The sequence below is a fragment of the Schistocerca piceifrons genome, chromosome 4 (assembly GCF_021461385.2).
Source record: "Schistocerca piceifrons isolate TAMUIC-IGC-003096 chromosome 4, iqSchPice1.1, whole genome shotgun sequence".
Taxonomy (NCBI): Eukaryota; Metazoa; Arthropoda; class Insecta; order Orthoptera; family Acrididae; genus Schistocerca; species Schistocerca piceifrons.
The window spans coordinates 522,086,208-522,230,386 of NC_060141.1; the positions used below are offsets into that span (position 1 = coordinate 522,086,208).

Here is a 144,179-nt window from a genome sequence, read left to right on the forward strand (position 1 = left end):
ACTTTGTTCACTGATGATACTGTCCTCTATAGGACAATATGGTATCTTGATGATTGGTAGGAAGTGTTGCAATCAGTGGCATCAGTTTTCAAATGTGACTAAACCTGAAGCAGCGAAAGAGCCAAATCAATTCGATTACATCAGTCAACAGCCAGTTTACATCTGGTATAATTCCTGCGTATGACTGTAGAATTAAAATGTTGTCTTAAAAATGTGGTATCGCTTAATGTTTCCGAAATGCTTAAAATTCTGTACCGCGTACCAGTATTGCTTTTTTACAGTTTCAGTCGACTTCGAGCTTTGCTGTTCCAGTGGTTTGGCGAGAGCTAAAAGAGGATACAGACTACTGGTTTGCCTTGAGAACTATTGCAGTAATTCCAGTAAAGCAAACACAGTATTACGTATCATAATGTCAGCACATAAACCTCTTGCCTGTTCCTGGCTACAACTTGGAAATCAAATACGGCTGCTAGAAGTATCTGACGGATGTGAATGTGACACACCAGCAGTGGAAGACTAAAACCTGAACAACAAGAAAATTTACCTCACGTATCCCAAATGCAACCAAATGATTTGGTTCGCGCTTTGCAATTGTCTAAACGATAAGCTGAAATTCTAGGTTGGATAAATGGCACCTTTTACTTCGAGGAACAAAATTTTCACCATTTAGAACTCGAAATACACTCTATGACGAAAAATTAACGCACCATGAAGGAATTATTCGAATGGGACGGAATTCGGTAGATGTGGTGTACCAACAATTACAATTTCAAAGATTGGGTAACTTTTTTTTCACGAGGAGGAGCTGGGCTTGCCTTTCAGTAAGATAATGCCCGCCTGGACACAGCGAGAGTTTCTGCTGGTTGCCTTCGTGCTTGCCAAACCCTGTCTTGGCCAGCAAAATCACCCGATATCTCCACAGCTGACAACGTTTGGAGCACGATGGGCAGAACCCTCCAATCGTCTCATGATTTTGATAATCTAACGCACCAATTGGACAGAATTTAGTACGATATCCCCCGGAAAGACACCCAACAACTCTATCAGTCAATGTCAATCCGAACAACTGCTTACATAATGGCCAGAGGTGGGTCAATGCGTTATTCTCAGTTTGTTAATCTCTTTCTACTGAATAAATCGTCCATTTTTTTCTGAAACTGTAATCGTTCGTTTGTCTGTACCTGTACATCAGATCTACCGATTTCCGTCCCATTCAGGTAATTCTTCCCTGGAGCGTCGTTTTTTTATTTTAGAATGCAGTTATATTGCCTGCATAAATTGAAAATGAGAGTTCACGGTGTTCTATATGTACTCACCATTATATGTATCTCATTCAGCAATCACCTTGTGAACACAGGTCTGTAGATATGGCTATGTAGCGTGTAAATGACCAGAATGCTGTCTCTTTCAGCCGTTTACGCTTCCGTTCTGGTAAGTCCGTCATTCTGTTACATTTTCTTGCTGGAGTATCTTTCCCTTTACTTAGTGGTGGATATATAACCTTTCTTAGCGGTAACCTTTCGCTCACGGTCTAGCTATATTCAGCTTCCTGTGGTTTGCCAGGTCTAACTGTAAACTTACGAACCATGTCGAATTTGTTGTTAGGAAGGGGGGCGCACCATCAAGCTCCTCCCCCTGCTTGGACCAGCGCCTGGACCTGATCACCGAGATCAGCCTCCTCTGGGACATAGGAAACAATTTGGTAAGGAAGCCGCTAGTGAGTTGGATCAGCACCATCTCTCAAGATTTGCCATCCCTGCCGATGTCATGACAGGAAAATTTGTTCCAAAGCTACTATATTTCGAACAATAGTTGCGGTGGGTGCAACTTGCTCAGGAGTCACTAGACGATCAACGGTACAGAACTATCGAAAATCTTCGTAACAGGTGATGAAACGCAGATTTCCGACATGACGTGACAACAGAGGATCCAAGAGGAAGCATTTTGAATAGCTAGTACCGAACAAAGTTAAACAAATGCTGTCAAATTTGGAAATCTTGTTCACTGTGTTCTTCGATTTTAATGGGTTAGTATAACACGAGTTATTGCCGCAAGGTCGAACGATCAGTGAGGAGCACTAATTTAAGTTTAACATCGTTTGCGAGAACTAATTAAACAAAAGAAAAAAGAAAACGAAAGAAGGCAGCCTGATTTGTGACGGAAAAAAATTATGCCTTTTGTAAAACGATAACCCAGATGCTCGCCCTTCGTTGCTTATTCGTAAATTTTTGGCCACAGGAAAAAAAAAACTGTTATAATGCCCCAGCCTCAAATTTCGTCAAAAATTGCCCCATGTAACATTTTTCTGTTACCAAAGATAAATGTTTTTCACTAAACCTTAAAGGGATACATTTTACAAGCAGAGATGACATTAAAAACGCATTCGTGAGATAACGAAAAGTTGTGCCAAAGATCTAGTTCCACAAGTGTTTCAGGGATAGGTAGAAGCGCTGTCATAACTGTACCACATGTAATGGGGACTATTTTTGAAGGGGATAGAGTTTATATGGTCAATAAACAAAAGTCTTTCCGACAGATAACATTCTTTGAACACAACCCTTTCAATACTACGATTATGGAGCTTCAGATGCAAAAAAATATGCAGTGCATTTAAAATAATACACCCAACATTTATCGGGAGGATATTATCACATTAAAAACCATGTGAGCATTATGTCAGAAATCAGTGATTTCGAACGTGGCCACATTGCTGCTTGGTACTTGTGTGACGGGAGTTTCCACAACCAAGTTCGGCGAAGTGTCTGGTGTTTCAGCATGCATTTTCTCGAGGATTTATAGCGCAAACAGAGAAAGCTGTTTGGAAACATACGAAAATCGGTTGGGGCAAAATCAGGATGGTATGGAGGATGATTGAAGACAGTGAAGCCCAGGAGTATGGTTGTTGCAGACGTCACAGTGCTCTTGCATGGTCTCCAATTGTCATGTTGAAGGAGATGGTGCTCCATGTGTGGACGAAATTCGCATTTGAAACTCTATTACAACACGCTGTTTGCCACGCAACAACGTAGCTAAGTTATATACCTCCATGTTACATTCTACAATTACGAGCCCTACAGTGGCGGAAGGCTCCAAATATATAGACATGAGGAATGAAGATATAGAATGTCAATAACGTTTGTTTAGTTTTACAAGCTTTCAGAGTTTTCACATGAAACACTCGGAGGCATTATTTATCAGCAAGCCCTCTTAGTTTAGCTCTACGAGCGACCTTTGCAGCAGGCCGCTAGAATTTTCTGGCAGAGTAGCATCGTCTGCCGATTCGGCTTTCCTGTGTAGCTTGCGTTATCTGATGAATATCTATCTTGTAGTGACTGCGACTCACGTTCAGAATACAGGAAACGGATGGAAACGGTGTGAAAGCTCCTGATGAAGCCATGCTGAATTCAGTCAGCATTGTCCCATGTACTCTCGTACTGAAAAGTATCCGAACAACCTGAATTGCCTTTCGCCTGATTTGTGTGCAACTCACATGATCCAGCTTTCTTGCAGGTCGTCTGCTTTGTTTTCGGGACACTTGCTTGACAACACAAAATGATTACTTCAAGAGGCCACAACATATAACTGTTCTGTATGTCTATAGATCCAGATGCAAATTAATATCATGATAATGTAAATATCACAAAACAGGTTATTTTAGAGATGACACAACCGTTACGCTTGTAAACTCAAGTTATTACAGTAAATGACATTTCAGAAATAAATTTGCAACTTGAAATTAAATAACGAAAATTTTGGCACTAGTCTGAGATCTGCCCGTCCAATCCAATAACTATACTTCGTGTTAACTATGACAGGTTTTAAATTCGTTTCGATCACAAGTAACAAAGTATGTGGAGGTTTTAACTTGAAATGACAAGGCATAAAGTTTTCTGTTGGATGGGATTATAACCCAGCACCTAATCGGACTGTTAACTAAGAACAGTCAAATGCAATAAATAGTAAACTGATTGAAACTACAACGACGGGATAAAAAAGTTTTCACCTGCCGGTATTCGAACCAACGAACTGTCATCACTGACTTGTATTCACGAACAGACATTAAAAATCGCTTTATTTCACCAGAAATTTGCATACGTCATGAGGTTAAGTTCTGTGCCGACTGGGAGTCGAACCCTGGACTTAAAATCGTCGTGCACTGCATACAAAGAAACGGTGTCTATCCATTTTTTCAATTTTTTCTCACTAGTTACTGAAAGTGGCATGTTTGAACCTGAACTGATGTGACGAGAAGTTCTGTGTCTGACATCGAGTCGCAACCGGCACCAAGTGTTATTCCTGAAAACGCACGGAGAGGTGTTAATAGTCATAACTATTTGTCACCTGTAATTTGGTGCGCGCATGCTACAAGTTGAAATGGTACCATAGAAACTTTTGTGCCAGATCATCATTCGAATCGAGACACGCGCTTCATGGAGGCTTTGAGGAGTTCGGAACCTTGGGGAAACAATGAAACGATGAAGCTGCACCGTCTCAAAGGCGTCAAACCCAGCAAAAGGAGAGATCTGAGTTGGAATCCCAGTCTATCGCCAGTATTTTCAACATCTCAAGTTCACACACAATACGAAATAAGTACTCGTTGACCTAATGTAATGATCTGCTCATTCCCAATAATAAAAAGAAGCTCATGTAAGAAATAAAAATCGTGATACAATTTCTACCTGGTGTAATTACCGCCTCTGTCATTTCCCACCCTTCGCCAACTGTCCTAAAGTAGGTAGCGTAGGGACATGTCTAATGAGGCTTTAGAACCACGTTGTAATACTACGTTGTTCAAATTTCATTCCCAGAGGTGAAGAGGGTCTCTTTGTGCTTGTCATGAATGGTTCCCTTATGTATGAATCGAACCCGGATCTAAGGCATATGTCATTCCAACAGACGGTCACCCTATACACAGGAATTGTTCATGACTGTTTCGTAAAGGAGAACGCTCCACACCCTCTGGAGGCTGATTGTAACGATCTCGATAAACTCATTATCTTGTTCCTCCACATCAGAATTCACTTGCTACTTACTCAAACAGTGTTTTTCATTTGGTGTTTTAATCACTGAAATAAAGTCACACAACAGCCAGCTGGACGAACTGGCAACACGGTAGGTTTCGGAAACTTCTGCCCGAAGTGTGGCCATCCACTTGTGACTGTGTGCTGATGTATGTACGAGGGCTATCCACAAAGTACATTACGTTTTGGAATTAAAAATAAATAAAGTATTGGAAATTTTTTTATTATATACAGATGAAAGCCACTCTTAAATACTACTTTTCTACATAGTTGCCATTCAAATTAAGGCACTTATCGTAGCGATGGACGAGCTTGGAAATTCCTTCATCGTAAAATTCGGCCGCCTGCGCCTTCAACCACGTGGTTACCTCTTCTTTTGGGACAGAAAAGGTGTGATTTTTGTGGATTTCCTGGAAAGAGGCACTACAATAAACTCTCAAAGGTTTTTCCAAACGCTGCACAACCTCAGAAGAGCAATACAAAACAAGCGCAGGGGAAAGTTGGGCTCAAAGATCTTGCTGATTCACGACAACGCCCGGGCCCACGCGGCAAATGCCACTCGTGAAGTTCTCGAATCTTTTAAGTAGGAGTTGTTTCCTCATCCGCCGTACAGTCCCGACCTGGCACCGAACGACTTCCACTTATTTCCAGCAATGAAGAAGTGGTTGGCTACGCAGCGTTTTGATGACGCACAGCTTCAAGAAGAGGTAACCACGTGGTTGAAGGCGCAGGCGGCCGAATTTTACGACGAAGGAATTTCCAAGCTCGTCCATCGCTACGATGAGTGCCTTAATTTAAATGGCAACTATGTAGAAAAGTAGTATTTAAGTGTGGCTTTCATCTGTATATAATAAAAAAAATTTCCAATACTTTATTTATTTTTCATTCGAAAACGTAATGTACTTTGTGGATTGCCCTCGTATTTATGGGCTCACTGTAAACGCGAAGGTCAGATATCGATCACTGTCTCACATTTACGTTTTTAAACCGCATTTCCTCTAATGTAATGTCGTGGGTAATAACGTAGTGACCTTTCCTCATGCAGCACATTGTGTAAAGAGTATGGTATGTAATCAACGAGGGCAAAGTTTACCTAAATAACCAGACAAGTGCGAACAGGACTCGGGTTCTGAGGATTCTGTACAAACTTAATTATGTTTATAGATAATATTAATAATAACAACCATTATTATTATTTCACGTGGCTCAGTGCCCTAGTACAAGTCTTTCTGCAGAACACCACTTCGACGACTTGCATATGTAATCTACCCAGGTTATCCATTCGGCCAAAGAGGATCTACAGCGTAACGTAGGTCCGCACATCATTGAGAGGTAAAGCTTAGGTAAGAATGAAGTCTCAAAAATTTGCGTTCGGACCGGGAACCGACCCCACGGCTTCCAGTTTCCATGGAAGTGCTTTACTGCTAGACCGAGAGGACAAACGTGTTTATACGTTCTTCATCGACAAAACTTGATGCTTGAGTTTGCTAGTTTCAAAAATTTGACATATATCGCCGTAGCTTTTCACTGCTTTGACTTGGAAGCTTAAATTATTTACTTCCTCAAGGGACGGTAGACATTAGTATCTGACATTAATTTCAACTTGATATTACTACCCGTTTTAGAGAAAAAGGGATCTTTGCCGACAGCTGTATCTTTTTATTGCACTGAACTAAAACCTAATTTTTTTTCTCCGTTAACAAACCTTAGTCATTAGTACCTAAAATAAATTTCAATTAGACATCTCTGCCCGTCCCTAAGAAAAGAAGATTGTAACAGATGGACAGATGAGCAATACATGTCAAAAATAGTCGATTTAAGGAAATAATGGACAAAGCTACATCATCACCAAGATGGTCAGACGGGGATTTGAACCTCTGCGTATTAAGTAAAAACTTCGTAAACAGAAATTAGCGTTTGCTGGCTGCTGAAATTCTGAAGATCAGCCCAATGATTTTCATCTAAAGCTTAGTTACGAATAATATCCAGACTCATTGACTTCAATTCAAACACTATAAATAGAGAGCATGGGAGATTATTTAGACGGCCCTCCTCTTCAGTAGCTGTCGTAATTATTTTTTCCGCCGATCTGAGAAACTCATTCGCCAGACACGATTAACTTTTTTCTTTTTTCCACCATCACACGTAGTTGTCCAACGGAGACTATGAGAAGATCGCTTTCTTTTCCTCTTGTCATTATTAACTTACAAACAGTTTTCCTTAAGAATACTTTTATTGTCATGACGTAATGGTTTCAAAAAAGGAGGCGAAGTGGGTTCAAATACTCGCAAAGAAATGGGCCCGGCGAGTGAGCGCAGAGCAAATCCAATTTTTGCTTCTGCCAACAAGATGGGAGAAGCAGTTGTCATCAGCACACTTAAAAAGCAAAATAAAACTCTGACACTATTGTCTCCATTGTGCAAAATATGTTTTCATTAAGCGATACAGCTATTCTCTCATCAATCATCAAAATAACGAATTATATCATGCACTTTTGTTAATTACAGTATAAGCGCTGATATTGCTTTGCTAGTGAGAGCGAAATGCGTCTGTTCACTATCCCTGTCCACATCCAGTGCATCTGAGACAGAGGGAAACAGAAGTGTCAGTAAGAGCTTGAGGTTAAGTTTCTACGCAGCGTTTGGTAATTGGGGACGTTCATTTTACCATTAGTTCCTGATTTTTCACACTAGCGAAGCATCTATAGTATCATAAACTTCAAACGAGAGTTAACATATTACAATTGTTTTAATAGACTACTACGTTAAATGGCAGTCTACTTGTGGCTGATTATGACGCTGTTGGTGGCTCTAATTTTAATTTCATGTCCTTCAACCACCGTCTAGTTTTATATACGTTGTAAATAACCTCAGGCTCCCTGTATTTTATCACTGATATCTTCAGAACATCACTGTCTCCTCCAGTCAACATTGAATTTTTTTTTTAATCGCTGAACGCTAGATATATAAGTATAATTTTGTTCAACCTACTTTCTGCAATAGTGTAAGTATTGTCTCACGTGTTCCTACATATATCCGAAAACCAAATTGATCTTAGCTGAGCCCGGATTTCTCTAGTTATTTTCTTTGTTACATCTATAAATAATTTGTGTCAGTATTTTGAAACCGTGACTTATTGGGTCGACAGTTTGGTAATAGTCTTGTCCGTCAGCAACTGCCACCTTTGGCATTGGAATTATTACGTTCTTCTTCACGTCTAAGGGTATTTTTCGTGTAGCATGTACCTTGCATATTCGATGGAAGGGTTTTGTCGTGGTATTTTCTCCAGAGGATCTCAATAATTTTGAGGGAATGTCGTCTACTCCAAAAGCCTTGTTTCAACTTACGTGATTCAGCGCTCCGCCAGTTCAATTGAGTATCTCAACTGTTATCCAAGGACTTTGCTTATCTATCTCTAAAGCTATCGTCAGTGTTAGGCCTTGTAGCAATAATTCTTAGCGAAAGGGATTTAATTCCAACAGGAATTTACATTCAGATAAACGAACAATAGACAGCGTAAATAATTTCTAAATAATGTAAAAATAATAGTGTAAATATTGTAAATAATTTATTTATTGCCTGTGTAGTGTGTGGAGGCGTGGGGTGTGGAGACAATTAACATACAGTTTAGCAGCTTTTACCCTGTCAGAGATTAAGTATGAGTTATAACGACGCACAAACAGCTGCTGTTGAATTGTGTCCAGCATTTGAGCTTTTAAGTTTGCAGTGCGTATAAGACAAAAAAAAGTACAACAGCTACTGAAGAACTGGGCCACGCAAATACTTCCTGTACTGCAGTCGGTGAATCTGAAAACTATTCTTAATTGTGATTTACATTCTATCCCTAGTTCCAAAAATGCAAATTAAATTCGTTCGCTTATTCATTTGGTTAACTATACAGTTGCCTGCTCCATGTCTTTCAGAATCGAGTGGGAGACGCACAAAATGCAGCTTAGCTGCCAGTAGCTAGAGACGTGACATCCCAAAATATAGTTGGCAACACTGTGGACTTCGATCTGTAAATTTGCGATTCATCCTAAATTTACCTCATATTTTCATATCATTGTGATTAAATATTCTGAACGATCCACTTAAGGCATGACATAAGGTTAGAAAGTTTGTGATTCTGAGTCCAGGTAGCTCGTCCTAGGCTGAAACTACAACCACTCTCCCTTGTCTATTTCTAGGGCAAAAAGAGCTTCACCATTCAAAGGGAAGACTGTGGTAGTTGTCGGTTGCAATGTTGCGGCAGACTAGATTTTTACATCTTCTGTCACAAAGTTACAGTCTGTCGGGTAGACAATCAGTAAAGAAGCATTTTGAAAACTTCTCCCACTTTTTTTCTGCTATCTTGGTTCAGCGCCCAGTAGATCTAAAAATGAAAAACGTACAGATTTACACAGTTGTTGCATCTTTTCCTGCTTTTGCTGAGCTATATTTTAGTTTTTTTATGAAGAAACAATCGTAGTGATTTAATTGGGGCACTGAATAGTTTATTAACTGGATTTCATTTTGTGTCTGCGAACACTGATACATATCCATACTTTCAGGGTAGTGCTCATATTAACAGATGGTTTTTATGTCGAAAGTGCATAATATCTTGCTAATTCGTGATGATTTGGGGACGACTTTGTTGTGCATACTTTGTTTTGTTATCGAAGACTTCTGTTTGTAAGGTTACTGATGTGTTGGCAGAAGAGCCAACACCGTGTTGCTAGAGGAGGCCGAAATGCACGCGTTTAAGCTCACGCAGACTGGCGTGAGGTCTGGAACAATTAAAGGAGTTGAGTCTACTAAATAAAGTACGGAGTTGCTTGAATACTTAACTTTAATCCATAATTGGAGAACATCGCTCTTGATGATACATTAATTATAATCTCAATATAAACTGGTAATGGCGACTTGCTAGGTCGTAGCAAATGACGTAGCTGAAGGTTATGCTAACTAACGTCTCGGCAAATGAGAGCGTATTTGTCAGTGTAGCATCGCTAGCAAAGTCTGCTGTACAACTGGGGCGAGTGCTAGGACGTCTCTCTAGACCTGCCGTGTGGCGGCGCTCGGTCTGCAATCACTGACAGTGGCGACACGCGGGTCCGACGTATACTAATGGACCGCGGCCGATTTAAAGGCTACCACCTAGCGAGTGTGGTGTCTGGCGGTGACACCACATTCCTCCCCCGCAGATCTGCGTACGGTTGTGTTATAACGCTTCCGCCCGCCGTGGGGAGGACCCCATGTTGACATATGCGACGAGGTGGGGAGCCTAACAACAGGCGAGGCTGTGCCACCCGCACCCTGCCATTCGGTCCGAGGGGAGCTAGGAAACGCCTGAAAACCTAGTCCAGGGTGCACGCCAACATGCGGTGTATGCGCCCGCAGAGAGACAGGAGGGGCCGAAGGGTCGACCTCCATCAGAACGGGGCACCCGACGGGCGAATACGACATCTGGTCCGGAGCGGGCAAGAGTTCCATGTCGGAGGACAGCTGGTCACGGGAAGCGATCAGCGACGCGTGACCCAGGGAGGCGCTTGGCGGCTGCAGCGAAGCGTCCACTGCAGGCGTCGCCGGCGGGAGAACAGGCGGTGGCGGCGGCGCGTCGCCATGGGGCAAAATGGAAGGCAGCGTCGGTAACACCTGGGGCTGAGGCGAGCCAGTAGATGGGTCCCCAGGGCGCTGACCGGACGGCACCGTCGCTGAAAGCAGACGGGGAGCGGCAGATCCCGTGCGACGACAGAGGCGCAGCTGATTGAGATGCCGACGCACCTCACCAGAGGCCCCCAAAACCAGATACATAGCGCGGCCGAGGCAGCGAAGAATGCGCCCTTCGAGCCTACGCCGTGAACCTCGATAGTTGCGATAGTATACAACGTCGCCTGGAGCAAAAGCAGGTGGCTGCCGCTGCACAGGAACCTGATGCGGCGGATATAGCAAAGACATCAAGGTTCGATGAGGACGGCCGTGGAGCAACTCAGCCGGCGAGCGACCATCTCGGGGCTGTGAGCGATACGAGGACAAGAAGAGCAATAACGCGTCCTCCCGAGAATGCGACTCTTTCAGCTTCAACATCTGCGACTTGAAAGTCCGGACCAATCGTTCAGCGGCACCGTTTGACTGTGGCGAAAACGGCGAGGACGTCAGATGTTGAATACCATTGGCCTTGTAGAATGACTGAAATTCTGCGGACATGAATTGTGGGCCATTGTCGGAAACAATAGTCTGCGGAAGACCTTCAATGCAAAAGATAGCAGATAACGCATGGATGGTGGCAGATGACGTCATGGCAGACATCTTGACAACAAAAGGAAAATTACTGAAGGAATCTACCACAACCAACCATCGAGCATTCCAGAATGAACCAGCAAAATCGATGCGTAAACCTTGCTTTCGGCCATGCAAAGAATTTCCGCGGCGGTGCGGATTGTTGTTCAGCACACGCCATGCAAGAAGAGCACATATTCGTAATCGCAGCATCGATTCCGAACCAAGTACAGTGCTGACGAGCAAGTTGTTTCGTTCTCACTATACCCCAATGTCCTTGGTGGAGAAGCCGTAAGACAGAGGATTGCAACGAACGTGGGACCACGACCCGGGACTGATCATTATCAGAACGCAACAGCAAAGCACCACGTCGAACAAACAGTCTCTCCTTGTGAGCAAAAAATCGGCGAACCAACGGATCCTCGATCCTTGACTTTGACAAGGGCCATTGAGTAGCAACAAAACGCAAAACGGTAGCAAGGACAGGGTCATCTGCTGTGGCTGTAGCTACACGACGAAAATCAATCGGAAACGATTCGACCACATCATCGGTTTCCGAGTCAATTAACACGCAAGCAAGTTCGGAAGAATCGAATGCTCTATCCTCAGCAACAGGCAAACGGGACAACGCATCGGCGCTTCCGTGCTTAGCAGTGGACCGATACAAGATATCGTAGCGGTACTGCGAGAGGAAAATAGACCAGCGAATGAATTTCTGCGCTGTACGTGGAGGTACAGGCTTGTTCGGATGAAAAAGTGATGTCAAAGGTTTGTGGTCTGTGATGATGGTAAAGTGACGACCATACAAGAAATCATGAAACTTAGTAACACCAAATACGAGAGCCAAAGCTTCTTTCTCTATCTGTGAATAGTTTCTTTGTGCAGACGAGAGCAATTTGGACGCAAAGGCAATAGGGCGATCATGCGATCCATCTTTGTGCGCAAGCACAGCACCGATCCCGAAATCCGATGCATCTACCATCAACAAAAGGGGTTTCTGGGGATCGAATGGCGTAAGGCAAGTAGTGGAAAGCAACGCCGATTTCAACTGGCGAAAGGCGCGTTCGCATTCCGTCGTCCAGACGAACGGAACACATTTACGGCGTAAGCGATGAAGCGAAGCTGAAATGGAAGAGGCGTGGCGCACATATCTGTTATAGTAATTGATTTTTCCCAGCACACTCTGTAGCTGCTTCAAATTCTGCGGTGAAGGCAAGTCTTGTATGACACGGAGGTGCTTGGGACTGGGATATATGCCTTGGGCATTGATTACATGTCCCAGATAGGGTAAGTCACGAGCAAAAAACACACATTTGTTCTTCCGCAAGCGAAGACCATTTTGTCGCAATACCTGAAATAATGTTCTGAGATTGGCTAAATGTTCGTCTTCCATCTTTCCGGAGATCACAATATCGACCAGATAGTTTGCTGCAGTAGGGACCGAGGCACAAACAGTTTGCAGATATTGCTGAAACAATGCAGGGTCGGATGCACACCCGATTGGCAGTCGCTTGAATCGATACAAACCAAGATGCGTGTTAACCACCAAAACGCGCTGGGATTCTTCGTCCACCGGTATTTGCAAGTACGCATCTGCTAGGTCCAACTTCGAAAAATATTTACCCGGGCACAGTTTGTCAAAAACGTCTTCCGGGCGGGGTAAAGGAAAAGTTGCAATCACTAGTTGGGGATTCACTGTTGCCTTGAAGTCCACACAAAGGCCCAGAGAGAAGCCTGCACACGTTCTATCACACCTTGTGATTCCAAATCGTGTAATGTTCTTGCGACCTCATTACGCAATGCGTGGGGAACATTGCGCGCTCTGAAAAATTTCGGTTGCGCGTTTACTTTCAGTTCCAAATGTGCTTTATAGTTCTTAGCGCAACCAAAGCCCGGTGCAAAAATGTCTGCAAACTCTTCACAGAGATGAGAAACACTGGCTGAAGGCACAGTCTGGTTCACTGACAGGACCTGATTGACTATAGACAAGATAAACAACTGAAATAAATCTAAACCAAAAAAGTTCACTGCAGAAGAAGAACAAAGTACATATAAAAGACACAAGTTTTGTTTGTCCCTTGTATGTTGCAAGAAGGCTACACTGTCGTAACACAGGGACATCCTGACCGGAATAGCTAGTTAACTTAACATTTGCGGCACGCAACGGAGGTGTGCCCAGCTGTTTGTACGTGTCGTGATTGATCAGAGAAACTGCAGCTCCGGTATCGAGCTGGAAAGGTATCACGTTGCCATGAATGTCCAAGTCTACAAAAAGTTTATTGTCCTGCTGACGACAAGAGCGCCTGTCTCGTGCAACGTGAACAGACACTGGTACAGAAGCACTTGCGACTTGACGCGATTTCCGGCGATGTCGACGCGCACTATTTGTGGGACGAACACAGTCACTGTTAGAAAGAGTGGTACTGGGCGGAGTGGAATGAACTACATGAATGTCAATGGGCGAAGGCTCATGAGCCTGAGTATTCTTGGTTCGATTCCGATTCCAGCGTGAAGCAAAGGGCCTGGAATGGTTGTGAGTGTTCGTTTTGAGCTTTTTCTGGCACTCTGAACATGTCCTTTGTTATTACAGAAAAAGCAAATAGCCTGGCGTGAGGGGCAATTCTCACGCGAATGTCTAGTAGCACACCGCGGGCTTGATTGTAGCACTGCATTTGCTTGCTTGCGCGGCACACGTAGCGGAGAGCTTGGCGGCAGCTACGCGGATGGGCGCGAGGGCTGTTTACTGTTCCGTGCAGCTCGCCCGGCGGGTCGGTTAATGTGACACACAGCTGGTGAAGGTTCAAATGATTCCTGAGCAAAGTCAAGTGTGTCCTGCCTATCCAAGATGTCCATCACATGTTGAAGGGAGGGATTGACTAGTTTCAAAATCTGTTCCCTTATACGAACATCAGAAACGTTCTGTGCAATTGCATCACGTACCATAGTATCTGAATAAGGGAGTCCACATTCACATGCAAAAGCACTATCCCTAGTAAGGCCTTGCAAAGTTGCAAGAACGTATCCTTTTTTGCAACTACATTGACTGATTCTTTGAAATATGCATCTAATGCAGACAAAATTTCGTCGTAGGACAGAGTTGCTACGTCGCGTCGGGGAAACAATTTCACTATCACACGGTAGGTGGACACTCCTAAACAAGAAAGCAAAAAAGGCTGCCGCTCAATACCTTGAATTCTGTAGGCGGCGAGATGGAATCCAAATTGGCGTGACCACTCCGTCCAGCTTTCCAGTGCAGCATCAAAAGGACGAAAAGGTAGTGCAACTGCGTGTTGTGGCTGCGGGAGCGGTGGAGCGGCGGCCGCCGCATCGTTTTGCGTTGCACGTTGACCCTGGACTAGCCGTCCAAGGGCATCCAATAAGGCCTGCGTCTGCAGATTCTGCAAGCGATAAAATTCGGACAGTACATCTGGAGATTGTGGCGAAGCCATGACACAAGTAAATTACGGTAAGAGATTTAGGAACGAAAAATCCTCGTCGCCATGTGATGTGTTGGGAGAAGAGCCAACACCGTGTTGCTAGAGGAGGCCGAAATGCACGCGTTTAAGCTCACGCAGACTGGCGTGAGGTCTGGAACAATTAAAGGAGTTGAGTCTACTAAATAAAGTACGGAGTTGCTTGAATACTTAACTTTAATCCATAATTGGAGAACATCGCTCTTGATAATACATTAATTATAATCTCAATATAAACTGGTAATGGCGACTTGCTAGGTCGTAGCAAATGACGTAGCTGAAGGCTATGCTAACTATCGTCTCGGCTAATGAGAGCGTATTTGTCAGTGTAGCATCGCTAGCAAAGTCTGCTGTACAACTGGGGCGAGTGCTAGGACGTCATTCTAGACCTGCCGTGTGGCGGCGCTCGGTCTGCAATCACTGACAGTGGCGACACGCGGGTCCGACGTATACTAATGGACCGCGGCCGATTTAAAGGCTACCACCTAGCAAGTGTGGTGTCTGGCGGTGACACCACAGTTACCATGACAAGTTGCAATTAATTTTTTTAGTACAAGGTAAACTTTATAGCGCTTTTGCATTAGTTTATTGAACACAGAAAATAAACATATGGAATAAGTTAATCATCACCCACGTAATCTCCTACATTACCTAACATTATAGAACTTGCACTGTACGCACTCATTTGTTTCATTTTCTCCGCTGAATTTTGAGTACTGTTTTTTGGTCATGAAGAAAGAGTTTCTTGCACTGTTTACTTTTCCGATATGAAACTGTGTTTTATGTGCAGCTTATGAGATACTTTGTGGATGTTAGTATTTTAAAACAATGTTATATTGTCTTTTCATTTGTGTTCCTTGATGTTAGAGGTGGTGCCAATGAAAGCATTCTTAAGGAAAACTGCTTAATGTGAATAATATTTTAAAAAAATTTGCTCGTAATGTTAATTGTATCATGTAATGCTAAAAAAGCGAATCGCTTAAGGTAAATGAGCTTCTAGTTTGCAGTACATGCAAGACACAAAAAACAAAAATTACTGCGACAGCTACCGAAGAGTAGGACCATCAAACTGGTTCCCTCGGCTCTTTGTTTACGATATTTGAGTTAACGTCGATGAGTCTATCCATTACTTGTAACTATGCTTTAGATCCAAATCATAGTTACAGAAATACAAATAAAAGTAACTGGGCTATGCTTAAGATATTTCGGCTACCACTCAGTACAGCAACAGCGGGCTTCGCAGCATCTGCGAAAGGAAAGCTTTCCAACTGATTGCCAGCTCAGCACATTGGCTATGTCTAGTTCAACAGGGAGTTGTCAACATTGTGCAATACGTTTATACATTTACATGGTAATCCCGAAATGCTTCCTGCGTAAGACACAAGACTTCACTAGACACAGACCGCATCAGGCTCAAAAGTGCGTAATATCTTGTTAGTTCTTGATGTTTCGGACTGGCTAGTGTTACAGATGGCTTTTCCTGTTAAATTAGAATTTTGTCATAAGGGTGTCCTGGTACACGGTAATTAATTTGTATTAGAACAGAGCATATTTTATAGCGTTTCTCGTTCATTTATTGAATACAGGAGACAAAAAAGAGAAATTAATCATCAATTATTTATCCCTACCCATCTGTTAACTAACAGTCTGATGATGGTCAGGCAGTTTCTGGATTCCACGACTACAGAAATATACTGTTTTGGAGATAAAGATGGTTCAAATAGCTCTGAGCACTATGGTACTTAACATCTGAGGTCATGAGTCCGCTAGAACTTAGAACTACTTAAACCTAACTAACCTAAGGACATCACACACTCACACACATTCATGCTCGAGGCAGGATTCGAAGCTGCGACCGAAGCGGTCGTGCGGTTCCAGACTGAAGCGCCTAGAACCGCTCGGCCACCCCGGCCGGCGATAAAGATGGTGTCAATAGAAGTTTAAATGAATTTTCTTCCCCAAATAAATTTTCTTGATAGTTAGTCGATAAGGAACGAAAAGGACAAACATCTGATGGTTCTAGAGGAGAAGAAGAAGTGCAGTTGGGATTGCTTTCCAGCCGAACCCTTGGATAGTTGTTTTTTCTTTTTTTCGTGAAGTTAGCATAGTGTAGATGAGAGTTCTCTTACAGTACCAGCTCTAGTTGCAGTATCGTACATCTGTTTGCAAGGCGTCTCAGCTTAAGACTTACACTCGCATATGCTTCCGTTTTTTAAAAGGATTCTAATTTAATGCAGTCAAACGAGTCACCGTCTGCACAGATCCCTTTTTCTCAGAAACGAAGTGAGATATTAGGTTAAAATTCATGTCAAATACCAGTTAATGACTATGTTCCTTGGGAGGGGGAGGGGGCGTAGCCGATCGCTGTGGCCGAGCGGTTCTAGGTGCTTCAGTCCGAAACAGCGGTGCTGCTACGGTCGCAGGTTCGAATCCTGCCTCGGGCATAGATTTGTGAGGTGTCCTTAGGTTAGGTAGGTTCAAGTAGTTCTAAGTACAGCGGACTGATGACATCAGTTGTTAAGTCCCATAGTACTCAGAGCCATTTGGAACAACTATTTTGGGGGGGGGGGGGGGCGTAAACAATTTAAGCTTCTATGTCAATACAATCAAAAGATACGACCATACATATCACATGTTTTGCTACTCGCAAACTTAAGCATCAGATACTATAGACGAGGAATATAAGGCCATGTACGTCCTGATGGTCTAACGAACACTCCGGTTTTTGCAGCCGTGCAGTGCGAAAGTGCTCCGTGTTTCAGCCTGGGGACCGTGCACACTCGCACTTGTTTCCTTTAGACGACTGTCACTTAAAATGTTCTTACGTGTGCTAGAAGCATGGTCAACATATTTCGAGAATCCACACTATGATTCACCTTCTGCAACGATTACATCCTACCGAAAGCTTTTGAAGTGGCACGCTTCCTACGTGACGTAGCTAAGATCCCAGCTTCCGACATTTTTGGAATCCATTTGTCTATCTTATACAGTACGGTGTACGTCAGTGTTGTCAATGATGTGGGGTATGAACGAATACTTCGTGGCACCAAAGAAAGACTACGCTGTTGCCATGCCGACAGCAAAGTCAGTGCGGTCACTGTGGACCAGCAGGCTTTGGTATGCATACCATCCGAGATTTCCAACTCCTATTCCAGGTCCCGGCGGTCTTCCGCTCTGATGAACGCTGGGCGGAATTCCTAATGTACACCGTTCTTAACGGCAAAATATCAGCATCGATCTCCATTGCCACGTGTCGTCTTATCTACAAATCAGTGGACGCCGCGCGGTCGTTATAAATGACGGCCAACCCAAGATCCGCGTGTGACAAAGAAGAGCGCCTCACATCTGAATGTCTTCAGGGGTGGATCACCCAATTGTCGATCGCTACCGGGGCGCCACTGACTCCGACGACGAATTTACCAATCAGCTACGCATAGGCACTCTCTTCTTCCCCCTGACATTCGTTGTCAGACCACGTACCAATGTCCCTTCGAGTTGCCACAGATAATGCCGGTGTCAACGCGTCATACAACCTGACGCGACTCCGGCGCCACCATCAACAACAACAACTGCCGCTCTCCTCCTTGTCGATCCCGTCCCCGTGACGGCATTCATCCTGGACCGCCGTGACTCCCTTCCGACACAAAGCGACGAACACACAAAGATCGTTCATCTAAACCGTGGAAGAGGAGGCGGCGTACGGTGTCGGAAAGAAACAACTCACATTCCCCTGAGGTTGCAGGGGCCATCCGGTACGACGAGGACTCGGGAAACCGGCACGACGACAAGAATGACGGCAGCGCGATGCCGGATCTGACGGTTCCGGTACCTACTCCGCCGGCTCGCCCAGGTGAACCTGAACTGATGGACTCCACCGTTACGACCTCCGCCGAGAAGTCCTACAGACGAGCTGGAACATATGAACGCCGCAACGACAGCGCCGTCGATGGCGTGGAGTGACGACATCGAAGATGACCTGAACGACTCGCTGGGGACTGACTTACCCCCAGACGGAGATCTAGTTAAGAAGACGCCAACACCGTCAGGTGGCGTACAGCATGGACCACCGCTGCCTCACCGAATAGCAACGATCAGCACTAACAAAAGATCCCGAGTGAAAAATCAACCGCTGCGGGAGATGATAAGGGCACTGGGTGTGACATCGCACTACTACAGAAAGTACATTTGGCCACTCTTCCGAAATTCGCAGGCTCTGACAGTTACCCCTCCTCTGGTGACGACTTCGGACGTGGCGTAGCGATCGGTGGAGTCCAAGATGCAGATCTTTTACCTTGGCCCTTTCAGACCACCGCGTCTACATCTGCAACATTCTTCTCCCACAATATTTGTTCTAGCGCATACGTGCACCGTGGAAGTGAAACACCTACCACATCCACGACCCTGAATGTCTTCGACGCTTTACCGAGACGTGGGACACTTGTAAATGACGATTGTTTCAGCACTATACGAGCTTGACTTGGTGGCTACACTGAAATAAACCTGCCAATCTACTTACACTGGTTCAGTAAGGCTAGGAAGTAGCTGTTTGGCGCCGACACACTATCGACTATTGCTACGTCGTTCTCCGCGACATTGATTCCCAACCGCCCGGCCGCCCATCCCTGAAACCCAGAAGTAATGGACCAGAATTATGGCACATTAATGACGTTTACACGCCGTAGACTGCAGGAGGCCGTTGTGAGGACCAGACGTTAGGATTCGGCTGCACAGAAACACCTCATCATGCATCATGTCACCTCCGATGGGAAATAACGACTATAACGAGTTATCGATGAGGTGTACATCTGTCGCGCCCAGCAAGTCACTTGTCAGACCGAAATTGTCAATACCTTTGTAGACCATTATCGCACAATGCACCAGGAGAAGCCTACCAGTACCCGTCCTGAGGCGTTTCAAACGTTCAAATGTGTGTCAAATCTTATGGGACTTAACTGCTAAGGTCATCAGTCCCTAAGCTTACACACTACTTAACCTAAATTATCCTAAGGACAAACACACACACCCATGCTCGAGGGAGGACTCGAACCTTCGCCGGGATCAGCCGCACTGTCCATGACTGCAGCGTCTCAGATCGCTCGGCTAATCCCGCGCAGCCCTGAGGAGTTTGTGTTACCACACTTCACACGCGTCCTCACCGGCGACGAGGTGGACGAGATAACGGAGTCGGTTACGTGCACTCAACAAAGGTGTTTTGAATAAGTCATATGGCATCGTCGGACTGCCGATAGAGTTTTATCGCACCTTCCTTCGGTTACTGGCTTCGCGGTGAAGGCAATGCTCCTTGAGCTATTGACGACGGATAACGCCGTACCGCCAGGTTTTGTCACTTACATTATTATACCCATCCACAAAAGGAGACCGGGAGCGACGACAGTACATTACCGCCCGCCAACTCTGCTTAACGCGACGATACAAGTTCTGCACAATTCCTTTCAAAGCGTTGCCGCAAGATACTCCTTTGCATTCTGTCCCAAGAATAAACAACTACGGGTGGCTGAGTTAATACAGAAACAGCCACAGGGGAATGTCGCGATTTGATCGCATTGGCAGCGGCGTGCAGTCTCCGCACCGCTGCGGTTGATTTTTACAGCACTTTCGACAAGGTGGGGCATCGTTTTCTACTGTATGTAGTGGACAGATTGGATTTTCTACTCTCCATTATTGCTATCTTCCGGCGCCTGTACGGCAGTGCCGAATCCCTGACTGTGGCGGGACTAGTGGACCTACGCCGTTTCATAACGGAAGGCTGCTCACTTTCGACACTACTCTGGAGCCACTGATCAGGAGCCTGAGAATCCACCTTTCTGGTCTCACTTGGCGACAGCAAACTTTTCGTTGTCGTGCAAATGCAGACGACCTTCTCCTCTTTGACCGCTCGCGGGCCGAAACACAGATGGTAATTGATTTGACATCAACGTATGGAACTGCAGCGGGCGGTATCATGAATGTGATTAAATCCTCTATGATGCCTATTGGAGGAGGTCTCGTACACAAAGACTTAGCACCGCTACCGTACATACAGGACCTACGATACTTTGCTATCCACATCGGCTCCACACTACCTCGCTCCACTGCGATCTATTTTTGATGTATCTGATTCTCCACAACTTGTCGAATACCTCAAACATCATATGGCGTCCGAAATGGTCCTGAATGTACAGGTACTCCCACTGCCAACAACTATTGATCGCAACCCTCAGGCCACGTTCGAATACTTTCTTACGCCCTGTAGGCGCTTTAACGTTCGTTACGATACCCTCTCAACCCCCGGTGGGGGAGGGTGGGGTGGCGACGGGGGGAGGTTGGAGGGGAGGGAGGGGTTTGGGAGTCGGCCTGGTCAATGTGCGAGTTCGTGCGATATCTTTGTACATGGCCACCGTATACAAGCAGTGGAACGACGGCGTCTCACTCACAAGCAACTTGTTGTCACGACCATATCTTCGTCACTGCCAGTCGCCCGTATCGCGCACCATCTGGCGCTCATTTCTGATTTCATCTTTGACTTCAGTGCTGATGAGCACGCACCTTCCTCCAACGAAAGACATCTGCAGCGCACTATTTCGCTAGACATCTCGCAACAACATCGAACTCAAATATCCGTCGACGCATAGGTCCACGGTGTGGCGTCATGTCCACCAGCGTTTCCTTCCATCCAAAGTCCAGGCAATGTGGTACCATGTTGCACGTGGAAAATTCACCACAAATGAACGTCTTCGTGCAAGCATCAACGTCGTGGATGACGATGCCCAACGACTGACATGTACTGCCACCAGTGACAACTGGAAACTGGATGGACAGTTCGTCACATGCTACCTCCGCGTTCCGCCGGAGTCTGTTGCCCCAAGGAGTTTTATCAATCCCGGGATTACTCATTTCCCCGCCACCAGAAATTATGCGATTGTATGGGTAAAAGGATGGATGGCAATAAATCACGCCTTGACTTCTGGCAGTACTTACAAACCGCCCACAATGAAATCGAGCACCGATCACGCTACCGCACCTGCTTCGCCAATTACCTTCGCGCAATCTTTACTTCACCCACGCTCAGCTGGACGTATGATGCCACACGCGATCTGGAATCCCCACCAATGCTGACGCCTGTGAGTCTCCGCTGGGTGCTGGGTTCGGTTCCCCTTCCAACACAAAACTTTATGTCTAACCATTTCAAGTTTAAACCTCAGCACACTTTGCTACTTGTGACTCACAACATATTTAGTACCTATCGTAGTTAGTTAACAGGAAAAACAGTTACTGGGTTGGAGTACTGGGTCCCACTACTGTATAAAAATGTCCGTGAAGTAATTTCAAGTTGGAACTTTCTTTCTAAAATGTCATTTACTGCAATAAAATTGAGTTTGCAAGCGTAATCGTTGGGTCACATCTAGTAACGTGTTTCCCAATATCAATTGAAAGGAAACAGTAGCAGGACAAACAGGAACCGAACCAAGGTTTTATTAATAATCAAGTACATTGTAATTACGTAGAAGGAAACGGTCGCCAACGTAAGTAGGTAAAGTAGTACCAATAACTAGAATGATTTATAAGGAAAGTTAACTATTGGAACTGACTTCACCTGATACTTAAATTAGGTTCTGTTGACAATATATTTAGGTAGTAGCGCAATTTAGCAAGTACTGTACTGAACTACACAGGAGGAGTATTAATACGTTTAGGTAACAACTGGCACTTAATAAGAGGTGCTATCTGTACATTGCAGCAAGTAGCTAATAATCATTATAGGTGATTACTAATTGTTGACTAGGACTGATTTGGACAGGGGGTTCATTTTGTCAGTTTAATTATTGGAAATTACAACCGCTGAAATGGTTTTCACGGAATTGTCTCATTTGTACTGATCACTATTTGTATTCACAAGGAGCTTTTACTTCCTTGTACTACTTAGCTCAGATGGAACATGTGATACCTGAATCAAGTGTAGTTTGAACAGTTGTAGCTAGTTGCTTAATATAGTACACACAAATTGTAAGAATGGCATTTGTACTTCAACAGTACTGTTATTGTGATATGAAATTTAAATCTGGCTCAGCTATTGGCATGTGGACCAGAAATCAGTCTATCAATAGACTCTAATCTAGGCTGAACATTTTAGTCACAACACAATATTAGAAACACTCTTAACTATGTAACACATGCAATTATGAGCTTTGTTATTTCAGTAAGAAGGATCATTAAAATGAATAATTTAAATCTTCTCTTAATAATTGCACTTTGACGAAATTTAATCTATCCTTTCATGAAAATTACGTGAAGTATTTCGAAACTTATGGCAAGTAAATAATTATGCACTTTACTACTCCACAAAGTTTACTTATGTACTTTAATACTCCACAACGTTCGTTAACTTCTGTTAAGAAAGGTAATTGGTTTTCAATTCAATAAAATTACCGTACCACTTAGGATGGAACCCTGTAAATGACAAGGGATAAAATACGGGGATTCGTTGCAAAGTTTACAGAACACTAATTATTGAAAAAGAAACCAAAAAAATTGGTCGATGCAGTTATACAATACTCAACTGATAATTTGAGATGAAGGTGGTGGTAATGTCGATCTCATTTACTATTCAAAAAAGGCTGCAAAAGTTTCCGTAGCTGTTGCTGTGTAACAAACACTGAAAATTCACTTCAGTGTATTCAGTTACTGTGCAGCACTATCTCTTTGATTCGATAACGCTTACACCGGTGGCGCAGTCGATGTCGATATTAAGGCAAGATAGAAGATAATGATCTACTTACCGCTAGGTCAGTAATGCTATCCACCACGTTTAGAGGGGGTATCAGGGTCGCCCCATGTGCTTACAGGACTGGTCCCAGACCAAGTCTCTATGTTAAGGCATCCAGCCATAGCATCACGTACTCTCTCTGGAAAATGCAATCATGGTTGCTTCACATTCACGAGCATACCTAACCAGTACTCACCTGGACTTAGAACTAATTTTCTCAAATCTTCCTTGAGTAACCAAACTATATTGGATCTGTACGAAGCATGAACTGGAGGTATTTGGTGCCGCTCAAGCACGAAGGCTAGGACGGAACGACCGTCACCTCAGTTGCTGAGGGGGATGAAAGTAATCCTATATTTAATGAGGTGCAGAAGAGACAGCACTTCTGAATAACTGTTTAATCAATTGTTTACGAAATTCGCAATCAGTATCACGACTGTACAACTGTATTAATTGATAGAGCTGAGTAGGAGGACACCCATGGCTGTTCTATGGTTTTCCTTGCTCACGTATTCGACATCCAGAAAGCGTTCATATAGTCCCACATTTCTGTCTAATGAACAAAACGTGAGCGCATCGGATATCTGACCAGCTGACCAGCTGACCAGCTGACCAGCTGACTGGAGTGATGAGATTCTAGAAAACAGAACACAGCAGGTCTTTCTCAAAGGAGAGAAGTCTTCAGATGTAAAAGGGCGTGAGGGGTTCACTTGTATGTGGAGCCCGATTTTGTAATATAATTCATGAAAAGTGACCTGAAACGATTGTCATATATAGAAGATATTGTATTTTTGACACCTATGAACCAAAGATGTTGCGTGAGTGGCAGAATCGATTTTAAGTAGGGGCCCGCGGAGTGCTGTAGCAGTTGCCATTGCAGTTTGTTATAGGTAGGATGTAAGACTTACAGCTTGTGACTAACTGTGAGAATTAAGTAGTTGGTCTATGGGAGCAGCATAATACAATTTTTACAGAATGAAGTGATGACTGACATTATTTGTGCTCACACAGAGCCATTAAATGTTAGGTCTTAGTTATTCCTATAAAAGTATAAAGTGTGTATTATTAATTTGTATGGCTTTAAGATTATCAAGAAGTTAACAATATTGACCATTGTCCGTGGCAATTAGAGAACAGTAATGAACTGATACTCTAACTCAAAGGTAAAGCAACTGCAACAAATTTGTAAGGTAATGAAATGTTGTATATTTAGTTTTAAGTATGCAGCAACGCAATGTGGCTTTCGCTAATTTTTACAGTGCTGACCCTTAAATGTAGAAAACAAGTGTTTCCCATCACCCGATTTGTAATATTTTGTCTGTTCTGTAATTCTGATAAAGAGAAGTTACATTTTGGAATTTATTTTGTCAAACGATGTCAGACTTTTTGTCATGTAACAAGCCAAGTGTTTTTAATTACGACAGTAAGTGAGAATTGTAGAACAGTTGAGAAGTTCACCGATTTTGAAGTTAATATAAAATGTTTCCTGTCAGATTTTGTGAAGCAGAAACCTGATTTTGAATAAAATTTTCAATCTGAAGCATTTGGTCCTAGGATATCCCCTTATCAGTACCACATCCTCTTCCATATAGTGTTTATTTGAACCCAATGACTATTTTTTTAAAGAAATCATTTTTAATCAGAGTCAGAAAAATATTAATGTGCCAGAATCAGAAAAGTGTCAATGTTTGTTTGTAACAGCTTGAATGCAGGCAGCATTGCACAGCGCTGAACCAATATCGAGTATTTTCACTGAACATTTGCAAGGTTATTCATTTATCAACTGATCTACTGAAATTCTTTTGTATGAAGCTATTTTACGGCCGGCATGGCACTTCAATGTGCCAAGATTGAATATTTTCTATGCCTACTGTGGAGAGAACAGAATACCAAGATTACATTCGTTGCGACTCTAGAGCTAAGGAGCATTTATTTCATAGTTTATTTGCATAGGGAATTTTATCAGTTTATGGTACAGGGCCATAGAACTCAGTGCTGACGAGACAGGGTAAATTACAGAGGGACTGATTTCATTATGGGCACTGCGTATTGGTTTTCCAGATTAAATTGTTTAATTTTTTTGGATTACAGTAAAACTGATTAAATACAAATTTGCTTAACAATACATCACACAGTAAATCTGCATAACACATACAATACACATTGCATATTCATTGGCAAATCAAAAACACATTTTTTTTAAGGAACGTTACAGGGGCAAGTGGAAATGCTACACTAAGTACCCTCTGGTACACTTCTAGGGTGACTGGCGAGTATAGATGTAGATTATTCAAGATCTAATTGCGTCTAGGGTCCGCTGTGTATGATGTAGGATTACGCGATATCTTGAAGACACTGAGGCCGGCGGGATGTTGCGACTGAAAAATAACTTACGTCCACCACCTTTCTGAGTGGTTCTCATGCTCTACAGTGTTCATACCCAGCAGGTAAAGTATCTCAGCAGATACAAGACGCCCTTTGTAGCCTACAAAGACCGCGGGAAGAGGAAAGATTCTTCTGGGTGCCACGCGACGTGAGAATTCACAGAAACAGGTTAATCAAGTAATATAACATCCAAGGAGTCACGTAGTAATAATCAGGTGATTCGTACTATCATCTCGCTGTTGAAATACAGTGTAGATCGAAAGAAGAATATTTGAAAGTGACGGACAAAACGTTTCTGCTCGTAATGTCAACAACACGCCGGTGACCTGCCTCCATCTAGCCACAGAAACGAGGTGAGCTCCTTCTTAGGAGAAGCGTGAGGACACTCCACGTGGTCCTTACCGTGTACGATGGCTGGCTCATACAGGTTTTTAGTAAGTCATCAATCTGTCACATACCTTGTGTCGTTGCGGTTTCTTATCACACACTTGTTAGCAGACACGAGGGGCGTTCATTAAGTAATGGAACGCATTTTTCTGAAAGCTGGTTGGTTTCATTCACGATTCCAATAAAAAATCGTATTCTTCAATCTTTGAGCTACAAAACCATATTTTTCAACACAATCTCCGTTCAGTGCGCCGGCCGAACGCCACCTTACCGGGAAGACCTGTGCGCAATCATCTTACCACTATACCGGTTGACGCCAGAGCCGATACGTTGCTGCTTCAGTGACCTGCCCATCATCCGTGCACTGCTTCACACGTAGTGCATCCTACACTGGGCCAGACAGAGGGAAGGAGCGGCATCCGGGCTGTAGGGTGGATGAGGAAGAAAGGGTCCAATGAAGTTTTGTGAGCTCTCTCAGGTGGGCAGACTGGTATTAGGCCTTGCATTGTCATGGAGAAGTAGAAGTTCCATTGAATTTTTGTGCCAATGAACACGCTCAGGTCGTTCCTTCAATTTCATGACAGCGACACAGAATGCTTCTTTGCATCGAGATGAAGGACACCAATCAGGGTTATCCCTTCAGAGTCCCAGAAGACCGTCACTGTGATTTTACTGGCTGAGGGAATGAATTTGAAATATTTCTTCAGTGGGGAGAAGTTGCCACCCCACTCCATGGATTAGCGTTTAGTTTCCGGTTTGGAGTGATGGATGCATTTTTCATCGCCTGTGAATATGTTCTACAAAAAGTTGTCACACTCAGACCCGTAATGCGCAAGTAATTCCGCACAGATGATCGTTCGTTGCTCTTTATGGCCTTCTGTTAGGCCGAGAGACCGAGGGGCCACACATATTTCAGTACGTCAACTAGTGAACGAGTGTGTCAGTTTATCACCAGAGTCGTCCAGTTGTGCAGTGATGCGTTTGATTGTGGTCCATCGATCAACTCTAATGAGAGTGTCTGCACGTTCCAACACTGCAGGAGTCACAGCTGTGTGAGGCCGGTCGACACGCGCGAGGTCAGACAAGCTTGCACGACCTTGCTGCGATGATGAGCGACGCCTCGCCCATCAACTCACCGTGCTTTTGTACATTAGATCTTCGTAGACATTCTGCAAGCGCCTATGACTATCTGCAATGCTCCGGTTTTTCGACAAAGGAAACTCAATGACAGCTTTCAAAGCACCTCCGTTACAGACGCCATTTTGAAGGCTATGTGTATGGGATTTACCATCTTGGAAGCAGAAGTAGAAAAGGCGCTGAAGGAGATGAAGAATAGCATGGCATGTGGAATTGATGATTTGCCAGCAGAACTGCTGAAGGGTCTGGGAAACAAGGCAAGAAAAGAAACAGTCTACCTCTGTAACGAGATATATGACAAAGGGGAATGGCTAGAGGACTTCCTTGCAAAAGTTATGGCACCAATAGAGAAAAAGAGAAACACTAAAAAACGTGAAGAGCACCGGACCATCAGTCTAATTTCTCATGTAGCTAAAGTCTTGCTGAGAGTGTTGAATAGAAGGCTATATGGCAAGCTGCATAGAGGTAGTGCAGAGGAGCAGTTCTGATTTAGAAGAGGAAAAGGAACAAGAAATGCTATTGGCCCGTTAAGAACTATAGGTAAATGATATACGGAAAAAGGTAGGGAAATCTTTCCTGTTTTTATAGATTTAGAAAAGGCTTTTGACAGAGTTCAGTGGAACAAGCTGATGGATATTTTGAAGAGGAAAGGAGTAGATTGGAAAGAGAGACGACTGATACAGAATCTATATTTACAACAGATAGCAAGTATAAGGATTGGAAATGAAATGTCAGAAGGAAGCAGAATTGGATGAGGTGTTAGACAAGGTTGTTGCCTTTCCCGACTGTTGTTTAACGTATACCTTGAAGAGATTATTGCGAAAAGCTTAGATGGGAAAAGAGGAATATGTATTGGTGGAAAGAGAATAGAATGTATAGGATTTGCTGATGACATGGTATTAGTGGCAGAAAGAGAGCGGACAGTGAATAACATGCTGAAAGATCTGAATGAAGCTTGTGTGGAATATGGGATGCAAATAAACAGAGCAAAAACAAAGAATATTGTCATCAGTACAAGACGCAGACTGTCCAATATTAAAATAGGACAATCTACCATTAGCCAAGTAAGTGGATTTAAATATCTTGGAAGCTCAATAACTGAAGACTTGAGATGTCACCAGGAGGTGAAAACGCGAATTATCATAGCGAAGGAGGCATTCAACAGAAAGAGGAGACTCTTATGTGGCAAATTACATAAAGAACTAAGGAAAAGGCTTGGCAAATGTTTTGTCTGGAGTGTGGCACTATATGGGTCAGAAACATGAACTCTGAGACGAGAGGATGAAAATAGGGTAGAAGCATTTGAGATGTGGAAGTGGAGGAGAATGGAGAGAATAAGCTGGATGGAAAGAGTGAGTAATGAAAGAGTATTGGAAAGGGTTGGTGAGGGAAGATGTCTGCTGAAGGTTGAAGAGAGAGGAAAAAGAAATGGTTGGGACATTCATTGAGAAGGGAGTGCTTCCTAGTAGATACTTTGGAAGGATTGGTTTGTGGGAGGAGACTGAGAGGAAGAAAAAGATACAAGATGATAGACGACATAAAGGGATGAGGAAATTATGCAGACTTGAAGAGGATGGCAGAAGACCAGACAGCCTGGAGAACTACCATGTAAAAACCTGCCTTTTGGCAGAACACTGATGATGATGTGAATCACCACCACCTATCGGAACTTCAAGAAACTATAGTGGCTTAGGCGGGAACACTATTCAGTGTCCCACAACAAAGTCTGCATTTTTTTCCACCGCAGTTGGCCAAGAAAAAATGTGTTGCGCTACCTACTGAGCGCCACTCGTACATTCCTTCTCATTCCTCTTATAATTTTTTTTGCCTAAATTTTCTCTGCTTTCTAAATAAATTTGGACGAACTGTTTCGTATCACCCTCCTTTTCCCACAGCCTGGCATTATCAGAGCACTGAAAAAACACCAAAACTACGGTACCATTTGCAGTAATGAGGCCGTGTTTACTTAATACTTTGTAACAATTCGCACTCTGCAACTCGTGTTCAGCTACATTCTGTCGACAGCTACGCGATCAGCCAAACTGCTAGCGATAAACGTGAAGCGAATTTAGCAGAACACGTGAAGCAATTAAAATACGGAAGGGGACCGGCGGCGTATTCCATTTAATGAGCGGAAGGGACGCAATTATCGAGGGATAACTGCGCGCCGTATCATGGCACAATACGCGAAGCCAGCTGTTAGCTGTGGGACCGCAAAACGGCCGTGTCTGCCAACCAGGTCGCCGTCCGTGGCGGTGACGCTGCGTTTGTCGATAAACACCAGCGCTTCCAACAGCGAAAATGAACATTAATTCATTTGCGGGAGCGTGAAATTGTCCCTCAAAACGCGCTGACTGTCTTTGCGCATTAAATACGTAACAATTGAGATTACATAGCTACGATCGCAACATTTTACCTTTCAAGTCATCAGATCTTCTAGGGTCCATTTCCAGAAAAAAAGGCATACTTCAGATTTCTACACGTACTACATTTTCCGTTTTGTGATGCTATTCCGTCGCAAACAGGCTTGCTGAGAACATGGCTTTTTGTAAATACAGATTAATTTTTAGCATAAAGTAAAAACAGCAGCCATTCTCTGTTGACAATACTGTTTATTTAGTCGAATAGCTCCGTTACCGCTATCGATCCTCAGACGGCTGTTGAAATGTAAAATGACTTTATGATGAACGTGTGATGTCCACAGATTGTGATGAAAGTTCCTTGACATCGTGGTACCCTGCAGTAAAAAACTAGGAAGGAAAGAGGGTTTATTGTAACTTGATCTAACAATGAATTCTATCAAACAACTTTCTAAAATAAGAACTGAGTTAGTTCTGTGTTACATAGAAAAGTGTGTCTGTTTATTGCATTTTGACCGCTTTCGAGGAGGTACATATTTCACCAAATCCCAAGCATGATTAGACAATTTCTGTACTTTGAAAACACAGGTAGTGTAAAGTCTCTCTCTCTCTCTCTGCCGGCCGGGATGGCGCTACAGTCTGCTGGAACCGCGAGACTGCTACGGTCGCAGGTTCGAATCCTGCCTCGGGCATGGATGTGTGTGTTGTCCTTAGGTTAGTTAGGTTTAAGTAGTTCTAAGTTATAGGGGACTGATGGCCTCAGAAGTTAGGTCCCATAGTGCTCAGAGCCATTTGAACCATTTCTCTCTCTCTCTCTCTCTCTCTCTCTCTCTCTCTCTCACTCACTCACTGACACACACATACATAGACACACACACACACTCACACACACACACACACACACACGAAGTAGTTCGATCACACGAATGTTTACTCATATGATGGTGGTTTACAAAGGAAAAACCGTTCCAAAGACTATTCCAGAGAATGTAGACATGTGTTACGACAAAAAAATTCCGGCCATAGAAGATACAGTAAATGTAGTAATTGCCAACAGTGAATTAGTATTAACTATAAATGGTGTAAACAAGTTTAAAAATCCCTTTCATTATAAAAAAATGTGGAAATAGGTGTTCCACTAAATTTTGCGAAATAAAAAAACTCTATACAAGGTGTTCCAGGAGAAATTGTCAGTATTGATATAGACATATGCCCTGTTCCGAATGATTTCCGAGACGGAACACACGTAATCCACATTTTTTGAGGCTAGTCACGCACGCACGTGTCTTACACTAGCCGAAACTAGGTCATTGCTTTCATCCTATTTGCACGGGACGTCTTTCTGTCACGAAACTAGCACGTTGAATGCGCAGTTATCCATGAGGTGTTGTGGGTGGAGTAGTGCGAGAGGTGGAGAGTGGATCAGCGAAAGTCGTCGGTTAATTGTGTTTCTACACGCAATGTCAAAAATACGACATATCTACACTAATGAAGTATACACAGGTATGGTATATGTTTACGCCTTCTGCGATGGTAGTGCTCCTGCTGCTGTTGAAGAACGCTTTCGGCAATTTCCTGATCGTGGAAATACCAGTATACCAAAGATTTCAGCACGCTTCACGAAACAGGTTTCTTCCAAGTTCCACATTTTTCTTATCAAAGTACATTTCACCAGTTTGTGCAGGAACGGCAACATATTGTTGAAATGGTACAACGTAGTCCTACTACCAGCGCCGGCGACTTTCTACGTGCATAAGTGTCGTTTGTGCATGTCTATGGCGAACATTACATGCGGAGAACTTGTACCTATTTTATATACGACGCGTCCACGATCTTTACATTGATAACAGCATCGCAAGTCTTGAATTTTGACATCATTAAACACCAGTCGTCATTTGCTTCCACTAATACTATTATTGATGCAGCCACGTTTACACAGGTAATCAATAACACACGTAATAATCATCGATGGTCGCAGGAAAATCCAAAGGCTGCAAGGGGAAACCAATTTCCAACTTCGTTTCTCGATCAATGTTCGGTGCGGCATGATCGACAACATTCAGTCCTTTTGGAATGAGGGGACAGAATTATTTGCTCTTTTTGAGAAATAGGTGTGTTGAGCACCTTGAGGTATTCCGTTGGCCATGCGGACTGCAACGTATTTCCAGTTTGACGGTGTCCATGCACATTTTACCAGACGTGTGAGGGAACATCTCAAACTCACTTATCCTAATCGCTGGATTGGTCGTAGAAGTGCATTTAGCTTACCAGCAAGATCGTCAGACCTTATGTCATTAGAATTTTGTTGATGGGGTTGGATGAATCTGAGGTGTACAAACGAAAGGTAAATACGCGAGATGAACAGCTTGGCCAAACAGTGGATGCTTATTAGGGAACATGCAGAGGGCTTACTCAAGCAACGCAACATGTGTTCCATAGGGTACACAAATGCACTGACGATGACGGTGAAATGGTTCAAATGGCTCTCAGCACTATGGGACTTAGCATCTGAAGTCATCAGTCCCCTAGACTTAGAACTACTTAAACCTAACTGACCTAAGGGCATCACACACATCCATGCCCGAGACAGGATTCGAACCTGCGACCGTAACAGCCACGTGGTTCTGGACTGCAGCGCCTAGAACCGGTCGACCACAGCGGCTGGCGACGGTGAAATATTTCAACGTTTATTGAGAACTATACAGAAGCTGTAATGTGATGTATACAACAACGCTCAGGGGTGAATGTTTTAAAAATACGTATTTCAGACCGAGAGAGGTGGCGCAATGGTTAGCACACTGGGCTCGAATTGGGAAGGACAGCGGTTCAAAACCGTCTCCGGCCATGCTGATTTAGGTTTTTCCTAATTTCCCTAAATCGCTTCAGGCAAATGACAGGATGATTCCTTTCAAAGGGCACGCCCGACTTCCTTCCTCATCCTTCTCCTAATCCGATGGGGCCGATGACCTCTTCCAAATCAACCAGCAAATGTAATTTTGATTGATACTTTGTGTAACGCATGTTGTGATGTTTACTAACTATCGTACACGTGTACTAGTGTAAACTGGCAATATAGTTAACGAAATAGAAAATAAATAACAATGTACATTAACTGTGTTCTGTCTCGGAAATCATTGGGAGTAGGGCATATATCCATAAAACGTTTACTGCTTCAAATGATCGTTCCTGTGATATCCCTGAATATTGACTCCTCCTCCTGGGACACCCTGTTGTTTGTTGTGATCTTCAGTTCGAATAACTACTACAGCTTACATCCTTCTGAATCTGCTTACTGTATTTTTATCTTTGACTCTCTCTACGGTTTTTACTCCTCACACTTCCCTCCAATACTAACAAGGGAGGCCACGAGGTTGGGGTCACGGATTTATTTCAAACTTTGTACTCAATTATTCGGCCATCAAAACAAAATAATGTGCAAGTAATAAGGTGCACTACTCTGGCAATTCCGAGAAAATCGCAAGAGAGGATTTACGCGTCTATTATATAACTGATGTGTCTGTGCGCAGGTGCCGAATGTCGGAGTTCATGGTGGTCAAGTAGTAGATGCTAGTGCGTCTCGGAGTTGGGTGCTGTACCACTGTTAACTGGATTGATTCTACTATTACTGAATAGGTTCTTGGAAGCTTGTTTTCGAAAGTTGTAAGCATGACAACCCTAAGGCCCTTCACTTGTAATGACATGTTCAAATTCAATAATGTGAATCTGACTGAAACTTATGGATTGTCTTTCTACATGCAGTACCTCGTTCACTGGCCTGAATATTTTCAAGTGGCAGAATCACCAAATGGGGAAATCATGGATTACATTATGGGCAAGGCAGAAGGCCACGGAGAAAGCTGGCATGGTTACGTGACAGCACTGCCGGTGTCACCAGAGTACCGTCGACTGGGGTTGGCGGCAACACTAATGGCCTGGCTCGAGGACGTGTCGGAGAAAAAGCGCGCCTACTTTGTTGATCTGTTCGCACGTGTCTCCAACAAAGTTGCCATAAACATGTACAAGACCCTAGGGTACATTGTATACAGAACTGTTTTGGAATACTGTTCAGGTGATCCTGATGAAAGTGCTGTTGATATGCGGAAAGCCCTATCTAGGGACGTGAAGAAAAATTCGACGATTTCGCTGACTCATCCTGTACGACCAGACGAAGTGGACTGACGACATGTTGGCTACTGAATGTCCGTCGGCAGGGCGTTTGACATTCAGTAGATTAGTAAATTGCTCTGTGTCAAAAACTGGCAAAGCATTTCGTAGGCAACAAAATACATCTGCTAATTCTGGTTCAACACAATCTGACTGAAAATAAGAACTGAAAATTTTCATTTCTCGAGTGAATTCTACTGTGTACTACTTCGCAAGTTTTGTACTTTTAAATTGAAATGTGCAGAATGTTGAATATACATTTGAGCATTGGAGAAGAAACAATTGTCTGAACTATAAGTGGGTGCAAGCAATAAAGTTTTTCAGTAACAGGGAACAACCCTGTGCCTTGGCAAAAAATTAAAAAGAAAAAGTGGTTAGCGTCCGAAGTTCGTCAAATGAACATGTGTGGAGTGACGGTTCGACTCCCGCTCAAACCTCCATTTTTGTAGTACAAGTGAAAATTTTATGATATTAAAAAATACACCTGCACTAAGTAGTCAAATAACATAAAATTCACTAAAAATTCAATTAAATACACGTTGTTTTTAAATTATATTACCTCGCAAATGTAATGTAAATGAAATAATATGACCCGTGATGAAAAAAATGTAAATTAAAAATTAAATGTGAGATGGAGTCAAACCGTCGCCTCACATACGTTCGTCTTGCGTAGATTGAACGCTAACCACTTGAGTACTATGAACTGTAACACCCAGCACCTTCACACAGATACATCAGTTACGAAATAGACGCGTAAAACTTCTCTTGTGATTTTCTCGGAATTGCCAGAATAATGCACCTTACTACTTTCACATTATGTTGTTTCAATGGCATACTAAAAGTGTACAAAGTCTCAAGTAAATCCGTGATCCCAACGTTGTGATCCTTTGATGGCTCCGAATGTGTCCTATCGACTAACCCCTTCTTCTAACCACGTTGTGCCACAAATTCTTCTCTCCCAAATTCTGTGAGAACCTCCTCATAAGTTACTTGAACTACGTCTTTGATCTTCAGCATTCTTCTGTATCACCGCATTTCAAAAGCTTCTCTTCTCTACTTATCTAAACTGTTTATCTTGCATGTTTCAGTTCCATATATATGGCTACACTGCATACAAATACATTCAGAAAAGATTTGCTGCCGGCCGAAGTGGCCGTGCGGTTAAAGGCGCTGGAGTCTGGAACCGCAAGACCGCTACGGTCGCAGGTTCGAATCCTGCTTCGGGCATGGATGTTTGTGATGTCCTTAGGTTAGTTAGGTTTAACCAGCTCTAAGTTCTAGGGGACTAATGACCTCAGCAGTTGAGTCCCATAGTGCTCAGAGCCATTTTTTTTTGAAAGATTTGCTAACACATAAATCGGTATTCGATGTTAACAAATTTCTCTTCTTCAGAAACGTTTTTCTTGGCATTGCCAGTCTACATTATACATCCTCTCTATTTCGGCCATCATCAGTTATTTCGCTGCCCAAATAAAAGACTCATTTACTACTTTAAGCATCTTGTTTCATAATCTAATTCCCTCAGCATCTCCTGATTTAATTCAACTAAATTTCATAATTCTTGTTTTGCTGTTTGTTGATGTTCATCTTATATCCTCCTTTCAAGACACTGTCCATTCCGTTCAACTGCTCTTCGAAGTCCTTTACTATCTATGACAGAATAATAATGTCATCGGCATACCTCAATTTTTTTATTTCTTCTCCCCGGACTGTAAAGCCTTCTCCAGATTTTTCATTGGTTTCCTTTAGTGCTTAATGTACTCCCTTCTCAACCACTATTTCTCCTTCAGGCCCCTCGACTCTCATAACTGCAGTCTGGTTGCTGTACAAATTGCCAATAGGACGGCTTCTACCAGATTTCCAATTCTTTGTAAAATTTTCGCGTCAGTGTTCTCCAACCACGATTTATTAAACATAGTTCGTTAATATTCACATCTCTCAGCAACTGCTTTCTTTGAAATTGGAATTGTTATGTTCTTTTTAAAGACTGGGGGTATTTCACCTGTTTCACATACCTTACATAGCAGGTGGAATAGTTTTTTCAAGGCTGGCTTTGTGAAGGACATCAGCAGTTCTTAGGGAGTTTCGTGTGCTCCAGCAGCCTTGTTTAGGCTTAGGTCTTTCAGTGCCCTGTCCTGTTCATCTCGCAATATCATATCTCCCATCTCACCTTCATCTATGTCCTCTTCTATTTCTATAATATTGGATTCAGTTTCATCATCCGTGTACAGATCCTCTATGTACTCCTCCTACCTTTCACCTTTCCCCTCTTCACTCAGAACTGGTTTTCCATTTGAGCCCTTGATATTCATATAGCTGCATCTCGTTTCTCCAAAAACCTCTTAAATTTTGTTGTGGGCGGTATTTTCCTGATTTCGCCTGTACATTATCTATAGACCTCTTCTAGATCGTTTCTCATCTTGGAGACATCTGAGTTCCATTTTCGTATGGCTACATGGATCCTGTCCACTTCAGCTTCACAACGTTAACTACGATTTTATTTTTTTACAGAAGGTTAAAACCAACACCAGAGCTGTTTATTGAAGTTCATTTATTAAGCCGATGAAGCGCTAGAGGACTTTTGCTATTCTTCATCTACAAAACTATTTAGCAGACAATCTGAGAAACCCCCTTAATTTGTGTGCAGATGATGCCGTCGGTTAGAGTCTAGTAAAGTAATAAGAAAACCATAATAGCACTCCGTCTTCAGGCCACGAATGGCCTACCGGTACCATCCGACCGCCGTGTCATCCTCAGGGGTGGATGCGGATAGGAGGGGCATGGGGTCAGCACACCACTCTCCCGGTCGTTATGATGGTATTCTTGACCGAAGCCGCTACTATTCGGTCGAGTAGCTCCTCAATCGGCATCACGAGGCTGAGTGCACCCCGAAAAATGACAACAGCGCATTGCGGCTGGACGGTAACCCGTCCAAGAGCCGGCCACGCCCAACAGCGCTTTAACTTCGGTGATCTCACGGGAACCGGTGTATCCACTGCGGGAAGGCCGTTGCCAATAAGAAAACCCTAATAAATTACAAAATGTTTTTGTCAGGATACCTATGCTGTGCGAAAAGTGGCAATCGATCGTGATCAATAGAAGTGAGAGTTCCTCCACACGAACTATTAAAAAAGAATCCGTTAAATTTCGGTTACACGATAAATTATACAAGTTTAAAGATTGTCAAGTCAACTAAACATCCATTGATTACGATTACAAATACTAAAACTGAAAACATCTCATAGAAAATGCTGCCTTTTATTGGCAGAATAACTTAGAAGGAGCTACTAATTTCCTAAGTAGGTAATTAATTTCGGTCAGCTATGACCATCTTCATCACGAGTAGACCCTGTATATTACACAGTTCGTGTCACTGAGTATTCGGTCGAGTAGCTCCTCAATTGGCATCACGAGGCTGAGTGCACCCCGAAAACTGACAAATGTAGTTGGTACATAAATTAATCAGCCATTCGAGCTTCATATGTCTGTCCATGTCACAAGGTCATACCAACTTCGTGTGACTGATTAATGTGACTGTACCATACATACACATAATGACATGATATGTGTAATGTACCGGATTCATTCTGGTCTGAAGATGGTCATAGCTGACCGAAATTAATTACTTCATTAATAAATTTATTTGTCGTGACAAGATTTGTAATTATACAAATATTTCCTGGATCACTGTGAAACCTTACTGCGAATACACTGATGAGCCCAAACGTTTTGACCACTGCCCACTGCGAGGAAGTATGCTGCCTGGTGGCGCTGCGGGCACTTCATGCGGTAAGAGAAGCCTATGAGCGGAGCAGAGACGAAAGGGGAATCATTCTAGCGACGATAAGTGGCTCAAATCCGGAGATCCGCCCACTTATGCTACTTTGCCAAAATCCAGATTGCTGTAGCCCAGTGCCTTGGAGTGGGCATCTCGGAAACGGCGAAGCTGGTCGGCTGTTCGCGTGCTACTGTCGTGAGCATCTGTGGAAAGTGGTTGAAGAATTTTGAAACCAAAAGTAGCCAGCAAGAAGTTGGACGCCCATACCTCAGGAACATAGCGGTTGGAGGCTTACCCGCTGCCAAAGCAGGACAGACGGCGATCTGTGACAGATATGAGGACAGAGTACAGTGCTGGGGCAGGCACAAGTGTTTTGGAGCACACCGCTCAGTGCACAGTGTTAAACATGGTGTTCCGCAGCCGAGGACCCCTACATGTTCCCATGTGTACCCAACACATCGACAGTTATGATCACAGTGGGCACGGGAATCGTCGAGATTGGACCGCGGATCAGTGGAATAGTGTGGCTTGGCCCAATGGATGAATTTTATTGTTAAACCAGGTCAATATTTGTGTCCAGATACGCCGTCATCGAGGCGAATGGCTGCTCGAAACATGTAGCGCGCTTTGGACGCAGGCCGGTGGGAGCAGTATTATGCCATGGGGGACGTTCACCTGGGCTTCCATGGGACATAGCGGTAGTAATCGAAGGCACCATGACAGCTGTGGACTACGTGAACATTATAAGGGACCACCTGTAACCCGTTATGCTTGATGTCTTCCATTTCTAGCAGGATAGCTGTCCATGTCACAAGACCAGAATCGTGCTGCAGTGGATTGAGTAGGATCATAGTGAACTAACGTTGATTTCTTGGCCGTCAAATTCGACTTATCTAAATCCGATGCAACCCTGCTGGGACACCATCGAGCGCCAGCTCCGCGACCACAAACAAACCGTCCGTAAATTATGGAAAGTATGTGACCTGTGTATAGGAATCTGCTGCCCCAAACCTCTAGAAACCCATCAGGTACTTGTCGAATCCATGGTAAGTAGAATCACTGCTTAACTGCGTTCCAGACGTGGACCACCATGCATTTAAGTAGGTGGTCATAATGTTTTCGCACGTCAGTCTATGCCCCAACTCATTAATCTGCTGAAGAGATTTCCTACACCAAGCTTGTCTTTTCTCTTTCAGAGCATTGCTGTAAGGGATCCATACCGGACAGGGCTGACGGACTTCAAAAAAATCCAAAGACGGGCATCTCCTTTTGTATTTTCACGACTGAGGGGGGAGGGTAGAAGGGATATAGTAAGCAATTTGGGTTGGAAATCATTAAAACACAGGTGTGTTTCGTTGCGGCGAGATCTTTTCACGAAATTGTATTACAAATTTTCTCCTCCGAACATGAAAATATTCTGTTGAGCCACTCTGTCAGAGAAATCACTATCGTAGTAAGATAAAAAATAAGAGCTCGCGTTGAAGGATATAGGTGTTCATTTTTGCCACGTGTGATTCGAAAATGGAACGTTCAAGAAACAGTCTGAAAGAGATTCAAAGACACCTTCTGTAAACACTTAAGTGTTAACCGTAGACGTCGATATATACAACCTTCTGTGTGGTGTCTGTCGCTTACAGTAGATTGCTGTTGTCTGTATTGCTGGAGCCCCAAGGGATATGACGTGCGTTAAAACTACGATAAACGAAGATGTTTCGGTGATCAGTCCTTAAGTCAATTTAAAGTAATTTTGTAGCGCTTTCCTCTTATCCTCTCCATTTCAGCGTAAATGCAGCATCCCACTTCAACACCCATCAGTCTTATGTCCTGGACCGTTCCAGCAAATCTTTTCTTCCATCATCACTTCAGCCTTCAGCAACGACTCATGTGGTAACACTCTGATGAGCCAAAACATTACGACCACTGTCAAAGCCGCGCGGAGTGGCCGCGCAGTTCGAGGGGTCATGTCATGGATGTGCGGCCACATCCGCCATAGGTTCGAGTCCTCCCTCGGGCATGGGTGTGTGTGTTGCTCTTAGAATAAGTAAGTTTAAGTCGTGTGTAAGCTTAGGGATCGATGCCCTGAGCAGTTTGGTCCCTTAAGAATTCACACACACCACTGTCACACTGAATACCGCCGGATGGCGTTGCGTTCACGTGACGAGTTGAGAAAGTATACAGGTGGAGAAGACACGGATGGGGAGTCATTCCAGCGACGTTGTGGGCCGCTGATGGCGACATCCGCTGGCGGAAGCAACTCTGGCAAAGAACCGGTGACTGGGATGAGCGGCGAAGATGGTAAGCTGTTCTCGTGTGTCGTGAGAATTTGTTGGAGGCGGTTTAAGGGCGGTGAAACCCACAAGCAGGAGACAAGGAGTTGGAAGTCCACGCCTCATCACAGGAAGAGGGTGTCGGAAGCTTATTCGCTCTGTAAAGCGGGCTAGGCGGTGATCTGTGGCAGACATGGTGACAGAGTGCAGTGCTGCTGGAGGCACAAGTGTTTCGGAGCACACCTTCAGTGCAGATAGTTGGACATGGGACTCCGCAGCAGACGACGTCTACTTATTTCCACGTTCACCAAACGACGTTATTAATGACGATCACAGTGGCCATGCGGCTAACTATATTTGGACCGTGGATCAGTGGAAATGAGTCGCCTTGTCGGACGAGTCACGTTTCTTTTTAATGTCGTGTCCGGTCCAGACACACCATCCTTCAGGTGACTTGCTGCTCCAGACGTACACTTGGTCACGATTTTGGCAGAATACAATGACGTTTTTTAACTACTTTTGTTTTGTTGAGTAATACTTCGCTTCACGGACCAAGTCCGATCGTAATTGTAAACCTTATGAGCTTACGCCATATGTGACACCACGATGAATTCGTGACGAAAGGTTGGATGTTGTTCATCTCTTCCAGTAGTACTACCTCGTATGGCTCCCAGACTAGACAGCAATACTAAAAAATTGGTTGAACGTTTCATGAGCTACTTGTTTCGGGGAATGAATTACGTTTACTTGGTATACTTCCCAATCATCTCAGCCTGTCTCCTATTTTCCTGCAATTATTTATAAACGGTCATTTCACCACACATCACTTCAGACTTTTACGCCTAGGCATTTTACGGTATTTAACGTTTGCGGTGATTGAACAGTAGTTGATCTTTTCTGGTTATTTATGTGCCATGCATTACATTTGTTTACTTTCGGGGTGAAATGTCAGTCTCTGCAAGAGAGGTCGGAACACTGTCGGTGCTCTTCCATTAGGTTACAGTGTTCTGTCGTTGTCGCCTTGCTTTACGCAACAGCATCGTCCACGAACAGCCTCTGGGACCTTGCGACGTTAGCCGTTTGACTAATGAACAGGGTGAACGTGAACTCCACCGACATGGTTTCCGAGTTTGTTGGGTGGTACTTGCTGGCTACCTTTGTGTGTGTATTCGACTGCAAATATCAAATGTTGACAGTATGTGCTGTGTATCTTGTTTGGAAACAAACATGTTCCATTCACTCTCGGTTCTTGCTGTTGGCAATTGTAATGCCCACATTATTCTTCGAACTGAAGCTTGCCTTAAGTACTGCTCGGTTCTATTTATGGTTTATGTTCAGGTGGTGTTAGTTGTGCGTTAACAGTGATGCACAGTTGTATGGACAGGTTTAATGATGAACTGTTGACCGTCATGCATTGGCCGTTTTGCCCTTCATGTGTGGTTTCATTAAAATCAATGGAAGAGCGGTGCAACGACGCCACGGTGAACTGTTCCCATTGCGAAGGAAGCCACATCGCAGCTCTTGATTCTGATGGTTGTTCGTTCGCTCTTTGTGTTGCGTTGTGGTTATGGTGACTGCCTATAACTGGCTTTCCTACCGTTGTGAAGGTATTTTCACCGAAACAAAGGTAACTGGAGCAATAGATCGAATAAATCGTAATGACATTATCGATCTGCAACGAACCACTGTACACAGTGGGTCTGCTACAAGAAAATATCAGAAAATTTTTGTAATTTTTTTGTGCCGTTCCTTTGGAGTACTCTGGAGAAATTTCCTATGCAACCGTCGAGATTGTCCCATTTCAAACTAGATGTTGAGTTATGAGCACTAACAAGTTCTGAATCTAGTCGATGCTCGTGAAGTTCGTATTATGCCACGTAATTGGCAGTGTGGAGCAATATGGTAAGCCTTTAGGAAGGTAAAGAACATGGCAGCAACCGGGGCACCACAGATCTCAACGAGAGCGATCTGAGCTTCAGAACATCTCTGTTTATGGAATCCATTTTGATTCCTGAAGAGGAGACTTTCCCTTCTCAAAAAAAAAAAAAAAAAAGTGCCATATACAAGCTGAGAAGTGCGGTTCAAAAATGGTTCAAAATGGCTCTAAGCACTATGGGTCTTAACATCTGAAGTCATCAGTCCCCTACACTAAGAACCACGTAAAGCTAACTAACCTAAGGACATCACACACACCCATGCCCGAGGCAGGATTCGAACCTACGACCATAGCAGCAGCGCGGTTCCGAACTGAAGCGCCTAGAGCCTAGGCCACAGCGGCGGGCGACAAATGCGGAAACTACCCACTCAGGACGTCGCACAACAGGCGAGAACAATACAACTGTATTCCCAGCCTGTCATGTTAGGCCGACACTCCGGCTTGACAGCAGGAAGAGAGCTGAACAGACTTTTGCGACAGCGGAGGAAACGCGGCTCGTTACGCCAGAGCCAGCTGACAGTAAATTATGTTTAGCCGTCCTGTCAAGTTTTGTGTCACGTGGAGTGAGGCAGCATAATGGCGCGGTACAAGTGAAGCTGCGAGCGAACAGATCGACACCATAGCCTCCAGTCGCGAGCCACCATGAGGACATTCCTGTCTGTCGTCGTCAGCGCGATGCTGCTGGCAGCCCCCGCAAAGGTAAGCCGACGAGGAGTTCAAGCTACACCTGTTGGAGGTCGTATGTATTCGCTATGGAGTAACAAATATGCCTCGAGAGACGATGCGCCGTTTTGTTACCGTCTGGAACATTTCACTACTCCTACCTTCCTCCCCCCGGACGTAGATCGTGCCCGGCTCAGACTGAGTTGGTAATTCTCCTTTTGCTCCAATTCGTTTAACTTCAGCGGACTCGCAGTAACTGAAACGTCATGCCGACTCGGTAGTTCCCACTTTCTTATCTCCACCGGAGTACCCCATTAGGGACATGGAGTGGGTCAAACGAATACCTCTCAGTCATCATCTTTTCTTTTGCACACGCTGCTTATGTCCTGCTTGGGTAGTGGTGCCCAATACCCGATTTTGTGGCCTGTCCCGGTTTTTAAGTATTACGTGGAACGCTAGATATCCCCACTTTTGGGTACTGCTAACAATCCGATATATAATCGTACAACTTCACTTAAAAATAGTCGAGTAGATGAGACTTTCTGAACGATTTCCTGAACACGTCAGTAGCGGTCATCAAGATCGTTGGCATACGAGGCGTCAGGAGTTCGGGGTTCGTCGATGAAGTAAAGGGACGCTCTATCGCTCACCCTATGTTTCGAAAACATTCAGCTTCCTGACGTCCCCTGTTGCCTTATTATCGCTACACCACTGTGTCCTAAACAGTGTTTCGACTTTTTTCCCCTCAAGCCCACAGACTGGCCGCGGCTTATCTTGGTATTTAAGTTCAGCAGTGTATTTTCGTAAGGGTGGCCGCCCCTCGTGGCAATCCACTTGCTTGTTTCGTACATTGTTTCTCAGTGAGGGAAAAATAACGTGGCAGGCGGGCTATGTACAGGGTGAACAAGAACTCCACCAACAAACTTTCAGAGGTCATTCAGCACACTCTCGGAATATTTTAATATAAGCGACCCACAAGCCTGCTGAGCCTCGTTACAGAGTTAAACGCATTTCGTTTACTTTCTTGCCCTAATTAGCAGTATTGTTCTGGAAACATTGCACAACAGTGGAAATTTCTACGGTATACGCTCTGTGTCTTCTACACATTCGTTCACTGTGCTTGCTGTTGACAACGGTACTCCCATTTTACTCTTCGCCTTCAAGCCTGCATTCAACTCTGACAGGTTCTGTGCTGTATATGCTTTTTCAGCCGTGTTACGTGTATATTAAAAGCGATACACATGTGTATGGATAATTTCACTGGTGAAGAGCTGGCCGACAATCACCTCTGTATGGGTTCACTGAATGCAACGGCACAACGATGGTATGCTGACCTGTTCTCACAGCGGCGGCAAGTACGTAACTGTAGAGAGTTTCGTTAAAATTGTGTTATATTGCTATGTGTCGTGTGTTTGGTTATTGCATATTACAGGTTTTCTCACAGAAACAAGGGTGACTGTGGTAACAAACCAAATGTGTGTATATATAAACTCATGTTCAGAAAAGACAGATCATGGACTCAGTTTCAGTTCTAGGGGACTGATGACAGCAGCAGTTAAGTCCCATAGTGCTCAGAGCCATTTGAACCTTTTTTTGACCCGTGGCTCTACCCTTCATTCGATCCCTGCGAAACCCTACATTTCAGCAGGATAGTGCACGACCGCATGTTGCATGTCCTGTACGGGCCTTTCTTTATACAGAAAATGTTCGACTGCTGCCCTGGCCAGCACATTCTCCAGATTTCTCACCAATGGAAAACGTCTGGTCAATGGTGGCCGAGCAACTGGCTCGTCACAATACGCCAGTCACTACCCTTGATGAACTGTGATATCGTGTTGAAGCTGCATGGGCAGCTGTACCTGTACACGCCCTCCAAGCTCTGTTTGACTCAATGCCCAGGCGTATCAGGACCGTTATTACGGCCAGAGGTGGTTGTTCTGGGTACTGATTTCTCAGGATCTATGGACCCAAATTTCGTGAAAATGTAATCACATGTCAGTTCTCGTATAATATATTTGTCCAATGAATACCCGTTTATCATCTGCATTTCTTCTTGGTGTAGCGATTTTAATGGGCAGTTGTGTGTTTTAATCCACTGATAAACGATAAATCAAGACGGAAGCGTAAACTTCCCAACAGAATTATTACATTCCCTCAATCCTTCCTGATGCCCTCACAAAAACTTCTAAACAGCGCCATAGAGGCTGAAAAGATGGAGGCAGGTCCCTAGTCACATCAAAAGTTCCTATCGTTTGAATTAACTTACCATTCAGCTTTAAAAGACTCCAATTTCCTGTTAGGTCAGGGTTGTAACATCCAGGATGAAATTTATTAAACTTGTCTTATTTTCATTTCTCTTCTTCTTCTGAACCTACTTCTTGTTTGGCTTCGTTGCGAAGCGGGCGGACTCCGCCATTACTCTACAAGATAATTTAATTGTACAGGAGTCTCATTATAACCGTTAGATAGGTCGTAGCATGTTCGCGTGTTGGGCAATAACAAAACGTGTTCCTCTTTGCACCCAAAGGCAAAAAACCGAAGCTAGGTTATAACAATATACTACGAATAAATTAGATGCTGTACAAATGATAAGATGAGATGATTAACTGCACATTTTTTTCCAGGTCATAAAAAGAATGGAAAGAAGATCAAGCCAATTACGTAATAATAAATAGTACAGGGTTGTTAAAGATACCAGCAAGCGTTCTAGCCTGAGAACTTACACATGTCTTGCATGTTTCTTTCAGTAAAACTAGGTCCCGCTTTTTTGTATGCAATCAAAGGAGTTTGCGTATCTCACACTGCGACACTGTCTTTTTCCAGGCAGACGAGCCAGACCTGACAAAAGCAGTCAAGGATTTAAAGGACTGCATGGCCTCTGAGAACCTAGGTAAGTCTACATATTTTCGCATTTCCATGTTCGTGAGCTAAGATGACCAGATAAATGATTTCATCTTTGAGAAGCATCCGTGTGCACGCATGAACAAACTGGAGATAACATAAAACACATCACAATGGCGTATTCTAAGGTGAGGAGAACAGAACATGGCCAAACTTAGGCGATTCTCATGTGACATCCTGAAAGTCAAGGGTCAAGGCAGTTATGTAGACGCAGTACTTCCTAAAAGCATTGGACTCCTTTACACAACTAAGTTTATTGACAAGACTAGGTTCGTATGGGCTGTCAAACAAAATTTTTTACTGGCTTGGGCATTTGCCGGCACGTAGGTAACAGCATTTTATCATAGGTGGAGAGTCATCGATAGAAGTACAAGCAACTTCAGCCATCCCCAGAGGAGGGCATTGAGGTGCTTGTTGTTCATGTCGCAAATCAGTGACCTGCCTGACGATGTTAATATCAGCCTCAAATTTTTCACGTGTGATGCAGTTTTCTATAGTAAAATATTTCCTGAAAAAATATAGAAAATCATTCAGTCAGATCCTGCTGGGATTTCACAGTGGCGCTACGATTGGCAAATTGCTTCAAAATTTATAGTAATAAGAAATTATGCTCTTCATAACCGGGAAATAAAACACGTATTATCCTATGAGTGCAGTATCAATGACTCACAATTAGAATCAGTAAACTCATAGAACCATCAATAATGATTTGTAGGGATACGAAATGGAATGATCACAGATGCTCATACGTAGGGAAAGCAGGTGGCAGACTTCGGTTCTTAGTAATATGCCAGGGTAATGGAGGAAGTGTTCAAAGGAGATTGCTTACGAATAATGCGTGGGTCTCGTGCAGAATAGGACTAACACGGGATGCTGAATGTGTAAAAAGAAGGGCGTCACAAACTGTCACAGGTTTTTTTGACTCACAGAAGAACGTTACAAAAATTATGAACAATCAGATTTGTCAGATACTTGAAGATGGATGATGTACGTCACCGAAAGCACACTTATAAAATGCTCGTAACTAGTTTTAAGTGAAAAATCTATATACATTCTTCGGATCCCTGCGTCCCGCTCCCTTACGTAATGTGAATTCAAAGACTGACATATAACAGCATGCCCAGAGGCATTTAAAGTGTCATTATCTCCTCGCTCGATGCACTTTTGGATCTGGAAGAAAGCTTAATATTCGCTACCATTATGCACACTCTGCCCTGAACTTCACAGGGTATGCAGATTTTACAGGGTGGTCCATTGATAGTGACCGGGCCAAATATTTCACGAAATAAGCATCAAACGAAAAAACTACAAAGAACGAAACTCGTCTACCATGAAGGGGGAAACCATATGGCGCTATGGTAGGCCCGCTAGATGGCGCTGCCATAGGTCAAACGGATGTCAACTGCGTTTTTTAAAATAGGAACCTCCATTTTTTATTACATATTCGTGTAGTACCTGAAGAAATATGAAAGTTTTAGTTGGATCACTTTTTTCGCTTTGTGATAGATGGCGCTGTATAGTCACAAACGTATAAGTACTTGGTATCATGTAACATTCCGCCAGTGCGGACGGTATTTGCTTCGTGATACATTACCCGTGTTGTGTTGGTGTATGGCTATTGTGATCAAAATGCCCAACGGGCGTGTGCTATATATGCTGCTCGGTGTCCAGACCGTTCGCCGGATAGTTACGTTATTTAAGGAAACAGGAAGTGTTCAGCCACATGTGAAACGTCAACCACGACCTGCAACATATGATGATGTACAAGTAGGTGTTTTAGCTACTGTCGCGGCTAATCCGCACATTAGTAGCAGACAAATTGCGCGAGAATCGGGAATCTCATAAACGTCGGTGTTGAGAATGATATATCAACATCGATTGCACCCGTATCATATTTCTATGCACCAGGAATTGCATGACGACGACTTTGAACGCCGTGTATAGTTCTGCCACTGAGCACAAGAGAAATTACGGGACGATGACAGATTTTTTGCACGCGTTCTATTTAGCGACCAAGCGTCATTCACCAACAGCGGTAAAGTAAGCCCATAACATGCACTATTGGGCATCGGAAAATCCACAATGGCTGCGACAAGTGGAACATCAGCGACCTTGGCGGGTTAATGTTTGTAGCGGCATTGTGGGAGGAAGGATAATTGGCCCCTACTTTATCGATGGCAATCTAACTGGTGCAGTGTATACTGATTTCCTACGTAATGTTCTATCGATGTTACTACAAGATGTTTCACTGCATGACAGAATGGCGATGTACTTCCAATATGATGGATGTCCGGCACTTAGCTCGCGTGCGGTTGAAGCGGTATTGAATAGCATATTTCATGACAGGTGGATTGGTCGTCGAAGCACCATACCATGGCCCGCACGTTCACCGGATCTGACGTGCCCGGATTTCTTTCTGTGGGGAAAGATGAAGGATACTTGCTATCGTGATCCACCGACAACGCCTGACAAGATGAGTCAGCGCATTGTCAATGCATGTGCGAACATTACGGAAGGCGAACTATTGGCTGTTGAGAGGAATGTCGTCACACGTATTGCCAAATGCATTGAGATTGACGGACATCATTTTGAGCATTTATTGCATTAATGTGGTATTTACAGGTAATCACGCCCTAACAGCATGCGTTCTCAGAAATGATAAGTTCACAAAGGTACATGTATTACATTGGAACAACCGAAATAAAATGTTCAAACATACTTACGTTCTGTATTTTAATTTAAAAAGCTACCTGTTACCAACTGTTCGTCTAAAATTGTGAGCCATATGTTTATGACTATTACAGCGCCACCTACCACAAAGGGAAAAAAGTGGTCCAACTAAAACATTCACATTTCTTTAGGTACTACACGAATATGTAATAAAAATGGGGTTTCCTATTTAAAAAAACGCAGTTGATACCTGTTTGACCTATGGCAGCGCCATCTAGCGGGCCAACCATAGCGCCATCTGGTTTCCCCCTTCAAGCTAGACAAGTTTCGTTCTTTATAGTTGTTTCATTTGACGCTTATTTCGTGAGATATTTGGCCCGATCACGATCAATGGACCACCCTGTAAATGTAGATAAGGTAAGCCATTATTTGACCCCGTAAATGTTTCCACTGCTGTGAATTGTAATATGAGGCAAAGATTTAGAGAAATACACTCCTGGAAATGGAAAAAAGAACACATTGACACCGGTGTGTCAGACCCACCATACTTGCTCCGGACACTGCGAGAGGGCTGTACAAGCAATGATCACACGCACGGCACAGCGGACACACCAGGAACCGCGGTGTTGGCCGTCGAATAGCGCTAGCTGCGCAGCACTTGTGCACCGCCGCCGTCAGTGTCAGCCAGTTTGCCGTGGCATACGGAGCTCCATCGCAGTCTTTAACACTGGTAGCATGCCGCGACAGCGTGGACGTGAACCGTATGTGCAGTTGACGGACTTTGAGCGAGGGCGTATAGTGGGCATGCGGGAGGCCGGGTGGACGTACCGCCGAATTGCTCAACACGTGGGGCGTGAGGTCTCCACAGTACATCGATGTTGTCGCCAGTGGTCGGCGGAAGGTGCACGTGCCCGTCGACCTGGGACCGGACCGCAGCGACGCACGGATGCACGCCAAGACCGTAGGATCCTACGCAGTGCCGTAGGGGACCGCACCGCCACTTCCCAGCAAATTAGGGACACTGTTGCTCCTGGGGTATCGGCGAGGACCATTCGCAACCGTCTCCATGAAGCTGGGCTACGGTCCCGCACACTGTTAGGCCGTCTTCCGCTCACGCCCCAACATCGTGCAGCCCGCCTCCTGTGGTGTCGCGACAGGCGTGAATGGAGGGACGAATGGAGACGTGTCGTCTTCAGCGATGAGAGTCGCTTCTGCCTTGGTGCCAATGATGGTCGTATGCGTGTTTGGCGCCGTGCAGGTGAGCGCCACAATCAGGACTGCATACGACCGAGGCACACAGGGCCAACACCCGGCATCATGGTGTGGGGAGCGATCTCCTACAGTGGCCGTACACCACTGGTGATCGTCGAGGGGACACTGAATAGTGCACGGTACATCCAAACCGTCATCGAACCCATCGTTCTACCATTCCTAGACCGGCAAGGGAACTTGCTGTTCCAACAGGACAATGCACGTCCGCATGTATCCCGTGCCACCCAACGTGCTCTAGAAGGTGTAAGTCAACTACCCTGGCCAGCAAGATCTCCGGATCTGTCCCCCATTGAGCATGTTTGGGACTGGATGAAGCGTCGTCTCACGCGGTCTGCACGTCCAGCACGAACGCTGGTCCAACTGAGGCGCCAGGTGGAAATGGCATGGCAAGCCGTTCCACAGGACCACATCCAGCATCTCTACGATCGTCTCCATGGGAGAATAGCAGCCTGCATTGCTGCGAAAGGTGGATATACACTGTACTAGTGCCGACATTGTGCATGCTCTGTTGCCTGTGTCTATGTGCCTGTGGTTCTGTCAGTGTGATCATGTGATGTATCTGACCCCAGGAATGTGTGAATAAAGTTTCCCCTTCCTGGGACAATGAATTCACGGTGTTCTTATTTCAATTTCCAGGAGTGTATTTTGGCAGCACAGTTGGCTAGGACTCCCCGAATATTAACTTCCGTTAGGCTATCAAGAAAGTAATGTCTACTTAGACTGAAGCTTTTAGGACAAATTTAAAGCTGGGCCTTTATGTTGCTTCCCTACGTAATCGACACTGAGATATGCACTGGTGACCCAATGCACTGTGACCACTGCTCACCGTTTGACTGAACGCCACCTGGTCCGTTGTCAGCACGTGATGTGGTAAGAAAAATGTATAATTGGGGCAGAGACGAATGGCGAACCAATCCGCGACGCCAATGGTGGTAAATGGCGAAATGCATTTACATGAGGGACTTTGACAAAGGGCAGATTGTTAAGACCCCGCGCCTGAGAATGAGACCCTTGGAAATGGCGAAGAGCTGCTTACGGACTAATTTCGTAAGCATCTATGGAAAGTGGTTGAAGGACGACGAAACCCCGAGCAGGCATCAAGCAGTTGGGCTTCCGCGCCTCATCTCAGAATATGGAGATCGGAAATTTCTCCGCTTCGTAACGGAGGATAGGCGGCGATCTCGTCAGGGCTTCCATGGGGCTACTGTTGATAATCAACCAGGAGAGTCGTGGACCAGGTGAACACTGCAGTGGGCCACCTGAATCCCTTCGCACTAGATGTCCTTTCCTACGGCGACGGTGTTTTCCACCAGAATAGCTGTCCGTCTCACAAGGCCAATGGTTTCAGGAACGTTATACTGAAATTCTGGCATCTAATTCGTGTGCTCTGAGCCCCGAGAACACATTTGGGATGTAAGTTACGGGAATTACATGATCTGTGCGTGGACATCTGGTACCACACATGCGCGCCGACTGTGTGGGCGCGCCGGGGCTCGAGCAGCCACACAAGTAATCTTGTGGCTGCACCGCACAAACAAATTTTTTAGTGTGATAAAAACAAAATAAGATAAATATGTCTCACTTGCTTTTATCAAAAAAGTAATGAACTATTAAAATACTGAGATGCAAGTTAAAATTTATGACCTGTAAAACATATCAACTAAGCCAAAGGCAACCAAGCAACACACTCCCCAACCAAGCAACACACTCCACCGTTCGTTGCCTTTCCCTTGCCAAGTCAAATGAATTCCCCAGAAACACAGTCGCGTAACACCGTGAATGGAATCGCATCTTTTCGGCTTGCTTCATTTTTCCTTGCAAAAGAAACGCTACAATACGCCCACGCCATTCGTCAACATTTGTTTTAAAAAATCTGCCTGCCAAAATTGGGCAATAATAAAGAATAACCCGAGATACAAGGAAGCCGACTATTACAAAATGGTTCAAATGGCTCTGAGCACAATGGGACCTAACTTCTGAGCTCATCAGTCCCCTATAACTCAGAACCACTTAAACCTAACTAACCTAAGGACATCACACACATCCATGCCCGAGGCAGGATTCGAACCTGCGACCGTAGCGGTCGCGCGGTTCCAGACTGCAGCGCGTAGAACCGCTCAGCCACTCCAGCCGGCAGACTGTTACAGACTGCCTCAAAAGTTTTTTTTTTTTTTTTAAACATACCAGCGGTGCGGTTTAAGATTTCAGTGAAATTGTTTTCACCTAATCTGAATTGTAATCGTTTAGTTTGTTGAAACAATGATTTTGATGGACGCTGGAGCTTATATTGTAGATTCAAAGGGTATTACCGTATTATTAGCTAGTGCAAAGTAGATTTCTCCTGACGGGATGCACGGAACAAAAGCTCTTCGCCGGGCAATTTCCAAACGTTGCGCGATTACTGGAGGCGTATGGAAAGCTGAAATACTATACTGAGAATTGCTCCTATACACATCTCTTTGCTTGTATTACATGGGATTTTATAACACACTCCATTAAATTCCTATTTCTATCTCTTGTAATGAAAGTTACGTTAGCTAATTATAGGTTATATATTTTGTGTTTGGGAATCAGACGGGCCCGTATCGCTTACGTTGCGCCTCCGTGTCTGTCGATTCGTCCAAGTACATTTGAACCTGAGTTTGATTTCATTTCCGTTGCTTTTAAGTCAGCTGTGTTACCGACTGAGCTAGGGCAGTCTCAACGTATTCTTAAACACTGAAGAGCCAAAGAAACTGCTATACCTGCCTAATATCGTGTAGGACCCCTGCGAGGACGCAACACGACGTGGCATGGACTCGACTAATGTCTGAAGTTGTGCTGGAGGGAACTGACCATGAATACTGCAGGGTTGCACATAAATCCGTAAGAGTACGAGGGGGTGGAGATATTTTCTGAACAGCACGTCGCACGGCATCGCAGATATGCTCAGTAACGCTCATGTCTAGGGAGTTTGCTAGCCATCGGAAGTATTTAAACTGAGAAGAGAGGTCCTGGAGCCACTCTGTAACAATTCTGGACGTGTGGGGTGTCGCATTGTCCTGTTGAATTGACCAAGTCCGTCGGAATGCACAACGGACACGAATGGGTGCAGGTGATCAGACAGGATGCTTCCGTACGTGCCACCTGTCAGAGTCGTATCAGGGGTCCTATATCACTCCAACTGCACATGCCCTACACCATTACAGAGCCTCCACCAGCTTGAACAGTCCCCTGCTGATATGCAGTCCATGGATTCATGACGTTATCTTCATACCCGTACACGTCTCCCGCCACTCCCCCTCGATACAATTTGAAACGAAACTCGTCCAGCCAGGCAACATGTTTCCAGTCATCAACAGTCCATTGTCGGTGTAGACGGGCCCAGGTGAGGTGTTAAGTTTTGTATCGTGCATGAGAGGGCCTTCGGCTTCGAAAGCCCATATCGATGATGTTTCGTTGAATGGTTCGCACGCTGACACTTAACGATGGCCCAACATTGAAATCTGCAGGAATTTCCGGAAGGGTTGCACTCCTATCTCGTTAAACGATTCTCCTCGGTCTTCATTGGTGTCATTCTTGCCGGATATATTTCCGGCCGCAACGATGTCGGAGATTTGATGTTTTACCGGATTCCTGATATTCGCGGTACACTCGTGAAATGGTCGTACGGGAAAATCTCCACTTCATCGCTACCTCGGAGATGACGTGTCCCATCGCTCGTGCGCAGACTATGACGCCGCGTTCACTCACTTAAATCTTGATAATCTGCCGTTCTAGCAGCTGTAATTGATCCAACAACTGCGCTAGACACTTTCTGTCTTAATTATAGGCTTTTCTGACCGCTGAGCCGTATTCTGCCTGTTTAGATATCTCTGTATGGGAATACGCATGCCTGTATCAGTTTCTCTGGCGCTTCAGTGTAGTACCGGTATATTTTACTTTACCACAGTACAGATCTTTGTGAAACCGGCAGTGTTCATAAAAGATTACAAATGGAAAGTAATAATTTTAAAAATATCGAGAGTATCAAGAAAACATATGTTACATTCCGCGATTGGTATGCACACACAAAAATTTTGGAAAGTCGGCGCCCTGTGTGCCACATACCTCAAGAAAACTAAACACTGCTGTATCGTTTTCCAAAGTAGACCAACATATTATTTAGCAGGTAGTCAGAATGTTTTGGCTCATCAGAGTAATTTCACACGATCTATAGTGCGTGCGCAAGCGCAAGCGCGCGCTTGTGTGCGTGTGGGTGTGTGGGTGGGTGCGTGTGTGTGAGAGAGAGAGAGAGAGAGAGAGAGAGAGAGAGAGAGAGAAAAGGGGGAGGGGGGTTGTAAAACTATTTTGAGCAATTTAACATAACTAAAACTAAGGATTCCAAGAATTCTACAGATTCTTTTTGAAAAATGTGCAACTGCCTTTGTGTCGTTAATTATTTTTTGCGTCTTGAACAGTGTTCCGCGCTGTGAAGTGATCGATACTTGTGCGATGTCTCTGATTGCTGCTTTTCCTTGCCTGCAGATAGTCTGGATGGCCTCAAAACCAACAAGGAGGCCACAACAACAGAGGAGAAGGTAAGTTAGTCAGAGGAGCCACACACTATAGGCAATCTGATCCGTCGTCCTAGAAGAATGTATCTTTGTCTGCTTTGTGTATCATTCCATCCCAAGAAGTATGGAACGAAGTTAAATATTAAGAAAAGTTAAGTGCCATTTAGGTATAAGTAATCACCATTTTTACACTACTTAATCATGATTGGGGTGATTAAATAAGAAATAAGTTTTAATTATATTTCTCTCTTCGTTCCTGCTCGTTGTCTAAGGTCGGGTCTGTTCGCCTTCTTCGTCACTTGCTAAAATTACCTCAGATATTCACGACGAAATTTTCGCAGGCAAGTGAGGGAAATGACAAACATCTTGAGAGGAGTGGCGCAGTACCTTTCAAGTCGTAAGTTAATCGCAGACTGACTGACACTAACTTTATAAGGCAAAAACTTAACACAGGCTCACAGAATTTGAGCACAACACCCACACTTACAATCTCGCATTTCCCGCAAGAATTCTGTCTAGACAGAAACTTGTTAATGTCAGTAATTTTATAATTTGCGTAGTAATTTTGGCAAAAACCTGAGACGTAGATTACACGAATATAGTCTACATCTACATCTACATTGATACTCCGCAAGCCACCCAACGGTGTGTGGCGGAGGGCACTTTACGTGCCACTGTCATTACCTCCCTTTCCTGTTCCAGTCGCGTATGGTTCGCGGGAAGAACGACTGTCTGAAAGCCTCCGTGCGCGCTCTAATCTCTCTAATTTTACATTCGTGATCTCCTCGGGAAGTATAAGTAGGGGGAAGCAATATATTCGATACCTCATCCAGAAACGCACCCTCTCGAAACCTGGCGAGCAAGCTACACCGCGATGCAGAGCGCCTCTCTTGCAGAGTCTGCCACTTGAGTTCGCTAAACATCTCCGTAACGCTATCACGCTTACCAAATAACCCAGTGACGAAACGCGCCGCTCTTCTTTGGATCTTCTCTATCTCCTCCGTCAACCCGATCTGGTACGGATCCCACACTGATGAGCAATACTCAAGTATAGGTCGAACGAGTGTTTTGTAAGCCACCTCCTTTGTTGATGGACTACATTTTCTAAGCACTCTCCCAATGAATCTCAACCTGGTACCCGCCTTACCAACAATTAGTTTTATATGATCATTCCACTTCAAATCGTTCCGTACGCATACTCCCAGATATTTTACAGAAGTAACTGCTACCAGTGTTTGTTCCGCTATCATATAATCATACAATAAAGGATCCTTCTTTCTATGTATTCGCAATACATTACATTTGTCTATGTTAAGGGTCAGTTGCCACTCCCTGCACCAAGTGCCTATCCGCTGCAGATCTTCCTGCATTTCGCTACAATTTTCTAATGCTGCAACTTCTCTGTATACTACAGCATCATCCGCGAAAAGCCGCATGGAACTTCCGACACTATCTACTAAGTCATTTATATATATTGTGAAAAGCAATGGTCCCATAACACTCCCCTGTGGCACGCCAGAGGTTACTTTAACGTCTGTAGACGTCTCTCCAGGTTATCCAAACGTTACTCAATTTTACAAGTGAATATACTAGAATACGAAAGTTTTTATCTTCAATAACTTAACAAATAATTTTTCTAGAATTAAAATTTTACTTTGAAATATGTAGAAAAAGAGCTTTTAACTGATTTACGTCAAACTTACTAAACATACCTTTCATCCCTGTAGAAATTTTAGGTAATAAATACTTTGTAGGTACCGAAATATGATTGCATTTCTTTAAATAGAGTGTTTTAATAAAACTAACTGCACTGTTTGAATCAGGAGACTGCTAACTGAGTACTGAATAATAATGTTTATTGTGAAAAATCTTTAATAGCATTTCTACAATTTCTGGAATATATTGATTAAACAGTATGTATTTATTAGACACTGTAAAAGAAATGTACTATGTTACACATTAGTTTCCCCTTTTGTTTTCAATTCATTCCTTTTTTCAAAAAAAAATAAAGGTTGTGATGACGATCAGTTATTACAATATGTTAAACATTCTTGACAATAGCTCGAAACAAATGTTTTCATTACTTACAACACATGCTGAATGATATACAGGATTGGACATAAATATGAATATGCATCGAGAAATGCATGCTTAAATTCAGATGCTAGCTAAGCTTGCAGGATGCGCTGTAGAATTTGACCACGAACAACACCTGACCACTGTCCTCAATACATGTCAGTCACGGTCAGAACAGCTTCATGTGTAGTTTGCATTATATCGGAGCTAAGTGAATTCGAACGAAGGCAAATTGTTGATGATAGTATGGTGAGTTGTTCCGTAACCAAGACTGGCAAAGTGTTTGGTGTTTCAAGGGGCACCGCATCGAAGGTCTACAACACTTACAGAGAAAGCGGAAAAATATCATCTGTCGAGTCACAAGGCGGACGAAAGTGTGGGGTGAATGATCTTGAGGACAGTCATTAAAAAGGATTGTTACGATTAATAAGAAGGCAACAGCTCCAAAAGTCACTGTATAACTCAATGTCGCAAACGCTGTCAGCACCAAAACGTCACGAAGAGTGCTCCAGAAGCAGGTATTTGGAGGGCGAGCTGGAATTATTCAAATGTTCCTAACAAGAAAACATAATGCCGAAGCCACAATACCTGGTCTATGGAGCAGTGGAAGAATGTCGTTTAACCGGAGGAGTCTTGCTTCACATTGTTTCCAACTTGTGGCCAGGTTTACACCCTAAGTGCGAAACTCGGAGGGCGTTAGATGATGGTTTGGGCAGCCATATCGCGATATCTTAAGAGCCCAGTGGGTAAGAAATGATGGGACTAAAAGAAAGCTTCAAGAGTGGAATTAAAATTCACAGTGAGATGATATCAATGGTAACATTCCTTGATGACACTACTATCCCCAGCGGAAATGAAGAAGAATTACATGATATGCTGAATGAAATGAACACTGTAATGGGTACAGAATACGGACTGAGAGTAAATAGAATAAACTCGAAAATAATAAGAAGCAGCAGAAAAAAGAACAGCGAGAAAATTAGCAACGGAATTGCCCATCCTATAGTGCAATGTTTGTACGCCAACGATGATGTTGTGTTCTAACGCAACGGGGCCCTGTTCACACAGCTTGCATCATGCAAGACTGGTTTTGTGATCACAACAATGAATTGTCGCATCTCCTCTAGACATCACAATCACCAGATCTCAATGTCATAGAGCCTTTGTGGTCTACTTTGGAGAGAAGCGTGATCGCTATCAACCTCCATCATCGTCGTCTGAACTTGCCACTATTATGCAGTAAGAATGGTATAAGACGCCCTCGAAAACCATGCAGGACTGTATTTATCCACTCCGAGATGACTGGAAGCTATATAGAATGCCAAAGGTTTTCCTACGCCGAATTAATCATCTTAACCTGTTGTATTGGTGGTGTTTACATATTTTTGTCCACCTCCTATAATTAACTTATACAGGTATATAATAAGGTTGTAAGTAGGCTGTTTAGGTTTTTATGTTGGTAACGACACGTAGCGCTCTGTATGAAAATCACTGACTGTGCTGTGTGCAGCCTGTGGCTGGTTTTCATTGTTGGAATATTTGCTATTGTAGTGTTAGGCAGTTGGATGTGAACAGCGCGTAGCGTTTCGCAGTTGGAGGTGAGCGACCAGCAGTGGTGGATGTGGGGAGAGAGATGTAAGGGTTTTTTGATAGCGGACGATATGGACATGTGTCCGTCAGAGAGAGGAAATTTATAAGACTGGATGTCATATATATACTACACTATTAAGGTAAATACATTGTTTGTTCTCGATCAAAATCTTTCATTTGCTAACTATGCCTATCAGTAGTTAGTGCCTTCAGTAGTTAGAATCTTTTATTTTGCTGGCAGTATTGGCGCTCGCTGTACTGCAGTAGTTTGAGTAACGAAGATTTTGTGAGGTAAGTGATTCATGTAAGGTATAGGTTATTATTAGTCAGGGCCATTCCTTTGTAGGGATTATCGAAAGTCAGATTGCGTTGCGCTAAAAATATTTTGTGGCAGTTTAGTGACGATCAGAATATGTAAAGAGAGAAATGTCTGAGTACGTTCAGTTTTGCTCAGCTGTTTGAAAATCAAATAACGTAAAGGTTTTCCAGCACTGTCATTTATACATTTTTCTAAGGGGATGTTTCAAAGTGTATTTCATAATACAGATGTAACTTAGTGTCGAGAGCTTTTATAAACATCGGCAGCGACTACTACGGTAATGGAATTTTACCTACTCTTCGTATCTATTTCAATCTTTATATCTCGATCTAAAGTCCCCAAGCGTTCTTATGGTACTTGGCGGAGGGTGCCTTGCGTACCACTGCTCCTCCCTCGCCCTCGTTTCCTGTTCCAATTACGAATGGTTCGTGAAAGAACTATTGTTGGTAAGCATCTGTTTGAGCTCAAATAACTCTACTTTTATCATAGTGGTCTTTTCACGAATTATAGGAAGGAGGATTTAATGTTTTGGTTCACTCTTTTACAAATACACGCTCTCAGAATAACAATAAACCACACTATGATGAACACCTTGTTCGTAGCTTCTGCCACAGCAGTTGCCTAAGCGCTTCTCAGACGATTTCGTGCCTACTTGTTGAACCTGAATCGTACAGCACTGGTCTTCTTTAGGTCTGCTGTATTTCCTCTGTCAGTCGTATACAGTATTAATCCAATACTGACGAGCAATATTCAAACATTGGCCAAGCGAGGGTCTACTTTTATCATCGTGGTCTTTTCACGATTTATAAGAAGGAGGAAGTAATGTTTTGGTCCACTCTTTTACAAATACACACTATCAGAATAACAACAAACCTCACCATGATGTACAACACCTTGTTTGTAGCTTCTGCCGCTGCAGTTGCCTAAGCGCTTCTCAGACGATTTAGTGCCTACTTATTGAACCTGTACCGGAAAGCACTGGTCTTCCTTTGATCTGCTGTATTTCCTCTGTCAGTCGTTGTTGTTGTGGTCTTCAGTCCTGAGACTGGTTTGATGCAGCTCTCCATGCTACTCTATGCTGTGCAAGCCTCTTCATCTCCCAGTACCTACTGCAACCTACATCCTTCTGAATCTGCTTAGTGTATTCATCTCTTGGTCTCCCTCTGCGATTTTTACCCTCCACTGTCAGTCGTATACGGTTCTAATCCAATACTGACGAGCAATATTCAAATATTGGGCAAGGGAGGGTTTTCTAAGTGAACTAAATTGTGAGTACACCACACTTCCTGAGGCATTGCCTTATCTGCGAATAGTTTTATGTGGTCGTTCCTCCATAAATTGCTTCTTACGTGTACATCCAGGCATTTGACGTATATCACTGCTTCAATGACTGGTCTGCATCGTGCACTCGGAAAATACTGGGGCTTTCTACACAATTAAGCACGACACATTTGTTTATGTTGAGCCTTAACGACAATCTCTGTCATATTCCGTTTCGATGCCTTAATGGTTTCATACTGTATGGACAAATACCTTTTATCCGTTTACGTATTTAACAAATAAAAATAAAAACAACTTTTAAATAATTTATTTCATGACCTAAACATAGCTGTGCCCATCTTTTTAATCGTTCAAAAATGTTAATTTGTTCCACGCCAGACTGAGAACCAGCAGTCTACTTGAAAAGAGATTATAACTATCTTCAATGAATCAAACATATTTGTACCAACTAGGACAAAAAGTCACACTGAAGCAGACCGTATGTTTACTGGCTCATTTTGGCTTATATTATCCTATACTTTCAACCACGAAAGTTTCTGTTATATCCTAGCCAGTAATGCCACCCGAGCCCGGTTCCAAAAGGTTGGCAGCATCAAAGTCCGGACGCCGCCCGCATAAGCAGCGCCAGCGAGACAGGAAATCGCCGCAAGTCTGCGCGCGCCACCGCTGGCTTCTGGCTTCTTAAGCGCTGGAGTCGCGAGCGCTAGGACAGTTCTGTATTCGCCGCTCAGTTGTATACTCGCCACCGAATTGTGTACTTGCTAGTCAGTTGTGTGTTCATCGCAGCAGAGTTGTTGTTTGTCGTCAGCCGACGCTGACCTAGCCGCTCCGACTCGAACTAGACAGATCTCTGTAGACACGGAGTTCACTATTGTGTTTCTGTATCTTCATCAGTAAAGATAAGTACCGACTTTTATTTAATCAGAGTGTTTGGGTTTTCATCTTTCTGTTCACTGTTCCAGCGGACCGGTCGGCCCGCTATTAAAAGTGTGGCGGTGACTTCGTAAGCCGTTTCTACAGCGAATTGTTTGTCGCTACGAACGCCGCCACAAAAGTTTCCGCTGTTAATTATGATTCCACTACATTCCATTACCTTTATTCTAGTTTTCTTTATGGGTGTCTTACAATTGTTCTCTAAGACACTATTAATTTCGTTCAACCGGCCCTCCCATTCCTTTGTGTTCTTTGCCACAATTAGAATGCCATCAGGAGATCTTTGTAACTCGAAACACAAGGATCCCTGAATATATGTAGATGAATAGTTTTTTTTCCTCTGAACCCGAAGAATCCATCATTTAAAAGTTATTGCTGGGCGTTAGTAAGTCTACTACACTAAATAGTTTGTTTAATATTTAAGATTTATATTTTTTCCAAAGTGTTAATCCTATCACTTGTATACATACAAATTTTGTAACAATATTGTTGTGCTTCGGTAGTTCGTAAGGTATCAACTGGATTAAGGAGTCAATGGTAAATGTCATTGTTCTTTCTGATTTCAGTGTTTTATCGGCTGCATGATGAAGTCCGTTCATGGGGTAAGTCCTGTTGCTGCGCTCGCACCAGGGTAATTTGCGCTTAGGCCGCTCATGTTGAGTTAAAATCAGTTGACTGACTAGTTTAGCTAGCTGGCAATTTGAAACTCTTTCAATAAAAGTCACCGCTTTAACATAACATTTTGTTACCTATGTTGAACCAGAAATCCACCGAAAAAATTTCTACACTTGTTCAGGGATATTTTCCGTATATTTTGGTACAAGGGACCCTTGGTCTCCAGTGTGTCGCTAAAAAGTAATTAAATTTTGTTTGATTTACTATTCCCATTTATCTTTGAACCTGTATTACATGAAGAATACAGGGTGTGATTATATTTCCTTCCATCTACATCTATATGCGTACTCAGTAAATCACACTTAATTGTCTGGCACACTTGGAGGACAGATTTTGAGGTCAGGTTCCTTACACCAAACAAGAAAGAAATGTTTGGTAAAGATATGCTCTATAACGCATTCCTTAGGAGGTGTGAGCAATTGTTAATCTTCGATACTGTGAAACACATTTCTTCTGCTGCAAGCTCTTTCCGCATTTTGGGAGGAAGTAGTATGAACCAAAAGGAGAAAAATTTCAGTGGGAGAGATGTCTTTCTCAGTAGCCAAGTTGAACAAGTGCTCACATCTCTTCAGGTATACATTTTAGTGCCCACATTTATCAGACTTCTATTTCTTGTTTTGTTGTAAGGAACCTATCCTCAAGGTCTGTAAATGGAATATAGTTACACCATGCATATGAACAACAGTGTAAATGTCGACGGTATGAGCTGCGTGTCGCGAATTCAAACAAATTTTTTCCATTCGCTCACAGTACTTAAAGTAGTAAAGGAATTTTGCTATTTGGGGAGCAAAATAACTGATGATGGTTGAAGTAGAGAGGATATAAAATGTAGACTGGCAATGGCAAGGAAAGCGTTTCTGAAGAAGAGAAATTTGTTAGCATCGAGTATAGATTTAAGTGTCAGGAAGTCGTTTCTGAAAGTATTTGTATGGAGTGTAGCCATGTATGGAAGTGAAACATGGACGATAAATAGTTTGGACAAGAAGAGAATACAAGCTTTCGAAATGTGGTGCTACAGAAGAATTCTGAAGATTAGATGGGTAGATCACATAACTAATGAGGAGGTATTGAATAGAATTGGGGAGAAGAGGAGTTTGTGGCACAACTTGACAAGAAGAAGGGATCGGTTGGTAGGACATGTTCTGAGGCATCAAGGGATCACAATTTAGCATTGGAGGGCAGCGTGGAGGGTAAAAGTCGTAGAGGGAGACCAAGAGATGAATACACTAAGCAGATTCAGAAGGATGTAGGTTGCAGTAGGTATTGGGAGGTGAAGAAGCTTGCACAGGATAGAGTAGCATGGAGAGCTGCATCAAACCAGTCTCTGGACTGAAGACAACAACAACAACAACAACTTGCTGTTGAGAACAGTAACGCCCACTTTACATGATATGTAAATTAAGGGTAAGGGGGGAGATAAGAAGGCAAGCAGAAGTGGTTATTGATGTCAGATGCAAGGCTGCATTAAGTGGAATCAGCAGCGACAAATGAAAATGTGCGCCGGACGTGGATTCGAACTCGGGGTCTCCCGATTATTAGGCAGTTGCGTTCTTTTATATCGTCATCAGTGGGCTTCGAACTTTTTTTTACATTTTTTTTGGTATTGTTCGTTGCGTTTGGTCCGGGCGGACGTCACAAGACATCCGTTCAAGTTGATCGTGGATTCCTTTACTCAGTTTTTTATTACAGAGGGCGAGCAACCCTCTGACCGAACACGCTGAGATACCGTGCCGGCCGTTAACCACTGCGCCACCCAGACACGGTTCTCATCATGGCTGTGCACACTATCCCTGCACGCCTCTCGGCTGACCCAGCGCTATCTAGCCACAGTCCCTGTCCACGTCCTCCATGCTCACTACTCACAGATTCCCTGTTGTGGTTGGACATACGTAATGATACAGGGCAGTATAGTTAGGTTTGCCCGCCCGGCTAGCCGAGCGGTATAGCGCGCTGCTCCCCAAGCCGGTCCCCGACACGAATCTGCCCGGTGGATTAACGTCGAGTTCCGCTATGCTGGCCAGTCTGTGGATGGTTTTTAAGGCAACCTACCTCGGCGAATGCACGCTGGTTCTCCTTATTTTGCCTCACTTACACTGTGTCGGCAATCATTGCGCAAACACCGTTTCCACGTATGCGTAGGCCATAATTATTCTGCCACGCAAACATCCAACCGCGCAATAACCCTTGGTTCGGTGTGGGGCGGTGGTGGGGTGGGCGGACTGCTGTGAGTTGTTGTGGGGTTGTGAACCACTGAGGGCTATGGTGGGACGAAGCCTCTCCGTCGGTTCTAGGTCCCCGATTTAATACATGCATAGAAGGGTAGGTTTAGTGATTTGGTGATGGCCCATGTCACACTGTCTATGGGTCAACTGGATGCAACGGAAGAACGGCACATCGACCTAATACTCAGCGACGGCAAAAACGTCACATTTGTTTTACATCTCTACGTGGGGTCCTACGAGAACTTGGATCATCCCGTGGCAGAACTGTACGAGTTATGCGAGAACACGGTAACTGGAAGAGAATGTATTACCTACCATTTCTGACAATGGTGCCACCAGTTGTCAGTGTGTTGCACGAGCTCTTGACGCAACCTGAACATATGACTGGAGCTAGATTGTTTCCAAACAAGACACACAGCTCACATCGTCGTCATTTGGAGCGCTGTTCAGATATTTTGAGGAAATACAAATTAAAAAATAAATGGAGGCAAGAAATCAAGAGAAACGTAATTACTTCTTAACGAGCTACCGGACACCGCAGACTTCTTATGGCAAAATACTCAGAATATATTCCTGAACAACATCCGAAATTTTATGCCGTCCTGATTTAATTCTATATTCACTGTTAGTACTCAATGTTTCGTTTGTATTGTCTGCTATGTATTTATGTCCTATCGTCAGTGATTAACAATTTCATTGTAAAAAATATTAAGCACAGTCAGTAGGTGGAAAGAAACGATCAATCACTGTAAGTAACTGCCAAGGTTTTCTCAACAAAGGTTTTCTCTGTGTAGGAAAGGAATCCACCCACCTCGAATAGAACCTTGACTCTGAGATAATCCACAATTCATAAGTCTTGATCGTGTCTTCATTCCCCTCTGAGCAAAGTATACGTTCTTGGTGACGTTTACAAACTGATGTCACAGACACGCCACTGGAGGCCCATTTGCAGTTAGAGGCTACTGGTGTCCTGCAGCAGGTCAAAGGAAACGAAAAGCAGATACGATGTAGCTTATTTTTTCAAACAGAAATGAGGGAAGGGTCAACAACTTCTCACATTACTTTTGCTTTATTGTTGAGGAAAAAAACAAATTTTCAAATTCCTTGGACTTTAATGACACCAGAAATGATTTAAGGTACTTTATTATAACTGATGAAATAAATATTTCATTGCTCTTGATTTTTGTTGCTGGTGGACACTTCTTTTGGTATCGCCAGTTATTTTGATGCTCAAAGAGCCGAAATCGTCTACTACTATTTGACGCCTAACTTTCTGCTCCAATTCCGACAGCGCCATCTGACTTATTTCAACGGAACAGTTCTGTGCTCGAAGTGTCTTGTAGCCATCATACATGTAAGTAATAGACATTAAAGCAAAACACCACAGGTTATAAGCACATATTGTCTCCCATAATACGTAGCCTGTAGCACGCAACATAATGTATGCTGACGATGAGCGCGGTTTTCAATACCGGACAACAATGTAAAAAGCAAGCTGCCTTGTCCTTGTCTATGCATACAAATAATGCCATTTATTAAATGTATTAACCTTGTTTTACTACTTTTGATGTTTATCTCACAAACTCTTTTCAAGAGACTATCCATTTCTTTTAACTGCTTTGCCAAGTCCTTTGCCGTCTCTGATAGAATTAAACACCGTTTGCAAACCTTAAACTGTTTATTTCGTCTCCTTGAACTATCCAAATTCCTCGTTGGTTTCCTTTACTGCTTGCTCATTCTTCAGACTGAATAACATCTGGGAAAGGCTACAACGCTGTCTCAGTCCCTTCGCGGCTAATGCTTCCCGTTCACGTCTTTCGACTCTTCTGGTTTCTTTCTGCACGAGCCATATATTACTTTTGGCTCCATGTATTTTATCCCTACTACCTCCAGAATTTCCAGGGACTGTGTCCAATCAACATTTTCAAAAGCTTTCTCTAAATCTACAATGCTATAAAATTAGGTTTGCCTTCTTTCAGGCTTTCTTCTCAGATAAGTCTTAGAGTCAGCATCTGTTGCGTATTCCTAAAATTCCCCGGAACCCAAAATGATCTTCCCGAAGGTCGACTTCAGCTAGTTTCCCATTTTTCTGATCAAAATTTGCGTCAGTGTTTAACAAGTATGATTCATTAAACTTATGGTTCGGCAATATTCATACCTGACAGCACCTGCCTTCTTCGGAGTTGGTATTATTACATTCTTCTTGAACTCTGAGGATGTTTCTTCTTCTTCTTCTTCTGCCTATCCATTAATGGAAGTTGGTGACCATGCGATTTATCTTTATTCTATGATCCGAAGTTTGTAGTAGTTGGTCTGCACTTGGTGATCTTGTCTACTGCTTTGTTACATAACCAAAATATTCCTCTTCGTCCTTTTCTTCTTTCACCCCCAACCTTGCCTTTTTCATCTGGAGAGGCGTATGTTTGCTCTTCCACACGATGTGTCCTAAGTATACAGTATTTATTCTTTTTAATGCTGCTCACGTTTCTCGCTGTATGCTTAATCGTAGTAACACTTAGATGTTAGTTATTCTCAATGTAGAAGGTATTTTAAGCATTCTGCGCTGAAAGCAGATTTCAAATGCCTTGATCATCTTTACTTTTGGCGTATGTTAGTGTGCATCCTTCAGAAATGTGTGCAAGTACCGATCTAATTTTCTGGAATTTTATGATAGCATTACTGAAGTTCTCTTAGCGGTATTTTATCTCTGCTCTTCACAGATCCACATTCCAAGGTACTTAAACTTGTCCACTTTTTTTTATTACGGAGCCATTGAATCGTAGATCTATATTTGTAAAGGCGTTGTGCTAAATTGGGACAATTATAAACGCGTGTTTTTAGTGTTAATATTCAGATGTAGATTCGTGTCGTTATCTCCTACTACGTTGACGAGTTACTGAAGATCATTTGACGTATCAGCAATCAGCACAGTATCCTCAGCATAGTGAATGTTGTTGATGAAGACTATATTAACCTTTGCGCCATTTTCTAAATCACAATGTGCTTCCTGAAATATATTCTCTGAGTAAAAAACTGAATAGCAGAGGTGACATAACACACGCTTGCCATACCCTCTACAGAAGTAACTATGTTGATGACTTTTCTTTATACAGCGAATGTCTTTCTGGTCTATACCCATTCTTTTGAGAATTTTCGTAAATTTATGATGTTGTACTCAATCAAAATCTTGTTCGTAATCAATTCAAGAAAGGCTCATTCTTTTATCCTGAACATAGCACTTTTTCACTTGAACTTGTACTGCAACTATTGCTTCTCTTGCACCTAAACATTTCACACACCTTTCAAATAACCTTTGATGAATGACTTTCAGAAATATTTTCAGCAAATAGCTCATAAGACTAATGAGTTTATGAATTCACATGTTAGAGCATTCGCCTTTCTTGGCAAGGAAATGAAAGCTGATATGGCATTGAAATTAGGAGCAATGCAAATTTTGCTAAAATTGTTTGTATTAGACTCCTATACCTTCTTCACCAAGAATTCCAATGAGTGCAAATGGAATTTCATGAGGTACTGTGGATTCATTGTTTTAACAGTTTCGTGTGTCTTTATCGGTTGCTTTTTTCATAACTGAAGGTCCTGTTACCTTATCGTTCGTAGAAATCTCAGCGTTTCGTTTGTCATTTGGAAAGAGGTTCCTGATACTGTCTTTCAATATCTCTTTCTTCTCTGTCTCATCAGGAACTATTTTATAATTTTTGTTGGCTACCAAAGAGACATTTCTTCTTCCATATTGTAGCTTTTTATATAATTTAAAAACATCATGTGGAACTTGCAAGTTTTCAGTGTCTTCATATTCGAGATGTCACAATTTATATTCTGTTGTTCTGATTGCCGACCACGTAAGTTTCTAAATATTATTGTAAACAATTAGATCTGTCTGGGTTTGCCTTCAGCGTTCACCCACCAATGAAAGAATTTCATCAGGCATCCATTTCTCTTTAAAACCCCTTTTTTTCACATCCTAGTGTCTCTTAAGCAGTTGTTATCATAATGTTTTCATCTCTTCCTAACTTTGATATAGTTCTCTTGATCAATCAAGGTCTTTGTAGTCACTATTTTACTGTTGATAATATGATCACATGATTTATCAAGTCAGGCTGTTTCAGTTTTTCATAAGCTACTGTCCTAGGTTTGGACAACGGCCTTGCCGCATTGGATACACCGGTTCCCGTGAGATCACCGAAGTTAAGCGCTGTTGGGCGTGGCCGGCACTTGGATGGGTGACCATCCAGCCACCATGCACTGTTGCCCTTTTTCGGGGTGCACGCAGCCTCGTGATGCCAATTGAGGAGCAACTCGATCGAATAGTAGCGGCTTCGGTCAAGAATACCATCATAACGGCCGGGAGAGCGGTGTGCTGACCCCACGCCCCTCCTATCAGCATCCTCCACTGAGGATGACACGGCGGTCGGATGGTCCCGGTAGGCCACTCGTGGCCTGAAGATGGAGTGCTTACTGTCCTAGATTTAGCTGTTTTTTTTCTGTTTTACGAGTTTTGTTTTTAGAGGAACTAAGTGTAGAGTATGGCCAGATGGATCATCTGTTCTGGAAGAAATGGATGGTCTGGTGACTCAGGTTCCAAAACGCTTATCGATTAAAATATAGTCTGTCTAGTTGCGAATAACGTTACCTTGCTGTCTGCCGTAGATTTCCATGTATAGCTATATGGCACAAGCATCCTCGTGGTAATTTGAACAAATTATCAGCGAATTTCATGTTTTGTTCCTGGCACAACTGTATTGGGTGATTAACTTTCTCGTTTCATGTTCCTAAACCAAACGATTCTAATAAATGTACACATCTGCCTTTTTTCCAGTTTGGCTATGAGGTCTCCCATTATTTTCCAGTATGGCTATGAGGTCTCCTAATATTATATTAACTTCGTATTAAGGGTAAGTACTTTCTTTATTTGGTCATAGAATGAGTCCACTTCCTGCCCATGAGTATCAGCATTGGTGCATAAACTTGAATGATGTTGATGTTCCCTGGACTGGCACGCAGCTTTAAAAAGACAGTTTTATCGGAATATGGGATAAAATCTTTAATACTCTGGGAAATACACTCTGAGACTATGAGGCACTAAGACGTTTATTTTCATGGATCACATTTGCTAGTTTTCTCACTTCATATTGTTGTTGTTGTTGTTGTTGTTGTTGTTGTTGTTGTGGTCTTCAGTCCTGAGACTGGTTTGATGCAGCTCTCCATGCTACTCTATCCTGTGCAAGCTTTTTCATCTCCCAGTACCTACTGCAACCTACATCCTTCTGAATCTGCTTAGTGTATTCATCTCTTGGTCTCCCTCTACGATTTTTACCCTCCACGCTGCCCTCCAATACTAAATTGGTGATCCCTTGATGCCTCAGAACATGTCCTACCAACCGATCCCTTCTTCTGGTCAAGTTGTGCCACAAACTTCTCTTCTCCCCAATCCTATTCAATACTTCCTCATTAGTTATGTGATCTACCCATCTAATCTTCAGCATTCTTCTGTAGCACCACATTTCGAAAGCTTCTATTCTCTTCTTGTCCAAACTATTTATTGTCCATGTTTCACTTCCATACATGGCTACACTCCATACGAATACTTTCAGAAATGACTTCCTGACACTTAAATCAATACTGGATGTTAACAAATTTCTCTTCTTCAGAAACGCTTTCCATGCCACTGCCAGCCTACATTTTATATCCTCTCTACTTCGAGCATCATCAGTTATTTTGCTGCCCAAATAGCAAAACTCCTTTACTACTTTAAGTGCCTCATTTCCTAATCTAATTCCCTCAGCATCACCCGACTTAATTAGACTACATTCCATTATCCTTGTTTTGCTTTTGTTGATGTTCATCTTATATCCTCCTTTCAAGACACTGTCCATTCCATTCAACTGCTCTTGCAAGTCCTTTGCTGTCTCTGACAGAATTACAATGTCATCGGCGAACCTCAAAGTTTTTATTTCTTCTCCATGAATTTTAATACCTACTCCGAATTTTTCTTTTGTTTCCTTTACTGCTTGCTCAATATACAGATTGAACAACATCGGGGAGAGGCTACAACCAGGTCTTACTCCCTTCCCAACCACTGCTTCCCTTTCATGTCCCTCGACTCTTATAACTGCCATCTGGTTTCTGTACAAATTGTAAATAGCCTTTCGCTCCCTGTATTTTACCCCTGCCACCTTTAGAATTTGAAAGAGAGTATTCCAGTCAACATTGTCAAAAGCTTTCTCTAAGTCTACAAATGCTAGAAACGTAGGTTTGCCTTTCCTTAATCTTTCTTCTAAGATAAGTCGTAAGGTCAGTATTGCCTCACGTGTTCCAGTGTTTCTACGGAATCCAAACTGATCTTCCCCGAGGTTGGCTTCTACTAGTTTTCCCATTCGTCTGTAAAGAATTCGTGTTAGTATTTTGCAGCTGTGACTTATTAAGCTGATAGTTCGGTAATTTTCACATCTGTCAACACCTGCTTTCTTTGAGATTGGAATTATTATATTCTTCTTGAAGTCTGAGGGTATTTCGCCTGTTTCATACATCTTGCTCACCAGATGGTAGAGTTTTGTCAGGACTGGCTCTCCCACGGCCGTCAGTAGTTCCAATGGAATATTGTCTACTCCGGGGGCCTTGTTTCGACTCAGGTCTTTCAGTGCTCTGTCAAACTCTTCACGCAGTATCATATCTCCCATTTCATCTTCATCTACATCCTCTTCCATTTCCATAATATTGTCCTCAACTACATCGCCCTTGTATAGACCCTCTATATACTCCTTCCACCTTTCTGCTTTCCCTTCTTTGCTTAGAACTGGGTTTCCATCTGAGCTCTTGATATTCATACAAGTTGTTCTCTTATCTCCAAAGGTCTCTTTAATTTTCCTGTAGGCGGTATCTATCTTACCCCTAGTGAGATAGGCCTCTACATCCTTACATTTGTCCTCTAGCCATCCCTGCTTAGCCATTTTGCACTTCCTGTCGATCTCATTTTTGAGACGTTTGTATTCCTTTTTGCCTGTTTCACTTACTGCATTTTTATATTTTCTCCTTTCATCAATTAAATTCAATATTTCATCTGTTACCCATGGATATCTACTAGCCCTCGTCATTTTACCTACTTGATCCTCTGCTGCCTTCACTACTTCATCCCTCAAAGCTACCCATTCTTCTTCTACTGTATTTATTTCCCCCATTCCTGTCAATTGCTCCCTTATGCTCTCCCTGAATCTCTGTACAACCTCTGGTTCTTTTAGTTTATCCAGGTCCCATCTCCTTAAATTCCCACCTTTTTGCAGTTTCTTCAGTTTTAATCTACAGGTCATAACCAATAGATTGAGGTCAGAGTCCACATCTGCCCCTGGATATGTCTTACAATTTAAAACCTGGTTCCTAAATCTCTGTCTTACCATTATATAATCTATCTGAAACCTTTTAGTATCTCCAGGGTTCTTCCATGTATACAACCATCTTTCATGATTCTTAAACCAAGTGTTAGTTATGATTATGTTGTGCTCTGTGCAAAATTCGACCAGGCGGCTTCCTCTTTCATTTCTGTCCCCCAATCCATATTCACCTACTATGTTTCCTTCTCTCCCTTTTCCTACACTCGAATTCCAGTCACCCATGACTATTAAATTTTCGTCTCCCTTCACAATCTGAATAATTTCTTTTATTTCATCATACATTTCTTCAATTTCTTCGTCATCTGCAGAGCTAGTTGGCACATAAACTTGTACTACTGTAGTAGGCGTGGGCTTCGTATCTATCTTGGCCACAATAATGCGTTCACTATGCTGTTTGTACTAGCTTACCCGCATTCCTATTTTCCTATTCATTATTAAACCTACTCCTGCATTACCCCTATTTGATTTTGTGTTTATAACCCTGTAGTCACCTGACCAGAAGTCTTGTTCCTCCTGCCACCGAACTTCACTAATTCCCACTATATCTAACTTCAACCTATCCATTTCCCTTTTTAAATTTTCTAACCTACCTGCCCGATTAAGGGATCTGACATTCCACGCTCCGATCGGTAGAACGCCAGTTTTCTTTCTCTTGATAACGACATCCTCTTGAGTAGTCCCCGCCCGGAGATCCGAATGGGGGACTATTTTACCTCCGGAATATTTTACCCAAGAGGACGCCATCATCATGTAATCATACAGTAAAGCTGCATGCCCTCGGGAAAAATTACGGCTGTAGTTTCCCCTTGCTTTCAGCCGTTCGCAGTACAAGCACAGCAAGGCCGTTTTGGTTATTGTTACAAGGCCAGATCAGTCAATCATCCAGACTGTTGCCCTTGCAACTACTGAAAATGCTGCTGCCCCTCTTCAGGAACCACACGTATGTCTGGCCTCTCATCAGATACCCCTCCGTTGTGGTTGCACCTGCGGTACGGCTATCTGTATCGCTGAGGCACGCAAGCCTCCCCACCAACGGCAAGATCCATGGTTCATGGGGGGGGGGGGGGGGCTCACTTCATATATACTTCGAATATTTCATGTTCTAACACTGATTTTCAGTCCTTATATTCGTCTTTAACGTCGACCCACTTAAAACTGCCGTCCTCGAGTGCCTGTTGAGGAATGATTTGAAAGTTTGGGACGTTTAGCGGTGAATGTATCCATGTGGTTCTCCAGGAGGTTTGTCACGTGATATTCCATTGTTTGCCCCCAACATGTCATCCGCTCCTGATATGGAGACAGACGCTGTCAGCAACCGTCGACCGTGGATCAGACGCTGGTGTGCCTTTTGCTCAGTGGGTGGCATTTTATTTCCCTTTTATCAGTCATATCTGGGAGGCATTCCCTTCTCGCTCGAGCCACGACCCAGGGACTCACCCTCTAGGCTACAGGTTTCCATGCTGTTGAAACAGCAAGCAGCTGCCCCCCCCCCCCCCCCCCCACCGCATTACTCTTTGCATAGAATAACCATCGTGTATCTTTTGAAAATCTCTGTGAGTAGTCGATAAGTTTAGAGATGATATTTTATTTCCCGCACTTTCTGCACTTAAGCATTGTTGTAGTAGTTATCAGGGGGTTCTAACAGAGAATGAATGGGGCTGTGGTGTACAGACGGTAAGGATAATTGGAAAGTAATATTGTTCAAAGTTGCTGAGTTATTTGTATAATTTGGTGCGTAATTCTGTGTTAAAGAATATTGATCAGTAAATGTTCTGATGTTAAGGTAAAAGAGTTTGGGCTTGATAAGTCAGCGTCATGATGGAGTGCATAGTGATTGTGGAACGGTGAAATTTGAAGAGGAGTAAGCTAGGTTCAGTACCAACTGGCTAGTTCACCGGCAAGGTGTGGGGAGTGCTTTTAACCTGTCTCATATATCTTACATGAAAGACTGAATAGTTTTGTCATGGCTGGCTCATAAAAGGATCTCAGTAATTCAGAAAGAATACCGTCTTCTCCAAGGGCTTGTTTCGACTTACGTCTTTTAGAGGCCTCTCAAATTCTCCTCAAAGTATTATATCTTCCATTTCATCTTCATTTCCTTCCTTTTCTCTTTCTGTAATAATGTCCTCAAATTTGTTTCCGTTATATAGGGTGATTCCGTGATGATGTTACAAATGATCAGGGATTATGTATAAGGATTAATGTGTCAAGTTTGAGGTAAAGTACCCTAGTCCGGAAACGCCGGAGCCGAAAGATGTAAGCGAAAATCTACTCCACTTCCGCCATAACCTCGCACAGGGGTCAAACCCAGGGCCCCAACATCTGCACCTTTGTCATGACGTATAGAATTCTCCCTGTTGATGGACTAGTAACGATGTACATAATTTGGAGTCGAGAGACCGAAAATCCTAAGTCTGCGGTACAGTAATAATGAATTCCATTTACCTGTTTCACAAACTGTAAAATTTACAACAGATGTTCAAAATGGAGTCCGCCTACTGTCAGTGAAGGCATGGCATCGCTGTACAAAGTTCTGTCATACCCATCCTAATACCCCAGTGTTGCAGGCAGCGAGAATTCTTACCAGGAGTCCCTCTTCATTCTCGACATTCGTCTCGTACACAAGACTTTTCACATGGCCCCACAAGGAGAAATTAAGTGACGTCCTCTGCCTATCCACTTTTCAGGGCATGGCTAATTCGGGTGTTCACGAATTCTTAGACCAAAATGAGATGTGCCTCGATCACGTAGTACGGCATCCGTTCACGAATAACAAGTCCGATATTTTCCAGGAACCTGAGTGTTATGTGTCTCATTAATGCTTCATACACTAGTGCATTTTAGCGGGGACAAGGAAGAAACTGACCATTTACATTGTAACTGATTATGCCTACACGTTGACGGATAATCTGTGTTGATGGCTCTTGATAACTTTAGCGTAGATATTCTCATCGATCGAACCATGGTTATTGCAAGTCATGAGTGTGCCATCTGTGATTAAAGAGGCCTCGTCCGTGAAATGTACATGCGCAATAGATGATCGACTGCAAGGCTCCTAAAGACTCGTTGACTGAATACAACACGAAGTTCGAAGTCAGCAGGATTCAAAGCATGCACTCTCTGTTGATGGTATCCTTAATACTCGCCACATAATACTGCGAAACATTCATTAATAATGCAGCTGATAGATTGGTGACTGCAAGCACGTCATCCACTCGAGCAAGCACTGCATCATCTAAGTTGGGAGCCCGTGTAGTTCGTCGAACGGCTCGATCGTCGTACTGTGCCCTCATTCACTTAACCGTTGGAAAGTCGCTCGATTCTCCGCTGCTTCCATTTGTTTGTCCACATACGAAAATCATGTCTCCAAGTTCCGCCATAGCCTGCAACTCCATTTTATTCGGGCTGAACGACGTTAGTACGTCAACGAACTTGCAACATGCAGCAGGTGAAAAATAATTCCGCATCTTGTTTTAAAATTGAAATAAATGATTGCAGCTTTATCATAAGCTGCATTAAGAAGTATCCTTCTTTATTTGTTGATAGTGACTAGTGTCGGACACCTGCGTCTGTCCTTTTACTGTGGTTGACTCGGACATAGTGCTGCTCTGACCATTACTGCAGGGGCAGTTTTTGTGCATTGGCTTTCGCTTGAATTCTTACGCGTACTAAATGGATGATTTGATCCTGGACAAAGGTGGTCAAAACTAATCACCACCAGGAAATAAAAGAAATCTCTTCTTAATGCAACTTATGACGTAGCTACAACGATTTATTTCAGTTATTACGTCAAGTTGTAAACACAGACTGTGTTCTGCTATGACACATACATTGCACACCAGGACTGTTCATATCAGTACATAGTATGCCAACCTCTACATCTCAGTGTTCGTCGGGACTGACTACTCTACAAACTTGGCAACAGCAGTACTGGTACATGTATTCATTCCCCTATCACAGATATTAGAACATTTTTGGTTGGGACCCAGTCGTTTGCGGGCCAGGGTCCATTGCCTCAAATTGATACATTTACTCTTCCACAGCGTACCTGAAAGTTTGTAACATCATCAAGGAATCACACTGTAAAGACCGTCTACGTTGTCCTTCCGTCTGTCAGCTTTCCCTCCTTTGTCTAGTATCAGCTTGCCATTGGAGCATCTTAAATTCATATAGGTACTTCTCCTTTCCCCAAAGGTCTCTTTGAGTTCCCTACTTGCTGCGTTGTCACTTATCACTGTAAAATTCTTTACGTTATGTTTGTTTTCAGCTCAACTCTGATGGTGAATACGACTTGGATCTTCTGAAGGAACACATCAATCACTGTCCTGAGCTAATGAAGGACCAGCAGAAGAAAGCAGCTGCGATCGAAGTCGCCGAAAGCTGCGCTGGGAAAGGTACGAACCATGTCTCATACGTTACTCTTTGTATCTTCTTCTGAGTCTATTACCGCTCGTTCCTTACAGGAAACTGTTTTAGGAAACTCTCTCGTGGCCCATCGTGTTTTGCAGTAACATTATCGGCAAATGTGCCTGTAAGAATCAAGTCGGAAAATCATAATCGCCTGAAAAAAAAAATACAGTTACGTCATTCGGTATTGGTTTGACGAAATAGTTCACGTGTGAACGGCCGGAAGTCAGTGTCCAGTAGGTATAATATTTCAGCAAGCGTCCACCTTGATATCATCAGGTGCACTGATGAAATGACCGCTTGTCTGCTTGTTTTCGCACCTTTCAGTCTCCTTCAGGGAGAGGTGGAGCGGGCCCCTTGAGAGTTTGCTAGTTGCACGTTGTTCTTTCCAGTCTTCTGAAGTACTGGGTACAAAGTCTGGCCTTTATTAAGGTACGTTGCATGCATGTGTACTAATTTGGAATTTTCTTTTCGTTTCGAATTTTAAGAGACTATTGGGTTATGGGTGGACTAATCTCCCAATTGAGAATAAGGGGGGTGGGGGAATTTGGAACAACTCCAGTAGTCACCTTTTGTCCGAGGGAGGCCTCCGTAAACCCTAGTTGGAATTGCTGGAGTTACCACATACTTCGCTCTCTACCGTCATACTGATCGCTGTTCTCGGGGCGACCTTTGAGATCGCCCGCGGGAGGGGCTCCGCGTTGACTTGTGTCGCCTTTACTGCTCCGATGTCGACTACCTTGGGCGGAACTTCGGCTGGTCCGCTTGGGTCGTCTGCGTCTGGGTGTCCGGCTATTGTTGTCCATGGGGGCCCTCGGTTTTTGAGGACGCAAGTTTGGTTATGTCGCGACTCATTTGCAGCCACCCGTGGTAGGTTTGCAGCAGCAGGAGGCAGGTAGCTTCCGTCTCGGCGTGGAACGTCTGGTCTGTGCCTCTTACAGGGCAGCGTCGACCACGGCGTACCAGTTCCTTCCCAACTCCTCCCTCCAACACGTTATTGCATCCTACATTCGCTTGCTGGTGGCATCTCAGCTGTTCCTGCGCCTGTGCCTGCCCCCGAAGTCAGTTCTTTGTACGGTATTTTCTTCCTCTTCGTAATCTGACTAATTGTAGTTTCCTAGCACTTACTAAGTAAGGTTGTCATCTTGGCACCACAGTATCATACCGCGCCGTTGAATGAGCATAAACAAAATGGGGCAGCCCTTTGATGAAGTGAAGTACCGTAGAATTAGCCGTTTCCTCAATTGAAAAGTAAAAAAATGCTGCCACCATCGACGCTAGATGAAAATGTATGGAAACAACGCGCCATCGTGTGACACAGTGGTTAGATGCGGCAGCTGGTTCCAGTGAGGTCAAACAAGTCTGTATGACGGGGATCACAAGAGAAGAGGAGCCCCTAGTGTTTGAAGACCACCTTATCACAATCGAAGCTATAGTGGATAATGAGAATATCATGCTCATAGAACAGTTTACAACATCTTGCACGCATTCGGAACATTACAGAGATCGCCGGATGCTGGGCTCCGCGATAGCTCATGCCCACTGAAAAGGCCAGCTGAACCGATGACGCAGCGAAAATGTCGCAGCTGTGTCAGGTCGATCCAGATGACTTCTTTCGTCATCGAATCAGTTGGGGAGGGGGCGGGGGGAGTGCTGTGTGCACCATTTCGACCCCGAGACAGAGGAACAAAGCAAGCTGTGAGAACATTTAGAATCCTTAGCACCGAAATGGCGAAGACGCAGCCACCATCGGGCAAGGTGCTGCTGCGTTCTTAGGGCTGCCGTGGTGTGTTGCTAACAGATTATTCTCGTAAGAGGCAAACCGTGAAAGAGATGTAATGGTGGCATATCCTGACGAAGCTAGAGGAGGCGCAATGGAAGCTATAAGGTTTATTGGCTTCACGCCAAAGCCCGTGCTCATTCTGCACAGGACACAGTCCAACGTGCTGCTTCTTGGGGCTACCAGATTTTGCCTCACACTCACGTATTGTCCTGACGTGACACCCAGTGGACTCTTCCTCGTACGACGAAAATGTTGCGAGGTAGGCATTTACAGAATGACAACGAAGTGGAAACTTCCTAAAAGCCAAGATGCAGACTGATACATACAAGGTTGAAGCGTCAACATGTAGAGTACGAATAAACTTCATCATCAAGTTTCCTGAGGTGATAATTAAAACTTTATGATTATTCCTCGTGTTTGCCACACCGGTACTCGAACCCCGTCATCGGCCTACGAGCTCGGGCAGTGCACTTCCAGATGATCTGCCCCATCACTCCTTTTATGCATCCAGTTCCCTGCTACTTCTCTACTTCCCTTCCAACCTCTGTCCTGAATAACGTGTCTCAGCAGCTGAGGCTGGACTCACATTCGAAACAATCTTTGTGCAAACTCCACACCCAGAGATCTTTAATTGGTTTACTGTAGTTTCCCTGAATCATGTAAAAAGAATTATGGGTAACTGTTGAAGTAGAAATCTGCATGATGATGAAACATCAACGAACCAGTAGTGAGTTGGTACACATTATGTATGGTAAATTGAAGGTGATGGAAGAAAATGAAGGAAAGGGAAGAAATTGATGAAATCAGCTGCATCGGGAATTTATGCAGAATCAGCAGCGACGAGTGAAAATGTGTGCTCCATGTGCTGGACCGGGATTCGTATATTCGTATCCCGGATCTCCTGCTAACTGGGTAGCTGCGATCACCACTGCGCCATCCGGTCACGGTGTTCATCCCAAGTTCGCAGACTGTCTCGACACTCTCCCGGGCCGACTCTCATTCCCGCCTAGAGCCACCTACACGCAGTCCCCTTCCATGTCCAACATGCTCGCTAACTTTAGATTCCTGCTGCAGGCCGAACGATGTTGCGCAATCGTACTGAAGGTCAAATCAATTGTATGAACGTGTTGTATCTATTCTTTAGACTTGTCTGAAAGAACAGACACTACGCATTCGTACAGATGTGCTACACGTGGCACATGGATAAACTGCCGCTGTTTAATACCGTTAGGTTTGTGTTACCGTTGTGGCTGATTGTTGAGACATCGACGGTCTAAAGACCAACTTGACACTCTTGTTCTACGCGTACTGCTCTGACTAACGTTCATTAGAGTTTGTATTCAACAGCCATTTCATCTTATTTCGCGCACACACTGCCTGAGTGTTCACTTCCTGTGACGTTAACTTGCCAACTACGGTTGGGCGATTAACTGCTGTTAATCGTTTAATCGTAATTATTCTGTTAATGTATTATGGATATAACGACAATTCTTTGCAGTTTATTAATTTTACACAATGGTACACCCTTAAAATTATTTACTTCAAGTTTTCCTTTTTTGTTTGATGTTAGTTGTGTGTTAACTTGTTGTATAGGTATAGCTTTACGGACTCTTCCCTAGTATTCTTTGCATAACGTTCGCATAAGGCGGAACATTTCATGCCGATTGTGTTCTGTTCCCGATGTTGCCAACATCAGAGATCTAACAGTAGTTGCTCTTATATAGCATCTCACAGTCTTCTGTTGTGTGTATCCATTGAGAAATAAAAGTAACACGTGTGTTCGAATCTGAACGTCTCTATGACGTGCTTTCACCAGACATTGTTACATGTGCCGTAAATTATACCATAACTGCTAATTGGTACGATAAGCGCGAACCAGAGAGTAATCAACACAGGACGGAAATAAGTAAACATTCACCCACCCACGTAGTCTCACCACACGGCAGCAGTGTTATTTACCCTCTTCTAACCACCCGTCTTTCAGGCAGTCGGAATTTCTTCTGTAACCTAGCTTTATTATTGTGGTACACTTTCCAACGTGCAGATTGCCGCTAAAATAAAATCATGGGACTAAGAAAAACAAGTGTAGTACGGAAACATTTTGAGGAAGGTGACAAAGGCTGATGTAAATGTAAGTTGTGATTCAAGACCCTGAATGTTTGGGAAATATAATACATCTGATGAATAACTTAAAAATTAACAATGCGACTGTAAAAGACAATCATGTACTCCAGTACTCCAGTTACCACTACACTGTAAAGTTCAGAAAACGATATTTAACAGATAAATGAATTTACTAAGTCCAACAATCGAGAAAAGGAAGTTTGATAACACCGATTTTCTTAGAACAAGCTTCTTTATCATAAAAAGTAAGTTTACGGGAATGATTTGTAGAAATAAATAAACCGCAACATAACAGCTAATCTAATAATCGATTTCAGGATACAATCTGTCGATACGATTATTTGACTCATTAAAATAATAAAAAATTTATTGCTATTAATTTCCCACTCCCAATGTCAACCAGCTTGCTACTACTCGAATAACAATGGCTGAGCTCACACGCTTTTGACAGTACTAACATTACTATTGACGGCTGCAAGGCAGCTTTCTTTCAGAACAGTCAGAAATTCCCCTTCCTTTGTGCTACTCTGATGATGTAGATGATGCCATATCGACACCTTGAGAAGCGATCGTCAGAAGCGGAAGGTGACTGGACTGGATGATGTAACGACTGAAAAAATAACGTGTTTCCTGAACAGAAACGCGTTCTTGTCGAGAGCTCTATGTTATTCTACACCTTTGTTCCAAAAGTAGGGCACCCAAATTGACTGTCATCTGCAAGGTCGTTACTTCGACCACTCTCATTCCTATCTCTTTGCTACACAGAGCGGCACCGCAGTCTTCGCACACAGCAGGAGTAGTGGAATTTCTTCATAAGCAGGCACGTGCGATTATACGCAATGCCAATAAATTTATTCCAGAAGAGCCAAAGGAGGAAGCAAAAACCACATTGAAAACTTCGTTTGAAAGTGCTGCAAGAACACCTAACTTTTCCAGTCGCTGAATAAATGGAATAAAGCATAGTTACCAGTACATGCCAAGGCCTTACTACTTCGGAAATATGTGGAAGAAGTAGAGAAAAATTTTGTTTCTGGTAATACAGGTTGTCATGGAACTGACACAACTTCCACGTGACATATCTTCTTTATTTTACATTGTAAGTATCGTAGTAAGCGACATTGTCCGCTACGCTACCGTTTTTCCCCTCTTTTATGAGATTTCATTCTGGCAGCATGTGGTTGGACTTTCCTTCTTGGTACTCTAGCGAGAAAATATTGTCTCTGAACATCTACATTTGTCGAATTATTGGTGGTTCTGACATAACCAGTTAATAAGACAGTTTGCTTACTCGCTATTTGTAGCTTACGATTCCTGCGTAGGCTTCAGCAGTCCAAATCCACCTCTCCTAGTTTGCAATAGCCGTTCACCATGGATCCCCCAGCACTACTCCTGTCCGCTCCCCTACCACGCCATCTGCACAGGTATTGTCCAAATTATTTGCGTGTACTCTGTCTCTGAGAAACTACAGAGATCATACAAGTGGACTTGCACACCTTCTAGTAGTACTTTATCGTATGTCGCTGTAGCAACGAAAGGTACCGCTTCAAAGAAGGGGCGACAGGCCTACGTTGCTGACATCAGTCTGTCTTAGAACTACTGAACGTGTTTTATAATCACCTATTGTGACATCTCTAAAGAACTTTTGTTACCTTTAAATATCAACATGGATCCAGCAAACAGGGATCTAGCGAAATTCAGCTCACTCTGTTCAATAATGAGACCAGGGAGGCGTAGACATCACACCCAGATTCATGCTGTGTTCCTTGACTTAACGAAGGCTATTGATTTAATTCTCATTGTCGTTTAGAAAAACAGAATACGAGTTTTCGAGTCTCAGAAGAGATTTGTGACTGTATTCAGGACTTCCTCGCGAATAGAAATCAACACGTCGCTCTTAATCGAACAGAATAAACAATTAAATGAAAATGAATTTTTAATAGGCCACGTTTTTAAATCGAACTAAAAGGATAAAATAATTTTTCTTAGCCCCGTAGAGATTCCTAACCCCACAGAAATACAACTGACAAAACTGCGGAATTTTTAATGGATGTGAAGTTAGTTGTAACATTTAAAATTAAAAACGTGGAGTGCATGCAGCCGATAATAGTAAGGAGGTGAACTAGAACAGGAAAAGCGCGAATCGGCATTGGTACACAAAGTGTCCTCCACCACACGCTACACAAGAAAGGGAGTTAATATTGCACTACCTTCCAGTTCTGAGCCATATTTAAAATTTCAAGTTTCCAGCTCATCACGAAGTTAGTTTAAAATCAATGCAAACAGACAAGAAAGTGATATCCATTTCCTCTTCCTCCCTCTCTCAGCTCCACCACGGGCACCTGCTCGCTTATCACCTCGAATGCATTCTGGCACTATCTGAACAACACGCATGACCTGCAGAGCAGGTGAGATTTCAGATTTTAGCAATCATTTTGTCTCCTATTCCCACCCATGCTGATAAGACAGACATGAAAGCGAATTTATACTGCATTGTCATCCAGTTCTGAGCTACGTTATAAGTTCAATAAGTCTAGCACATCGGGAAGTTAGTTTAGAATCAATTGCAGAATCTGTATCGAACAGACAGAGCGACAAGAAGGCAACCTAATAAAAAAACTTTGTAAAATAAGGCACATTAGATCTAATTCAAATGTTGATGTGCAGTCGTTCTTCCCAAGCGACATTCGCAAATGAAACAGACAAGGGAGCAGTAGGTAGATGGTGAGGTGGTAGTACCAGAAAAACCCTCTCCCTCATACTGTAAGATGGCTGGCGGAGTATGGACGTAGATGTAGATGTATATTGAAGTTCTGATACATGCCTCTTTTATATGAATCGCTCTTTGTTTAAACAGTTGTTTAAGGATGTGTATATTGAGAGAATAATCTTATGAAGCTAGATGGAAGGGAAATGACACGTTTGTTCCGTCACACATGTGCTACAGTCGCTGACATTGTGCCTTTTTGTATCACAGTTACAGGATGCAGCGGCTACTGCGAATGCGGGATCGCTGCTGGCGACTGCTTGTCCGAGGGTATGGAGGCCAAGGGCTATGAGGTAAGCTGGCAGTCTGAGGTGCAACCAGCGAGTCTTTAGATTACTACTAAGTAGGTATAAGCTACGGGGTACAACAGGTAGTAAACAATATGTAGAAGAACCAAGAGGTAACAATAAGTATGGAAGACCAAGAATAATGGGCTCGGGATACAAAGAGTATGAGACAAGACTGTAGTCTGTAGCTGCTGCTGTCTATACACTGTCTATACACAGAAGAAGCAATGGCGGAAATAATAGAAAGCGAGAACAGCCATTCCTTATAGGCAAACAACTACTGTTGAAATAAAGTTTGTAAGACATAAACCGCAGTCAATGTCTTTTTATTGGCCAGTATCACGCAGTTTAGGGGGAGCATCGTCAGAAACTGTGGAACTTAGAAAGTGTTACGGTGTGTAATGTTAAACTGACATAAAAGACATGATCATGGACATTAGAGATACTGACCACCAGCTTAATCTCTGATATCGGCAAGGTAATCAGCCAACTAGTTTGAACGTAAGTTATCATATTGGAAATTTAATTCGTTCTTTTGAAATTACACAATGTAAATTCCACAGGTTCTTACGACGTCCTTGTCACACCGAACTAAACTGACCAGTAAAAAATACTGATTGCGATTTGTGGCTGTCCGACAAAATGAAAGAAAGGTTCAGGAGTTGGAGGGAAATATAGATCGAGACGATGTCACTGATAAGATTCGCTGATGACAGTGTTATCCTCAATGAAAATAAGGAAGAGCTTCAGGACGAGTTGAATCTAATGAACATTCTAATGACCACACATCACAGATTGAGAGTAAACCGAATAAAGAAGAAAGTAATGAGTACTAGCATAAATCAGACTAGTGAGAAATTTACCATCGACACGATGTCAAGGAATTCTGCTACCTTAGAAGCAAAATAATCCTAGACGGACGAAGCTAGGAGGGCATTATCAGAACACGCAAAGAAGGCATTCCCGGCCAAAAGAAGTCCACTAGCATCAAATGAAAGCCTTAAACACGGGAAGAAGTTTCTGAGAATGTACGTCTGGACCACAGCTTTGAATGGTAGTGGTAGATGAGCTGTGGGGAAACTAGAACAGAAGACAATCTAAGCGTTTCAGATGTGGTGCTACAGGAGAATGTTGAAAATTAGGCGGACAGATTAGGTAATGTATGAGGAGGTTCTACACAGGATTGTCAAGGACAGCAACAGGTCAAAAACTTTCACGAGAAGGAGGGACACAATTGTAGGACGTGGGTGAAGACATCAGGGAGTAACCTCCATGGCACTAGAAGGAGACGCAAAACGCAAGAACTGTAGAGTAAGACAGAGAGTGGAATGTATCCAACAAATAACTGATAGCCACTCTGACATGGAGGGATTAACGCAGGAAAGGAAATCATAGCGGGCCTCATTAAACCAGCGAGATGACTGCTGACCAAAAGAAGTAACCTCCGGCACACAGATTACCTTCGACTCTTTCTCATAAAATGAGACCTGGCTACGATTCCATGTTTTGTCCGTGAATGGCGAGGCCCAGTCAGCAGATTCTCAAATCTGTAACTCCCGTGGACGTACCTATGTTGTGGTCGTTGGCTTTACCAAAGTTGCTAGTTAATGTCTTCGTATTATGTTCGAGACGATTTTGGAATTCATGAATAACAAATAAAAACTTCTGTGATGTTTATTACGATTTAATACTTGGCACCACAAAAACCGCACAGCTCTCCTCCATTTCGTGTCATCTCAGTGTTGCCACTATACTGTTTATTAGAATCGAATCCGCTGGAACTGTTGCTCCCATCATAGTAACTGGCCCAGCTCGCGGAAAACTCCGTAGTTATCAACCTTCCACTGAAGCGACTTCTGTAGTTATGGTGGCTTGTGAGGACATTCTTATGGCGTGAAACAACCCCTATGTCCAATTTACAAAGTATCTTAATGCCTCAAATAAATCTTTGGACAATAAACACTGATAATGTACGCCAACTTTCTGCAGGGCTCAGTGGTTACAAATAGTGTTCAAAGATACTAACAGAAAGCTGGTTCTCTGTGCATGCAAATCATGGTTGTCATGTACTGCTTGAACCGTGTTTACTTACCAAACAAAAGTCGCTAAAAGAATGTCAAAATCAAAACTGAGGAGAAAATGATTTCATATTCGTCATAGATTCCGAATCGGAGCAAAGTATTTCATGTGTGAGTGAAGCATATTTATTGATGTTTTAAATAATTGATATTAATTGGAACATTGATGTTTTTATGAAACAAATTACATGTGAAGAAGTACTTCGACCTTACACATCGACTGTGGCGCTTCACTTACTTCAGACGCTTTTCAGAAAAAGCGTAAAAGTAATCCGTGCAGTGCTCTCGCAGTGGGCTTTGAAGAATTTGTAAGTGGAACCCATCACCCACGAAAGCTCCTACGTCTCTGCGAAAAAGAGGTGGTTCTAGCTTCGAATTTACGTTGTTAGTAATGCTGTGGATTATTTCTAAAAGAGAGGCCAGTCACGAAACCGGGAAACAGACGAAGATATGCAAGATCGCTATTAAAAAATACGGATAATTTCAAGACAATTTTAAGTAGTAACCGAAAATGTATTTTACGTAACCTCAGAACCAAGTTTTATTGCCGCGCGGGATTAGCCGAGCGGTCTGGGGCGCTGCAGTCTTAGACTGTGCGGCTGGTCCCGGTGGAGGTTCGAGTCCTCCCTCGGGCATGGGTGTGTGTGTTTGTCCTTAGACTTAGGATAATTTAGGTTAAGTAGTGTGTAAGCTTAGGGACTCATGACTTTAGCAGTTAAGTCCCATAAGATTTCACACACATTTCGTACAACATTTATTATGCGAAAATTTAGAATGAACGAAGTGCCTTCCATGGGAAACAATTTTTTGCTCGCAAACGCTCTTTAATTTACAAAAAGAGCCAGAGAATTCAAAAAAGCATGTCACAAGGTGTCCTTCATATATTGCTACGCTTTAAAACACATGGATTCTACGGACGGAGCTCTTTGAAATGTGGCAAGAGTTAAAGGGTGTAGATTGTACTGAAATTAATTACAATGAAATGAGTTAACTTTATGTACGATTGTAATAACACAGAGCTAATATAAAGTACGTCATAACCCGTAGGCATTCGAAATTGGAGGAGGTCGTTGGGGGTGTGCGGTCGGGGCAGTGGAGCAAAAGGTTCCTTCGCTCTTTCTAGAATTTCGGGATATAGATTATTTATTCATTACAAAATTCCCACACTTCGCTAGCAATGATTTTCTGCAGATACACCATTGTCGAGCGTCCTTTTCTCGACACCCTTATTTCAAAATTAAATATCTCGAAAACAAATATCGATAGAGGAATGCAGTAAACGGTATGTTTATTGTGAAAGCTGTAAGAAGTTTATACAGCAGTTTGAAATAATAGTTACAAAAGCTGCTAACAGATGGCCTAGTATAAATAGTGATCCGAAGCCCAGAGCAATCATTTCCACTATTGAAACGTGAAAGGAGGTTAGCGTACCGAAGGAAGAGATTAAAACCATGTACTCCATTGAACAACGCGTTTATCTGGTGCTAGAGTTCCACAGGTTAGAAGAGAGTCCTACGGCAACAAGGCGAAGTTTTCAAGCACGATTTAATGTTCCAAAAGGACCCGATGCGAAACCCATTCGTACGCTCTTCGCAAAATTTCAACTAACAGGCAGCGAAACTGATGATCTAGTGGGGCATGTTGACCGCAAGCAAACCGCAGTTACGCCTGAAAATATCGCCACAGTTTCTGGAATTATTCAGCGAAATCCAATGTCATCCGTCCATAGAATTGCATCTGAGACTGGTTTGAAGCGTTCCAGCACGCAGAAAATACTGAGAAACAGCCTACACATGTTTCCATTCAAAATTCAAACGCACCAGGCCATACCCGTACGAGCTGTGTAACAAAAGGTTGCCTTTGCTAATCAGATGCTCACAATGATTGATAGTGAATAAGCAGAACTGGCGATTTTGGGGTTCCGAAAAGCCATATTGGAGTGAAGCGAAACTCCTGTATTCTCCTAAAGTTAGTGTGTGGGCTGCAGTATGCAGTAGAGGCATTATTGGCCCTTTTTTCATTCGAGAAACGGTCACTGGTGCACGTTACGTTGCAATTTTGAAACAATTTGTCGCCATTACAGCAAGCGTTAGAGGATCGCCCAGGTACTGAATGGTTTATGCAAGATGGAGTCCGACCACATCGTACCGAACAAGTGTTTCGCTTTCTTGAGGAATAATTCGGGAATCGAGTCATTGCTTTGGAATATCCCACATTTACTGGTGCAGGCATGGATTGGCCTCCATATGAGCCGGATTTGACTCCCTGTGACTTTTTTTGTGGGGCACAGTGAAAGCCATGGTCTACCCAAAGCATCCCGCCACGCTGGACGAGCTTGAAGCGGCGATCTCTGTGGCATGTGAATCCATTTCGGTTGAGACACTACGAAATGTGGTGGCGAATTTCATTCTTCGTTTGCACCACCTCTCCACCTCTGTAGTGCCAATGGTGAACATTTTGAAAGCATTGTGATGTGATTGTTTGCAAAGATTGTTTTCATACGATTATTTCACTTATGTATGCTGATATGAGCTGTACAGCGTACAGCGCCATCTGTTAGCAGCTTTTGTAACTATTATTTCAAACTGCTGTATAAACTTCTTACAGCTTTCACAATAAACATACCGTTTACTGCATTCCTCTATCGATCTTTGTTTTCGAGATATTTAATTTTGAAATCAGGGAGCCCTTTTCTGGACACCCTGTAAGAAATACTGTGGCTTAAGCACTCAGTTTAGTTCGTCACTGTGGGATGTATACCAGATAGGAATGATCGAGGAATTATAGAAGATCCAAAGAGGAGCAGTGCTTTTCGTTAGGTTTATTAAGTAAGCGCGAAAGCTTCCCAGAGATGCTCTCCCAACTCCAGTGGCACACGCTACATGAGTGGCGTTGTGCATAGCTGTGTGGTTTACTGTACTGATTCCTCCTGCGTATATGCCGAGAAAAGCTCATGAAAGGAAAATTAAGGAGGTTTCGAGGTCAAATGGAGGCCTACCAACAGTCTTTCTTCCCACGTAACAAGAAAGGGAGGAAGTGAAGTGATGCTTGCGCACGATGTACCCTCCAGCAGAATCTGTGGTGTACAGATTTAGATGCAGAAGTAGACGTCTCATTCGTTATGATTCATATTTGACTTTTCCCGACAAATAGTGTGAATATATTACTAGACCAAAAAATAACTTCTATAGAGACTTCAAGATCTTAACATTAGTGCAGAAAGTAGTGGCGACCATGAATTCACTCGTTCAGCAATCTGTCCTAGTGTATTAAATGTCTTATGTGTAATGTAGTGAAGTGTAAGCCTGAATTAAACACCATTCTATTGCCCAACTCCATGTACTCTACTGAAGGTTCTCCTCAAAGAAACTCATAAAAATAAACATTTTACATTTGTTATGGTCAACATTAGCACTGAAGTTCAGTAATATTTCATAGTGTTAAATCATTTCGTTGTGTTGCATTGTAAAGTGCAACGTATTTAATAGCAGATTAAGTGGTACAATATATGCTTTTACTGACAACGGCATATAGCTTCAAAAGCATGTTATTTAATGTGTAACTCGTAGTGAAATTATGTGAAACAAATCACGGAGTTACAGCTCCGAAATTTATTCAGAATAAAATGAGCATCAACAGTCTCAGGCCGGCCGAGGTGGCCGAGCGGTTCTAGGTGCTACAGTTTGGAACCGCGCGACCGCTACCGTCGCAGGTTCGAATCCTGCCTCGGGCATGGATGTGTGCGATGTTAGGTTTAACTAGTTCTAAGTTCTAGGGGACTGATGATCTCATAAGTTAAGTCCCATAGTGCTCCGAGCCGTTTTGAACAGTCTCATATCATTTCACTCTAGACCGAATCACAAATACATCACACATTATATATTTCATAAACAGCAAGATTGCTTCTCTTGTTACTTAATATTCTTTTAGCATCAGTGACTCAGATATGGCCATAAATAAGCAGCGAGTGTTTATAAATTTGAACTATAACAATAATTTATTCATTTGAAGATCGTAAATGTACCTCGTATAATTGCTTACTTGACGAACGGCAACAAAATAGTGGCATTATTAAAACGGCGATTCACTTCATATAATGTTACTCGTAGTGCCGCGAGCAAATATTTTAAATGGATAATTGGGAAGAAATTAAAGAAACAATGATAGAGTCAGTTAAAGAAATGGGACAGCCACGAAGAATACCAAAACACAGATGGTGGAATGAGCTATGTGATGAAGCAATTGACAATCGACTAAAGGCATGGAAAAAATGGAACAGCAATAAGAAACACGAATACTGGGAAGAGTTTAAAGAAGAAAGGAAAAAAGACAGCAAAAATCATCAGATCAGTGAAAAGAAAATATGACAAAGACAGATTAGAAGAAATGGATTCTGATTTCAAAAGGAACAACACTAGAGACTTCTATAAGACTTTCAGAGAAGTTTTAACAGCATTCCAGTCACCAAGTTTACATTTTAATGATAAAAATGGAAAAATGGTTTTAAGCAATAAAGAGAACTGCCAAATCTTAGCTGAATACTTTGAAAATCTATTAAACTGTGAGGAGCCTAATGACAGGTTACAATTTCAAAAACCACAACATAAAAATCCACCGTCGGAACCACCTACAGTAGAAGAAATAGAAAAGATTATCAAAGCATTGAAGAATAACAAAGCACCAGGTGAGGATGGGATAGTGGCAGAAATGTGGAAACTAGGGGGCTTATCCGCATCTCAGAAAATTCACAAAGTAATTAAAGACATTTGGACAAAAGGAATCATACCCAGTGACTGGAAACAAGCATTGATCCGCCCTCTCCATAAAAAAGGAGATAAAACAGACACCAACAACTACAGGGGCATATCCTTGTTACCAGTGACATACAAAACACTTTCTAAAGCACTTTTAAATAGAATAGAGAAACAAGCAGGACCTAATATAGGAGATTATCAAGCAGGATTTAGAAAAGGTAGATCATGTGCAGAACAGATTCTTAATTTAAAAACAATTTTGAGAGTGAGAGCTATACAAAATAAAAATACAGTAGTTACTTTCGTAGACTTCAAGAAGGCCTACGACTCAGTTGACAAACACTATTCCAGATACTTTATGAATCAGGGATAGATGAAAACACCAGAAGACTTGTTGAACAAACGCTCACAGATACAACATCAAGAATTAAGTTTCAAGGCGAAATTTCTGAACCATTCAAAATCAAAACAGGAGTTCGACAAGGTGACGGACTGTCCCCAATTCTCTTTAACTTGGTTTTAGGTAAAGTAGTAAATACATGGGAAAACACATTAAAAAACAGAGGCACAAAGGGTATAAGCATGGGCCAAGGAAAGAACAAATTTGAAGTAAAATGTTTAGCCTTTGCGGATGATATGGCATTGATAACTGAAAACCGAACAGACGCAACAGTTATGCTTGATATGTTACACGAGATTGCTGAAAAGACTGGGCTAAAAATATCCTACGAAAAAACCGAGTATATAGAACACAAACATAATACAGAAAAGTTTATGAAAACAAAGAATGGAAAAATTAAAAGAGTTGATAGATTCAAATACCTGGGGGAGTGGATCCAAGCCAATGGACTGGATAGCACAACAAATAAAGAAAGAATAAAAAAGTTGGAATTTGCATATAAATTAACACAAAACTACTACAATAAAAAATCAGTATCCATACAAGCAAAGATTAAACATTATAATTCAGTTATTAGGACACAAGCAACATATGGATCAGAGTGCCTAACATTGAATAAGAAAGGCGAATTAAGAGAACTAGAAAAAAGAGAGAGAAAAATATTAAGAAAAATTCTAGGTCCTGAGAAAAACAAGGAAAACAGGTGGATTAAAAGGAGAAATGAAGACCTATACAAAAATACAGAAAAGATCACAGATACAATGAGGAAGAGACGGCTAAAATTTTATGGACATTTAAAAAGAATGGAAGAAACACGAATTACAAAGAAAATTTTTAATTACGTTAGTAAGCTGAAAAACACCGTAGGATGGATAGAAGCAGTGAAAAAAGACGCCAACAAAATAGGTGTTACAGAAGAAATAATACGTGACAGGAATAACTTTAGGCTACTTATAGAAAACGCAAACTATGAAGAAGATGCGCCAAAACCTCGACCCAAGAGAGTGTGGACAGACGAGCAGTTGGCGAGAAAATGAAGAAGTACTGGGAAGAACGGAAGAAAAAGAAACACCATAAGTCTTAAGTTGTATGCGGTCCATTGCTGGCCAAATTCATAATTAAAAAAAGAAATATTACACGTAGTGCCGCGAGCAAATATTTTAAATTTCGTGCGCTTAGCGCCTCTGAATTCTTACGCGACCATGGACAAACATCACAAACATATCAAATTACGAAATCTATACACGATGTACTACAGCACTTGAATAATATTTACATCACTGACTTCATTACATTTTCCAGATACCCCTTCCTGCAGGATCCAATGTACTTGTAAAATAAATGTCTGGCGGTAAGGTCTTCGACTATTTTTCTCCACTTAAATGCCAGTATGTTTAGGCTGTGCTCCTTCTGTTGATGCTACAGTCTAATAAATTCTTATCAAGTCACTGTTTATTCTAAACCTCTGTTTTATCCAGAAATGATGTTGCAATGTCGCTTTACATCACTTTGCCTCGTTACTTTACAGATATAGATTAAATTACCACACAGCAAATCTTCAATACGTTTTTCAGCATATGTTGATAAAAACATACAAATGAAAACGGGATGTATTACGAATAAACGTGTTTTTGTTCTTTCAGACAATATATGAATGGCTTGCGAAAGTCATCGTGAAGGCGGATGCTTGATCAGGAAAAAGTGAAATAGAAACAGTGATCTTACTTATGTACATCTACTATTGTTGTAAGGACTTTAATAAGAAATAAAAATTCTGAAAATTCAGGAACTGTTTTATTTAACCTCATTGTTGCTAATTTGAGCAAGAATTCAAAACAATTACATTTTCTGACTGAGCACGAATGACAATGTTAGTGATGATGCTGATGATGAAGTACGTGACTGAGGACTTGCTACAAGCCGTTCCAATTGGCACTACCTGGGCGGCGTCCATTTCATGTTTCTCAGGTATAACTGTCTCAAGTACAGGTGACGATAGTGAGTGTGTGTATAGGTTATTTGCGTGTTTATATTCACTTTGTTCATGGTGACGATAGGGGAGAGGGAACCTGGTGCGGACAAATATCCTGACTCTTTCGAATAATAGCAAGGGCGTCGCCGTGCTCAACGTACCCATCAGGCGGTTGGATTACCAACAAGAGTGCCACGTGATCCATGAGTAAGGTCACATTATGAAGAGGTTTGGGGTTTATTCAGGATACTGGAGTAAAGTCTGCTGATCAGGATCTGCTCGCCAACATATCTGCTGCACTTGTGGTGAAATACTGTGATTAATAGCTTCTTCACCACCAGGATTCGCCGCGCGGGGTAGCCACGCGGTCTGGCGTCTTGTCACGCTCCGCGCGGCCTCCCCCCGTCGGAGATTCGAGTCCTCCCTCGGGCATGGGTGTGTTTGTTGTCCATAGCGCAAGTTAGTTTAAGTTAGAGTAAGTAGTGTGTAAGCTTAGGGACCGGTGACCTAAGCAGTTTGGTCCCACAAGATCTTACCACAGATTTACAAATTCTTTTACCAGGATTCGAACCTGTTTCTCCCTGTCAATTGCACTCCACCGCACTAGTGTGCATTAGCAGCCTCTGCTACTGTGGCGGCTGTTGTGTGGGCTCATTCACCTGAAGGTAGTTACACAACATTGTCAAGTATCAAAGTTTTATGCCTAAGCCTAGCACGCTGTCTCTCTGCGCAAGCACTTCACTCCTTAGAGCAGAGGTACTACTCGAACTATGGGTGTAAGTAGCTGTTCATTTGCAAGCCACTGATTCCTGCATTTAAGTTTTTAGTGTACAATACGAAAAGAGTCCCTGTACCCCTCTAATATCTATTCAGTTAGTTACACAGGAAACAAGTAATTTGATACTCAAATCACCTTCATTTCACTCTCATAAATGCTTGTGCGATACACTACACAACGTGTTCCGCTCATTGTGATACTTCTGGGAGGGGTTACGCTTCGACGTACCCAAGCTACCTGGCCGCCCTGAACAAGAAGTCAGGATGTGCCAGGCAGGCGCACACAAACACAAAGTTCCAAACAGCGAGCAAGTTGTACTGGACATGTTGACTTGTCCAGTAGCAAAATAAAATACCACCACTCGAAAACGAATCTTTTCATTTTATCGACTAACCATAAACCTAATCTTTACTACCATTTAAAGACAAGTCGTCGTTTAACATCGTTACCAAAAATCTAGAAAAGTTTTTGCCCAGCATTCTTCAGACTTCTATACCATACTCTAACAGACGGACGAACGGGCCACCTGTAACACCTTATGCTTGATGTCTTCCTCAACAGCGATGGCATCTTCCAGCAGGATAACGGACATTTCTTCACTGATGGACCGAAACTTTATGACCACTACCCACTGTGAAGTTCTACGCTGCCTGATGACGCTGCGGACACGTGACGCGGTAAGAGAAGTATAAGAACGGAACAGACACGAATGGTAGATCGGAAAACTGGCGCAAATGCGGTAATCCGTGGACTTATGCCACTTGGTCAAAATCCAGATTGTTGTAGCCCAGTGCTTGGGAGCGAGCATCTGGACTGTTCGTGTGCTAGTGTCGTGAGCATCTGTGAAAATTGGTTGAAGAATTCTGAAATCACGAATAGGAATTAGAAGCTGGATGCCAATACCTCATAACGAAACATACGGATCGGCCGCTTGCCCGCTCTACAAACCAGACAGGCTGCAATCTGTGACAGCTCTGACGACTGACTGCGGTGCCGGCGCAGGCACAAGTGTTTTGGTGCACATGGTTCAACGCACAGTGATGAAAATGGTGTTCCACAGGAGAGGACCCCTACATGTTCCCATTTTGATCCAACAACATGGTCAGTTATGATTAGAGTGGGCTTGGGGTCATCGAGATTGAACAGCGGATAAACGAAATCGTCTCGCCTGGTCGGATGAACCAATTTATTGTTAAAATAATTCGATAATCGTCGTCCAGGCGAACGGCTGTTCGAAGCACGCAGCGCGCCACGGACGCAGGTCGGTGGCAGCAGTATTATGTAATAGGATACATTCAGCTGGGCCTACATGGGGTCTGCGGTAGTAATCGAAAGGACGATGACAGCTTTGGATTTCGTGAACAATTCATGTTTGATGTCTTCCTCAACAGTGACGGCATCTTCCAGCAGGATAACCGTTCTTATCACAAGGCTAGAATCGTGCTGAAATGGTCTGGGTAGCATTATATGAACTGACGTCGATATCTTGGCTATCACATTCTTCTTATCTGAGTCCCATGAAACCCAACTGGGACGCTGTCGTGTGCCATCTTTGCACCCATAAACCCTTCGCTCGTAAATTACAGGAAGTGTGTGACCTGTGCTTATGCATCTGGTGCCACAAACCTCCGGAAACCTATCAAGTACATGTCAAATCCATTGCGCTCAGCATCACTGCTAAGTTGCGTTTCAGAAGTGGACCAACACCCAATTATGTAGGTGGTCATAACGTTTTGGCTCATCAGCATTAGACAGACAGACAGAGAGAGAGAGAGAGAGAGAGAGAGAGAGAGAGAGAGAGAGAGAGAGGAAACGTTTTTAGAAAAAACTTTTGACCGATGTACCTGAAAAATTCCCACGATATTCTACTAAATACGAGGGTGAGTCAAATGAAAAGCTTAAATATTTTTTTGAATATTATTTATTGTGCAGAAGTGGTACAAAACTGTATCACTTTTCAATATTATCTCCCCCACGCTCAATGCAAGTCCTCCAGCGCTTACAAACTGCATAAATTCCTTTACAAAAAAAATTCTTTTGGTAGTCGGCACAACCACTCAAGCACCGCGTGGCGTACCTCTTCATCAGAACAGAACTTCTTTCCTCCCATTGCGTCTTTGAGTGGTCCAAACATATGGAAATCAGTTGGGGCAAGGTCTGGTGAGTATGGTGGATGAGAAAGACACTCTAAATGCATGTCTGTGATTGTTGCAACTGTTGTACGGGCAGTTTGGTGTCTTGCATTGTCATGTCGCAAAAGGACCCCTGCTGACAGCAATCCATGTCGCTTTCATTTGATTGCAGGCCACAGACGATTTTTTTAGGAGATCTGTGTATGATGCACTGGTGACAGTGGTCCCTCTACGCATGTAATGCTCCAAAATAATGCCTTTTTCGTCCCAAAAGAGAGTAAGCATAACCTTCCCTGCTGATGGTTCTCTTCGATACCTCTTTGGTTTTGGTGGTGAGGAATGGCGCCATTCCTTGCCCGCTCTCTTCGTTTCCAGTTGGTGGAAATGAAGACAGATTTCGTCCCCACTAACGATTCTTGAAAGGAAGCCATCATCTTCTCGTTCAAAGAGCCGAAGAAGTTTTTAACACGCATCAAAACGTCATTCTCTCATTTCAGGAGTCAGCTGTCGTGGCAACCATCTTGCAGACACTTTGTGAAACTGGAGCACATCATGCACAATGTGGTGTGCTGACCCATGACTAATCTTTAAACATGGTGCAATGTCATTCAGTGTTACTCAGCGGTTTTTCTTCATTATGGCTTCAATTGCTGCAATGTTCTGTGGAGTCACACTCGTTGTGCCTGACCTGGACGAGGAGCATCTTCCACTGAAGTCACACCATTTGCGAACTTCCTACTCCATTTGTAGACTTGCTGCTGTGACAACATGTATCACCGTACTGAGCCTTCATTCGTCGATGAATTTCAGTAGGTTTCAACCTTCACTACGCAAAAACGAATAACAAGAACGCTGTTCTTCCCTGATGCAAGCTGCAAGTGGGGCGGCCATCTATATACGGATACTGCGACGGTATGAGTGCATCTGCACTATGCTGCCACCTGCATGCGATTCTGCACGCTGTTTGTAGCACGCTTACCAACTTACAGGATAACGGCGCGAACTTTCGATTTGTTATTACAAATTTAAGGTTTTCATTTAACTCACCCTCGTATTCAGACGGGAATAGGCTGTGTACCTTATTAAACTGCAATGTACATGTTGCCACTTACAACAGACAGTGGGAATTGAAATATTATGGTGTGCTATGCCGTGAAAATATGCTGTTTTATTTCCTTTCCAGTAATCGATTTCAAAGATGATGGCAGAGCATATAACGTTAGACAAATATTTTTTTTCCTCATACATAATTTTAAACAAAAATTGTATACATAACAATGTACTGTTTGTTTTCTTCCCCGCAGTTAGTTTTAACAGAAAACAAGATATTTGTATTTATGGCTTACCGGCTTATGCTTAAAATACTGCTACGAAATCTAAATAGTCTTAAACCATTCGAAGGTTAACACTGCGTGAAATGCACCGAAGCTACCTTCGTCATAGAGGCAGGAGCAAGAGAAACTTTTTGGTACCATGTATACAGTTTACCCTTTTATTTTCAGCAACTTCGTTTCCTAATAAAGGATTCGCTGACAGGAACAGTAAACAAAGCTCAAGGTCAAAAAGTGGAGAGAAGAAAAAATGGGCAGAGGGGGGAAGAAGGAAATGGATATAGAGAGAGAGGGTGGAGGAGGAGATGTACAGAGAGTGGGGGAGGAGCAGTGACAGGGGGGGAGGTAGGGCAGAGGGAGGGGTAGTAGGTGATGGACAGAGAGAGGATGAGATATAGATTAGGATGTATATCCTGTTCACATGAATATTTAGCCGTTGTGAAGCACTGCAGTTTTCGGTAGTGTTAGGATAAAAACAAAACAATGCTACTTATGAGCAAATTCATGCATGCTAATTGCCAGTAAGCTTAACGAAGCAGGTAGTGTTCCCAACAAAAAACAGAGGCGACATATGACTAGAACGACAAAATACACTGACTGAAAAAAGCGCATCACCAAGAAGCAGTTATGCGACATAACCTAAAATTGGTAGGCCTGTTTCTACATCTGAAAGATGATGTCTGTTGACATTTAGCGCCAGTCGCATAAGAGTGGCGGTAGTAGCGCCACTATGAGGATGCAAATCAGGCTTGCCTTAAATACATGCTGTAACGGTCGTGAGCCTTAGTTACCTTTGAGACTGGATGTGGTAAGTAGATGTTAGTCAAGAACAGCTCTAAGGGGACAAAGACGCCATTATCAACACCTCACAGAGTTTGAACGAGGTTTGTAATAGGGCTCAAGAAGCTGGATGTTCTTCCTGCGATGTTGCAGAAAACTTCGCAGTGCTGTAGCCACTGTAATTAATTGCTGCCAGTGGTAGTCGCAGGAAGACACTGATGGCCACGTGGCACACCGAGAGGGAAGACCATCGTGTTCTGCACCTGCAGCAGCAATCTGAGCAGCAATTGGCACCACAGTGACGACGAACTGTTACGAATCGGTTACTTCAAGAACAGTTCCGTGCTAGAAGCTCTGTAGCGTGCCTTCACTGACCCCAGACCACTGCCACTTGCGACTTCAGTGGTGTAAAGCGAGAGCTCATTGGAGCGCAGGGTGTATGTGTTTTCTGATGAAAGCTTGTTCTGTCTAGGTTCCACTGATGGCCGCTTTTGGACAGGAGGGGGCAGTTGAGGATCAGGAACCAACCTGTCTGCTCACTGAACACACAGGACCTGCACCTCGAGTCTGCGGTCCGATTTCGTATGACAACAGGAGCAATCTTGTGGTTATCCCACACACACTGACCGCAAATTTGCAGTAGTATGGTAATTCGACTGTGCCGCCATTCATGAAAAGCATTCCATGTGGTGATTTCCAACAGGACAACGTTCCCCCACGTAGCTCTGTAGTAACCCAATATGTTCTGCATAATGTCGATACGTTGCTTGGGTCTGCTCTGTCACCACATCTGCCTTTAATCGATCACATATTGGACATCATCGGACGACAACTCCATTGTTATCCGCGACCAGCAATAACCGTCCCTGTATTGACTAACCAACTGCAACAGACATGGCACTCCAATCCACAGACTGACATCTGGCACCTGTACAGCACAATGCATGCACTTCTGCATGCTTTCATTCGACATGTTGGCAGTTACATCGTTTGTTAACGTTCCAACATTTCACATTTGCAATGGGTTTACATTAACCTCTGTTCTTGCACTATTAATCACTTAAATTGTTCCTAGACTAATGTATTCCCGAAATTTCATTACTCTACATTAATTACTTTTGGTATTCGCTTTTTTCCGTCAGTGTGTTGAAAAATGTATCAACTATAGAAGATTAAAATTCAGTTAAGATATAACGGAGTAATTTGACACTATAAGCTGCCACCAACTGATAGTTTAACGTTACCTTCTAATTAAATATAATGACAAATTGAGATTCTAGGCGCTCAGTCCGGAACCGCGCGACTGCTACGGTCGCAGGTTCGAATCCTGCCTTGGGCATGGATGTGTGTGATGTCCTTAGGTTAGTTAGGTTTAAGTAGTTCTAAGTTATAGGGGACTGATGACCACAGATGTTAAGTCCATAGTGCTCAGAGCCATTTGAACCATTTTTGAACAAATTGAGAACATTAATTGAAAACCATGCCCCTATATCTGTTAGCCAGTTGGATCGCACTATCTCTCAGCACCCTACGAGATTGCTGTCCATCCATGTTGTCGATAATGTAGACAACAGCTGTGGCAACAAAGCATTACAGTCGATACCTCGTCTCCCTTTGGTAGTCTGATGAGAGCTGTGTGATTATCTCTTATATTATCAGATTTTACCTTCCCTATCCAAATCTTTCAAGTAAGAGCTTTGTACTTACTAGCAAAGTGACCACGGAGGAAGGACGAAAAACAGCTTATTTTTTTTTAACAAAGGCCCTTTACTTTATACGGTTCATTATCATTAATAATATGTCCGTCTATCTTATTAAATAACACTGCAACTGATACCGCTTTCGTATGACTGACTATCCCCATCGATCACTTAAATATGTGTAACTGGCTACTTTCTGTCCCAGCCAGTGACAAACATTTGAAATGGTACAAGTTCCCCTGATACTCTTCCGTCCAAAGATTATTCAGTACTAGAGACTACACTGATGCTATTATTGAACCTATACACAGGCAGCCCCACGTTTTCTCTTGTTTATGACCTAGGTAATGTAACACACGCACATGCACATTTTGACGGGGTCCCAGGTTCGATTCCCGGCCGGGTTGGTGTTTTCTCTAACCCGGAACTGGGTGTTTGTGATGGCCTCATCATATCATCATGATCATCATTAGTGACAGTGGACAGACTGGACTGTGTAAAAACTGGGTCTTTGTACGGGCGCTGATGATCGCGCAGTTGCGCGCCCCACAAACCGCTCGCTTAAAACAGATAGAAATATGAAATTACAATTACATTTATATAAGGATGTATATAGGTAATTTGTTCAAAAGTTATGTTTTTCCGTGGCAATACTTATCACCCTTTAACTGCGGAACAATGGATTTATAAACTAACGTGTACCGTTAACAAATATTGAGCATCTATGTGATACGTCAATCGGAATATGGCTTATGACATGAACTCTGTCGTCAGGATGGTTGTGCATAAATGTACGTGGACTTTCTTGCGTAAAGTTGCCGACGTATAAACTGTCAACAGTTACAAGTATTATTGAGCGACTTTTGTGTAAAAATAAATATCATAAGGAATCGCTGACCTAAAATTTTTATTGCATTATGTCTAATTTAGTGTACAGATTAGTATCAGTCAAGCTCTGTTTTTCCTCAAAAAAATGGTTCAAATGGCTCTGAGCACTATGAGACTTAACTTCTAACGTCATCAGTCCCCTAGAACTTAGAACTACTTAAACCTAACTAACCTAAGGACATCACACACATCCAGGCCCGAGGCAGGATTCGAACCTGCGATCGTAGCGGTCGCGCGGTTCCAGACTGTAGCGCCTAGAACAGCTCGGCCACTCTGGCCGGCTGTTTTTCCTCACACCATGTAGATACCGACTGGAACAAATTGACGTCTATGACAAAGCTATTGAATTGGAAGTTTATTAACTCCGGTTGACATACAAAATAAAACTTCATTTGAGACTGTGTTCTCTCGTAAGTACGATTTCACAGAAAATTTTAAACAGTAGGATAATGCATTTGATCGCAACAGAATTCTGCGCCTAAATGTGAAGTTTAATGTTTTTGAATTTTTCGCTATTGTCGTTCTGAATAACTGTCTATATCTATAACGTATTTTACTGCTGTCTACCTCTAGTAGATGACCGTACATGAAGTACGTTTCAAGTAAATATTTAGTGATATGTCAAAAATAAGGTGCAGCATCAGAGATTTATCACTTTGATCTGATTTTGACTCACATGAGCCGCTGCTTCTGTAGGAGCTGACAGAGGTTCTCGATGAGTCGGAGAGAAGCAAAGATGGCAACGCGCTGGCTCGTAATTGAGTGAAACATACACTACTGGCCATTAAACTTGCTACACCAAGAAGAAATGCAGATGATAAACGGATATTCATTGGACAAATATATTATACTAGAATTGAGATGTGATTACGTTTTCACGCAGTTTGGGAGCATAGATCCTGAGAAATCAGTACCCAGAACAACGATCTCTGGCCGTAATAACGGCCTTGATACGCCTGGGCATCGAGTCAAACAGAGCTTGGATGGCGTGTAGAGGTACAGCTGCCCATGCAGCTTCAACACGATACCACAATTCATCAAGAGTAGTGACTGGTGTATTGTGACGAGCCAGTAGCTCGGCCAGAATTCACCAGACATTTTCAATTGGTGAGAGATCTGGAGAATGTGCTGGCCAGGGCAGCAGTTAAACATTTACTGTATCCAGAAGGCCTGTAAAAGACCTGCAACATTCGGTAGTGCATTATGCTGCTGAAATGTAGGGTTTCGCAGGGATCAAATGAAGGGTAGAGCCACGGGTCGTAAGAATTCTGAAATGTAATGTCCACTGTTCAAAGTGCCGTCAATGCGAACAAGAGGTGACCGAGACGTGTAACCAATGGCACCCCATACCATCACGCCGGGTGATACGACAGTATCAACGGTCAACTGCTGTATGACGAATACAAGCTACCAATGTGCGTTCACCGCGATGTCGCCAAACACGGATGTGACCATCATGAGCTGTATACAGAACCTGGATTCATCCGAAAAAATAACGTATTGCCATTCGTGCACCCAGGTTCGTCGTTGAGTACACCATCGCAGGCGCTCCTGTCTCTGATGCAGCGTCAAGGGTAACCGCAGCCATGGTCTCCGAGCTAACAGTCCATGCTGCTGCGAACGTCGTCGAACTGTTCGTGCAGATGGTTGATGTCTTGCAAACGTCCCCACCTGTTAACTCAGGGTTAGAGACGTGGCTGCACGATTCATTACAGCCATGCGGATAAAATGCTTGTCATCTCGACTGCTCGTGATACGAGGCCATTGGGATCCAGCACAGCGTTCCTCTTTTATCAAAGCGGAAACGTGATGGTACGCATTTCTCCTCCTTACACGAGGCATCACAACAACGTTTCACCAGGCAAGTCCGGTCAACTGCTGTTTGTGTATGAGAAATCGGTTGGAAACGTTCCTCATGTCAGCTCGTTGTAGGTGTCGCCACCGGCACCAACCTTGTGTGAGTGCTCTGAAAAGCTATCCATTTGCATATCCCAGCATCTTCTTCCTGTCTGTTAAATTTCGCGTCTGTAGCACGTCATCTTCGTGGTGTAGTAATTTTAATGGCCAGTAGTGTATTTAAAAAAAATATTAAATAAATAATCGATAGCTCTGTCACTCCATCTGATAATTCCTTTAAGACACAATTTTCGAAGGAGGTTGAAGTGGGGCTGATTTGTAACAGCTGTGGACGCCCAAGATATAAGCTCACTCCACCACATGAAAATAATTACAAAAAAGTTTCCCATTCCTTCCGCCTCAAGAGAGCAACATTATCAACGATTTTAAAATTCTGACGTCAGCTCAACATTGGTGTTATGTCGAAAAAAGTGGACAACAGACACCAAAATGCATCGGTACATCCAGAAGCTTCACGTAGTGCCGTAAAATGCCGAACGCTGCTGCCCTCAACGTACCCGCTGCGTCGATAAGTCCTGCACAGTAAAACGTCGGTCGTCTTTATACACTTCAATAAAAGCCACGGATAGGTCAGCGCTGGCGGACATGGGACTCCCTCTCCACCGTGAGCCCGTCGTTGCTGCGTGTCAACACCGAGAAGCCTCCATCCAACGTGCAACTGTTCGCTAGACCAGTGCCCTGTCACCCAAAGCGACTGGCAATGCCGCATGACACAGAATAGCATTTCTGTCTGCAGTTTTCGCGTACGCACGCTGTTCCACTCTGCTTACTTCGATCTTGTAGCACGGACAAAGTCACAGCGAATGTTTCACGTGCTGATACCGAGCCTTCCTTGCATGCGTCGCCATCTTTTGGGTCATTTCGGTATTGTTTACTATGGTCTTTCGAATGCATTTACTGCCACTATGGTGATGCCACATGTTAGCACGATAGATAACAGCTGCCGTGACTCGTAACTCGTCCGACCCTCCTTGGACAGTAATCACGCAACATGTGTTCTCTTAGAGGTGTGTGGTCAGTTGTACTGTGGACGACATTACCCTACAAACTTCGCACTTACCGCCGACGGTAATCAGATTTATCGTTGAACACAGCACAGATCAGTTAAGATATGAAATGAAATGTTCTGATACATTCGGGTTTCGTAATTAGGACCGAGCGATGATGACAGTAGCTGCGTTTGTTTTTGGTGGACGCGGCTATTTTCGTTTTTAGCCTTTAGTCGTGAAATGGGGTTGGCTAAGCAGAACGTACGAATGAGTGTTAAAATTTGTTTCATGTGAGTCACAACGGAAAGAGGTGAGTGAGATCACCACTGCGAGTACGCCGCGCAAATGTGTTCCGCTATAATTGTTATACACACAGCGTAATTAAGACAGAGGGATCTGGAATAGCAGCGCACCTGCGTTTCATTCTAAATAAGGATGGCTACGGCAAGGGACGGGAATTTTAGACTGCTATCTCCGTTTGATTAATGAGCGCCGGTATCTGATGAAGAATGGAAATCAGCGTGGGCGGCGCAGGAAATTGCAGTCCCTCAAACAGCTGGCAGGGGGCTCGTACGGCGCGGGAGTGGGGAATGAGCTTTCGGAACACAGTGGCCAATTTAGCAGCAAGTGCGGTGCTGAGCTGTGTGATGCACGGCCGCGCCGCCAGCCTGCCGCGCGGTCCGCGCTTATTTGGTAAGGGAAACCTCTTCTCGAAATATGCTGCAACCGAGCGCCCAACTGCTACAATAGTCGCCAGGGAATGATAAAGAGAATAGAAAATCCATTTCCGACGTAGGGTACGATGAAGAGAAAATATCTCTTTTCACTATCGATTTTGCGAACACTTTCATCAAACTTAAATTTTCGACATTGAAATGTGATATCACGATTTCTTTTCTGGATCAAAAATGTCACACACGTAAGTGGATGTCTCACCACTTGTTTTTCTTTTTTAGTCGTGATGCGGCCCACCACGAATTTCTATCCTGTGCCAACCTCTTAATCTCAATTACTGCTGGATGCATTCCAATCTCTTTCTTGCTCTACAGTTTCTGCCCTCTACAGCTCCCTCTAGTACCATGAAAGTCATTGCCTCATGTCTTAACAAACGTCCTAACCCCCTGACCCTTCTCCTTGGAAGGTATGTGCTAAGGTTTGATCAGGGTAGATCCAGAAAATAAAGTCGGTAGTTGCCAACCGTAAGGTGGAATGAATATAATATCTTTGAGTAGGAGGATCTTTGATGGATAAGAGAGCCGCGTGCGCGTAGTAAAAAACTCGGGAGTCGCAGCTACGTGCCCGCAGGAAGCAGACGTGTGCGGACAGCTTTAAGGTAAGAGCCGCGATTGCTGCGCAGTTGCCCTAAGCAAACCTTAGTACGTAAATGAGAGAAGATATATAATGATTTCAAAATGGTTTCTGTTAGGTAATGTTCAGAGTTAGGATTTGTATGTCCAAGGTTTGACACAGTAAGCGTTTTGTAAATTATTTTGTAAGAGTGATTCATGCTACAAATATGTTGGAAATGGTAGGTTTTGTGTATGACTTAAAATTTTAACAATATATATATTGAGATGAACATTGTTTTTAACTCTAACAGCCTGAATCATAATCTACATCCTTTGCTTGTATTGAGTATGAAAATGAGTGGTAAAGTAAAGTTACCCACCAACGAGAGAACATAAAGAAAATGAGACCTCTATGCAATATATATGTGCAGTTCATGATTTGAAATCGATTTTGGTATAACTAAAGTTAGCAGAACATAGTTATTTCGAAAAATAGATTTTATGCCATTGCAAAACTGGCATTATTCAAGTCAAGATATAATTTCATTAAGTAAACATCAGGGCCAAGAGTTAATTTTTCAGTACCATCTTAATGCCATTGCACAAACGGCATTATTCTCTTAAACTTGATTGCTGAGGCAAATACATCTTTCATTACTGGCAAAATGGAAGAGTGAAAGCATCAAGTTCGTGGACGCAGTCAGATGCAGGTTTGTTGATTAATTAATTTGAAACAATTTTATCATTGATATTTCACAAATTAAAAAGGAAACAATTTTGGTTAGATACCTTCACTTGGTGACATCTTCTGTGGCGACGTTCTTGGATATATTTTCTGTAAGTGTGGACTTTATTTTCGAGCATTCCTTTCGCCACCACTGTTTCAGCTGTGGGCTGCATCGCTAGTTGTGTAATATTGCGTTTGCTGCTACGCTTGTGAATATTTATTTTAGCTCTAGCTTCTGCCTATACTGATTTTATGTGTCCATTCTAATTCTTTTACTTTTTGTGTACAAAATATCATCTTATGAATTAAGACCACTTTGAGATTTTGTACGCCATATTGTCTCCCTCACGATGTCCAAAACAAATCGACAGGGTGATAAAGTGCAACTATGCAACTCCTCAAAATCGCGTAAGCACCAACAACCGGCCAATGACCTAGTTTTGTCAGCTAACCGTCCTACTTCACAAAGTGATCAGGAATTTGACAACAATGCTGTGGCAAGTAATGAGGCCACGGAGTCACAAAATTCCGCATCGGTTCCTCTCCTCCCTTCGGATTATCAGAACGTAGTAAGCCAATTATAAATAGTTTCCCATGACTCGTTCATGTTAATTCAACCTTCACAAAGCCATGTGGTTGATTCCGACAACCAATTCCCCTTGGAATATTCTTCCACAGACAGAGAAATTGCTTCATCTGAGAATTCTCTAACAGTTTTTATCAACCCTATCCAGCAATATGAGTTGCAACACCCAAATTCTGAGGTGACATCCTCAGCTCTAGTTGAATGTAAATTAGATTATTTTCTTCGACTACTGAGCGAACGTGACACATCGAGTGAGGAACAATTTGCTCAATACCGTGCACACAATGCTAAACGCGATGAACAAATTGCTCAATACCATGCAGACAATGCTAAACGTGATGAACAGTTTGCTCAATACCGTGCAGACAATGCTAAACGTGATGAATGCCTTACCGGTAACATTCAGAAATTAACGCATACTATCGACACATTTAAAGAAGTAATTGACAATAAATTACAGGACATCATTGAAATGCATAAGCGCGACGTTACTGCCCTTGGGGACAGAATCAATGCAGTACTTCCACCTGAGTCTATAGAAAAGTTGCAACAAACTTCCGCTGGTCATTCTGAGCACATACAGGCCTTAGAATCATGTACCCAATCCCTGACATCTGACGTCACTCAACTTAAAACAAAGGTCAGTAAACAGGTTGACCAATTCCACTCACAATTAGAAAACATAACAGAAAGAGTAGCTGCTCTGGAACCTCAAGCAGAAAATGAATTAGATCAGACAACCCCAGGCCCCTTTTCAGAGACAACTGAATACCAATCTCTGGCTAAAGAGAGTAAACAAATCACTATTAATGAACAACAAAAACGAGAAGTCAACTCAATTAATAGTAAACTCTCCGATAATCAACAACAATTGCAGGACGACAGTGCGCGTTGTAATTTTGTCCCAGAACAGCAGGAAAATCCGTTTGCATACCAGCAACAACAGGCCCCATTGTTGTCTTCACAGGCTCCATTTGCACAAGATTATCCTGTACAAAGTAGTACCTTCCCAGGCAATTTTCCTTTGTCCCATGATGCTTCTTCTTTTCCACGCCAAGACAATGTAGATTACACTTCCTGTCGATAAGAAATTTAAAACGTTCCGGAGTAACTCGAATGATTTACATCCTCTTTATTGGATTCAGCAATTTACACTCGCTTTTCCTCCAAATTGGCCAGTGGCACATCAATTAGAACTTGTCTGCAGTTTCTTGGAGGGCGAACCAGCAGCACGAATGAGATGCGTTGCACGGCAATGCTTGTCTTTCCAGTCATTCCAACAACACTTCACACCGTGCCGTAAAAGATCAGTTGCTAAATATACCACCTTTTTATAACTCACAATTTGGCACTTTGACACAATATTTTGGCAACGCGATTCAACAGAATCAACATTTAACTGAACCTTACAGCCCTTCTGGTCTCATTCAGCTTTGTATTTCAAAATTACGTAGATCATTGAGAGTTCCATTGCTGGCAGGGAATTGCACAGAAAACCTGAAGACTTTTCGTGATGTTTTACAGCTTCTTGAACTGGATGAAACACACAAACCACGATCTAATCAACACTCTTTCCCGGAAACACAAAAGAATAGAGCCAACCGTTTCCGTAATAACGGCAGGCAGTTTCCGAATAATAGACCTCAATATGGAAATGCTAGACGCTTTCTTCCACAACCCCAATATCAGCAGAATGTTTTGAATGCCTACCCATACAGGAATCAAAATTATAATCCCCCTCCATCAATGTCGTTCCGCAATGGTCAATATGGCAATACCCCACAAAATAATCGGCGGAACAGAGTCAACCAGAGAAACTGGGAGAATCAGCGGAATAATTCCAACACTTGTTTTGTACAAAGAAAGCCAATGTGGCACCAGAACCGCCATCGACCATACGGAATCAATGATTACTACCAACGACGACAAACATTTGATTCCCCACCCACTTATCAGTACCGTCAACAGAATTTTTCAAGCCGTAATGATAATTATATAAGTCGTAACTAGTAACAAAACAAAGACAGCCAACAGCATTACGGCAATGACAGACGAGTACCATTTCTTCAGCCTGATTCCCGTTTCCTCCCCAGACATGATTTCAATAATTCATCAGGTAGAACAGTACAGTTAGTAGAAGTTCATCCACCAAATCCACGAAACAATGGAGATCATCAGCGTGAGACAGAACACCAACAATAGCAAGTAACTGCTCTGCCTACCGCGTGCTCGCTGCAGCGCGAGCGGTGCCATGATTCTTCTGAAAATCTTACATCACACGTTATCCGTTGTGACGATATACGAGAGGACCTTCTGCAGGAAAAAATCGAACTACAACCAATTGTTCATTATCCCCTCATTAATATTTCGATAGGCACACACAAATTCTCTGCAGTGGTTGATTCGGGTTATCCCATTTCGGCTATTAGTGAAGCCGCTTTTCTAAAACGCGCCACTGCTTCTAGCATTCCAACACTTCCGCTTTCGCATACTAAGGTCAGTGGTGCTCATCCTGGCAAAAGTATAGATATTAAACAGCAATATTGTCTGCAATTTCAAGTCGATACACATTTTTTATACGCTACATCTTAATAGTTCCGCTTCTCACTACAGACGTCATTCTGGGGATCGATTTTTTGAATAAATATAAAGCAATTTTAGATTTTGAAGATCACTGGATTCGTCTTTGTGATGATGAAGTTTGCTTCTTTTTGGACATTTGTTGCAAGCAGAACCAGACCCTAACAAAATTAATTTCATTCAGTCTCAGCTCCCGTCGGACGTAACATTGACGTCATGTTTGTTCCTTCCCCAAACATTGACAATGACGATACGACACCAGACATTGGTAACATTATTCAGGATAAAATCAAGGTAGTTGATTCAGCTTCAGTTCAAGAAAAGGAAGATTTACATGCCATTTTAACTGCGTTTTCCCATGTTTCTATGTTTCTGACACGGCTCCAGGCACAATTAAAGATTTTTTATATGACTTTCAAGTAAAAGCTATACCCCTTTTGCTGTTCCACCTTATCCGATACATGACAAAGTCAAACAGGAAATCAAATCTATGGTAGCTCACAATATTATTGAAACTGCTACCAGTACATACAATTCCCCAATACATGTTGTGTCTAAACGGGATGGTTCACTTCGTCTTGTTTTGGATTCAAGACAGTTCAATATGATTATCATACCAGAGGCGGATAGGCCACTAACTTTGGGTGAAATCTTACAAGAGTTTCGCGGTGTATCTATTTTTCCTCCTTAGATGTTTGGTCCAGATTTTATCAAGTAGAATTACACCCCTTCTGCCGCAAATACACAGATTTTCTCTGTTTTGGTCAGTTCTACCAATTTTGCAGATTCCCCTTTTGGTTAACAATCTCATCTGCAGCCTTTATCCGTGGACTACATACTATGTTGCCACCTCATTTGAAAGACAGGATTACCACTTACGTGAACGATATTCTCATTGCCATTTCTTCCTGGCAACAGCAGAATGAAATATTGTCTCAACTTCTTCTCGTTCTCTAGCTTCGGTGTTACAGTAAATTTAGAAAAATCTCATTTTGGACAAGCTCAAATGAAATTTTTAGGCCATCTTATTTCATCATCCGGAATTCCACTGGAACCTGATAAGCTTTTTTCATTGTGTATGTACCAGGACCTCAAAATGTCGTTACTGATGCCGTGTCACGCACTTTAGACACCGACAATACTGATCCAGTCAACACCTTTCGCCATAACAATTTCAGTTTGCCATACATGCGCCAGGTCCATATGAAAACTTTGTTTCCAATGCCTTGCACAACATTGCTTCAGAACAGGGATCGGATTCGATCTGGAAATACGTGAAACAACAATGTCGCGATGTTAATAACACCAATCTGCGACAGTATTACTTAGTACATAACACTATTCTGTTCCGCCGTATCAAACACGATACGTAGCTACGCACATTATGGACCGTGCAAATGTTTACAGCTGCTCAAACAAACATCTTACTTTTTCCACATGGAAAAGCGTATTCGCCAAGTCCTCTCAAAATGCAGACTTTGTCAAAAAGCAAAACCCCCCACTGTATCCTCTGCTGCTCAGACATTCCCAATCATCCCTTTACGTCTTCATCAGCTAGTGGCTGCTGATTTATTTGGCCCAATTCCCAATACAAACAGAGGTTACGCCTATGTTTTTGTCTCCATAGAATTAACTTCGCCATTCGTCACTTTCACCTTATTACGTAGAGCCACGGCCTGCACTGTTTTACGTGCTTTTACTAAACATTTTCTGAAAGAAGTGGGTCATGTAGCATCAGTAATCTCCGACAATGGGCTGGAGTTTCGTTCATGCACTTGGCGATGTACCCCCTTTAGACTCACAAAATTTCCCCATTGATATCTCCAGATACCATGCTTCATCGAATCCTGAAGAAAGGTTAATGAAGGAATTGGTGAAATTATGTAAGATCTTTTGTCATGCAAGATACAACTGTTGAGACAAATACCTCCACATGTTTCAGGAGGTAATAAATTCATTGCCAAATACTTCCACACAGTTGTCTCCACATCTTGTTTTAAAGAATCAACATCCGCCTGACATAAAGAAATCATACGTTTCCTGAAGTCTCCCTGTCTATGGCATCACGTGATTAATTAAACTGCATTACACAATATTAAGCGAGCTGCTGGCCAACGGCTGCGCCAAGTGAAGTCACCAAAGAGGAATATTTCTTTTCAAGTAGGAGACAAAGTTCTGGTCCATCCCCACAGGATGTCCCTTAAAGCCTGCAATCTATGTCAAAAATTCTTTCTGTTATATAATGGTTCATATCGAGTAGTCCATATAGCACATCCTAATGCACTTGAAATCCAAACACTACGTACAAAAGATCACGTGGTGTACATCATATCACAAGCTGCAAACATTTCATTGAATAGACAGTACCGTTTTCGTTGGTAACATTTAGGGTTCACTACTTCGGTTTATTACAGCAAATCCCAGCTACGTATGTCCAGCTATTTTATTTATATTATGTCTCCCTGTCCCGGGCATGGTTTGCGGACGTGTAGCGCCTCTGTGGCGGTAGCCTGGAACCCTCCTAAGGGCATGTGTGGCACAAATTCCAGTCCCAGCTAGCGGTAGACCACGATGGATATAACACGCACCTCTGGCGGGACAGACCATTTTCACGTCGTTAGGCCTGGGTCGCGCACCTTTCTTTTCCAGCGTGCAAACATTCAGAATATTTTCCCGTGTAAAAGTTGCAAATAACAGCACCTGTATTTTGTTCTTGTATTAGATAAATACATGAGTTTGGAGACATCTTTTTCTGGAGACAGCTTAGTAGTGTTATCTGCTTTCTTTCCAGAGCGATATAGGTTTGTTACTTATTGTAATAACCTTGCATTATTTCAGTACTTTGCGATGAATTACATTATTGTTTTCTGTTAAACTCTTTTTACCTTGGCATTTGAATTTGAGATTACAGTTGAGAATTGCGGTCATCAAATTGATGTTGATACTTTCTACATGATATCTGTGCTCCTATTTTTTGTTGGATGATCACCTCTGTTAGTTTGCGATGACTACATTCAACTATGTTTATATGGCACAATTACACTAACTGTAACAAGATTTTATAGGAACGAAGGCCACGTTGTATGTTGATATTAAGCTAGTGGTATCTATTTTCCTGTAGTTCACTTAGGGTTTTCGAGCTAAGGGATGTAAAATGAGTATTGACAATGTATATAAGCAGATGAGACTAATGGTTCCTATTGTTTTTAAGATATTTGAAGAAAGTGAGTGTTCATACGAGTTTTCAAGATGATATTTGAAACCTATGAGCGGAATGATATATTGTTAGATTTAAGTTCTTTTTTTTTGAGGCTTTGGAATCTTGGATATTACAGGTGATGATTAGCAAATACTGTGTGCTGAAGTTACGACCATAGCAACATGAAGTGTGAGCAATGTTGTTCTACATTTTCCAGAAATGGTGATGCTGATTTTCTGACAAGTTTCATGGTTAACTTGAACACAATTTAACAATTAATTTTCTGTGCAGCTTTTAAGAACAAGTATCAACTATTTTACGATGTACCAAGTAACTTTCATTTCAGACCCTTTCCTTTTTATAATAAGCAAATACTCCGATTATATACTGTTTATTAATTTTCAGCTATTTTTCAGACGCCATTAATGAAATAATATGATGACTTGGAATTACTAGAGTCCAACTGGGACAGTTTTCGGACTCATTGTTGAGGATCCACTCAGGACTTACTTCATGATATACTACAAGCATTCCTTAATCTTTTTTTCTGTGATACCTACAGCACCACAAGTATCATAATTCTTACCTTTTATGATGTCTCTTTGCCACATTCTATGTTCCCTTTTTCTCTTTCACGTGTTTTTCAAGCAATTATATAATCATCTGTTACTATTTCATTGTTTATCACTTGTGCTATGCTTTGCATTATGTGTCTCTACACTTTTATTTTCTGTTAGTGTTACCTATTTCAGGATTAATATAATGTTATTGTCTATGCTTTCAGTTAAAAGTTTTGTTTTGTGTTGGAATGCTATTTTTACTTTATTATCTGAAGTTGACATGTTACTTTTTGTTACAGTTATTTCCGGACTTTCTCTGAATGCTTATTATGTTTTGCTCATGATAGACTGATTATGGATCTTTTAAACAATGTGGTTTGTGACGCTAATTATGTTGCCACTTACTATACATATATCGTTCTATTTATGTACACTTTTGATTTGTCACACTATTATTTTCCAAGACATGACAGTACCTCTCCTTGGCTGAGCTCAGCGTTTTGTCCATTCCTAATGCCTGTTCCTTAAGTGTGATAGTATTTTCATTCTACATTAATATAACATTACTGTGTTTTGTTTCGATGACAATTATGTTTTTGGTGTACCATAACTACCATCATTTTCAGCTACAGTAATTAGTATCATCTTTATTGTCTCTACCTATCATTTATTTAAGTAAATTTGTTTACTCTTTTTCTCACAAATAATTTCCATTATTGACATTATTTCAACACTTGATAACAGATTAACCTTGTGGTCTACACAAAAAAAAAACTAATGGGGTAGGGGATTGGTTATTCTTTAACTGACACACCATGTGGTGCTGGGGCCCCATACCCTTGAGCTCTGTAGAATTCATTCTTCCTTTCTGAGTTCTCAGTCTACTCTTCTTTCTGTTCTAAATATTTTTGTTATTATTCTAAGATATCTGTGTAACTGTCCTCTTATTGGTAAACAAATTTTTTTTAATAATTGTACTGAAAAGAAATAAGATTTATACTGTGAAGTTAAAATACTTATTCAGACTTTATCAAAACTCCTATTTAAGAAGTTTGTATAAAATTTGTTACACCAGTACCTGTCAACACTTAATGTAAAGTTTAAAATGACGACTGTGACTGTGCAGGTTATTGCAATCATTAATAATCACTTGTAAAAAGAATCTTAATGACGATTTTAATACAGCATTTTTACTGACCATATGAGGTTCTATTCACCTTAAATGCATACAAACATTTATTTTGTAATAAATGTCCATTGCATAGTGTTATTATTATGGTATACTACCTTTAGTAGGAATTAATTTGTACATAGATTCTATAAAACTAATTACTGTTATTGCTGCAGAATATGTGACGTTATTGTTACCTTCAAGATATATAAAAATTTTGGAACAAATGTTCACTGCATACAGTTATTGTACATTACTTTTCATATTAATTTCTTGTACAATGATAATATCAATGTAACTAAGATTACATTTCTGTCACTATGACATACGTATTTTGTAAATGTTTTTAACTTCAGCGTCAGAATAAGCTGTCGCCTGACAGGACATACGTTCTGCACATGTGAGAATGTCATGATTGTGTTTAAGAGTCAGAGTGGACTATCACCTGACATAACGAGTAGCTTGAGTCTATGTAAATATAAGTGAGACTCAGACTGAACTGTCACCTGACATAATAACAGGTGTGAGTCTACGAGAATATAATGAAAGTCAGTGTGAGCTACCTTCTCACGTAAAATGTGTCCTATAATAAATTGAATATCACAACTTTAAGGGTACGTCAGATGAGCTCAGAGCCATTTGACCCATTTTTTTCCCCACAGACCACGTTCCACTACCATAGAATGCTCCACTCCAATCAAATGTTCTCAGCAATTTCTTCCGGAAATTAAGGCTGATGTTTGACACTAGTACAGTTCTATTGGCCAGGAATGCCCCTTTCGCCATTGCTAGTCTGCTTTTGATGCCCACCTTGTTCCGTCCATCATTGGTTACTTTGCTCCCTAGGTAGCAGAATTCCTTAACCACATCTACTTCGTGAGCATCAATACTGATGTTATTTTTCTCGCTGTTCTCATTTCTGCTACTTTTCATTACTTTCATCTTTCTTCGATTTACTCTCATTCCATATTCTGTACTCATTAGACTGTCCACTATATTCAGCAGATCATGCAATTCTTCTTCACTGTCACACAGGATAGCAATATTATCAGCGCATCACATCATTGCTACCTTTTCACTTTGATTATTAATTCCACTTCTGAACCTTTCTGTTATTTCCATCATCGCTTCTTCGATGTACAGATCGAACTCCTTTTTTAATGCGAGCACTTCGTTCTTGATCGTCTACTCTTATTATTCCCTCTTGGCTGTTGTACATATTGCATAGTACCCGTCTCTCCCTATAGCTTACAATACTTTTCTCAGAAATTCGAACATCTTGCACCATTTTACATTGCCGAACACTTTTTCTAGGTCGACAAATCCTATGAACGTCTCTTGAGTTTTATTTAGTCTCGCTTCCATTATCAACCACAACGTCAGAATTGCCTCTCTGGTGTCTTTACCTTTCCTAAAGCCAAACTGATCTTCATCTAGTACATCCTGAATTTTCTTTTCCATTCGTCTATATATTATTCTTGTCAGCAACTAGGATGCATAAGCTGTTAAGTTGATTGTGCGATAATTTTAACACCTGACAGCTATTGAAGTCTTCGGAATTGTGTGGTGATATATTTCCGAAAGTGAGACGGTATATTGCCAGACTCATACATTCTACATAACGACGTGAATAGTCGTTTTGTTTCCAATTTCCATAATGATTCTGATAGAATGTTATAGATCCCTTCTGACTTATTTGATACTATGTTCCCCAAAGCTTTCTTGAATTCTGATTCTAATATGGATCCTCTGTCTGTTCTAAATCGACTCCTTCTTCTATCACACAAAACAAATCTTCCACATCGTAGAGGCCATCAGTGTACTCTTTGCACAAATCATCTCTCCTCTGCATTTATCAATGGAATTTCGGTTGGACTCTTAATGTTACCCTCTTACTTTTAATTTCACCGAAGGTTGTTGTGACGTCCCTACACGCCGAGCCAGTCCTTCCGACTGTCATTCCATTCTAGATTCATTCTCATTTTCCATGCAGCCATTTCGTCTTAGCTCATTTGGCCATCATATTTACTTCAGTCCTCAAGCGACTTGTATTTCTGTATTTTGAATTTCCCTGAACACTTTTTTACTTCCTTCTTTTATCGATCAGCTGAAGTATTTCTTCTGTTGCCCATGGTTTCTTTGCAGTCACCTTGTCTGTACCTATGTTTTTCTTTCCAGGTTCTGTGACTGCCCTTTTCAGAGACGTCCATTCCCCTTCAACTGTACTCCCTACTGAGCTATTCCTTATTGCTATATCTGTAACCTTAGCGAACTTCATGCGTGTCTTGTCATTCCTTAGTAATTCCATATCCTGATTCTTTTGTTATTGATTCTTCCTGACTAATCTCTTGAACTTCTGTCTACTCTACATCACCACTACATTGTGAACTGAGTCTATATCTACTCCCGCATACGCCTTACAATCTGTATGAGTACGATGTAATGTAACGGAAATCTTCCCGAATCACCTGGCGTTTACCATGTATACCTACTCCTCTTGTGATTATTTAACAGAGTATTCGCTATTACTAGCTGAAATTTATTACAGAGCTCAGTTAGTCTTTCTCCTCTCTCATTCCTTGCCCCAATTCCATATTCTCTTATAACCATTCTACTACTTCCCCTACAAGAGCGTTCCAGTCCCCCATGACTATTAGATTTTTATCTCCCTTTTCGTATTGTATTATCCTTTCAATACGTTCATAAACTTTCTCTACCTCTTTATCTTCAGCCGGCGACGTAGACATTTATACCTGAACTACCGTCGTCGGTGTCGGTTTCCTATAACTGAACTGTTCACAGAAACACACTCTCTGCCTCATCTTTCCATTCATAACGAATTCCGTTATACCATTTTCTGTTGCTGTTCAAATTACGCTATACTAATCTGACTAGAAATCCTTGTGTTATTTACATTTCACATCACTGACCCCTACTATATCTAGATTGAGCCTTTGCATTTCCCTTTTTATATTTTCTAGCTTCCCTGCCCCATTCAAATTTTTGACATTCCACGCCCCGACTCGAAGAGCGTTATGCTTTCGTTGATTATTCAACCTTTATGTCATGGTCACCTCCCTCTTGACAGTCCCCTCCGAGAGATTCGAATGGGGGCTAATGTGGAATCTTTTGCCAATGGAGAGATCATCATGACACCTGTTAAGTTACAAGCCACATGTACAGTGGTACACGTTATGTGTCTTTACTGCAGTGGTTTCCATTGCCTTCTACATCCTCATGAAGTTGATCAAGTTGATCATTGCCGATTTTTCCACTTTGGAGGAATTCCCACCCCAAGGGCCAGAGAGTGCCCTAAACCTCTGTCCGCTCCTCCACCTTTTTTGGCAAGGCCTTTGGCAGAAGGAGGGTGACTTCTTATGCCAGAAGTCTTCGGCCACCAATGCTGATTATTAATCACCACCTTAATCTCCAGTAAAACTGGGTGGTTACATTTAAAGTGCAGCTAATGACAAATGTCTAGTGTGGACTGAAGTAGTAGTATGGCAGCGATACTCGTTAGATATTCTAATCCGTTAATACGGAACCGATTTACGGCGGAAGGAAAAAAATAATTCCAATTTTGGCCATTAGGCGCAATGGCGTTGTGAATGCAAGACTGACGTCTAGAAATTTTTCATATGTATTGGATTAGGAACAGGAAGTGGACAGGTAAGGTCAAACAAGTGAGAAAGGCATGATGCTGATTTTATTGTTAATCACCGCTTACACAATTCTTTCATTGTGAGCGCTAGAGACGTTGACGACACGCTGTACAGCGCCAGATTAGCAAGTGGTGGCCACATTTGCAACTATTTTCAACGTAAATCAGTTTCTCATTAATACATTAGAATATGCACCCTGTTTCACTGCCATATGATAATTACTGCCCCTACAGGACCTCCATGAGTAGTAGCACTACACTACAAACATCCGTTATATTAAGTGAGAGTGACATGACAACATTATGAGAATTAGTAACGTAGCGAATGTACCAATTTTGAATGATTTTCTAAAAAAGAACGAGACATCAGTTTTGAAACTGAGGAACAGTGGTACTCTTGAAACCTGATTATTTCTACTTGACTTTCTCGTATCCCACGGGTCGGTAAACGTACCTGAAGTGATTTTATAACTGCAAATCTGGGATTTTTAAGGACACAAAATGCTGTGCATTGGATGACGATTAGTGTGAAAAGTTTCTGCAGTGAGAGGCTAATTCAATAATTTTTCTAACGGCTGTTAATGTACTTGTCAAATTTCATACCACATCACATGCCTATATGGCATCGCGAGCAGAGAGAGAAAGAGGCTTCCATTTCTGGTACAGAGTTTTTGATTTACCATCCAGGCTGTATTGTTGGTCAAATATATCAGGCTAATTTTGTGCCAATAAGACAAAAGGCGGATCTGTGCAAAGTCTACAAAACTAAGAAGAGGTGGTTTATCTTAGCAGGTGTTGAGATAGGAATTGCAAATAGCGAGCAAAGAGGCCGTTAACTGAGACGCTTGCGAAAGCACGGCGTGAAATAGATGTGGGAACTTCCGGTATCACGACATTAATTCCCTACCAGACCACTAGGACTGTTGATATTTTACCAGCCCATCATGTCGGTTTCTGTAATTTAAGATCTTCCATATGTGTTATGGTTTCATTCAAAATATAAGCTGCTTCATACCATTGTTTTCCCGATTAAGCCTTCCTGGTTATCCTGGGTTCTTTGAATTACATTGTGAATATGTTGCTCGTACTCTGCTTGATTTTTGCAGAAACTGAAGCGATACTCCATACGCATGCAGCTGCACTAGAAGTCTCTTCTAAAGAACTGTGTCAGATATGAAATCAATTTGTTTAACAGCACTGATTTCTCCATGCAAACAAAGAGGCTATCATGTTTCAGAAGAACGACATTTCCTGAATATGTGCTACATGTATGTCAATAAAAATTTTCTACAAATCGTTTTTACCGATACAAGTCTGTAATTCAGCGGATTACTCCTGTTTCTTTCCTTGAGTATTGGTGTGACCTGTGTAAGTTTCCAGTCTTTTGGTGCGGATATTTCTTTGAGCGACAGGTTGTATGCTATTTATAAGTACGGACTGAACAGTCTAATTAGTATGGAATACGGACGAGACGCCCTGCTTAGCCCGTAGGACAGGACAGGTAGTTTAAATTGTGGAAAGGGGCCATAATAAGGGGCTGTCAGCTACACTCGAACATTACTCGTTTATTATTTGATCAAACATTAAAAGAGCCCCCAAAATTTTTTTTAAAACACACAGCTTTAATCTTTGGGACTTAATTTCCGACTGAAAGCCACTTTAATTTAAAAACGGCTGAAGGCCAATAACTTAAAACGCAAGCATAATCAAAAATTTAAAAGGCAAGCCTTATCTTACAACAGTTCTTTATTTAAGGCTGAAGACCCAAAGAATCTGATACTTTCAGAGCAAACAATTTGAATTCAAAATCGGCTGAGAGCCCAACACTTAAGGCTAAACAACATTAAATTAAAAGAAAAAAAAAAGGCCTTACGTGAAACAGTTCTTAATGAGGCAAAACTCAACTGAAACAGAAATTTAAAAGGCAAAGTCATATCTTAAAACAGTTCTTAATTAGGCTGAAGCCCAAAGAATCAGACACTTCTAAATACAAGAGAAAACAAGTTAAATTCAAATTGGCTGAAGGCCTAACACTTAAAACTCCATAACATTAATTTTTTTAAAATTTAGGCTGAAGGCCTTCAGAGCAAAACAAATCAAACTCAAAATCGGCTGAAGGCCCAACACTTAAAATTCAACATCAAAACCTTTAAAATGCCAAAGGTCTTGCGTGAAACAGTTCCTTAAATTAGGCTGAAGGCCTAAAGAATTTTACGCCTTAACGGCAAAACAAGCTTAACTAAAAAAAAGTATGTCGGCTAGAATCCATACATGTATGAACAACAATAACAAATAAAAAAAGGCAGTTTACCCAAGGGCGCTCAGATGTTCGAGGGTCGGCCTGGAATTCAAACACTAATGGTCGCTTAGGTGAGGCAGGCAGTGGGGCCAACCATTCACGATCCGACGACAACCCAACCGACATGCAGTCAACGGACCCACCGACAAGAAAACTTCCACTTCACCTGACCAGGGCACAACAGGTGTGCTCAATGGAACAACGTAGAACATATTGGCGCCCACAACCAATCATACATGGAGCTGTCGAACTACACACCGTGCTGGAGAGCAACAACACGATACGGAAACTACACTGCCTGAAAATTACGTGAACGTCCAGGGCAGGTAACCAGAATGTTAACGGCCACACAGCAGAAGGTTACGCTCGTGCCCTTCAGTTCAAATAACCAAATACAGTTAAACTCCACCAGAGGGTGGCTAGAATTTTTCAACTTGTAAACCACGTTGTTGCTCGCGGGAATATCCCAACAGCCGACAACGAATGCCAAATGACAGAATGGAACAGTCTTGACTTGCTGGTAGATCAAATCAAAACTCAACTTTCGTGTCCAGGGCCGGCGATCCACGGACCTCGTAGCAATGGGAACAGCTCCACACACTCCGATTCCGCGTAGAGACCGCCAGAGGCCCTGGCCAAACTACATCCCGTGGAGAATGCCTTGCTGCTCCACGCCAACCGACCGACTCGGTACACACCAGCACGCAGACAGCATTTGAAATAGCTTGTCAGCCGAAATCACACAAACTACACACAGTTTCACAGACACTTGCACGAAGAACTAGACAATACTAGCGGCAGTGACTGTGCCATAACAAGGACGGATCGCGAGTCGGCACACGCAGGCAACCCATAAGCGACAGCCGGCCAACATACACGTCGTCCACAAGACGACCGACCGACGGTCAACCTAGGAGGTCCACAGTCAAGTGATATGTGTCGGCAACGGCCGGGCGAGTCATGGCTGTGCGGACCTCACAGCTGCCACGCCCCGACTGAACTTCTGCCGCATCCTAACTCAAACACTGTCAGATGCGAACTGCACTGCTGGCGCGTTCCAACCAACTGGTCAACAAAAGACGACCGGGAAGTAATAGCAGTCCAGCAAAGATAATACGTCAGGGCCTTTATCGATAAGCGCTGCTGCTGCCGCTCACGGGCAGGCCATGCACCAACTCAGTGACACCAGTAACTGAAATTAACATAACGAGGTGACACTACGGTCAAAACAAGATGTTAAATAATAGATGGCGCGAACACGAGCCATGCACGGCTCAACGGATTCAGAGTAAATCGAAAGAAGACAAAAATAATGAGAAGTAGCATAAAACAGAATAGAGAGAAATTTAACATCAGGATTGATGCTCAGTTAAAGAATTCCACTACCTACGCAGCAAAATAACCAATGACGGACGGAGCAAGAGAAGACATCGAAAGCAGACTAGCACTGGCAAGAAAAGTCTACTAGTATCAGACATAGGCCTTAATTTGCAGAAGAAATTTCTGGGCATGTACGTTTGGTGCACAGTATAGTATGGTAGCGAAACGTAGACTGTGGGAAAACCGGAACAGAAGAGAATTGAAGAATTTGAGATGAGGTGCTACAGACGGATGTTGAGAATTAGGTGAATTGATAAGGTAAGGAATGAGGAGGTTCTGCGGAGAATCGTAGAGGAAAGGAATATGTGGAAAACACTGATAAGGAGAACGGGCAGGATGACAGGACATGTGTTAAGGCATCAGGGAATGACTTCAGTGATACTAGAGGGACGTGTACAGGGCAAAAACTGTAGAAGAAGACAGAGATTGGAATACTTTCAGCAAATAGTTGAGGACCTAGGTTGAAAGAGCTACTCTAGCCCAGGAGAGGAATTCGTGGCGGGCCGCATAACACCAGTCAGAAGACTGATGACTCAAAAAAGTAGTTGGCTATGGTAACAGCCTACTGTGAAAGGAACGTTATTGGTATGCTTCGATTCGAATTCTACTAACAAGATTACAGTCAGAACCAAGCTGCCCCCTAACCTCAGATTGCTCTTGGGATACTTCAGGTGTTGTTAGATACAGGAAGTACAGCAGATAGTAGGCATTGTCTTCAAGCAATCGAAATCGTTATGTAGTATGTCCTTTAAGTTAAGGAATAGTAAAGTAATACCATTTTGAGTCCTGGTTTTGCCTTTGCTATGTTGTTAGTGTGTCTTATTGATTAACCCTTTGATGGATGGTGTTGTTTTCTGTTGGGCTGAAACATTTAAACCTTAGTCAGCCGCTATATTCATTCTTAGTCAGAGATGATTCATGAAACTGTTAATCAGATGCACTTGAATGTTTAATATTAATCAGTTACACGCAAATGATTAGTAGCCGATATATGTGCTTGAATATGTAAGGTCATTTAGAGTCAACTTTACAATATAACTATCCAGTATTTGCCGTCTCCTCGCCATTGAGTTATTTGATATGCAGCAACAGCTTACTGAAACAAGGTCAAGGAAGAATGTGGCCAGAGTTTATTCAACGGAGTTATTTCAGTATGCACCTCAAGTGGTTTAAACTAACCATTACAAATGTAAATCTGGTTGACTGGATGTAGATTTGAATTTCATTCGTCCCAACGGTTTGGACAGTGCACAAATCGTTCACTTAACTGTGTGTTTGGTTGATACGTAGAAAGCCTAACTTAACCTAATATCATTGGACGATGAACTAAATATATTAACGTTTAGTACCAACTTTTCCTACTAATACGTGTGGTGTACTAGAGTCGCTATGTAACTAATAAAATTACAAAAAGTTTTGATTGACAGTGTTATAGGGGACATTGGCACGTTCTGGAAAGTGACAATAAGTGAATGAACGAAGGATTCGGCCCAATGTTTGTTTTTTGTCCTGTACGTCAGGGATAACACACTTCAGAAACGCCTCAAGACAAGAAAATTTACAATCCAACAAGTTTCTGAAGACTTTAGCAGAAATGAACAAACCTGATATTACCCTACGTTATGCAGAAATGCTTCTGGAGTGGAATGTTCTTGCTCACTGAGTTTTCCTTCCAGCATCAGAAAACAGGCTGGGGCGCAGTGAAACTTGCTAACATACACTGCCGCGGAAAATTTAAGTGATGGCTCTCGATTTTCCACCATAATCGAATCCATCAACATGAGGTGGCAAATATAAGGTAACCAAGGAGGTGGAAACGCGAGTTCTACTATGGCAAGACTGCTTGGTAGCTACAACAGGAAAACACAATTAATTAGCAGGAGTACAAAATAAGAAAGTACTTATTAGTTAATTTTGCTGTGGTCCATGATCAGTTTTTTGATAAATGTAGAAGAGACGACTAAACTAAGCGTCTGTAGAATGACATAATTTACAAGTGACAGATCTTGCAGTGACGAATTAATCTCTCGTAATCTTGAATGTCGAATCCGGTGCATTTGAAGACTAACTTGGAACGGAGCTACAAAGACTTGATTGCAGCAATGACTGAGCTGCTGACGATGACTAAATCCTGCTTTACATGAAGTGACCTAGCGGCGCCTCGCGGCGAACATAAGTACTGTGACTGGCTGAGTACTCTTTGGCTAACATAGCCGTTCTTCTGTTCCGTTTATCGAGAGAATCGCATCCAGCGGACCGATCTCTAAGGTGGCAGTGTGGTCGTATGACTGACGACATCACATTAAGTACGAAAGTAACTTTCGCGTGATTTTTCACTGCCAAGTAATACAGGTCGATAAAACACAGAGCATACACAGAGCGAACTGCTTCATTACAGTGCAGAAGGTAAAGGAAAGAAATACTTATTGAGACAAACGGAAGTTATACTTTTAGTTGAAACCTCCTCAAACTACTACACATGGACTAACAAAACGATATTGTTCAACAATGGTGCTCCTCTACTCAAATGGCGAGAGGTGGGAGCACGTAATGCACGCCACAACATGTCCATCGATGCCATTTGGGTGGTCAATTTGATATCGTGTGGCCAGGCATAAAGTTACAAACGGAAACCGGCGAAATATTTGAGCATCGTAACTCAGGTTATTGTAACATTGTACTTCTTCGCCATGTACTTTCTTTCAGGAGTGCATTCGGCGCTGGCTGCATTATTGGTGACGCTGAGAGACCGCATCTAACAGGGAATGTAAGGAGCTCTTGAAACCAGATGATTTTCGGCGAATGGATGGCCTACATTGACTTAAACCTCATCGAGCATATGTGGCGCCCATTGGGGAGATGTACTGCAGCACATCTGCATGGACCAGCGAATATCCCACATGTTACTAACAGCGTTGGTGGAGAAATGTAACAGCCTACCCCAAGAAATTCATATCAGTCTTGTGGCCAGCATGGGAGCACGTTATAAAGCATAATTTACCGTCTGTGGGGATCACACACACTATGAAAAACCATGTCCTAATGTCATGCCTTTTGTAATATTCAGAGTACGTCGTGAATTGAGTGTCATTACTGTCTTTGAAAAAACGTCATTTCTCTTCGTTTCGTGATGTATTTCTTTCTGTTACTTTCTGTACTGTACTATAGCAGTCTTTCCTATGTAGAGGCCAATACCCACCGAGCCTTGTTGCTTGACAGTGACGCATCAGTTACTTTTATCCGTAAAGTTTACACACCAATCTAGTCAACGTCGTTATTTTATTTTCATCAAAATGTCCCTTTTAAAACTGTGTAGTTCAGTTTAATATGAGGTGGACCATCAATCTGACACCATGCGTTCATCTTTAATACTCATAACAATACTGATGCTGAGAAATAAAGTCATCAGTCTGATAGACTAAACGTTGTCTGTGAGTATGTATGAAATATCACCTAACGATGCCAGTAATTGTCCTGGAAACAAAGAGTCGTCAATTACATTCAAATTACCACATTCTTCTCCAGTTTTGTTATAAATTTAAAAAAATAATTTATATGTAAATTTTTTATTTAATTCACCAGAAGAAGATATTTTTGGTGTCAGAACTTGCACCAGCTAACTTCTTTTCATTAGCACTGTTGAATACATTATCTCCTAGTTATAGCACTTCGACATCTTCACTGATAGTTTGTTTCAGAATGTAGAAGACATCTTGGCAGCCAACTTTCGAGAAACATCCAGCGTTTTACTGAACAGGAGAGATTAATGCTTTAAAGACACTTCTGACTTCAGACCGTGTAATACTACTCCATTTCGCTCACTTAATTTAACAGTTAATGCTCTGGTTGAGTGTTAATATAGTAGAAAATATTATGATTTCATTGATTTTCGGCAGAGATGACGGCAATGACAGCGATAACATATTACCACTTAAATTTGTCTTCCTGATAGTCATGTGCGCATCCGTCAGTGTCAGAAGAAGATTATCTGGAGACAGTATCTAAAAAGAATCATACAAAATAAGTAAGGATTGAACCAAGTGGTAGAAACATTCTTAGTAATTACATCGTGTATGTGTATTACACGTGTATATGTACGCTAAACTTCTTGATAAGAGTCACACAGATAACAGCAAACAACACAACATCGATAATTTTCTTTTAGTATTTGAATTTTTCCTTAGTCAGCAAGAATTGCTATCTGTGCACACACACACTGATACAACCTCCATACGTGTCATAGTTTACTGCTTTGATATATATGCGCATTCAGTTTCCCAGAAAAGTCGAAACCTGTTGGTGTCTGCACTTGTATACAGACAATTTTTTAAATTTAGAGTAACATAATTTGTTACAGGTTTCTTGGGTGCTTAACTGTAAGCGAATATGGAGTGGATGGCAGTTTTTTATAGTTTTGCTGTAACATGAAAGACAATTTGTTACAGTTTCGTTGCAATATGGGTTAATATGTAACATTTTGTCGTAACAAGGAGGGCAATTTTTTACAGTTTTCCTGCAACATGGAAAATTTGTTACAATTTTACTGTAACATGAGAGACAATTTGTTAAAATTTTATAATAACATGAAGGGGAAATTTGTTACAACTTCACAGCATTGTGGTGTCGTATGAGACAGTTTGTTACAGTATCGCTGTGGAATGAGGATCTAGTGTAGAGAAAGTGTTCGCATGGAATAATGGCACATGTTAGTATTATAAGCAAAAGATGACAAAGTCTGTACTGGAAGGTAAAACTAATACCCTAGCACATTGTTGCTATAATGTTTGACTGATTTTGAAAGTGTGTAACTGAAAGCACAGCGAGCCTAATTTCTTACATCTGTGAAGGTGTTTGCTAGTATGCTTGAGTATGCTATGTCATCGAAATATCACAGGGTTTCCACTATGTGACAGCATGGTCTAAGATTGTCAGCAGAACCTAAATAACATTGTGAATTGCAAGATGAATTTATTACACTAGCATGGGGAGGGTGATATAATGTCTCACGGACTTTGATGTGAGATTGGAAACGAATTTATGGGAAATTAATATGTGGGAATGACTTCGTGTGTTTTGGTAATGCTCATTGACAAATGCACTTTAAACTGCATGTCAGATCAGCATTAGTGCCCATGTATGTTCTGCAAAGTTACTGAACCAAATTCTATTATCTTTGGTGAAATTAAAATATGGTACTTACTTCAAACTATGGGTAAACCATGCACATTTGATTGAAATCATGTAGACGAATTAATGTATGGCAGTAGTGTCGTGTGTATTTTATGATCGAACTCTTACACATTTTGAGACACGATGCAATTTTCTTTTCATGAGGTTTGGCTTTTTGTTCGCAATCAGAGATCTACAATTATACTTCCGTATTATGATAAGCAAACTGCATGTGTTTTGCACTAGGTAAATGTAAATAATTTTATTCTGCTGGTATAGATTGGTGGGAATTTAAGGAGATGGGACCTGGATAAACTGACTAAACCAGAGGTTGTACAGAGTTTCAGGGAGAGCATAAGGGAACAATTGACAGGACTGGGGGAAAGAAATACAGTAGAAGAAGAATGGGTAGCATTGAGGGATCAAATAGTGAAGGCAACAGAGGATCAGGTAGGTAAAAAGACGAGGCCTAGTAGAAATCCATGGGTAACAGAAGAAATATTGAATTTAATTGATGAAAGGAGAAAATATAAAAATGCAGTAAATGAAGCAGGCAAAAAGGAATATAAACGTCTCAAAAATGAGATCGACAGGAAGTGCAAAATGGCTAAGCATGGATGGCTAGAGAACAAATGTAAGGATGTAGAGGCTTATCTCACTAGGGGTAAGATAGACACTGCCTACAGGAAAATTAAGTCGACCTTTGGAGATAAGAGAACCACTTGTATGAAAATCAAGAGCTCAGATGGAAACCCAGTTCTAAGCTAAGAAGGGAAGGCAGAAAGGTGGAAGGAGCATATAGAGGGTCTATACAAGGGCGATGTATTTGACGACAATATTATGGAAATGGAAGAGGATGTAGATGAAGGTGAAATAGGAGATACGATACTGCGTGAAGAGTTTGACAGAGCACTGAAAGACATGAGTCGAAACAAGGCCCCGGGAGTAGACAACATTCCATTAGAACTACTGACAGCCTTGGGAGAGCCAGTCCTGACAAAAAACTCTACCATCTGGTGAGCAAGAAGTATGAGACAGGCGAAATACCCTCAGACTTCAAGAAGAATATAATAATTCCAATCCCAAAGAAGGCAGGTGTTGACAGATGTGAAACTTACCGAACTATCAGTTTAATAAGTCACAGCTGCAAAATACTAACGCGAATTCTTTACAGACGAATGGAAAAACTGGTAGAAGCCGACCTCGGGGAAGATCAGTTTGGATTCTGTAGAAATATTGGGGCACGTGAGGCAATACTGACCCTACGACGTATCTTGGAAGCTAGATTAAGGAAAGGCAAACCTACGTTTCTAGCATTTGTAGACTTAGAGAAAGGTTTTGACAATGTTGACTGGAATACTCTCTTTCAGAGTGTGAAGGTGGCAGGGGTAAAATACAGGGAACGAAAGGCTATTTACAATTTGTACAGAAACCAAATGGCAGTTATAAGAGTTGAGGGGCATGAAAGGGAATCAGTGGTTGGGTAGGGAGTGAGACAGGGTTGTAGCCTCTCCCCGATGTTATTCAATCTGTATATTGAGCGAGCAGTGAAGGAAACAAAAGAAAAATTCGGAATAGGTATTAAAATCCATGGAGATGACATTGTAATTCTGTCAGAGACAGCAAAGGACTTGGAAGAGCAGTTGAACGCAATGGATAGCGTCTTGAAAGGAGGATATAAGATCAACATCAACTAAAGCAAAACGAGGATAATGGAATGTAGTCGAATTAAGTCGGGAGATGCTGAGGTTATTAGATTAGGAAATGAGACACTTAAAGTAGTAAAGAAGGTTGGCTATTTGGGGAGCAAAATAACTGATGATGGTCGAAGTAGACAGGATATAAAATGTAGACTGGTAATGGCAAGGAAAGCGTTTCCGAAGAAGAGAAATTTGTTAACATCGAGTATAGATTTAATTTCAGGAAGTCATTTCCGAAAGTATTTGTATGGAGTGTAGCCATGTATGGAAGTGAAACATGGACGATAAATAGTTTGGAAAGGAAGAGAATATAAGCTTTCGAAATGTGGTGCTAAAGAAGAATGCTGATGATTAGATGGGTAGATCACGTAACTAATGAGGAGGTATTGAATAGGACTGGGGAGAGGAGAAGTTTGTGGCGAACTTGACTAGAAGAAGGGATCGATTGGTAGGACATGTTCTGAGGCATCAAGGGATCACCAGTTTAGCATTAGAGGGCAGCGTGGAGGGTAAAAATCGTAGAGGAAAATCAAGAGATGAATACGCCTAGCAGATTCAGAAGGATGTAGGTTGCAGTAGGTACTGGGAGATGAAGAAGCTTGCACAGGATAGAGTAGCATGAAGAACTGCATCAAACCAGTCTCAAGACTGAAGACCACAACAACAACAACAACAACAACAACAAGATTTCACTTTCGCGAAATCAACTACTCATTTGTGTCTTGTTTAACCATCATCTTTGGCGATATTTCTCCTCTGTATTTTTCCACCAATGTCTCTGGTCATATTATGATGTATGTAAACAAAAAGAAGATCTCCTAGTGTACTGTGAAAATATACAGCGTTAGTGATACACTGTAATAAAGTCTCATCTAGACATCTTCTTCCTTCCTTATTTCCTTTATATATTGTGTGTGTATGGTGGTTTTTCACCTCATGTTTCATTAGATGTTGATGTTATGTATTAGCTGGTCATAGGAAATATGTATAGTTAGTAAACTGCATAAAGAGTCTGGGCACCACAGATCACATTGGTAAATATTGCAGCTTTTGTCGAAAGTAGATGTTGTACAAAACATCGACCAGTCCAAACCGTCTGTAATGAAATGAAATGTCGTGTGGCTAGGGCCGCCCGGCGGGTAGACCGTTCGCCTGGTGCATGTCTTTCGAGTTGACGCCACTTCGGCAACCTGTGCGTCGATGGGGATGAAATGATGATGATTAGGACAACACAACACCCAGTCCCTGAGCGGAGAAAATCTCCGACCCAGCCGGGAATCGAAATAAAGCATTAATTGCCGATCAGTATCGCTGATTATATTTCTCTAGTGTAGATCGTAATACATTACATTTTTCGCTTCGAGACTGACGTTTGCTAAGGTGACACATTATTGAAAACTTGTAAAAAAATTATGTGAAGACAATGCATTCTGTAAACCATCAATAACATTTCCTCACATTGAAGTGAAAACATCCTTCATGTATTTTAGATGTGGAGATACCTCTGTAATGCTTGACAGGCATAACAGAGAAATTTATATGTGGAAATATTTAACTGGAGTGTGCATTGTGTCTTAAGCCAAAAGTGTTCTTAAATAATGGCATTAATTCCATTTTTCTAACAGCGTGCAGTAATACAGAATACCGACTGGTTTGTTTCTTCGTCACCTTAAAGTATTTTTTTAAGAATCATCTATTTTCAGCTGTACAAGTTAGTTTTACTACATGAATCTGTTGCCGCTACTTTCAAGTCTCAACTGTCAATTTAGCATCTTATTTGTAACTATTTAGGCGTCGAAATAGCATTTGGCACTTACCCTAGAGTTCATTATCGTGTTTAAGACTCATTTAGATGTGTGTGTGTGTGTGTATGTGGAAAAATAGCGCTGTGATACGTAAAAATTGAAATTTTATGCTCCTGATATATTCTGCAGACATTTTATATGTGGAAAGAATTATGTGACACTGGAAAAGCATCACAGAACAATTTTGATGTGCTAAAATTTAAGTCTGAGAGGTCCATTGTGTCATATTTTTTGTTTGGAACAGTAATCAAGGCATGAACATTATCATCCGTCTGGGGAAACAAGCATCAGAAGCAGAAATCGGCGGTTGATTTGATTTCCCATTTCGAAGTTTGTTTAATAGTTTAAAGTAAAAATCTTCAGGGTCTATATATTTCTGATTTATCAATTACACTCCATAAGCAAATGCTACTATTTTTAAGGAGGGTATGTTTTATACCGTCTCGTACTCCATAGTGAAAGGTGTACAGTTTCGAATGATATTTGCAGATGTGAGATGGAAATTTACTATTGAGACAGTCCCAGTGAATGATATATATATATATATATATATATATATATATATATTCTTTAGTGGAAAGCGAAAACATAGTTGGCAATATTTTTATTTAACATTATACCATGATATGCAACGATATAAATTTTTTAGCTGGAAACGAAAAGATATTCAATATTCTTACTTATACTATCGTACTATGTTATGCAGTTCAGGTGAGTTTTATGTACATTTTTAAACTCATTTATTATCTGTATGAACAAGAATGGAAAAGGAAAATTCGGTGTGTACAATGAACTGAGACTCTCTTATTGTCAAATCACCAAGAAGTTGAACCATTAAGGTACAGAAATTGATAATTTCGTTAGGTTGGGCCCACGATGTGGACAGAATGGAAAATATGGAAAACATAGCAGGCATCGAAACGCCCACTTTTGCGCAAAAAAATGACGAAAAAACGTTATTATGCTCAACCTGTTGCTGATTTACTGGTGCAAATAACTGACAGACGTGTGCGACAAATTCTATCACATGGCAAACACCTTGTCTTCAAGAAACGACTACAGAAGCCTGCTCAAACACTCAAATATAAAAAGGCTAAATGGGAGTTTGCTGAAAAATGTATGTCATGAACTGCAGAAAGTGATAAAGTGATCTTCAGTAATGAGAAGTGGTTTCATTTAGATTGGCCAGATGGATTTCATTGTTTTTTCTTGATTTGAGAACAGAGCAATAGGCACGAATAAAGAGAAATTTTGATGATGCAAGCGTTACGATTTGGGTAGCCTTCTGCGCTAAAAGGTAAATCACGCATTGATTGACTGAAAAATGTAATGAGCTGTAATATGTACACTGATCTGCCAGAGATAGAACTGCTTAGAATGTGTGAGGACCAATGTGAATGTCTAATGTTTCAAAAAGACAATGGATTGTGCATATCTCTCGCTAAATCAAAAAGTAGTTTGAAGGAAAATATATCGATGTCTTGCCCTGGCCTGCACTTAGGACGGATTTGAACCCCGTGAAAAACCTCTGTAGAATACTTGCAAGGGGTGTTGAACGCAATGGAAGGCAATTTGAGGCCGTATGTGAGCTGAAAAGAGCGACATGAGAAGAGTGGGCGAAAATTTCACTGCAAGAGTTACAAACCTTAACGAAACCAGTGCCGAATGGAATTTTTGAGATAATTATGAAGAACGGACGTTGGACGAAGTACTAGATTCACTAACACTGCAGGACAGTCAGTGCTTTTGTTCCAAGTTCCAACAAGGAAATGCAAACGCCTTATTATGTAACTCGTTTTATGGAAGAATTAATGTAACTCCGTCTTGATTGTTTTTGTCTTATACGTATAATTACTGTCACAAGAAATTCGATATACGTATGCTTCAGAGATTGTACTATTCCTGTAGTAGAAACCTTGGTTTTTACAATGATTCCCACTTCTGTATAATGTCCCTGCAATACCGCTTTTCTGTAATGGAACCTCGGGCCAAGGTGTGCAGCGGGGAAACTGTGCGTAACCCCTACCCACTCCGTAACCGATGACGTCCATGAACATTCTGTGGTGCTTAACGTGTTCCCCTCCCTCCCCACTAAGTGGTGGCTGGAATCATTTCCCACGGTGAAGCGGGATTCGTAGAAGGATATCCTTACGGGCCGCTGTTCGCTGTATTCAAATTTGTGTGTGTGTCATGCTGCAGCGTTCTTTTGCAACAGCGAGGTCTAAGGAAGGGACCTACGGTGAAAGTTCATTCTGCACAACTGCTCTATTAGCGGCTGGAAGGAAGTAGCTTTCGAATGGGAACTGCAGACGATTGATGACAAGGAGACAAGTGAACCGAATCCTTCACCGGAAAACACGTCTAGTGTTTGATACACGGCGTTAGTGATAGTACGTGCGTCATATGATAGAAATCTCTTATCGACGTATCTAATTTGTACGACTGGTGAGCGAGTGAGTGAGATGTTCCTCCTTGTCCGATTTAGGTGTTCGTATGAATGTGAATGTGATCACTCAGAAGAAATGATGAGAACATAACAGGTCGTCACAATGAACGTAACGGTTTCACAATCACACAGTTCCTGAGTGCTCTGTCAAGACATATGTTTTTAAGGTTTTTCAAGTTGCGTTCCCTTTTTGAAGCTTTGACTATTGAATTACTTTGTTGTAACATAGTTCACACTTGTTTATTTGTTGTTTTCACTTCCGTGAGGCGTCTATGTGGTATCTCGCCTGCTCTCACTATTCATCACATTTACTTGCGACGGTAATCTATTCTTACCGCATGACTCATATTCTACAACCAGTGTGTAGTATAACAACTGCCAAGACTACAGTAGGAGAACAAACATTTCAATGACAAGACGAACATTCCATAATGTTGTGAAAAACATTATATTATGCAACACGTGGGAGTTTTGAAGACGGCTCGACCGCTTTGTAGTCTAATAGCGTGACCACTTACCCACGGCGTCATACATTTTACACCTTAATCGATGTTCCACTAGTTAGGTTTAGTTAAAGTCGGACCGGTCACTGTTTCTCTTTCGCTTTTTTTTATTTTTTTCACAGTTCAGTACATCTTCTTCATGTTTTCATGCCTGATCTGTGTTCAGTTTTTGCCGGGTATTGACTAGGCCAGCTTACTAATAAATCTGATGGGGGTGCGATGGGAAGTTTCCTTTGTAAGTACCGATCCTCTTGCAGTGTGGTGGTCCGTCTATAACAACAACTTAGAAACAACTTGTCAGCTCAAAAGAAAAAAGACCTGCAACAGATGCTGTCCTAACTAAAAGTAGCTGATACAACATTTTTCCTAAAGTTAGACTATCAAAATTGCTTTTTGATAATTAATTTAAAATTAAAAGAAGGGTTAGAAATAATCAGATTACAGGATAGCGTGTCTTTGAAATGTTTATTTTTAACAAAACTGATAAATGCTTGACATTTCTTTCATTGGAAATTACATTGTTTTTGCCGATACCTATATGGCGTTTAGCACATTCTGCGTTTTTCAAAATAAAATATTTAGTTTCATTATTAACAGGAAGGGACCTCAAAACAATTCTGCAATAGGTGTGTGACTCTTAATGTAGACAATAAATTAAAAAAAAAACAACTGTTTACGATTTTTAATTAAAATTTGTCTTAAAAAAACTAAATAACTCTGAATCAATCTTCTGGCACTTAGCCCGTTATTGATTTCCACACTACAAATATTCACGCTTTGTGAAAGGAGTCGAAAAAGACATATAGCTACCACGCTTTTAGGTAGAGAATGTCATAACGACTGGGAAATTCATCAGTTGATGGCAGCGAATCGAGGAGATACAACAGAAAAGAATGAGACGAAACAAGTACGACGGACGGCCAAATGTGGTCCCTATAGCTTCTGAGGAAGGCTGTCATGAGCTCACCTATCTTACACGTCAGACAGTAAGTGAACAGCTGTCTATTGCAGCGACAATCGTCCGGCCGACTACACCTGAGACATCATGGATTAATGTCGAACATGTACATGAGGAAGTAATAGAGAATGTCGGAGAACAGGTCTATCGATATCTTTCATTTAAGCCACTAGTGTAACGCTCAATGAAGTATGATCTCTGCCTATTCGAACTTATACCGCAGCCGATCAACGGAGGTACAACCAGCTCCTTCGCAAAGTCGTAGGACCCACAGAAAAACATTCGTGTGACAGAGAACAACACGCCAGTATGTTTTCACTGTTGATGTCCTGAATGCGTACGCTATTGAAGACAGAGAAGGAGATTTTTCGATGACCACCCCCCCCCCCTTCCCCTTAAACCAACCAATCAACCCCTACGCCGACAGACGTGAAATGTCACAGTAATCCCACTACACCAGTCAACTTGTAATGCCACTTCCTCGGACGAGAAATAAGAATCAAAAATTAGCTCCCAATACCCCAAAGATTTCCCCCAAGTCCCAAATTCCCAGAAAAGTGAATAAGCGAACGAAGTTCCATTTATCACCATTATTAGGACAATAACAAGTAATTAAATCAGGAATCTAAGACTTGACAATTTAGCAATCTACGAAAGAAAGATTAAATTTCAGTAAAATTAAAATCAAAATCATAATAAATCGCAAAATTAGCATACAGTAACATTCGCAAAGTAGAACCAACGATCCCAAAGAATACTCCGTGTGAGTACTCTTTGGGAATCGTGAGTAATGACTAAGTATAATTCAATGCATTGTCACTACGTTACGAGAGTTAGCAGAAGCAGGTCATATATTTGAATGCTAGTACATGTAGGCGCGCTTAGATTGTTTTTGAGATTTAATAATTGTGATTTATTATGACGCAGTAATACGATCTTCTGACTTCAAATATCACGGCATCAGAATTCGAAAGGAGGACTTTTACCCACTAGAATAAAGTGAACTTTTAACTAGATAATTGAACTAAACATTACTTAGACAGTGATTTATGCAACGAACACCGATAGATAATTTTCATTCATAATAGCCAGTGGTTTATGGAACTTCAGTGATAGGTCCGAAGCATATAATTTAAATCCCCCCAACACCTGGTAAAGTGTTCTTCTCAAGGCTCGGTTAGGAAGTGACTGATATTGTGCAATAAAACACCCTCTCGTGCCAAGTAGTGCATTTGTGATTTCAAATTCTGTCAAATTATTGTCATGAAACTCCCGAGTAATATTTGACTGTAACGCTCGGCGCTTGTGTAGAATCTTTGACTCAAATAACAAGCCCACTGTTACGATTTCTTAGATACTTGAAAATACGACCAGCTTGTAGGGAATTTGTTGTGGATGTGACTGTATTGGTTTTATCATTAATATTTCATCATTAATCAGTTAAACATCGATTACGAACGATTAATTACGATTCTTGGTGAAGTAAATATCTCACGCACGTCGACAAGTCCGTCCAGCACTGTTATTTTGTGTAACGTCGTCTTCGTAACTTGATTGTGATCTCAACCCTCTACTGACTGTCGCCGAGTTTTAGCCGAGGCCAAGTACAAATCAAACCAAATCATCAAGAAGATGAGCCGTTATAAACTGTAGGCGATTATAGCCGACCTGTGGGACAAAACCTATCGCCTTGATAAGTTATCCCCAAGCCATAGCTGTTCGCCATCATCGTACTGGTGTATGAGTCGCACACGTATCCGCATTTAGGGGGACTAAGCGAGTCGACATTTTAATGAGATGAGGCCGCCACATACAAATTCCTCTACTACAGGCAACCCGTTCGGGCGCTAGTCGATTCATCGCGTCTGTCAATGCTTATCGTAGTCAGATGAACAATACTAACGTTCTCTTATACGAAAGCGACTGCAGTGGAAGACGAAAACTAGAAATACATCCAACCGACTGGAAATTGTTCCGCAAGAATAAATGGCAATGACAGAATACAGAACTTCTCCTTAATAAGCACTCCGTCTTCAGGCCACAAGTGGCCCATCGGGACCATCCGACTGCCGTATCATCCTCAGCTGAGGATGTGGATAGGAGGGGCGTGTGGTCAGCACACCGTTCTCCCAGTCGTTATGATGGTTTTCTTTGACCGGAGCCGCTACTATTCGGTCGAGTACCTCCTCAATTGGCATCTCGAGGCTGAGTGCACCCCGAAAAATGCCAACAGCGCATGGCGCCCAGGGTGGTCACCCATCCAAGAGTGCCGGCCACACACGACAGCGCTTAACTTCGGTGATCTGACTGGAACCGGTGTATCCACTACGGCAAGTAGTTATAATAGTGTTCTCGGATGAGACTTATTGCAAACATCTCAATCAGTCATAGGCTGTGCTCTAGACTGACAAAGCTACCCAACAAATACCTGTAACAAATATTGCTCTGGGCGGTTGCTTGGCGTAGAAGATGTTTCTATCCCGCCATCGTTAACGACACGAATTCCAGATATCAGTCGAGATGCTAAGGTAAACTGTGAAGCTTTTGTTGAGTTCCAAAAGCTACGCAAGCTAACGAAAGAAATCTACATCCGCAACTCAGCCCTATAATATATATCTTGCAAATGGAAACCGCCTTGTTCTAGCTGCATTGTATTTTGTTCCAGACGCATTTTGCTTTTTACTTTAAGGCCTGATAGCTGAGTGGTCAGCGTGACGGATTTCCGTCCTACGGGCCCGGGTTCGATTTCCGACTGGGTTGGGGATTTTCTCCGCTCAGGGACTGGGTGGTGTTGTCTTCATCATCATTTCATCCCCATCCGTCTCGCAGGTCAGCCAATGTGGCGTCTAATCTAATAAGACCCGCACCAAGGCGGCCGGACCTGCCCCGCAAGAGGCCTCCCGGCCAATGACGCCAAATGCTCGTTTCTTTTTTTTTTTTTTTTTTTTATGGCACCTTCAGTGGAATGTAGAAAGAGACAGTTATACGTTGTTTGCAGATTATAAAACAGTTGACGTCTTGTTTATTACGTCAATAAGTAGTTACTTTCAATGACTGCAGTTTTTGGCTGGCGTCTATGCTTCCTCTCATCTGGTGACATGCTGGAGATCGCACTATAACTTCACTTAAGAAACATGAGTTAATTAAAATTTACTATATTTTTTCTTCACAATTTTCATATTCTTTGCGCTAATCGCTGTGGAGCACTATAAGTCTTCCGTCACTAATTCTAGATATTTTATCGAAAACTGTGATTTAATGTCGCAACCACTTTGTGTTGGCTTCTTGTCCCTTCCTGTTTCGTTTGTGTAGGTACATGCTACCATCCGAACGATGTGTATGATGAAAATCATTTCTGTTCTATTTACATTGTGTGTGTGTGTGTGTGTGTGTGTGTGTGTGTGTGTGTGTGTGTGTGTGATGGAGAGAGAGAGAGAGAGAGAGAGATTATATGTATAATTTTTTGTCGGTGTGTGTGGGTGTGTCTTTGGTTATCCAGGGCGAGCTACAGAAACTTGAATGTGAATGTAATATCTGTCAGTGGGTGGTTCAAAGTTGTGTTTTGCTGATATGAGTTTTGGATGAAGTGTTTTTTGAAGTGAGTGGAAGGGTGTACGACGGTACTCTTATTATAATAATCCTCTGTTGAAGTGTTACTCTCTTATTTTGTCTATTAGTGTGAACAGGGAGTTGTCTGTCGTGTGAACTTGATCATTGAACAGGGTTTTCTTTTCTGTTTTGGAGTTTTTGTGTGTAATAACTTTCTTGCAGGGTTAGGAAACGTCTAATAATTTTCATTCCTTCTTATCCAGAAGTTGGTTTGGGATTGTGTTCACTTAGGTGTTCCGCAAATGTGTAGTTGTCTGTCCCTTACTTCCAGGCTCTCATGAAGTCTTTGCATCTGATATAAAAGGTCCTGATTGTTTGTCCTATTTATCTGCAATTACAACTGTTACACTGTAACTAATATATACTGATATATATTTCTGATATACGTCTGTGGGTTTCGTCGGCTCTGGGGCGTATTTTTGGATATAACTGTCTGTTGTGTATCTTTATACACTATCTTTTGAAAATTTTGGTGATTTTATGTGTGAGTTTGTGTTTCTATGCCATTGTGTGGCATGTTATGTCTTCTTTTATATTTTCTTGATTATTCTATGTAGTTGCTATGGTGCTGAGCGTTTTTGAGTTTGGGTCTATTATATTGTTGTCTGTGGTTTTGAGTTTTACGTAATACTTTTCTTTTAATTTTCCTGTTTAGCTTTCTATGTTACTATCGTAAACATTGTTTTTGGCTACTTACGTTATTATGTCGAGTTCTTTTTGGTAGTCTGCCTTACTGTGTGTCACAATGTTGAGTCTATGGAGCATGTGTCAAATTTTGCTTGGTTTTTCGAGTGTGGGTGGTTCAAGGATTGTAGAATGATAATATCTGTTGCTGTTGACCTATGGTTAATTTCAAACATATGCTTATTATTTTTTTATTGTTATACAGAGAACGTAGTCTGATTAGTCTATTCTCATTCAATTATGAATTTTATTATTTTGTGTACCTTGTTGATGTCAGTTTTTAGCTTTTGAGCTTTTGTTTGTGGTTCATCTATTAAGTAATAGGTGTCACCCATATACCTGAACCAATATAATATGTTGTATTCTTTTGCCACTATTTTTGGGAAAATGATCTGTTCAATACGGTGTGCAAAAATTTTTACTAAGGTTCTTGAAACTGGGGACCCCGTTGGTAAATCATCTTCTTGTAGATAAAATCCGTTATTGAACTGGAACTAATTTTGTTATGTTATGAGCTTTAATTATGAATTTTATTAACCTGTTGATCAGGTAGTTCACTATGTGTTTTCAGGTTTTTATCTAACATGTCTATTGTTTCTACTACTGGAATGTTAGAAGGAACGCTTTCTATGTTAAATGAGAGTAGTGTTGTTGTGTCAGGGATTTTTATGCTTTTTATTTGTTGTATTAGCCATATAGCTGTTTTAATGGTTCTCCTTTCTTGTACTTTGAAGTTTACAGACAGGAATTTTAATATGTATCCTGCAAATTAGTAAGTGGGGGATTTTCTGAAATTCAGTCTTGGCCTCATGCCCTCCGAGATAGTCAGTTTGTGGATCTTTGTTTGGCTTCGGAGGACAGGTACAGTGAGCTTATTCTGTGTCAGCTTTCTTTTATCTGCGTTATCCACATGATGTCTATATATTTCAGATTGCTTTTAGTTTCGTCTGGAATCTCTAAATATACCCAAAAAACATACAAATTCTACATAAGGTTAGTGAACCTTACAGACACACATATAAACAGTAAAGGAAGACAACTGTTGGTGAGATATTAAAATACAAAGCAAACTCAGAAGTAAATGAAGGTTACGAAGAAAATTTTACTGTAGAATAAGGAATCGTATTGACAAGGAAAGGTGAAAGGGAAAACAGCAATGTTGATATTGCAGTAACTACACAATTGGTAATAAATGAAACCTATAAAACAATAACACAACAACACAAAAACAACGCAAACATAGAATCTGTAATTCTTAAAGAGCTTCTAAATGAAAATGTCATTCTTTAAAAAGCAGACAAGGGGAACACAGTACTTATAGACAAAGAACAATATGTTGTAGAAACACATCTCACAAACTAAGTTTCTTTTTGTCACCAGCCTTCTAATTGTTTTGATGTGGCCTGCCACAAATTCCTCTCTTGTGCCAACCACTTCCTCTCAAAGTAGCACTTACAAACTATGTCATCAGTTTGCTGAATGTATTCCAATGTCAGAGTTTCTCTACAGTTTTTACCCTTTACAGCTCGCTGTAGTACCGTGGAAATTATTCCCCAATGTCTAAACAAATGTTTTACCACCCGGTCTCTTCTTCTTCTTCTCAGCGTTTTATATATATTCCTTTCCTCGCCGATTTTGCAGTGAACTTCGTCATTTCTTATCTTATCAGTCTACATGATTTTCAACATTCTTCAGTAGCACTACATCTCAAGTGGCAGGATCCTCTTCTGTCGGTTTCCCGCAGTCCACGTTTCAATGCTATAAGATTCTGTGCTCCAAAAGCACATTCACAGAATTTTTTTCCCTTAAATTAAGGCCTATTTTGCTACTAGTAGACTTCTCTTGGCTAGGAAAGCTTTTTTTTTTTGACAGTGCTAGTCTGCTTCTTATGTCCTCCTTGCTCCATCCGTCATGGATTATTTTGCTGCCTAGCGCTAAAAGCACAGGACTTCGCAGTACCCTTAGTAGTATAATGTGGGTCATTTTTGACCCATGGTAGAGAACCATAGTTTTATTCGTGTTTGGGTGGTGTTTTGAGTGATGCCATGTTGACAATGCGTTCAGGAAGACTCTAAGTATAACCAAAGGATAATTTGGTCTCTAAAATGAATAGCACGCTGTCAAACGAAAACTTCCAGAAATAAACTTTTGTTTTATTTTAAATTTTACAGATGAAATTCCACAGTCTTTCATCGATTATTGTTGAAACAAGTAATTAAAACAATTTTGCAATGCTTTTCTTCATAAAAAATTGGAACAGAACCAAAACAGACTGTTTATGTGAGTACTAATAGTATTTTTACTGTTAGAGACAAATAAGGTAAGTACCGAGTATTTGTGAAAGATGCTAAAACGCAGCACGAGACTAAAGAGCTCTGCGAGTTTTCTTGCTTATTACAATCAAGGAACTAAAACATAAGAAAAATCAACTTCACTCTATAATTATAAATATTTGAAAATATTTACGAAGAAAGAGTTGACAGAACTGTCTAAGCTGGGATGGGGTAACAGTTCAGACATTCGACAAGAGTTTTGGTTGGCAGCTTTTGCACACTTACTTCCTGCACTTGAAGCATAGATTTGATTTTTTATCCCTCTTTTGTTGTTTGCAAGAAATCTGAACTTAACTACGCCTGTTTCGGCACTGTCCAGCGACGTTATCGTGTACCTCTAGCGGGAGATTGGCCTCTCTCTGCAGTTTACAGGGGCAGCAAGCTGATCTGCTCCTCTGAGAGTAAAGTCTCGATGTGAAGTCTTCTTAAAGGTAAGTATCTTGAAAACAGTGTGAGCATTCATCTCGGCTAGGGAAAGAATATTGTAAAAGACATGCACAGGGCATCGGTGGGTGCCAGCTTGGTCACTGTAGTGTCTAGCCATTTGGTCAACTATATCGGCTCCACCATAGGTTTCATTACAAAACTTCAAAGTTTCTGAAAATTTCTTCCCAGTATTCTAATTCACCAAACATTCGGCACGCGCGTTACTCAGAATAAGGACATTGTTTTCTTTTACGGGGTGGTATACTGTAAGAAAGTTGTCGACTGACATGTACAACTGTGTTGCACACAATGCTTCGTCTCCACTTTGCGCAGCAGGAGGGACCTTTTTGAGTGACCTCCGAAGAGAGCCATGTAAACTTGTTGATTTTTGTTTCAGCTCATCCGCCAGTGTCACAGAGGTGAAGAAGTTGTCAGTCGTATGTGATCACAGTGGAGAATTGTCTGTGCCAGCTTCATAATGACGTGAGGACCGAGGCCTGTGCTTGGATGACGTGATTCATGTTTTCCACGGTAAGGGAATCCATACAGGAAGTCAGGAAGTAGCGCTTGTTGGCATCACAAAAAAGCCAGTGTTTTATCCAATACTTATCAGCTTTACTGCGCATGTGTTGTACGAACGGGCATCTGCACTTACAGGGGTACAGTCATGTTCTCACCCCAGCTTGTAGCAGGAAATGAAATTGTCAGTAGATGGATTCTATATTTTTGAACCAAGCCAAAATTAGCAGTCTCCTTATGTGATGTTCTTGATGACATAGAATCAAACCTAATATGACTGCATATTTCTGCAAATCTGTTCCTTGACAGGGTGCTTTGAAAGAGAGGAGGTCCCCTGTTATTTGTATGAAATACCCTGAGCGCCATATGGTTCACGAGTATAGAGTAATCCAATGAAAGAATCTAGTTCTCACAGGCTTGAGAATCATTCATTATTACCAACTGAGCTGTGAACCTTTTCTTCAGTGTACATTTTTTCCAGTTTTACTATCGGGTCGTTGACATAGCCGCAACGCAGAGAGTAGCCAGTCGTGTGCAATATGTCGCCTATCTGGTGTGTTGCCTGGCTCGATCTGTGTCCGCTTGGTGCCATTGGAACTCTCCACTTCTTCGTCAGGGAGATGCCACAAAGCGCTTCCTCTTCCTCGTCCACGATGAGCAGCTGCACCGCGTTTGGCACTCAATGTACTGCGACCATGCAATGAAACCCAGAGTGGAGTCGATATTGTTGACCAACTGCACCGATCGCCAAGCTGCCTCCGTCTTGTGAGTCGTCCACAACACCTGGATCATCATCATTGTCACCTGAAAAGTGAACAGTATTTCAAAATCTATGTAACTAGTCAGAGCTAGGGAATGACGGCGAAAGGCTGGCCATAGCGCAATTTGACTTACATGTTGACATTAAATGATGAGTGACACTGCATTTGAGTTTTGAATAAAGATTTGCTTATCAGTGACTTACCGACTCCAGTGGGTGGCTGACCGATAGTTACTCGGCGCCGCCGTCCTCGTCCTTGTCGAAGGCTCCGTCCTGCTTTGTACACACGTTTGGCTCGTCTCTGGGTGGAACGTCCACACTCTCGGGTAGAATACGTAAACCCGACACCTGGAGAATAAAAGAAAGAAAGACGTACAGTGGATAAGATTCTACTTGCTGTTCATTTGATGCGTCTGAACCACTTGAGTCAGAAGTTTCCACTGGAACAAAATCGTCGTCCTCCTCAGAATTTGTCTTACTACCGGATTCATCACTCGACTATGGCTTGAAACGTGCTCCAGAAAGCAAAGAATCTCGGCCTCCTTAAGATCACACCATCTTGCCATCGCAACGTCAATGACTTGAAAACACGAAAATAAACTGCAAGCTCACGTCGCTGGTGTCAGGATTGAGACAGCCCGCTCGGCTTAACCACAGACAAAGAAATACTGGCTGGAAAATTCCGTGAGGGTGACGCGGCTAACATTTGTTGTCGTGTAAGTGAGGTAATAACAGTACTGCAGACAGCGGTGTGAGAGGATGGTGGTGGTGGGGCGGGGGGGGGGGGGACGGAGGGGTTGGGTAGGGGGGGGGGAGGACTTTCCACTGTGCAATATTTTACTATGTGGTTTCCCAGTGTCTGCATGTCGCCAGTATGTAGAAAACGGAAAGCAGTGCCGATGTAAAGTATCGCCCGACCTCCGAATTATTCGTATTTCTTGTTCCTTTTGGCCCAGAGAATCGTAATAAACTCCAGCATATCGTGAATAGCGTTGAAGCATGCCCAGAAACTATTTAGTGCCTGAAAACCGGCATTACAAATATCAAATTACATTAAAATGGGTATGGGTAAAAAATAACCCACATGATACTGCTGGTATAAAAGGTAAATTTTTGATACTTCTAGGTATGCTAGGTGGAAGAAATCTTGGTCACTTGGTCCTGCGATGATTATGGAGGGAGATAAGGCTCTCAGAGAACCCTTTTGGGTCAAAAGCGACCCCCATGGTACTTCTAGCACTAGGAAGAACGATACCTTAACTTCTTCTACTTCACGACCACCAATCTCGATGTTAAGTTTCGAAATGTTCTAATTCCTTCTACTTATCATTACTTTGGTCTTTCTGTGATTTACTCTCAGTCCATATTTTGTACTCTTTAGACTATCCATTCCAGTCAGTACGTCCTTTAACTCTTCTTCACTTTCACTGATTATAGCAATGTCTTATCATTCAGATGCTTTCACCTCGAATTTTTATTCCACTCTTGGATCTTTCTTGTATTTCCATAATTGCTTCTTTCAAGTATAGATTGAATGTTAGGAGCGAAAGGCTGTATCTCTGCCAACACCCTTTTTAATTCGAACAATTCGTTCTTGGTCTTCCTTTCTCATTGTTCCCTCTTGCCTCTTGCACATATTGTGTATTACCCGTCTTTTACTATAGCTCACACCAATTTTTCTCAAAATTTCGATCATCTTGCACCTCCTCACATTGTCGGAAGTTTTTTCCATGTCGACAAATCCTATGAAAGTATCTCCATTTTTCTTTAGTCTTGCGTCCTTTTTCAATTGCAACGCTGGAATTGCCGCTATGATAGCTTAACCTTACCTAAAGCAAACCTGATGATCACGCAACACATCGTCAACTTTCTTTTCCGTTCTTCTGTGTATTATTCTTGTCAGAAACCTGAATCCATGATCTGATTGTGCGATAATTTTCTCACTTATCGGTTCATGCAGTCTTCGGTATTGTGTGCGTGTTGTTCTTCCCCAAGTAAGATGGTGTATCGCCAGACTCACACCAACATGAATGGTTGGTTTGTTGCCACATCTACATGTACTTAAATACTCCGCAAGCCACCTTACGATGCGTGATGGAGGAAATTCTGCACCACAACTAACGTTTTCTTCCCTGTTTCACTCTCAGATAGTCAGGGGAAAACGACTGTCTATATGTCTCCCTAATTTCTCATAAGTTATCTTCGTGACCCTTGCGCGCAATGTATGTCGGCGGCAGTGGAATCGTTTGGCAGTCAGCCTCAAATGCCGGCTCTCTAAATTTTCTCAATACTGTTTCTCGGAAAGAACGTCGCCTTCGGGGGTTCTCATTTGAGTTCCCGAAGCATCTCTCGAAACTACCAACAACAAATCCAGCAACTCGCCTCTGAACTACCTCGATGTCTTCCTTCAATCGGACACGGATCCCAAACATTCGAGCGGTACCCCAAAATAGCTCGCACCAGGGTTCTCTATGTGGTCTTCTTTACAGGTGAACCACTCTTTTCTAAAATTCTCCCGATAAACTGAAGGCCACCATTCGCCTTCCATACCACAGTTCTCACATATTCGTTCCATTTCATATCGCCTTGCAACGTTACGTCTAGTTATTTAAACGACTTGACTGTTTGAAGCAGGATACTAGTATTACCGTATTCGTACGTTACAGGTTTGTTCTTCCAACTCATCCGCATTAACTTACATCTTTCTACATTTAGAGCTAGCTGTCATTCATCACAACAACTGCAGTTTTTGTTTAATTCGTCTTATATCTTCCTATAACCACGCGACTTCGACAACTTACCGTACACAACAGCGTCATCAGCAAAAAACCGCAGATTGCTGCCCACCCTGTCCGCCAAATCACTTATGTGTTTACAGAACAACAGCGGTCCAATCACACTTTCCTGGTATACTCCTCATGATACCTTTGTCTCTGATGAATACTTGTCGTCGAAGACAAGATACTGAGTTCCATTACTTAAGAAGTCTTTGAGCCACTCACATAGCTGCCACTTATTTCGTACGGTCGTAACTTCGTTAACAGCCTGTAATGGGGCAACGTGACAAACGCTTTCTGGAAATGTAGAAATATGGAATCTGCCTGTTGCCTTTCATGCAGTGTTCGCAGTGTATCATGTGAGAAAAGGGCAAGCTGAATTTTCCCTCATTCGTGAACGTGAACTTCTGTCTCAAAAAAGGTTATTATATTCGAATTGAGAACATGTTCAAGGATTCTGCAGCAAACTGAAGTTATCGATTTGATCTGTACCTTTTCGGTCCCGTTATTTTACCCTTCTTAGATACTGGAGTCACCTATGCCTTTGCCCAGTCGCTTGGGACTTTGTGCTGGGCGAGGGATGCACGATAAAAGCAAGGTAGGCAAGGGGCCAATGCGGTAGATGGTTAGTTGATTTTGGGGAACGCTGCGAGGTCATCGATCCCATTGGATTAGGGAAGGATAGGAAAGGAAGTCGGTCGTGCCCTCTCAAACGAACCAACCCGGCATTTCCCTGAAGCAAATGACGGAAATCTCAAAAAACCTAGACCAGGATGGCCAGAAGAGGGCTTGAACCAGCATGCTCACGAATGCGAGTCCAGTGCCAATCTCATAGTGTACTCGTTGTAAAACCGAATTCGGATTCCATCCGGACCTGGTGATTTGTTTGCTTTCAAATCTTTCAGGAGAAAGAAAACTGGCGTCCCACGGATCGGAGCGTGGAATGTCAGATCCCTTAATCGGGCAGGTAGGTTAGAAATTTTAAAAAGGGAAATGGATAGGTTGAAGTTAGATATCGTGGGAATTAGTGCAGTTTGGTGGCAGGAGGAACAAGACTTTTGGTCAGGTGAATACAGAGTTATTAATAAAAAATCAAATAGCGGTAATGCAGGAGTAGGTTTAATAATGAATAAAAAAAATAGGAGTGCAGGTAAGCTACTACAAAAAGCATAGTGAACGCATTATTGTGGCCAAGATAGAGACGAAGCCCTCACCTACTACAGTAGTACAAGTTTATACGTCAACTAGCTCTGCAGATGACGAAAAAATTGATGAAATGTATGATGAGAAAAAAGAAAGTATTCAGAAAGTGAAGGGAGACGAAAATTTAATAGTCATGGGTGACTGGAATTCGATAGTAGGAAAAGGGAGAGAAGGAAACGCAGTAGGTGAATATGGATTGGGGTTAAGAAATGAAAGAGGAGGCCACCAGGTAGAATTTTGCACAGAACATAACTTAATCACAGCTAACACTTGATT

General features: G+C 42.2%; 2 protein-coding genes across 2 annotated transcripts; both read left to right on the plus strand.

Annotated features, from left to right (window-relative positions):
* The first annotated feature begins 33,450 nt into the window (after nucleotides 1–33,450).
* Nucleotides 33,451–33,963, plus strand: LOC124796351 (N-alpha-acetyltransferase 20-like). Its single transcript, XM_047260500.1, has one exon. The coding sequence runs from the start codon at nucleotides 33,451–33,453 to the stop codon at nucleotides 33,961–33,963; it is 513 nt and encodes a 170-aa protein (XP_047116456.1).
* Nucleotides 33,964–42,490: 8,527 nt separating this feature from the next.
* On the plus strand, nucleotides 42,491–90,857 carry LOC124796253. Its single transcript, XM_047260355.1, has 7 exons — nucleotides 42,491–42,628; nucleotides 45,416–45,482; nucleotides 53,942–53,994; nucleotides 60,736–60,771; nucleotides 74,743–74,869; nucleotides 81,764–81,846; nucleotides 90,716–90,857. Exons 1-7 carry the CDS (start codon nucleotides 42,572–42,574, stop codon nucleotides 90,761–90,763), a joined length of 471 nt encoding a protein of 156 aa, XP_047116311.1. The 5' UTR covers nucleotides 42,491–42,571; the 3' UTR covers nucleotides 90,764–90,857.
* Nucleotides 90,858–144,179: the final 53,322 nt, after the last annotated feature.

Excerpts from the sequence above, each read along its gene's own strand:
- LOC124796351 (XM_047260500.1), top strand. The coding sequence starts at position 33,451 with ATGACAACCCTAAGGCCCTTCACTTGTAATGACATGTTCAAATTCAAT.
- LOC124796253 (XM_047260355.1), top strand. The coding sequence starts at position 42,572 with ATGAGGACATTCCTGTCTGTCGTCGTCAGCGCGATGCTGCTGGCAGCC. Across the intron at positions 45,483-53,941 it reads CATGGCCTCTGAGAACCTAG|ATAGTCTGGATGGCCTCAAA; the intron begins GTAAGTCTACAT and ends CCTTGCCTGCAG. Across the intron at positions 60,772-74,742 it reads TGATGAAGTCCGTTCATGGG|CTCAACTCTGATGGTGAATA; the intron begins GTAAGTCCTGTT and ends GTTTGTTTTCAG.